Here is a 117,598-nt window from a genome sequence, read left to right on the forward strand (position 1 = left end):
ATGATTTGGATTTAAGCCAGGTTGGATAAATTAGATGTACTGGGAGTATAGGAAGAAGTGAAAATGAGAGATTGAGAACTGAGTATTCTTGCAAATAGATCAGAGTAATGAACAGAGTATCTGGGATAGCTGAAGAGTTCAGACAAGAGATGGGCTGGGTTAGCCCACTTTGCTTTTTTTTTTTCACGAGTGAATCATTAAGGACTGCTAAGCCAGGCAACCACATGATGAAAGGACCATTTGTTTGTTTTGGTGGCAATGTGCAGAATGAATTGGAACTCTTTTTTTCTTCACTCCCAATAACTGTTACTTTAATTATAACATTGTCTTCTTTTACAGTGTGTATCTGATCTTTCTACTTTATGAGCTCAGTGATGCCGGATTTTTTTATTCAACAGCAGTCTCTCATCATTTATGTTTCTTGAACCTAATAGACTCTCAGCAGATGTTTGTATGCATTTCATTGTTTCCATATTGACAGCAGTCTTTCAATTTTGATTCCTCTTCCTCAGTCATTGTTCATTCCCCAGAGAAATAAATAACATTTCTTCTGATGTAAGAGCCGAAGTCAACATTTACAACTTTACAAATTGTTTTTCTTTAATTTTGAGTTTATGTATGTGAAAAGCCTGAAAAATTTGGCTACACAGGGAGAGGAGTGTATGATATTGAGGTTTTTTTTTTTTTTTTTTTTTTTTTTTTTTTTTGTCAGTACTAGGTATTGAACCTTGGGCCTGGCATTTACATTTTGCCACTTGAGACACATCTATAGTACTTTAAAAAAGTTTTCTTTTTGTTTTATTTTCTATTTAACTATGCCTCAAACGGGTGATACTTTTGCCTCCATCTCCTAAGTAGCTGGTATTATAGAAATGGACCATTGTACTTGGCTGGTTGGGATGGCTTTGGAAACACAAGATGGATGGTTTCCACACTTTTGTCCCATAGGTACATGGAGGGAATGTGATGGGGCCACCTATTTTGTATGAGTTGGAGCTATATGACTCACATTCCCAAGTTCTAATCACCTTGAACAAGTTGATTGTTAACTTTCTAGCCTATGATCCTTGGAGAGAAGACAGTACAGAATGGTCTCATGGCCTTAAGACTTTCCTTGAATCCTTTGAATGGAAGAGAAGAGAAATAGGTATTTTGCAATAAGGACTTGAATCTTCTTATGTAGAGTTCTAGTCAGGGTAATTGTTTCTTGGGTTCCTGTGAGAGCAGGGTCAAGGAAGATGCAAAACATAGTAAAAGCAAGAGGGAAGTGTAAGAATAGGAAGGAATACTCTCATAAAGAAGCTGGGATCATCTCAGAAAAAGCTTTTGTGCTCCAACTCTATTGGGGATTAAGGAGAAAATTTCCGATTCTCTTATAAATTTATCAAAACAGCATTTATAAAATCAACCACATTTCATTATACACTCTACCCGAATAACTTGCAGCATGCTTTTCTCCTTCTGATTTTGTCCTTGTTTGCATTTTCAAACATTCCTTTGCTTTTAGACCAAAACTTAGTTTCCATTGTCCATTTTCTTTCACTCTTCTCTTAAAAAATAGCACTTACATTAAAAACATTTCCTACTTACTAGTTTCTTTTTCTCTCCTCTCCCATACAAGGGTTTTGAACTCAGGACTTTGTGCTTGTTTGGGCAGTTGCTCTATGATTTGAGCTACAGCTTCAGTTCTCACCTTATTTTGAAACCCAAACTATATGAATAACAAAATGAATCAAGATGGCCTGTCTGTACATACTGTGGGTATTACACAAACTTAGTTGCTGCTTGGATGTCTACTTTGTTTTTTTAACCTTTGTTTTTACTTGAGTCTAAGAGTTTCAGATTGTAACATTCCAGGTTAGGTCAGCTCAGTCAACAGAACCTCCAAAGGATTCTGAACAGAAAACTAGTTTAGTGTATGAAAGAAGGATGAAGTGGGACAACCACAAGGAGCAACAAATATTTATATGTTACCCTGTAGTTACACGTTAAGGCACAAAATAAGCAAACTGATTTCTCACAGTAGAAAGAAAGAGTAAATCTCTACTGTTGGGTGAGTTTTCCAAGATAATTGTCCAGTATGTCCAGACTGCAACTACAAAGGCAGTTCTCCTAAATAGATAAGGAATCAGGTAGGTTTACTACAATCAGAAAAAAAAAACCAAAAAAGTAATCTATTTTGGAGTAAGGATTTCAGGTCTCCTTGCTTGTCTAGTTAAAGGATTTCAAGTCTCCTTGCTATGTCATCAGATTAGAGTCATTGGCTCCTGAGGCAAGAAAATTCTGTCTCCTCTGAGAAAGAATTAAAGGAGGACTTTTGCAGGAGCAGGTTTTTGCAAAACTAAGGAAATGAAAAGCAAAAAAACCCAAATAAGTCCTTTCTGGCAGAGAGAAAGGACAGGCTCCCATAGGAAAGCTGCACTAGAGGACTAAAATCCTCAAGCTTTTTTTTTTTTTTTTTTTTTTGTCAGTCCTGGCGCTTGAAATCAGGGCTGGGCACTGTCCCTGAGCTTTCTCAAGGTTCTTCCATTTGAGCCACAGCACCACTTCCAGTTTTTTCTGTTATGTGGTATTGAGGAATCAAACCCATGGCTTCATGCATGTCAGGAAAGCACTCTACCACTAGGCCACATTCCTGGCCCTTCATGCATTAGAGTCCACAAACATAAGGAAGGTCAGGCCTAGGAAGCTGGGTTATGTATCTTTAACTTTTGAACACTGGACTATAGGTATCAACTACTCTTACATGTCTACCTGGGGAGTTTCTGCCCTTGGATGGTCTTACTGGGGTGGTTATTTTCTGTGGGTTGCAGAGGGCGTGAGTCAGCCAGTCCCTGCAGTATGTCATCACAGGTCATTCTTTTAATGTTAGCAATCCAACATGTGATTCCTTTACAGTAGTCAAGACATGATTCTGAGTCCTCAGGTTTTCTAACTCTCTGCCTCCCCTGTGTATCACTATATGCCATCTCAATTCAGAGACTTGGTTCTCAGACTTTCTAGTTGGTTCTGCTAACAAATCCCTAGATTAATCAACTATTGTCAAGAACAGCATTTAAGCTTGAAAAATACTGCACATATTGAACCATCTACCTGAAAATCTTTTAGGTTTTCTAAAGATTTAAATTTTGTCCAAGTAGGAGCCTTTCCCCCATTTTCTGGAAATTCCAGATAGCCTTTTCCCTCTGTCCTAGTTTGTCTCTTATGGAATTTACCATGGATTTCCAGTTCTTGCTTTTTAGTTTCTCTAGTAGATTATGTATTAAGCTCCATTTATCCTGGTATTAAAAGATTACACTACCTCATGCTTACTTAGGGCATGTTATAACACAAGCCTTGGCCAAAGGAACAGAAAAAACATATAGAATTACAAAAATGTGGAATTACAAAGCTATTGATGAGACAATAAATAAAAAGATTCAAGAAATCCAGAAAGGTCTTCTAGAGGAAGGAATACAATTTCAAAAGAAGAAATTACAATTTAAAAATTTAATTGGATTCATTTTTAGTTTATTATTAGAAAATATTTAATTCCATTAAAGGAGATGTGTTCCTCTAGTCCCAGCAAAGGAAGTTGATTTTATAGACAGAAAAGGGCTTTAAAAAGTACAAACAAAACAAACAATTGGATCCTAGAACCTGTGGTTCTCATGTGTAATCGCAGTCCTTTGAAAAGCTTAGATTGGGAGGGTTGCAATTGCAGCTAGCCCAAGTATACATGTGATATCTCTTCACAACTGATAGCTGAGTGAAGTGGCACAATTCTTTCAGGCCAGCTGCATAGGAATCTGAAATCAGAAAAATTGAAGTTCCAGGTCAACCTGGGCAGAAAAACTTGTAAGACTATAAAGTATTTCAGTGGAAAGGAGCTGGGTAGAATGTTACACTATTGTTATCCTAGCTATGTCAGAAAGGCTAAAATAGGTGGATTATGGTTCAAGCATGCTGAGGAAGAAAGTAAAGGATTCAGTGGTAAAGAACCTGTCCAACAAGCATGAAGCTATCAAACCCTGTCACCACCAAAACAACAACAACAAAAGAAATAATCAAACAGCCACATCAAAAAGTAGAGGGGTAATTTTCAAGTTATTTCCCCTATAAGACAGGAACTGGGAGACAGAACAATAACAGCATGTTAATAACAACATGGTTATTTGTGTAAGGATTAAAACAGAGGGAACTTTATTATTATGCCGACTGGAATTGGCCTATCTGGGGAGGGATGAATATTTCTCTACTCCTGATTTCTGTGAAGGTTACAGTTTTGTGATGTGTGAAACTTTAGCACAATGACTCGATTTTGATCTTTATAATGGTCTGTGCAGGAGACATCAAGAACAACGACTTCTTGTAATTTTTATTTAATAGGAAAGAAACAACATGCTTTATCCCAAAGACAGTTCTCAAATTGGAAACAAAAGGGAATATCCAACATAAATTTGTAGTTTCAAGGACATTTTAATGGCTAGACTTTCTGAGGCACTGGAGGAGGCAGATCAGCCTGAGAAGTGAAAATCAAAATGAATAGAAATTCCTAGGATGAGTGCAGACTTCAGATTGTTGTGGATTTAGAGACATGAGGGCAGAGGCCTCAGAATGAGGAAAACTGTGTAATAGGATCCCTCAAGTGTTAAGTAAATTTAATAAATTTACAATATTACAAAGGTGACTGACTATCTGAAGGAAAGGGATTAAAAGGAGGATTTTCTGAGCTTGGCTAATAAAAGACTGTAGTTTTAGTATGAGCGCCCAAAGAAAATAGGTGATGCTTCTTCAGGAATGTGTCTATTTATGCAGCACCTCAGCATGTAGTAGTGGCCACAGTAATTTAGTGTGGCTTTCTTGGGGCCTTAGAAAAGGAGAAAGAGATTGGTTCTCTGTGCTCAGGAAAAAAACATGAACAGTTTTTCTCTCACAGCTCTCACAGTCACCATGGAACAGTTCTGTGAGCAACATGTAGGGATTTCCCCCTTCCCTCAATGAACAGTTCTTTAACAGGTATCAACTACGTGGCCTAACTCAGTTAGTCCAAACTCTGAAACTGCAAAAGGGAAAACAAACTTTATTTGAGGACTTAGGAATTGTGATATGGGAAACTCTGGATCAGATAGCTTTGAATCAGTGTCCCAAAGGAGGCAGGGAAAGTGGGGGCTTATGTGTGCAATTGAGTGCTGAGAAGGAACAGGCTACCTGGCTGACAGAAGATAAAGAAAAATTTTTTTACATAGAGTAGAAATGTCCAGAAACACTTTGATATCCATCTTGAGCCTCCAGGCCCCCTTTCATTGTGCAATCAGTAAGTTCATCTGTCTATAGTCAGACAGGTGACTGAGATTCACATTCCTCAGCAGCTGCCAGAACTGTAAGTCCTGCTGCCTTTGTGCCTGCCTATATCGAAAAGGTCTTTGATTGTAATTTACATTTAGTGAATACTTTGTGAGATAGGGTCAGATCTAATAGACTGTGATCCATACATCTAATGAATCTGCTACAAATAGGTGATTACATGAACCTCTCCCTCTGTTTCCTTTCTTTGCTGGAGCAATATACAGAGCTGGGGAAAACATTTTGTTTACTGTAGAGGATGTTGTAAAGGATTAAACAGTCATATGGAAGAAGTAGAACCGGGAGGGAATGAGGGAAAGGCTTGAATTTTCCATGCTCTAGCTACATCACCCATCCAGTGCTCCCTAGTGCTTAGCAACCAGAAGTATAAAAACTAACTGCCCAGGAGTGTTTATATAGAGCACTGGCCCCCTTGTTTTCAAGTTTGGCGAATATAGCTCAAAAATTCTATTTCCTAATCATTTGGTCTTTCAGACGGTAGATCCTATCCAGAGGCTAAAGGGCCCTTAAATTACATTATTAGTATAAACACAGAAAATATCCAAAGGGCTGATTGTGAATAAGATATATCTGTCACTTAGAAAATAACAAATTTTAGGAGCTTTTTTTTCTTAAAAAAAAAAAAACAAAACAAAACCCAGATACTACAGTAAACGATACACCTCTCAGGAAATAAGGGACTTATGAGTTCTGTGTCAGGAACTTAACCTCAAAATATTTGCAATATATATATTGGCCCATTTGTATTTGAGGACCCATGCTGTAATCCTAGTTACTCAGGAGGCTGAGATCTGAGGATCCAGGTTCAAAGCCTAGTCTATAAGACTCTTATCTCCAATTAACCATTGGAAGGAAAACAATAAGCTAGAAGTAGATCTAAGTTCAAGTTCCAGAGCTGTCACACAAAATAATAATACCTGAACCAACAATAACGCATGCACGTGCACACACACTCACACACACAGGTTTTTCCCTGAATAATATGGTACATAATATGTATATATGTATTGATTATAAGCAAATTTTATGTCACTTGCCTAAGGGAGGGGCATCTGAGTTACCGATATCAGTTTTTGAACCCTCAAGGATTGCTGTGCCATGGGACCCACATTGTCCAGACTTCTGAGTACTCTGAGAACTACTTCAGATTCTACCTGAAAAGGCAGGGGAAGGCAAGCTTACTGACAGGCACTAACAGGAAGTACAGGTGGAGAGTGCAGAATTGGGTAAACTGGATGGGGTGAGTGACCAGGGGCCCTGTGCAGATGTGTCAGGATGAGATATGCAGTGACTGAGAGGCTACAGGACAAGCCTAACTAGATACTTGCCTGAACAATCACCAGCACTTGAAAATTCCCAGTTCCTCCAGGGGAAAACAAAGGGCTTCTGAAAAGTTCTCTACTCTCAAAGGGTGACACATAGGGTGGGGGTAAGGACTGAAAACTGTAGAAGCCCCATCTTCCAGACTCATGCCACGGGCCGTATCCTAGGGGGAAAACATCTTGTTCCACAATCAGAACAGAAGGAAACTATGGTTACGGTGATATTTGTATCCAACTTTGTTTTTTGCAGCTAACAGAATCATATATTGGTGCTTCTCCTGTGAGAAGAAAGGGAAATTATGCATCTAGCTTTTGGAATTATGATTTTTTGAGGGGAGGGGAGTGCTGGGGATGGAATCCTTGGACTTGTCATGCCAATACCGATAACTCACATTTATCAAGTGCTTACTTGTGCTAGGTATCTCATTTCATAGGGTTGTAATAGGGTTCAGAAAATAAGAAGGCATGAGAGAGTCTTTAACCAAGTGGGTATAAAATATGATATTTTGAAATGACCTCTCTGGCAGGCTGGGAAAACAGCAACTTAAGTTTTCTTGTAACTTACTCTTTCCATCCTCTACGATCTAGGGTGTCAGGCAAGAGAGGAAGAAAGTTCAACACCTCTCCTTTTCACTATCCCCCACCTTTTTTTTTTTTTTTTTTAAGATTCTGAGATTTCTTAGAATGCTCTTTTTGCTCACTTCCGCAATGTACTTAAGTCATAGTGGAATTCCAGCCAGATGACTTCTGTTGTGCCCCATTAGGACTTCTTAGGACTCAAGTTCAAACCATAGAACCACCAAAACCTTGTCAGTGACAAGATGTATATATTTGTGCTATCTACACAAATGATTAGAATGATTAACATATTTACCTCACATGCTTATTATAATTGTACCAAGAACATATAAAATTTAAAATTTACTCTATTAACAGTTTTCAACCATACATGCTTAATTATAGACATAGTCACTATGCTATATCATAGATATCTAGAACCTATTTCTCCCCTTTTTTTTGGTGCTGGTACAGGCACTTGAATTCTGGGCCTTGGTACTCTTACTTAGCTTTTTTGCTCAGACCAGTGTTTTACTACCTGAGCCATAGCTCTACTACCAGGTTTTTTGGGAGGTAGTTCATTGAAAATAAAGCTGCATGAATTTTCCTGCCTGGGCTGGCTTTAAACTGTGATCCTCAGATATTAGTATTCTGAGTAGCTAGGATTATGGGCCTAAGTGACTGGTGTCTGGCTAAAAGATGATGTTTTTGAAAAAAAATAATGACAGTAAATCAGGGTAAATGGAAAGAGGTGTCTTAAGTTGTTGACCAGAAATGACTTTTCAATGATGGTGACATTTCAGAGGAGAATTAAATGATACAAATGGTCCTGAGGGCAAAATCTGAGGAATGTGTAGTTGGAGAGAAAAGTGAGGATAATAATGAGGAGCAGGAAAACACTTGGTGTATTTAAGGAAGCCGGATAAGGTTAGGAGCTGAGTGTGAAAACTGGAGTAAATGAGTTGTAAGGACATACTAAATCCACTAGCACAATGATGTTCATTGTAGCATTATTTACCATAGCAAAGATATGGAACCAACCCAGATGTCTCTCAGTAGATGATCTGATCAACAAGATGTGGTATTTATACACAGTGGAATTCTATGGTGCTATCAGAAAGAATGACATCACCCCTTTTGTAAGGAAATGGAAAGATTGGAAAAAATTATATTAAGGGAAGTAAGTCAGACCCAAAGGAACTTAGGCTCAATGGTTTCCCTCATTTGTAATAATTACTACACACCTAAGACTCTCCTAGCAGAGGTTTACAATAGGGCAAAACCTAGATACATAAGGTCATATAAGATGAGGCTAAAATATTTTTTTTGCCAGTCCTGGGCTTGAGCTCAGGGCCTGAGCACTGTTCTTGGGCTTTCTCAAGGCTGGAGCTCTACCACTTGAGCCACAGCACCACTTCCGGCTTGTTTCTATGTATCTGGTACCTAGGAATTGAATTTGGGTCTTTGGACATGCTAGGCAAGCGCTCTATCACTTGGCCAAATTCCCAGCCCGCTTACTTACTTTTGATAATATCAAATAATATATCTCTAAAACAAACCTAATGGAGTCAGTTCCAGCATTAAACAAATGTTTATTCCCTTTGACTACAATATGAGAAGACAATCTATTTTGTAGCTAGAGCTGGAAACTAAATTGAGACATTTGTAGTAGGAGTATGAAAATTTTGACAAAATAGTTGTTGATGTGTACTGTCTTTTAATAAACCTGCCTTTTGTCCAAGAGGGAAAAAAACTCAGCTGAAAAAAAATCATCTGATTACTAAGCATCAACTCTTAAAATAAAAATCATAGCTATAAGATGACTCATATAATCTGGATTTTGATCAAATGGAATATTGTTTTGTATCTTTTCTTTTAAGAAAAATATTACAGAAAATGTAATTTCTAGCATGCTTATGGTTACAGACATGACCATTTACTTATGGAAAACGCATCTCTGTGGTTTTCGAGAGGTCAGGTAGTAGGGATGGCAGAACACAAAGGAGGAAATACCACTGGCTTCCTCCTTTGCACATTAATTGGGATGATGTAAATCAAAGCCAGATTTGGTTTTTCACATTTATCAATAAATAGGGACACCGGACATTACACTTTAGGAAAGAATGCTAATTAAAAGATTCGCACCTCTTTGCTGGGGGACTGCCGCCATCCTGGGTCGCATGCACGCTCTGGGAAAGGGCCTGTCCCAGCCGGCTCTGCCGTGCCTGTCTGAAGTCGATGTCTGGAGACGTGAAGGAACAGATTTACAAACTACCATGAGAGGCCTGACTCCCTCACAGATCGCTGTGATCCTCAGGGACTCTCCCGGCGTTGCACAAGTGTGTTTGGTGACAGACAATAAGAAAATCCTCAAGTCCAAAGGACTTTCTCCTGATCTTCCTGAGGATCTCTACCATTTAATTAAGAATGCAATGGCTGTCAGAAAGCCATCTTGAGAGGAACAGAAAGGATAAAGATGTTAAATTCTGTCGGATTCTGATGGAGAGCCGAATCCACCAACTGGCTTGCTATTACAAGACCAAGCAGGTCCTCCCCCCTAATTGGAAATATGAATGGTCCACAGCCTCTGCCCTAGTGGCATAAATTTGTCTGTACTCAAGCAATAAAAATCATTGTTTCATTTTCTCAGTGGAGTGTTCTCCTAAAGCATTTCTCATAATATACAATTGTGCATTAATTTTGTAATATTTGTTTATTTTCCTTTGAGTCATGTTAATGCAAGCCTTATTAGAGCAACCTATATTTATGTGACTACCAATACTTAATTGGTTTACACAAAATAAACAAATAGGTGGTTACTATTAATTCCATATTGATGTATAGTGTAATAATGGCCATATTGGATTTCCATATGTTGGAATTAGAGAGTTCCCTACAAAGTACATGGCCAAAATTAAAAATGAAAACACCTCATTGAAGTGTTGTATGTTTTTAAATTTTCTTTTTCCAAGTTGGACAGTTAATAACATGAGTCCAAGAATCTTCCAGGTTAAAGGTATTGCAGGCAAGCATAGGATGAAAGTGTGGGCTCTCACAATTGTCCAGTGCTCCTGTATTCATCCATGGAATGGATGGTCTAAGTGCAGAGAGACACTTGGTTGACTGATGCAGTATCTTATGCAGTCCCTCTGGTGAAGAGCCCCCTGGAAAGTAATAGCCTTCAGGGAAGAGTTCTGCAGGATGTGCAGCTCTTCTAGACTAGCAGGTGCCTACTCACTTGCACTGGACTAGGTTGATCCCTCCTAGAATTCCTTTTAGTGGTTTATACCAATAGCTAAAACAGAATACCATCAGGAGATATAATGTCTTTGTGAATGTATTATAGCAACACAGTGATGTATATGAGCCAGAAATCTATGAGACAGCCACTTTCTCACTGGAGCTCCAGACCTGAATACACTACAAATTCCTATGCTTCTTCATTTGCATATACTCCCAGCAATGAGAGGAAGATGACTGACTTTACCATTCATTTATAGAACTACCTTTCAGTTAAATTTGATAGGAATGAGTGGTTTACAAATCTTAATGGAGGACTATTTCCTTTAATACATTAGTGGTACTCCAAAATGTAAAAGGTTAAAAAGAGAAACAGGGTGAGCTGAAGAAAGCTATCGTTTGGTTTTTTTTTTTCTTTTCCTATCAAGTATCTGTGATCCCTTGAGGTATTTCATGACACTTGCACACTTTCAAAATAAAACACAATACATTTATGAGGAAATAATATGACAAATGATCTCTGAATGAGGGTAGTAAATACTAGACATGTTACTAAGAGCTATGAGTATGGAATGTAGAAGTTAGTGGAAAATAAACATTCTTCAGGCGAATTTATCTATTCAGGTTCATTGTAGCATGAACCAACCATCTTTGGTGTCAAATGTATTTTCTGGCTTTGGTATATTTAGGACTTCTCCGCCCTCCACCCCCCTGGAAATCTGTGTGGTTTGGTTCCTATAGGAAAAGACAAGCCAAACAGACTTCTCTGAAGTGACCAGTCCTTAGTATGCATATTCAGCATATGTTGCAAGGCAGCCTATGACTTCTTCCCATTGTAAATGATCCTGAGAAAGGTACAGTGGATGATTTCCTCTCCTGTGCAGAGGAACAGTAACACAGTCCACCATGCTTGTGGAGATGAGGATAGTATGTGGGGCAGGACAAGGTAGTGCTCCATGAAGGCTCACTGGAACTATTCCTGGTTATCCATTTATTCTTATGAGGCCCATAGGGGGAGCTGTTTGCTAATGAATGTTCATGTGATTAGGTGGGGCATCGACTTCCCTAACAGAACTTCTATGTATTGACTAGATTGATGTCAGGGCAGCACAGAGTACTGAATAAAGTACTTCTGTGAGGGTTGAAAGGGGAGGAAAATATGGAAACAGATCCCAAGACTGGCCTAATTTCTGTAAAGTCTTCTGATTTAGTTAAGAGTTAATGCTTATACTTTATTCTGTTCTATAGATTGCCCATCTTTCCTTTAATCTTTAAACAACATATTACTTTGACACGTCAGTTATGAATATCCTGATCCCTCATCATCCCACCCCACCCAGATACTACTCTCTGAATGAAATTGATGCTTATGAGAGATGTGCCATTCTTATTAAGCTCCATCTTACAAACTGTAGCCATCAGTAAGAACAGCATTCCTTCCCTGTCCCTGTGGGCTATGTTCCAGAATGTTCCATGTTCCATGATGCTTGAAATCAGAATATTACCACATTGTATATAAAAGTGTTTGTGGATGTCCCCTACATCATCAGGGGATTGGTTCTGGGACCTTAGCTTCCCCCACCTTCTGCAGGAAATGTGGATATATGAAAAGACGTGCTCACTATTTATAGTCTAATGGCTGCTAACTAATCATTATGAGTATTGTGAATTATTAAAGAGTTTTAAATAGAGATCCAGAGTGTTGAATGAAAGAACAATGATGGGAAATTTGATTTTGTTTAAAGATTAGGGCATTCTTATGATTGGGAGATTTTCATTTTCTACATAGCAATACATTGCATTAAGCCTTATAAAAAATCCAGAGATGATTTAAAGCATATAGAAGAATGTACATTAGTTTATTTGCAGTTATTGTGCCCTTTTTTGTTACAAGAGACTCAAGTATCCTCAGATTTTGACAGTATAGTAGTCTTGATACAAATCCTTTATGAATACTAATATTATATTTATTGTTAGAAAGTGGAAGCTTAAAGTAGATAAAGGTGAAATTTTGTGATAGTTACATGGTTGGCATATTGATATTTGCTATATTATTTTCCACATGTCTCATCATTCCGGACTATTTCAGAAGAAACTTTCCTTAAAGCCCAAGATTCTTTTTTTTATTTAAAAATTTTATTAACACTGATTATTTGCCAGTCCTGGGCTTGAACTCAGGGCCTGAGCACTTTGTCCTTGGATTTTTCTCAAGGCTAGAGCTCTACCACTTGAGCCTCAGCACCACTTCTGGCTTTTTTCTATGTATGTGGCACCAAGGAATTGAACCCAGGTCTACCACTAGGCCTAACTCCCGGCCCCAACACTGATTTTTTTTTCATAAATTTTTTATTGTAATTAATAGAAGGGTTACATTATATTTGCCAGGTAGAAACACTGATTTTTTTATATCATATTTCAGATGTCAAGTTTAACAAGTACTGAAGAATCTTGATATGCAATCACTGGCACATAAATTTAACAACAAAATTAAAATTAAGCTGAGAGTTTGTATGTCATAGATACATATCATTCTATATAATATATCAATATGTCTATAGAATATATATCCCATCATAGATTTAAATGTCAATGACCTTGAGTACCTGAGTATTGAGTCATCGCTCTTATACTGTTTGGATCTAATATCCACACATCAAGGATTCATTTGCTCTTGACTTACCTCACTCAACATGATTTGCTCTAATTTCATTCACTTCCCAGAGAATGCCATTATTTTTTCTTTCTGGTGGCTATGTAGAATTCCATTGTACATATGTACCACATTTTTTGTCTCCATTCATATGTAGTGGGGCATCTGGGTTGTTTCCATCACCTGGCTATTGTGAATAGTGCAGTGATGAACATGGCTGTGCTGGTGTCCTTATCATATCCTGGGTTATGATGCTCAGAGTAGATGCCAGGAGTGGTATGGCTGGGTTGTAAGAAAGGTCTATTTTCAGTTTTTTCAGGAACCTCCAAAGCCTTCCAGAGTGGTTGTACTAGTTTACATTTTCACCAGCAGTGCAGTAGGGTTTCTCTTTCTCCACATCCCCACCAACATTTGTTGTCTGAGTTCAGAATCTTGGCCATTCTGATTGGAGTAATGTGGTATTTTAGGGTGTTTTTATTTGCATTTCCTTTATGACCATGGATGATGAGCATTTTCTCATATGTTTCTTTGCCACTTTTACCTTTTCTTCTGCTAAATCTCCTAGTTCCCTTGCCCATTTAGTGGTTGTTTTGTTGGGTTTCGGGGGATTAGTTTCTTGAGCTCCCTGTAGATATTGGGTATGAAGCATTTGTCTGATGTATTATTGGTAAATATCTTTTCTCGGTTGGGTAGTCCCATTTATGGAGTCTCTCTCCAATACGTTGTGACCCTGAGACTCTGTTCAAGAAGTTTTTGCCATGTGCTTATGAGTTCCAGTGTCTACTATTCTGTTGTGTAGAAATTTCAGAGTTTCAGGTCTGACATTGAGGTCTTTGATCCATTTTAAGTTAATATTTGTGCATGGTGACAATCTGGGATCATTGTTTAGTTTTCTGCATGTGGCTGCCCAGTTTTCCCAGCACCAATAATTGAAGAAGCTGTGTTTATTCCACTGTATATGTTTGTTGAAATATAAGTTGATTATTTTTGGATCTTCTATTCTGTTCCATTGATCTTCTGGCCTATTTTTGTGCCAATACCAAGCTGTTTATGTTATTATGGCTGTACAGTAGAGTTTCAAGTTTGGTATTGTAATACCACCTGCATTGTTTTTTTTGCCTAGAATTGCTTTAAAGTCCAAGATTCTTGATAGAAAAAATTTCACCACACCAATGGTTTTTCGTTTTCTTTGTATTGCATTGGCATGTGAATAACATCATCAGGCATATGAAATTCTTTTTGGGAATATACCCAAGTTGTACCATTCAGTGTAATCTGAATGGTGTGATCAGTCAGTATTGGCAAGGTCATGCCAAGGTCACATTCACCCACTACACCAATAATTTTCAGCTGGTTTCCCCCTAGTGCTACATGTGCAGTGTATGTTCATGGAAGCCTTGGCTTCTTGTAGTCATTTACAGTTGAGGATGAAAGGACTCATTGTATTGTAACTACATTCTCTGTAGAGTCATACCCCAATTCTTACATGTGTTGGCTTTAAATTGATAAGTCATCTCTTCTGCTCACACTTCATTAGCTAAAATGAGTTACATGGCTTCAAGTTACTACAAGGGAGAGATTTATCAGGATTGATTCCATGGTTTTCTTGTTCAATTGAGATTGGCTTTTGTTTGTATCCTCAGAGGAGGCTGCTTACTTATTGCTATTCATCCAGGAAGAATTTCACTTTGTTGTTGTTGTTGTTGAGATGGAATACACACCAGCCTAGTCATGAATTCTTTACCCTTCTGTCTCAAGTTTTGGGATTTCAGGTATGCACCTCCATGCTTAACATGAAGCTTTTGATGAGATCTAAAAAATAGGAAGAGGTACCAAGTGAAGAATGAGAGAGACAGCTTGAACTGGCCTGTCAGAGATGTTGTGTTTTTCTCTCTCCAACATTGCGTTCAGTTTGGTGGGTTGAAAGAGGCTTTGGCGGGAGTATTTACACCATGGGAATCTGCAAATATAGCTTTTGTTTTGGCTAGTTCATCATTAAACATTTACCAATAACCCCAGGGAGGAAAGAGAACATAATTAAGTACCTACCAGTGCCTATGTATTAGTATGTTAAATCCTGGATGTATTATTATCATTTAATTCTCACAGTAATCTGTCTAATAACAACACTACTCTCATGGACAGAAAATGAGATTTAGAGAAAAAGAGTGAATTCTATGTCTAGTCTTTTGAGGAACTGCCATACTGCTTTCCATAGTGGTTGAACGAGTTTGCACTCCCACCAACAGTGATCCCTCCTGGCCACATCCCCTCCAGCATCTGTTGTTATTAGATTTCTTGATCATTGTCATTCTAACTGGAGTGAGGTGAAATCTCAAAGTTGTTTTGATTTGCATTTCTTTTATGGCCAGAGATGTTGAGCATTTCTTCATGTGTCTATAGGCCATTCTTATTTCTTCTTCAGAGAAGTCTCTCTTTAAGTCTTTGGCCCACCCTTTAATGGTATGATTGTTTCTTTGAAGATTTGTTTTGGAGTGATTCAATTTTTTGAGCCATGTATATATTTTAGATATGAGGCCTTTGTCCGTTGTAGTGAAGATCTTCTCCCACTCTGTGGGCTTTCTATTCAACTTGCTAGCTATGACATAGAACTCCCCTATGACTCAGCAATTTCACCCCTTTGCATTTACCCAATCATCCAGAAACAAGGACATACTAAATCCACTAGCACAATGATGTTCACTGCAGCACTATTTACCATAGCGAAGATATGGAACCAACCCAGATGCCCCTCAGTAGATGATTGGATCGACAAGATTTGGTATTTATACACAATGGAATTCTATGCAGCCATCAGAAAGAATAACATTGCCCCATTTGTAAGGAAATGGAAAGACTTAGAAAAAAAGTATATTAAGTGAAGTAAGCCAGACCCAAAGGAACATAGGCTCAAAGGTTTCCCTCATTTGTAATGATTAGTATACACCTAGGACTCTCCTGGCAGAGGATTACAATAGCGATAGCATAAAACTTAGATACATAAGGCCATCTAGGATGAGGCTAAATGAAAAGATCTCCAGGATATGGTAACAAGAGCTTTATCTTGCATGACTTTTTTTTTTTTTTTTGCCAGCCTGGGCTTGAGCTCAGGGCCTGAGCACTGTCCTTGGTCTTTCTCAAGGCTAGAGCTCTACTACTTGAGCCTCAGCACCACTTCTGGCATTTTTCTATGTATGTGGTACCGAGGAATCAAACCCAGGTCTTTGTGCACGCTAGGCAAGCACTCTACCACTAGGCCAAACTCCCGGCCCGTGACTGTTGTTCTTAATGTACTATGCTATTTCTCTTCTTTTTTGTTGTCCTTTGATTAATCTCATATTGTTACTGTATCTGACTTTGTTACCTGGCATATTGTATATATGTTTAATTGTTTATTTGAAATAGGAAAGGAAATGGGGGGAAATAAGATGATTGGGAGGGGTAGAGGAGGAAAATGGGGACAAAAACATAAGAAGGGTATCAATGTGTGAGAAGTAATGCACCTACTACCTTGTGAACATAACTGTAACCCCTCTATACATTACAGTAAAAAAGAGTGAGTTGCCCCAAATTATTAGGCTAGGAGGTAGACACAATCATGCCTGAAGTCTTTCTGGCTTTGAAATCCATGTCTCTTTCTCTGTATCATGCTGCCTGTAACAGTTGCCACTTTCTGTCACTATAACCAATAGTGGTGCCTAAAGAAGCTGAAACTGCTAACAGCATGACTTTAGCTTTAAAGCCAGATAGCACCACAATAGTTGAATGTGTGCTTGAAGGTGGAAGGGTACATGATCAGATAGGAAGCTGTCTTATAGACCAGAGCCTAGAGCATGGTTTGAGAAATCTCTGAATATGTAGCATTTTAGAAGTTCAGGATTCTGCATTTTAAGAAGGTAGATCACAGGTACTCCTGTGTAACCATCTCCCTTAATTTGTGTTGGCTCATGAAGTTGAAGGGCCAGGGAGACTGTAGCTTCTGCAGGAGGGAGACTAGCAAATAGTGGGCATACTGAAAAGCTGGAAAAGGCAAAGATAGGAGAAATAGGGATAGGCCTGTGTGGCCCTGGCAAACATGACACATCAAGAAAGGGGAAGCAGTACCAAGACATGTGAAAGGGTATCAATGTATGTGAATTAATGCACCTTCTATCTGGCAAATATCATGTAACCCTTTTACTAATTATAATAAAAAAAATAAATAAAATGACACCAAAAAAAAGGGGAAGCATGGAAACAGTGGAACAAAGGGTGAACCACTTCAGCAGTGGAACCCACTAGGCACTATGTTAGAAACATAACTTGGAGCTGGGAAAAACCAGGGGAGAATGAGAGATGGGGTGGCACTGTTCAAAAGGAAATGTACTCATTAACTGACTCATGCAATTGTAACTCCTCCCTACATGACCTTTACAATAAAGTTATAAAAATGAAGAAAGGATATTTATTTATTTATCCATCCATCCATTCATTCATTCATTCATTCATTCCTCATGCTAGCCTTGAACTTATCATTCTCTTGCCTCAGCCTACTTACAGCCAGGGGTACAGCATGTGCCATTCTGTCTGCTTTCAGAAGGGACATTGGAGGATCCTGGGATCCAGGAAAGGCCCAGTGAATCTTATCAGTGAGAATGAGTTCATGATTCCCTTCCAGCCTGATAACCTCTGGTTAGTGGCCACAGGCCGCAATACCATAATATTGCTGGAAGTAATATTGGAGAATTGCTGAATCATTGGCAAATCTGGGCCTAGCACAGATAAAGCATTAAAAAATGACAGGATCAGCAAATGTGGTTAGGTTTGTTTAGCAACACATCCTACTTTCAAGTACCATTCTAGGTTTATAGGGAAGGAGCCATGAATAAAATAATCACCTGGCCAAAAAAAAAATCAAGAAAAGTTTTAGATATTAAGATTTAACAGTGTTCAAGAGGTAACATGCTCCCTACCTTATGAATGGAACTGTAACTCCTCTGTGCATAACCCTGACAATAAAATACAAACAAAAGATTTGCTAATCTTATAATCTAGTTTGAAAGTGAAACATGAAGTAGAGGATGTATAAGGCATTGTTTTACTATCTCATATAAATTGTCACACATTGGCATTCCTGTTAGCACATAATTCCAATTATAATGACCATTTTGTTTTGAAAGTCAAAGTATTCTCAGGTAATAATTTCTAGTTTTATTTGTCCAGTTGAATTCTTGATCAACCTGGATTTTCTTCTCTATTGTTTGTTATGAGATTTTGGTTTAAAGTAGACTGAATTACCAGAATCTTTTCCTGGCATCATTGTTCTTTGAAAAAGTAGAATCAAGTCAGGTTCTAACTATGGTATGTAGAAGTATGTTCAAGGTATAGAGTAGCACTGTGGATGGAGGAGTGAGTTGGCAGATTGGGCTTCTGAGCAGCTGGCGAACAAGTTAGCATTTTATTGATAAGCAATGGTGGTTGGCGGCTGGGAGGGCAGATATTTCTCAAGACAGCTAATAAGACAACCCTGGCTATGTAGGATTGCATATATTTTAGTTCGATTGTTATTCTGTTTATTTGTTGTGTTAACCTGAGAAGATTACTTCTCAGATTCTTTTATTTTTTTTCCCTGATGGTGCTAAGGCCTCATGCTTGCATTTAACCATTCGAGCCCAAGAAGGCTGGTATGGGTGATCTTGCCTAGTTTAGTCTGTATGATTTCTTCTCAAATCTATACTTTTGCACATTGTAGATTTAAGTCATAATCAGCTGATAGACATATGTCAGTGTTGTTTTGTCCCTCAAGAAACTGTGTATAAAGGTATTTTTTTTCTCTCTCCTACTTTGTGTTGATTGTGGTTTGAAGTTAGGTCCTGGGTGCTGTTCCTGAGCTTTGGCTAAAAGCTATTGATCTACCACTTCAACCACACCCTACTTCTGGCCTTTTGACACCGGAGCCATCTCCTTGTATGCTTAAGTCAGCAATGCAGATCTATGGGTCAGCCTGACCCCACACTTGGCTCCCAGCATCTTGATAATCAACTGAAGATAGGAATCTCACAGTTCCCTGCCCCAGGCTGGCTTCAAACTCCAATCGTAATCTGAGTAGCTAGGATTGCAAGCATGAGCCTCTATCACCCTGCTCAGCATATAGCTATCTTTAAGCATTTTCTTTAGGTAGCTTAAAGCTAAACTTGGTCATTCTTTGTTAGTTTTTTTTTTTTAAGATTTGAAATTAGGTACACCTTGTACTGAAGAGTTGTTGCCAGTAAAAACTTAGACACATTAACCAGGTATATCAGAAGGTTAACTTCTAATACTTGGGCAGTTTTTCCTTTGCTAATAATTACCTGCTTGCATGGAAGTGACAGTGGCTGGGATGGAAGACTGGGGAGTGAAGATACCCAGTGCTGCCTGGAGAATCTGTGGAGAGCAAAAGCTATACCACCCCCTTACACAATAGAGAATAGAACCAAGCAGCTTTCGAATCTTTTATTTCAGAAAATAGGAATTGCCCTCCCGATATACACTGTTTACTGTGTGCCAAACTCTCTGCATTGTCTCACTGACTGCTTAAGGTTCATAACTGAACCAAGACTGCCTTTTTCTGGAGGAAGACACTGCATTTAAAAATATGAATGTTAAGAAGTTGAAGGATGTCCTGTATGTGGGGTGGGTACAAATTATGGTGTGGTGAATGGACAGAGAGAAGGAAGGTGAATATGGTCAAAATACTTTCTGTATGCGTGTGAAAATGGAAGCTTGTTGAGTTTGGTTTGGGGATTGGGAAGCAGGATGAGGGAGATACACACAAAACAAAACAAAACAAAAGAGAAAGGAAATACAAGAACGAAAGTCCTAAGACCACGTATGACAACACAGTACAAAAATTCTATCAAAAAAAGGGCTGGTTCTGAACTTGGAAATTACGATGGGAAACAAAGAAGGGGTACACAGGATGCTTGGAGATAAAGTTAAGATGAGTTGATCAGATTCACCATTGCTAGACATTTAGCATCTTGGTCCATTTCTCATTGCTATTGGAGAACACCTAAGATGAGCAATTTTTTTTTTAATTGTAAAGGTGATGTGTAGAGGAGCTATAGTTACATAAGTCAGGTAATGAGTATATTTCTTTTGGAACAGAGTCACTTCCCTCCCTTATTTTCTCCCAGGCTCCTTTTGCCTCCCGAGTTATATAGTTCATTTCCAACATAGTGTCTAGTGAATATCACTGCTGAATTGATGAACCATTTGTAAGAAAAGTTTATTTTGTTTTCACAGTCCATGGGCATGCTGAGGAGAACTTTGTGCTGAGTAAACAGGAAGAAGAGTAAGTACATACATGAGAAAGAAGCAAAAGAGGAGATTAGTTTCACTATGATCTGTTCTTACAATCACTAATGCAGCATTTGCTTGTAGTTTGAATCCATTTGTGAGGGTGGGCTTCCATGACCCAGTCACTTCCTGTTAAGACCCATCTTCCAACATGGGAGACCATTTGTATGAATCCTAGGGGACATACCCAAACCACAGCACTAGCTAAGGGGAAATTTTAAATTGGTTCGCACCAATTTAAGGAAAAATGAAGATTTATAGGTAAGTATAAGAGAGGCAAATAGGACAGGTGCCCCCAAAGCTATTAAGTAAAGTGACTTCGAGACAGGCTTGGAGGAATCAGAAACGATTCGCGTTTTCAAAGGTTTCAGGGTCCTATCCCATTGGGTCAGGATGGCATTTCTGGCTCCATTCCATTTCCCAGGGCCCATTAGGCGGTATTGATAAGGAGTACATGGTCCAAAGAAAACTTCCCAGGCTAATCTAGGATCTGTGAGGAACAGAAATGGGATGTTGGGTTTTGCGCCAAGGCATGTAGCTATCTCATCCATGTAGGAAATGAAGTCAGATTTGCTTTGACTGGGAGATTTGATAGCACCCCTGTGAAGAAATAAAGATGGCAACTTTTCATCAATTACTCTATACCCTTTGATTCTCAAGTTACAAGACACATGCTTCCTCTTACTCTGGTTACTTCCTTTTCTGAATAAAACTGCTTTGGGAATATGTTTTTCTCTGTTAGAAAGAAAAAGTAAAAGAGGCTTATATACTAAGGGTATTTTTAGGGTTAAAATTTATTGAAAGATGTACTTGCTAACTGGAGGTATTTAGAAGAGACTCCTTCTTGAATTTGATAGGAATGTAGAGCCTTGTTATTCTGAATGAAATAATTGATGATGAATAAACAGGACCAGAGAGCACCATATAGATGATGGACACATAGTTTTCATTGGTATCAGTTGTGGATCTAGTGGACCATATATGGTACCCAAGAACTGAAGTTGACTGTAATATGACATTAGTGTGGGTGAGATTTGTATTCATACCTATTTCTGTTAGTACATGTTCATGATGTCCCAATGTCATTAAATAAATAAGCACAAAAATAAATATCAAATGAAGTGCATAAAACATTCCAGCCTGAGAAGTGATAAGACAACAAGACAGAATCGAGATTTCTGGAGGCCTAGTGAAGATGGGCTCATTTATAACAGCTTTTGAGTCTCATATTGCAGACCTGGTGCCACTGTTTAATCAGAGGCAGAGCTGAAACTAAAGATATCTTCTCCTGAAACACAATTCAGTTATTTCTGCTTCTTTAGAATTCTTCATTGGAATGGCATTTACACTGAGAATCCCTGATCTTACTGGGTTTCTTTCTGGCTTCCCCATCACCAGTTAGAGTTCATACCTTTCAATGAGCTGCTCCTTTTTTGTGGCTTCAGCCATTAATGTCTGCGATGGAGGTATCTTGCAGAGGCCTATGAGAAAAATCAGAATCAACATTTAAGTCAAACATAGTGGTTTTATAAAAAATAAATTATTCTAGCTTTCCTGTCATTTCTGGCTTGCAACTGTTCCAACTTCAGAACACATGGAAACAAGAGGTTTATCTTTGTGATTGTTATTCTCAATGTATTATGTGCAGCTATTTCTTTCTCTTTTCCCTCCTATGGTTAATCTCATGTGGTTACTGTACCTGACTTTGTTACCTAGTATATTGTATGTTTATCTGTTTATTTGAAATAGGGAAGGGAAGGGGGGGAAACAAGATGATTTGGAGGGGGTGGGGGGAGAGAAAGGGGGACAAAAACATGAGAAGGGATATCAATGTTTGAGAAATAATGTACCTACTACCTGACAAATTTAACTGTAATCACTCTATACATTACCATGACAATAAAATTTAAAAAAAGAAGAGAGAAAGAAAAAGCCAAAGCTGAGAATGAAATTCAAGTGCCCAAGTAATGTGGAGGTACAATCTCTCTCCTATCTCAGTTCACCAGGGAACTCCGTTGACTGTGAGAGAAGTGTCCTTATGGCTTTGGCCTCAGCCTACACAACTTTTGTCAGACATCAGCACCTGTTTCCCCTCTTTCTCTCCCTCTCTCTCAATACAGCTTATTTTGTCTTGTTCATCTGTGTTATATCCATGTGTATTGTAACTATTGCAGCTTAAGCGGAAACATTTCAAATGACCCCTCTCTACAACTCTGCCTTGGTTCCCATCCAGTTTTGCTCTGTGGGGAGTCTTCATGTGGAAAGTATCTCTTCATCTCATAGTGACTCTGTCTGCTTGAATGGTTGTGAGGACTCTCTTGCTCTCAGTCTCCTAGCTAGACACACTTAACATTTGGCCTCTACTGCTGGCTAGTCTAAATTCTTAACCTGCCTAGACACTGGCCATTCTCAGCAGAATTCTCTGGCTGCCCAGAGTCTGAAATCCCAGTCTGTTATCTTGTTTCCTTGATACCTCTCTCTCCTCTTTTATAATCACTCCATTTCTTCTTCAGTGACCCAGGTCTCCCCTGTCCAAGCTGTCCACCATCTCATTTTGGCCAGTCCTGCCTCTGCCCGGCACCCCATGCCAACCCTGGGTGTGGGTTTGTTGTCCAACAGTTACTGACCTAGCACAGCTCTGAGCTGAACTTTCTGCTGGCATTACATTGATTTGTGAAAATCTAGTCAGACTCAGCACTTTCCTGTGTGCTTCTCTGAAGCTCTGCAGAGAAGTGTGCAGTGACTTGCACGATGGGATCTATCCAGTAAAGTCGTTTTGATCAGCTTTACCATCCTAATAAGCATTGTGACCTCATTAGAAAAATACTTAAAAAAGCTCCTCAGATACTTAAGACTCTAATATAATTGATTAATGCTGTGAAAGCACTTTAATTGACCATAAGGAACACAAATTTGTAATCATTTAATGAAGATTCAAGGACTTTTTCCCCCTCTAAGTAAAATAATGATTTTTTTTTGCCAGTCCTGGCGCTTGAACTCAGGGCTTGGACACTGTCCTTGGACACATTTTGCTCAAGGCTAGCACTCTGCCACTTGAGCCACAGTGCCACTTCTGACGTTTTCTGTGTGTGGTACCCAGGAACCGAACCCAGGGCTTTGTGCATGCTAGGTGAGCACTCTACCGCTAGACTACGCTCCTGGCCTAAAATAATGATTTTTCTAAGCACTTCCTTTCTCCTCCCTAATTAACTTGCTGGTCAACTTTGGAAAACCTAACTTTTTAAATATGGTCAGTATCTGTTAGGGTCATATAGTGAAATAGATGTCAGCAAAGAAATGTCAGCACCCATTTCATACTGTTATACTTTATTGGGAATTGATTTCACTCAGGAAAGATAACTAGTTGACTGAAATGTGAATGCTGCTTCTATTGAAACACAATGCAACTGCAGTTCTTTAAAATGTGTAATAATGTAAAACTTGCCCTGCTTTCAAGGAGAAGATGAGAATGGCAAGGACAGAGAGCAGCAGGGTCAAATGGGTTTGTACTGTGTGTCAAATATTCTAATTGTTTTTCAGACATTATTTCTTTAAAAAATCCTAGATAGAAAGGGTTTGTTATGACCATATATGTGCCCAGATATATACATATATAAATATAAATTGCTTAAGTTCTTTTAATACTTCATATCCTCTTAGTTCACATCTGTTTGGTTTTAGCTGATACTAAATGGTGAGACACTAGTTGCTTTTGTTGTGTGGTGCTGGCAGTGGAGCCCTGGGCCTCACATGTACTAGTCAAAATCTCTAGGACTCCAGGCCTGGATTTTGGCCTGGAGTGCTTGCCTAGCATGCACAAAGACCCGGGTTCAATTCCTCAGCTCAAGTGGTAGAGCTCTAGCCTTCCAAAAGCCCAAGGACAGTGCTCAGGCCCTGAGCTCAAGCCCAGGACTGGTAAAAAAAATCTCTAGGACCTCAGTCCTAGACAGGGTGATGATTTTAAGATTCAGTTAATGCTGTGTGGCTTTAAATAGAGTAATAATACCTTTGAAAACTCTTGTAGCCCATCGTGCTTGGAGCTCTGTGCCTGCTAAAATGGAACCAGTGAGGGTGATATGGCCAATGATGGCTAGTGTGGCTCTCTCCAGGTTTGAGGGAAAGACTTGCTTGTATAAGAATATTTTCTTTGTACAAAGGCTCTTCAGAGGTTCTTCCAAAAAGGGGAAAGAAAATATATATCCAGTAGTGAAGATCACAACATCAATGTTGGCTTCTACTGTCCCATCATCAAAGACAACAGAGGTTTCTGTAAAATTCTTCACACTGGTTTTCATGGTGATTGTCCCACAGAGGAGGCAGGCTGGAAGCTCATCGTTCACAATAAATTTCGGAGTTTTTCTTTGACACAAGAGAAAAAAGTCACTGCAATTATATCTATGAGACCCTGCACCAAATGATTTATCCAGTCAGTTGAAGGAAATTATCTGCCAACCCACGGAAGTGAATTGACCAGTATCTGATTCAAGGCTATCTCTATTACAGTATGTTTATACCATGTTTTGATTTTTTACTTTCAGTAGAAGACATGAGGAAAATAACTAAGCCTATACTTTCTTAACTCCATCTATAGTTATCTATCTCTCAGAATTCTTTCCTGGAGCCCTTCCTTCCTTCCTTCCTTCCTTCCTTCCTTCCTTCCTTCCTTCCTTCCTTCCTTCCTTCCTTCCTTCCTCCCTTCCTCCTTCCATGCATTTCCTTTCTTCTTCTTTTTAATTCTTTTTTCCTTCATGTCCACTGTAAAGCACATAATAAATCATCTGAGATCCAATGGTTTCATTTCACCTTGGCCTTCAGGAATGACATTAGACAGAGAAAGTTCATAAGAAACTGACTAAAAATAGAATCATGATGGCAGGGAATGTGGCCTAGTGGTAGAGTGCTTGCCTAGCATGCACAGAGGCCTGGGTTTGATTCCTTGGTACCACGTACACAGAAAAAACCAGATGTAGCACTTTGGCTCCAGTGGTAGAGTGTTAACTTTGAGCTGAAGAGCTCAAGGACAGCACAAGGTCCAGAGTTTAAGCCCCATGACTAACAAAAAAAAAAATAGAGGGCTGGGAGTTTGGCCTACTGTTAGAGTGCTTGCCTAGAATGCACAAAGACCTGGATTCAGTTCCTCAGTACCACATACATAGAAAAAAGCTGGAAGTGGTGCTATGGCTCAAGTGGTAGAGCTCTAGCTTTGAGGAAAGTCCAAGGACAGTGCTCAGGTCCTGAGTTCAAGCCCTACAACTGGCCAACAAAATAGAAGCATGAATCTATTTATACTGATTAACTAAATTTGTGTTGAATACCTCATTCTACCTAATCATATAGACATATTGCCTATAAAATTAACAAAGAATCTTTTGCTTTTTTATAATTTGAAATACAGTTTGTTAATAAAGCATCATAAATTACATCTAATGACATTTCATGCAATTCAAAGTTTTCCTTTTTTCTGGCCAATATGTGACTCTTTTTAGAGGTATATTAAAACGTATTACTTCAGAGCTCTCCATTGACTCAGTCAGAGCCGACAGTTATTTATTATTTAGCAAGAGTGGCACTTGCTCCTATTTTCCCCCTTTGGCACTGTTTTGGACTTCTGTACCTTTTTTCTTGTATGTATATTGGGGAGGAGAAGGAGAAGCACAAAAATGGTGGGACAAATAGTGAACTAACACAGCAGTGACACTCGCTAGACACTATGTTGAGAAGGAACTATGTCACTTGTGGAGGAAGGGAGTCAGGAGGAAAAACTGGAAGAAAATGAGGGCAGAGGTCAATAAGAACTGTACTCAATACTTAGTACTGTAACCCCTGTAACTACCTTTACAATAAGAATTACAAGAAAAAAGAAGAAGGTAGCTAGTGTACTCAAAGATGTTGGCTTGCTGATCTTTTTTTGTGGGAGCAGTTCTGAGAGTCTTCACGGCTAATTTAAATATTCGAAATTTCAAACGGGAGAGGATAGCTATCATCATTGTTCTTACTATTCCCGTTTGTACACAGAGAATGCTTCACTATCAAGAGCTGGACATTGTCTCAGGGATAGGTTTATACAGGATAAAGAAAGGCAATGTCCATTTGAGCACAGGTGGCCCACTCCTGTACTCCTAGCTACTCCGGAGGCCGAGATCTAAGGATTATGGTTTGAAGCCAGCACATGTGAAAAGTCTGTATGACACCCTCTAATTAACCACTCAAAACCCTGAAGTGGAACTGTGGCTAAAGTGGTAGGGCGCTATCCTTAATCAGAGAAGCTCAGGGCACGCCCACCTGCGCATCTCCTCTCTTGTACCAGCAGTTCGGCGTCGTTGCTTTTTTAGGGAAGGGAAGAAAAAAAAAAGACAAGAAAAAGGAAAAAAAAAATAAAAGGCCGAAATCATGTTGATGATCATGGCAGAAATGGCAGAGCAACGACTTGCAGATGGACGTGATGCTGGCCGAGGGCAGCCAGAGGAGTTAGGCCCCAGGGAGGAGGAGGCGGGGTCCGGGGCCCAGCCCCGGGCAGCGGCGCGGCGGCGGCGGGGCCGCGAGGAGCAGCCCGGGCCCACGGCCGCCGCTGCCGGCCTCGATTTCGAGAGCGAGAACGAGGAATTCGATGGCTGGGAAGATGAATACGAGTACCCCGAAGCGGATCGGCTGGGGGGCGCGGGCTACCGAGTGTCCGCCGCCCTGGAATAGGCCAACAAGATGTTTCTGAGAACCTCCCGGGCCCGTAGGCCGCCCTAGATGGGGGGTTCCAGATGCATTACGAGAAGACCCCCTACGACCAGCTAGCGTTCATCGAGGAGCTCTTCTCCTTCATGGTTGTCAATCTCATCGGTTGCGATGAGATGATCGATAGGGAGTAAAATCAGAGGCTGGTGGCAAAAAAAAAAAAAAAAAAAAAAGAGGAGGAGGAAACTACCTAAGGACAGATTCCAACATTCCGCTCCACCGTTTGGGGTTTCCTTCCCAATAGCTCTGTGCCTGTGGGGGAAAAACACAAAAAACAAAAACAAAAACTTGATCTTGGAATAAATGTTTTTTTTTAGAAAAAAAAAGTTGTCTTTTTTTTTTTTTTTTTTGGTTTCCCTGAAGACAATAGGACAGTGACTGGACAGTTGTGAAAAAGGAAAAGAAATATGGAAGGAAGGAAAGAAGGAAGGGGGGAGAAAAAAAAAGAGCCTAGGACTGTGGAAGTCTGTTTTCGAGAATGTCCTGGAACACTTTTGTTATTGGTCCAGATTTTTCTTTTCGTTGGGGAAGACATCTTTTGGACACGGTCTGCCTTAAAGATGATTTTGCAAGAGGATTGCCAATACAAGAGCCCACGGACACTAGGCAGATAATGACAAGAAGAGAAATGCATCCATAAGACATCTTTGAATCATTTGGACTTGAGACAACTCAAAATTATAGTTTCTGATCTTAGACCATTTGTAATTATTGAAGATTAAATTTGCATTGTTAGATTAATTATTCATATCCCCAAAGGATGAAGAAACTAAATATATAGAGTGATAGATAGATCATGTGCTGTTATTTTATAATGTGTTTGCCAGGAAATTGAAATGTTGGTACATGTAACCTCATCATGTATCAAGCAGCTGTGAACTATAATCAGGAAAATTCACTGTCTTGACTATTTTAATTGTCAAAAAAAGAAACCCTTTTTTTAAAAAAGTTTCAATTTAGACGTTAAAATGTAAGTGAAAGTATAAAGAGAAAAAGGTATTTCTAGCACCCTTGGATACTAACGTGTATATTTTGTCTTGCTTGCTGTTCTTTGTTAAGGTTGATGGTTGAACTTGATATTGGGAAAATTCTCAAGTAAAAGGAAATCCCAGAATGGTTTGTTTTACAAACATTATACTATCTGTCTTTGAAAGTAAACCTAGCCAGAAATCCACCTCAGTATCTGAAGTTTTCCTCTGTCTCCTCCTCTAAGCTTGTTATTCCTTATGCACCAGCATTGGAGATAATAAAATTTCTTGTTCAGTGTGAAAAAAAGAATTAAAAGCTCAGGTTACAGTGCCCAAACCCTGAGTTCAAGCCCCATGACTGACAAAAAAACTAAAACAACAATGTCATAGTTATTGGACATTTGGAGTTCTCAAAACTGTATAACAAGCAAGGCCGGGAGTTTGGCCTAGTGGTAGAGTGCTTCCCTTGTATGCACAAAGACCTTGGTTCTGTTCAATTCCTTGGTACCATATACATAGAAAAAAGCTGGAAGTGGTGCTGTGGCTCAAGTGGCAAACCACTAGCCTTGAGAAAAAAAAGTAAGAACAGTACTCAGGCCCTGAGTTCAAGCCCCAGGACTGGCAAAAAAATTTTCGTAGATCAAGAAATACCGATGTAAAATACCGTCTGAGAAATGAAAAAATCAAAACCATAAGGGGATACCATTTTACCCCGTTAGGTTGGCTATTACAATAAAAATGTTGGCAGAGGTAATGGAGAAAAGGGAACTGTAGCAAATCACTGGTATAGCAAAGCCATTATGGAAAACAGTATAGTTTCCTTAAAAACAACAAAAACAAAACAAAAGTGAGAATAAGCCAGGTTGTGGTGGCACAGCTATAATCCTAGCTACTTGAGAGCCTAAGAGTGAGAAGAGAGTGGTTCAAGGCCAAGTGGACAGAAAAGTTTACAAGACCTGCCTTCTCATCTCATATCTCTGTGCAGAGGCATACCTCTGCCACCTCAAGCTACGTGACAGGCTGAGATTGGGAGGCCTGTAGTTGTAAGTCAGTCTGGGCAGATAATCCATGGAAGGGAAGGTGAACACAGGTGCATTTCTGTGATTCTAGTAACAATGAAAAACTTAAGATATAGTGGACTGAAGGTCAGGTGCATGCCTGGGTGAGAGGCAAGACCTTACCATAAAAATAATGAGCAATATCTCACCATCCTAGCAAGCATGAGGCCCTGAGTTCAAACCCTAGTACCATCAGAACAAGAAAAGGAAAAAAGAACAGATCTACCATATGATCTATTTATCCCACTTCTGAAAATATATCCAAAGGACATGACCATGTTTGTAGAAGTACTTTTCACAACAGCTAGCATCCAGAATTAACTTGGGCACCTATCAATGGATGAATGGATAAAGAAAACATGGTATATATACACAGCAGAGTATTATTCAGTTAAAGAAGGATGAAATATTGTGGAGCAAAATGGATAAGTTTAGAGGACATGTTGTGTAAGCCAAGCTAGACACAGAAAGACAAGTACTGCATGTTCTCTTTCATATGTGGAAGCTGAAAGTAAATAGCGACTATTAGAAATTAGGAAGAATATGAGAGTGAGTAGGAGTGTGAAAGATGATGTTGAATTTGACCAGTGAATGCTATATGCATGTGTGGAACCTTATTAACATGTGTATTAATACATGAGAAAAGTCAAGAAAATAAATAGGGATGAGGGTATTGTTCACTGCAGGAGTATTTGTGCAAGTCCCTGGATTCCATTCCAGTAGTGCAAATTAACCAACCAACCAAACAAACAAGCAATAAAAGATTTCCATGAAATAAAAAAATTACCCTTTTGTGATACTTAATCCATAATTTTCATGGTTAAATCTTTTATCCATCGTTCTCTCTTGCATCCAGTTCAGGAAAGATGCAGGCAATATTTTCTTCATAAAAAGTTTCCACCTTCTTGTAAGCATCATGTTGAAAGGGTAGCCCCAGTCTGAAATCCGGCTGATAACCCAGGTGCCAGTTCTAGTACTAAGGAATACCTGAGAAGAAAAATGAGAAGTATATGCATGCCCACCACTGGTCCCCCAGACGTCATCCATGTGTTCCAAATGCTAACATTCTTGTCTAAGAACAGAGAATCTATGTTCACATAGATATACATAGAACTATGTATATCCTGTACTTGGCACTGTTCTAAAGAAACAGGTCACCTGATTATCTATCTGTCTATATATGTTAAGAATTTTCATTGCATTTATAGAATTATCCATAGCTAAGATATAGAACCAACCCAGATGCCACTCGGTGATTGGATCACAAAGATGTGGTATTTATATACAATGGAATTCTATGTTGCCATCAGAAAGAATGATTTGCCCCATTTGCAAGGAAGTGGAAAGACTTGGAAAAAAATCATATTAAGTGAAGTAAGCCAGACCCAAAGGTTTTTCTCTTTTGCAGTAGTTAGTATGCATCTAGGATTTTCCACAGTAGCTTAAAAGCTATGTACATATGGCTACAAAGGATGAGGCTAAGTGAAATGAAATCCAGGAGAGGGAAACAAGATTTATTCTTGTGCTTATTGTCTTTTAACGTACCATGTGAATTTATTTCTTTATTCTTTTATTCCCTTTTTCTTTATCTTTTTTTCTTTTTCCTCCCCCTTATGGTTTATCCTCTTTACTGCTGTATCTGACTGTGGTACCTGTTATATTGTATATACATTTATTTGTTTATTTGAGTCAGGGAAGGGGAAAAACAAGATGACAAGACAAAGGAAGAAAGATGAACCATTGTAACAGCCAAATTCACAAGACAATATGTTGGAATGAACTTTACAGTTGGGAGGGGGTGGGAGGGAAATTGGGAAAAAAAGATGGGAAGGAGTAACAATATTCAAGAGATACTTAACTGTAACTCCACTATACACCACCCTGATAATAAAATTTAAATAAAAAAGAATTTTAATAATTGTAAATAGATACTAAGCTGGCAAATATTTTTTTAATTTCCATATATTTTTTATTATTATTATTTTTTTGGGAGGGGTCAGTCATGTGGCTTGAATTCTTGGCTTGGCCTTTGTCCCCGAGCTCTTTAGCTCAAGGCTAGTGCTCTACCACTTGAGCCACAGCGCCACTTCCATTCTTCTGGTGGTTAACTGGAGATAAGAGTCTCATGGACTTTAATGCCCAGGCTGGCTTTGAATGGCAATCCTTAGATCTCAGCCTCATGAGTAACTAGTATTGCAAGCGTGAGCCACCAGTGCCTGGCAGCTGGCAAATCTTAAATAAAATTTCAAGCGAAGGCTTATAAGAACAGTTTTTAAAAAACTGAATGAAATATAAATGTATTCCCTGTAGAACTAACTGCTTTCCTACAGTTGATGCTAAAATGCTAATTGGTAAGTCTATGTTTAGCCTTTTCTAAAATCATATATAATTCTTGGGTGCATTAAGGGATTCTTTTTGTCCCTAAATAAGGGACAAATCTGATTTCTAATAGAACATTTTGAGAAAATTGGAAAACACCTTCCTCTTTCTATTCTTATACAGGAACTTGTCAGAATTGCAAAGGGAACGAATGACAGGATGTAGTGGCATACACCTAATTCCAGGACTTTTAGGGCCAAGACAAGAAGTGTATGAGGTAGGCTTAGGAGAGACAGGTGAGGGAGACAGGGAGAGGGAGGGGGAGGGGAGAAATATAGGGAGAGGGAGAAGGAAAAGAAGGAGAAGAGGAGAGGAGGGAGAGGGAGGGTGAGAAATAGAGGGAAAGGGAGAGAGAAAGGAAGGAGAGTAGGAGAGAGAGAGAGGGGATGGAGGAGAGGAAGAGGGGGAGGGAGGGGGACAAGTAGAGGGAAAGGGAGGGAGAGGGAGGGAGAGAGGGAGAAGGGGAGAGGGAGCATGGAAGGGGGAGGGGGAGTAGAGGAAGAGGGAAGGGGGATAGGGGAGAGAGAAAGGGAAGGGGAGAAGCAAAAAGAGAGGGAGGGAGAGAAGGAAGAGGAGGGGCACAAGGAGAGGGAGAGGAAATTGCCTTTTGTGGTACAAAGCGTCCATTTGGCCTTGTTCCTGTAACAGTGCTTCTGAAAACTACTATGTTGTTTGGCATTCACATGATTTTTCTGGATGCTATTTGGAGACAATTCTGTGAAGTGAACATTTTTAAATAGTCCGTAGATTTAAGAGTGGCTTTGCATCTTTTCAAGAACGTTTCAACTCATCCCATGGCAGCAGCACCATTGAACAAGTAACTAATGCGTAATCTTGAATCCCTGCCTCTGGCCTGTGGCCTCTATGCATGGGGCTGGGGACTCTACTTCAGAAATCATGTACCTGAGCCGCTGTTCGGCTGAGCTCCACCGCGAGGTCTCCTCCAGTGTTCCCAAGACCAATCACTAAGATACGTTTGCCCCGAAAGGCATCTGGGGTCCTGTATTCTTGATTGTGTAGTATCTGGCCTTTGAATTCATGAATTCCTGAGGAGGAAGAAAAGATCAAATGATCTGAAATCTCTAAAGCTAGAACCCTCCTATATACCAATAGTGTCTGCAGAAAAGGGGACATCTCAGAAATACGGCAGCCCTTTCCTTCTGCCACTAGGTGCAGGGAGTAGAAATAGCATAAGAGGGTTCTCTTTCCTGGGACTTGGTTCAAGCTCAAGGTTAGTTCAGGTAAAAGCTTAGGAGACCTCACTTTGATTAACAAAAAGCTGTGCTAGGTGTTGGGCACTGGTGGCTCACAGGCCTGCAATCCTAGCTACCCAGGAAGCTAAGATCTGAGCAGCACAGTTTAAACCAGTTGGAGCAGGAAAGTCCATGAGACTCATCTCCTATTAGCCATCAAACCATTGAATGTGAAGGTGTGGCTTACATGCTAGAGCACCAGTCTTGAATGAAAAAGCTCAGGCACAGTCCAGAACCTGAGTTCAAGCCCCAGTACCAGTACCAGTATAGACACACACACACACACACACACACACACACACACACACACACACTTCAGGGTAGCATGTGCCTGTTATCCCAACTATTCAGGAACAAAAATATGAGGGTCACAATCCAGGTCAACACAAGAAAAGAGCAGGAGCCTTCTTAAATAAATAACTAGAGACAAAAGGGCAGAGACATGCCTTACATGATAGAATGCCTGCCTACCAAGTTTAAGATCCTAAATTCAAACTTCACTACCACACACAAAAACCCTCAAGGTTATCAAAATATCTACTCTATAAGCAATCTACATATTTTATACATTCCATATCAAAATATCAATGACATTGTTCCCAGAACAAGGGAGTGATAAAACCTCCTAAATTGTTTAGGGAACCACAGCAGTCCTAAAATAGCCAAAGTAATCCTAAGGTAAAACAATAAAAAAAATGGGAGCAATCACATGGTTAACATGATTAGACTTCCAAATATATGACAAAGATGACTAGTCATCAAAACAGCATAGTACTGGGATTTAAGAAAGCTAGATAAAAACCAGTTGAACAGAACAGAATCTAGACAGACTCACATAGCTATACAAGTGTGAGCAACATGCATCTCATCCATGATCTGTACTGGGAAAATGGGTATTCACATACTGAAGAATGAAGCTAGAATGAATTTGCCATATGCAAAACAACTCAGAATCAATTAAGGAATTTAATATAGGAACTGAAACTATGAAACTATTGGAGAAAATATAGATGAAGTTGTTTTGGATAGATGCCAAAAGCACAAATAACAAAAGCCAATGGGATTACATCAAATTCCAAAGCAGCCTGTGGAATAGCAGGAAATATTTTTAGATTCTACATCTGATCAGGGGCTAACATCTAGAATATAGGTAGACAAAAAACTTTTTTTTTAAGTGGCAGCACACCTAAATAGATATCTCTCCAGTGAAGACATACAAATGAAAATGGCTAATAGATATATATAACAAGATGATCAAAATCACTAATCCTCATGGAAATGCATGTCAGACTACAATGAAATATTTCACTGCAGTTAGAGTGACTAGTATTAAAAAAAAGAGCAAACACAAAAACAAAAACTGGTACTAGAGAGAATGTGGAGAGAGCAAAACCATTTAACACTGTTGATGGGAATGTAAATTAGTGCAGAAATTACTTAAAACAGTATGAAGAAGCTTAAAAATAGATCTACCATATGATTCAGCAATCACACTACTGGGCATGTATCCAAAGGAAATGAAGTCAATTTGTTGACAAGACATATGCACTCCCATGTTTTACTACAGCACTGCTCACAAGAGTTAACAAATATAAACAATCTAAATGTTCATTGATTGAAGAGTGGATAAAGAAGATATGACACACACACAGTGGAATACTATTCAGCCAAAAAGGATGATGAGCTCTTCTTATTTGAGAAAACACAGATGGAAGTGGGGTCATTATGTCTCATAAGACAGGCACAAAAGAAGACAAACATCATTTAACAGAATTCATGTGTGGAATCTAACAGAGTTGATCTCATAGAATTTGGGCGTAGAACTGTGGTTATTTAAACTGAAGCGATTGTGCAGGAGGGATGAGGAAAAGTGGTTTCTTGCTAGATAAGAGAAATAAGTTCAGATATTTATTGCATAGCAGTTGATCACAGATAACAGCAATGTACTTTATATTTCAGAAAAGCTACAAGGAAGGACGTTGAGTATTTTAATACAAGTGACAAAGAATTTGAGGAAATAGATTTGTGAATCCTGATAGGACATTACATAATTTATACATATATCAAAACATTACCTGGTACCCCATAAATAATAGACATTACTGCCAATTAAAAATAAAATCACTGGGCCGGGAGTTTGGCCTAGTGGTAGAGTGATTGCCTAGCATGCACGAAGACCGGGGTTAGATTCCTTGGTACCGTATACATAGAAAAAAAAAGCCAGAAGTGGTGCTGCAGTTCAAGTGGTAGAGCTCTAGCCTTGAGAAAGTCCAAGGACAGTGCTCAGGCCCTGAGCTCAAGCCCAGGACTGGCAAAAAATAAATAAATATAATCACTTTAAGCTGGTGTGGTGGTGTATACCTGTAATCCCATCACTTAGGAGGCTGAGGTGAACCATAATTTAGAGACCAGCCTGACCTACACATTATACATAGTGAGGCATTGCCTCAAAACACCAATAAGCAAATAAAGTAACAAATGTTGGACTGGTGGTTTGTGGATATGTTACATTTGAAAATTGAATTTTAATTTACTTAGTATTCACTATAAAATTTTTGTGTCAAGTTGTCTTGTAAATAATTATTTTTGGGGTTTAGAACAATGTTACAGATACTTCGTGCTTATTTGACTTTATTTGGTAATAACAGTGGGAATTACTAGGGGCAACAGAGAAAATATTGATGATGAGAGCCGTGATGGCCTAATTGGCAGGTGAGTGGAAAGGGAATTGAAGGGAAGCCGGGAGCTTACTGGAAATGGAGTCTCACATCAGTGCTTCAGTGTTCTTGAAGGGTCAGTGAATATAAATTGAACTTTTCCCTAGATTATATAATTCATCTACCATTCAGTCATGAAGTCATTGATTTATTAAGAAATAGTTATTGAATAGCTATAGTATATATCAAAAATATAACCAAAGATTACTAGAAAGAAAACAATACTGCAAAGTAAAAAGGACTTTGCACAACTGGCATCTGAATAGGCAGTGAGAGTCTAACCAGTAGTCTGTTTGCTCAAGTAACACATTTCGCTGTAAAACATGGTTTTAAGAAGGGGCTAGGATTCCTTTACTCCTAGGACAACAACAAGCCTGAAGCCTTACTACCATTCACAACATTGCTTCCTAGGAAATTAGGAATTAAACTCCAACTTGATTGCTAAATATATTTTAAAATAGGATATTCTTTTTACTTGTGATTTGATTTAATAAGCTTTATATTTCATTTTCATGCCAACAATTGCAACTTTTATTATTCACATTCTTATTAGTCTTTTTTTCAGTGGCTAAAATAGAGTTCAAAACTTGACTTACTCAGTTGTTTTCAAGGTCACCAAAGAGGGACTTGAGCATAACCATTCTACATTTTACTAATCTTTATTAGACTAGCTTTATTTTGCACCCCTGAAGTTGAATAAATACTAGCTTTCCAAACACTCTCCTTAAAAATGAAGATTTTTCTAATCATAAGTATATTAAAAAGAATGCTGGGTAATGTTTTATTTTATAAATTAATATGTTTCTATGACATACAAACCCTTAGCCTAATTTTGATTAAGTTCTAAATACTAAGTCCCAGTGATTGTAAATAGAGATTTCCTCCTTGAACACTTGTTTGTTAAACTTGTCATTTAAAATATGATGTAAAAATCAACGTTAATAAATTCTCTAATAAACAAACAAACAACAACAAAAAAGAATGCTGGGGCCAGCAGATGGCTCAAGCAGGAGGCACCAAGTTCAAATTCTAATATTGAAAAGAAAACTAAAACAAAAAAGAATGGTGAAGTTAGAAGCATTTTCAGAAGGGAATTTCTAACACTCTTTTTTGGGTAGTGCTGTTCTAGGACGTGTAATGGATTATCGTTGTGGTGGCTCTTTTGAATAGTGGATTTATTCACGCTCACGTGTATTTTCTAGTTTGTTTCTATATAAAAGTCTACCTTCTTTCCTTATATTCTCCATTTTCTTGCATTCTTGAATTATAATCTTGTTTCAAATGACCTATGAAGACCAAAGCCTGCTTTTATCCTCTTTTATGATAGATCTGATATTTTGACTATTGAAATTATAGTAGATCTACATTATCAAGTAAAAATCATGCACCACATATTAATAATCATAACAATATCTAACAAGATCCTATAACATTCTTTGTGTCTTTCAATATAATTTTGTGCATATTATTCTCTGGCGTAACCATCAAGCTATCTAAAATCATAGGGAAGTAGTTCCAATTAGAAAGCAATAAATTTCGGCCGGGAGTTTGGCCTACTGGTTAAAGTGCTTGCCTAGCATGCATGAAGACCCGGGTTCGATTCCTCAGTACCACATACATAGAAAAAAGCCGGAAGTGGTGCTGAGGCTCAAGTGGTAGAGCTCTAACCTTGAGAAAGTCCAAGGACAGTGCTCAGGCCCTGAGCTCAAGCCCAGTACTGGCCAAAAAAAAAAAAAAAAAAAAAGCAATAAATTTTTCCTTCTTCTAGAAGAACTAAAAAGAATTGTCATGGTGTCAAGTTGAAGTAACTCACCAGGAAATGATTCCAAAGGTAAATTGGGATTAAGGAAGTATCCAGTGCAAACCATGATAGCATCGAAGACAGCTCTATCCTGCTTGCCCTCTGTCTCTGTGACAACATCCCACTGACCAGTTTCACAGAAGTCTGGGCGTTTGGTCACACTGCACACAGTCGTCTATAAGCAGAAGACAAATACTCACTCTCTTCCAAACCTATGATATTTGTCCAATGACCCAAGTCTGCTGTTTAAGCAGACCAAGTTCTAGAAAAGGTCCTGCAAAGATTGGATTGTCTTGATCTCAGGATGTTAAGACAAACTTAGATCAGGGATCAAAATAGCAGAATCATTTCATTGGAAGGATTAAAGCAGTCAATTTTTAGTTGTGGTGAAAATATGTGTTAGGATTCCTGATGTATTAGAAAAATCTCATAAAAAGGAGTCTTTCCCCATTATAATTTCTGTGGTTCAATATTGTAGTCATTTCATGAACAAAATGGGTTTTGTGAAACAAAAATCACTGTTCCTTCCCTCTCAAAATATTTTCTTAACTTCATTCTAAAGGAGACTTTGTTATTTAGAGGAATCCAGAAACATTTTAGTGGTTGATTTGAGGAAAATGATTTATTTGAGCAGAAGGATTGATGAGGAGAATATGGTCTGTACTATTCATCTAGATAAAAAGCCAGGAAATTTTACTTAAAGCATCCTATTTCCATTAGATTGCTGAAAGGCCAGATCCATTCACTGATTTCCCATCACCCAACGTGTCTCACCTTAAATCGAATGTATTTCAGAAGGCCAAAATGCTCAACAAATTCTTGGAGATAGTTCCAAAACTTCTCTTGGTTCATATAATTGGGGTAATCTTCTTGGTAAGGGAAGTCACTGTAACATGACATTTCCTTGCAGACATTTGTCATTACTGACTTGTAGACCTTGGTCATACCATCCTTGGAAACTTCCTGTGGTGAAGGTACAGTTAATGTGAGTGAATGAAGGAGAAAGGAGGAAAGAACAGAGATATTGGTCATTCAAGCCAGCTTAGCTGAACAGGGTTCACTGAAGCTTGTGTGCTCTTATAATCTTAATTACAGGAAACTCATCTTTGGGTTCCACCTAAGGTACCATGAGTAGCATTGGAATAAGGAAGTGCAATATGTTCTCCCAACCACTAAGAAGCTGATGAAATTTAAAAGGCATCTCAAAGGCTAGCATCATCCCTAAATGACTCCACAGTTGTCTGTCCCATCATTGGTTCTGGCTGTCTTTAGAATTTTCTCTAGTTATGACCCCTCCTGCCTCTCATAGTCTGGGTATCTTCCCCTTTGACTTGCCTTGGAGAATCCTTTGCTAGTTTTTCCTCACTATAGTCTCTTATATTTTCAGTCAGTGTTATTATTTTTTTCATATTAACAATTACCTCCCGCAGAACTTCAATGTTCAAAACAAACCCTCTTCACGACTTTATGCTCTTGTAGCCTTGTCTCTTTTCACTCTATTTCAGTCTTCAGCAAAGAATCCTCATGTGCTGGTAGCTTCTCTTTTCTCCCATACTGTCTAACTTATTGCCCGGCCTTGAGCTCCATCACTCAAAAACCAAAAAGCTCAACAGTAAATGTAATAAATCTCCCTCTCAGCAGTGATTTTTTTTCCTTAAGAAGCCTTCTGTCCTCCACAGATTTGTATATAGTAGCTGTCATAGCCCCGTAGCACTGAAAACCTCTACCACAGAGTTGATTATGCTGTACAACAATAATCTCTCTTTTGGTTTTATTTCCTGTGTGATGGTAAAGGAGGGATGGTTCTGGGTTGTGCTCCTTTGGGTCTTTGAAGAAGTACATGTTGGGTGAATGACAGGTAACATTACTATTTTAAAAAGCATACGTATGACTGGTAAAAAGTTACATTAAGACGTCAGTAGTGCTGGTTTATGGGCCTTGTTATTATATTTACTTTGAATTTTTTCCTTTGCTCATCCCAGTATTATTTTCTAAAACAAATGAGAAACTGTACCATCAAATACCAGAAGCGACACCAACCAGAATCAGTAACTTTCTTTCCACATTGACATTTGGTGGCTTCATTCAGTTCATGATATAATAGAAAAGGTTTTCTCATGCTAAGGTACATTGTAGTCATGGGGCTGTGACCACTTCTGATTACATTTGCTTATTCTGTCTTTGCTATTCATCTAAGAGTTCAACAAATGCATTCTCTTCCAGGAAAACTTCCCTGATTTACAACAGATAGATAGCTGTTGCTTTATTCTTCTCCCAAGTACATTTGATATTTGGGCCTACTTAGATTCTATCTGCCATCTAACATGCCACCATTGGAGCAAGTCTCTTAGCTGTCAAGAATACTCTGCTGCTTTATGATCAAGACTAATTAGATTCCCCCACTTGGCTGAAGATGATACTTGAAAGAAAGATTTGTCAGTTCCTGGGTTCTTTCTATTCTGATGATGTCAAAGTTACTCCTCCATCTTACTGATGCACTAGGTCTGCAAAGGTAGGAAATGTGTCTAGAGTGTGTTCTCTTTCCAAAACCCAGAGCAATGATTATGGGGGCAGTTGGAACTCAACTGATGAGAACTTCTACCTTCTCTAGAGTTTAATCTCCTTAATTCACTAAGGCAGGTCAGTTTATTTGACATGACATTCTACTAATTTTTAAAAAATTAGTCAAGCTTCAGACATCACCATAAACTTGCATACAGTTATTTCTCAGCCATAACTCTTTCTTTTCCACACCAAGGACCATGCCTTTGCATTTTCTTTTCATTTATTTTTCAGATTGCATTCTACATACTCTTTATCATGGTATCATGCATATTTGGGTTGTGGCAGGAAATGACTCTCCTCCTTGACAACCACAGAGTCTAAAACCACCATGTATGAACAGACACAAAAGCAAGGGCAGATTTTGACTGATAGAGATGTGTGTGTGGGGGGTGGGAGGCACGCACAGTAAACTTCCATAGTCCCCCGAAGTCATCACTTCTTTCAAAGCAGGTAGGCTCCAGGTCCTCATCCAAGCAGCATTTGATGGAGGAAAGGCCACTCACACCTGCTCCAATCACTGCAACTCGCTTGGCCATGATTTGTTCTGTTATGGAGAAGGTCAAACAGAGCTTCTTTGTATGAGAATGTCAGAAGTGAGACCTTGGAACAAGACCCAACTATTGTTGTGTAAAACATTTTTTTTCTTTCATCTTGGAGTGGAAGTAAAATACAGACTCTGCAATTCAATTGTATTGATAACAAAAAGATTTTCTTCCACTTCTTTGCTGAGGATATCCTTCTTTTTGTAAAACATTCATTCATGTCATTCCCCCCCCAATTTAGATGTTTCTTTTCATTATTAATGTATATTTGATATAATAAGCATGTGAACATTCTTTCTGAAGTGTTGTACTTTCATTGGTTTATAACATGGGGGAGGATTCAATAAACTATTTTATCTATTCAAGTTGAGAGTTAGACTCATTTTCCTTCTACACATCAGACTTCTACAAACCTCAGTGTGTCTTTGGTCCTGATTAGAAGGGAGAGTCATTTAGTTCCAGGAAGTCAGGTTTGCATCACACGATGCATAGACATGGCAAGGGACCTTCATTACAAGGACTGCTTTTCTGTAACCCCCTTGGCAGTCTAAAAAAATTCAGCATCATAGTTGACGCATCCAAGTATTGTTTTTTGGAAGTCATGCTGTGCCTTAATGGGTAGAACACTTCAAGTGAAAAATCTCAGAGTCAGTGCTGAGTCCAAGTCCTGTTACTCACAACCCCTCCAAAAATCCAAATATTGGTGTATATATATATATATATATATATATGTATAGTACCTAACTCCTTGAACATTGCACTAGACCCTACAGTATTTTTTGCAATCCTCCGCCGTGTGGGTTTTGTAGTCATTGTCACCCATAGTAATATTTGCCTTAGAGAACCAAGAGAACAAATACATATTGATCCCACAAGGACAATCAGTGGAGCACACAGCATCATCATTACATGTCCTGGAAGCATGCGCTACTAATGGGAGCTCCAGCCTTAATGTGGGTCTCGACACAGAAGCCAGGATGTGCACATAGTGTTTGTCTGAGTGCCAGAGGCATCCTGTGAATTCTGTCACTCAGCCCCCCCCCCCCAGGCTCAGGCTTGCTGGCTGTACATTTGAGGGAGGTGGGTTGGGGAATTTTTCTCTATGGTTTTGCATCTTGCCTCCTAATCGGAAGCATCAGGAAGAAAAATGGAGCCCTCATGCTGCTTGGCCCTGTTGAGAGTGGGCAATGGGATAAGAAGGGGTTGGGAAAAACACCTCTCTGAAAAGACTAAGGACCATTTTGACACTAGAAACAAATCATATATATATGTATATACATATATACATATATATTATTTTATTTTTTGTAGGTCCTGGCTCTTGAACTCTAGCCTGACTGCTGTCTCTGAGCTTCTTTTGCTCAAAGATAGCAGTCTATTACTTGAGCTACAGCACCACTTCCAGCCTTTTCTCAGTAGTTTATTGATAAAACCTTATTTATAAGCATCTCATGGACTTTCCTGTCTGAGCTAGCTTTGTAACTTGATCCTCAGATCTCATCCTCCAGGGTAGCTAGGATTACAGGTGTGAGCCACCACCGGAATTGGGCAAAATCTACACTTTTAAAAGAAGTTAATATCTACAAAAAAAAGGTTGTTTTGCTGTCTGCAAATCTACTAACAGGTGACCCCTAAACCTAAACCTAAACAACAACAACAGCAACAACAAAGCCCCTGTAAGTCAGAAGGTGGGTGATGATGCAGGTCTGGAGTGTGGGGGGAATGGGGCGTGTGCACTGTCAGTTGTGAAGTGTTGAGAAAGATAAAAGATAAAATATTTCTCTCCTTCCAGGTTGCTTGTATCTGATCCATTTTCAGAATGGCCGCCTGATGTACTGAGCTGAACTTCATACAACAGCAAAATACCATCCTATAGCTGACTAGCTAGCAATAACTTATTTATTTATTTATTTATTTATTTATTTATTTATTTTTTGTGGGTCAGGGGGCTTGAACTCGGCCTGGGAGCTCGTCAGCTCAAGGATATGGCCCTACCCTTGAGCCAAGCCCCACTTCCCATTTTCTAGAGGTTAATTGGAGATAAGAGTCTCAGGTCCTTTTGTGCCTGGGTAGGCTTTGAACCTTGATCCTCAGATCTCAGCCTGAGTAGCTAGGATTACAGGCGTGTGCCACTGCGCCCAGCTCAATAACTTTTTTTTTCTGCCAGTCATGGAGCTTGAACTCGGAGCCTGGGAACTGTCCTTGGGCTTTCTCAAGACTAATGCTCTACCACTGCAGCTACAGTACCGCTTCCAACCTTTTCTTTCTTTCTTTCTTTTTTTTTTTTTGCCAGTCCTGGGCTTGAGCTCAGAGCCTGTGCACTGTCCTTGGACTTTCTCAAGGCTAGAGCTCTACCACTTGAACCTCAGCACCACTTCTGGCTTTTTTTTGTATGTATTTGGTACCAAGAAATCGAACCCGGGTCTTTGTGCATGCTAGGCAAGCACTTTAACTACTAGACCAAACTCCCGGCCCATTTCCAGCCTTTTCTATGTATGTGTACTGAGGAATTGAACATGAATCTTCATGAATGCTTAGCAAGCACTGTACCACTCACCCAAACTCCTGGCCCTTAATAATAACTTTTTTTTTTTTGCCAGTCTTTGGGCTTTCTCAAAGTTAGAGCTCTACCACTTGAGCCACATCACCACTTCTGGCTTTTTCTATATATGTGCTACCTAGGAATCAGAACCTGGGTCTTCAGGCATACTAGGCAAGCACTCTACCACTAGGCTGAACTCCCAACCCAGCAATAACTTTTGAGATATGAATAGCCATAGGTGTTAGTATAGAGCAGATCATTAAATATTTTCTCAAAGCTGAAAAGCCAGACGTGGTATTTATCTAACATTTGTCCTTGCCTCTTAAACAGTATAATTTTATTGTTATTATTAAGGTACACAGAGGGATTACTGTTTCATAGATCAGGTAATGATCTTTGACAATGTCACCCCTTCTTTGCTTTTCCCATTCTGTCTTTGCCCACAAATTGTACACTTCACTTTCTACATTCTGAACACTAATCTGCATTTGTTCATTTTTTTCCCTCTGGTATTGCTGTCTCCCTGCCGCTGCTCTCACCCCACAAAAGGAAAATAATTCTGAAACACAAATCCTTATTCCTGCAAATTATGCAACGGATTATGATTTCTACATGGTTGGAATTTGATCAGTTAACTTTTCTTATCACCCCATGAACTTTATGGTAGTGCTTTCTGTCATGCCACCTACACAATAATTTGAGCTTCCCTCTTTGACCTGTTAATTCTCTTTATTTGTGGAAGCAGAGTGGATCAAGAACAATTGACTCTTCTCTGTTACTCTCACTGACACCTTCTTTCTGTATGCTTCTTTCCACAGATCAGTTTTGTTTCTCTACAACTTCCGTTTTGCTTGTTAACTCTCTGGCATGTCGTTTGTGCTGATCAAGAGGCGTCCCAGAAGAGCCTCACATTCCTCTGTTAAGGAATGAACTCTCCCAAAATGTACAGACTGGAAAAGCAGTTACTGGAGACAATTTTCCTGGAAAGTGAAAGGTCCAGGACACTTACCTTGTTTGTATGCTGTAGACACTTGAACTGAAATATTTCTCAAAGTTGAAAAGCTTATTTGTCCTTTTTTTTTAAATTGACTCGATTCTCAGTTTAAAACAAAAGCTGTTCGTCCTGTTTGTTTGTTCTGTCATTCTGATGACAGCTCCGAGTAGTCTCCATAAAAAAAAGAATTCTGTAAATCATCAGGAGCTTGACACTTCCGTGATCTCGGGGGAGGGCTAAATGACGTGTTAGGGCGTAGCTTTTGGATTGGAAACAAGTAAGGGAGTTCTTTCCTTTTCCCCTCCCTTGGAAACAGCTTTCAGGCAAAGTCCTCAAACTTACTCTAAGCAAGGGTAAGCAGTGCTGTTGTCATTGCTGCCTTTAGAGGGCGACAAATCACAGCCTCTCCAGTGACAAGCCCTTGACTTTTAGACTACTTCTAAGCTCTGACCTTTACATTAGTCAAAAGAAGAGAGAATAATAATTTAACTCAAGTTCTTCCAGGCCTAGTGTTCTAACTCCTGAAGTGTGATTTTTAAATTTCAGGAATTATAAGGAACCCAAGCAGTATTACCTCCCTCTACTGAGGGTGCTGGAAAATTGTGTTTGAGAAAGCACCACACACACACACACACACACACACACACACACACACACACCACACACACACACAGACACACACACACACAGACACTATCGAGCTACAGAAAAGTTGACTTACATGTTTTACCAGTGAATGCCAATCTACCTTCTTCATACTATAATAGAAGTTATTGCTATCATTTCTAGTTTGCCCCCCATTCCACTCTGTAATTTATTTCTTTATAGAGTCAATGTCAGATTATGTATCCCAGGTTGGCCTCAAACTTGTGGTCTTTCTGTTTCCTCCCTCAAGAGGGCTAGGAATAGGTATGTGCACCATTACATCCAGTTCTGTTAACCTTTTGATATCTTCTTTCTCCTTCTTCCTCTGCCACCCCTTCCTAGAAGCTATGACTACATTTCAACATGTATCTCAGAGGAAGGACTCAAACCTGCAAAAGCAAACGTGAAAAAGTCCATATAAACTTCCTAATGCACAAGTAAGCCAACACGTTGTCTACCTCTACATTTCTCCATTATTGTCCCCATGGCGTTTTGAAGTTTGGCTTGTGTGGGAGTGTTAACACCAAGGGGATTGGCAAGAGGCATAGATGGCTTTCTCTACTCTCAGTCAGTCGCTACACACTTTCTAACATATATCTTTAATCACGATGTAAAAACATGTGTTATCATGTAATCAGTCTAAAAAACTGCACACATTTACACACAGTTAATGTGTACAACTTGCTGAGTTTAGACATATAACTGGACTCATGACATTGCCACCCTGGTGAAGGTAATAAGGTGATACCCCACAACTCCAACAGTTTGTTCATTCCCTATGCGTTTTGTGTGTCTCTCTGCATATTTGATGTGAGACAGTAAGGACACATACCCTGAGATCTGCCATCTTCATGATTTGTGGGATTTGAACTCAGAGCTTTCTGTCTGCTAGACAGGTGCTGTAGTACTTGAGTCATGCCTGCAGCTCTGTTCATTACTTTGGAGATGGAGTCTGCTGAAATTTTCTGTCTAGATTGCCTTTGAGCCACAATCTCCAGATCTGAGCCTAGCCCTGAGTATCTAGGATTACAGGCACGGTCTTCCAGCATCTACAGCCATCTTAAATTCTTTTTTTTTTTTAAAGTGCACATATTTTATCCCTAGAGCTTTTTCATTTTACATAATTTTGTGACAACTCCATATTTCCTTCTACCAGTAGCCTCTGGAAACCACAATTCTGCTCTCTGCTTTGTGAATCTGACTCTATTTGACTCAAACAGAGTCACATACTACTTATCTTGGATGACCGGTTTATTTCACTTAGTGTAATATTCTTGTTCACCCAAGTTGCCACTTATCACAAGATTTCCATTCAAAAAATCGCCTGAATAACATTCTATTGTATGATTGTGGCGTATCTCTATCCTTAGTTGTTATTATATCCCAGCGTTGGAGGATAATACTATAGCAAACACAGAAGTGAATAAATCTCTTAAAGATCTGATTTCATTTTCCTTAATATATGCTTAAAAAAGGAATAATAGGTCTGTGTCATTGTTATTTTTTAGGCATTTATCCCACAAGAGCTATCCTTGTTTACTACATCCCAAATACAGCACACAGTGGTGACAAATTTTATCATCCTTTCTTCCTTACTATCTTTCATTTCTTATTTTGATAATTGCTACCAGTTGTAGAAGTGATTAACCCTCTTTTTATTTTGTTTTTGTCATTTTGCCAGTTCTAGGGCTTGAACTCAGGGCCTGGACACTGTTCTTGGTCTTTCTCAAGGCTAGAGCTCTATTACTTGAACCACAGCACCACTTTTGAGCCTTTTCTATATATGTGGTACCCAGGAATCGAACCCAGGGCTTCATGCATGCTAGGCAAGCACTCTGTCACTAGGCCACACTCCTGACCCCACCCTTGTGGTTTTGATTGCATTTCACCGATAGTGATAATCACCTTTATTGTTGCCTAGCTCCTTGTTTTCTTGGAGAAATGTCTGTTCAAGCCCCTGCCAATTTTATCTATTGATTCTTTTGAAACCAAGCAGCTATCCTTGAGCCATTGTAAATTGTTACTCATTTTTTGCTTTTATCAGGTATGTGGTTTGGAATTTTTTTTGCTACCTTTTCCATTAATTGTCTTTTGATGCTATTGTTTTCAGTCTGATAATTCTCTGGTCTGTTTCTTCATTTACTGCCCATAGGGTATTTTTTTGTTTGGTTTTGTTTTATTTTTGGTGGATTTTTTTTTTGGGTCATAGCCAAAAAAAGAAAAGATTGCCAAGAACAATGTCAAGAAGTGGTCTGTGTCCTCTATGTTTTCTTCTAGTAGTTTTATAGTTCCAGTATTTAATTAATTTGAGTTGGTTTTTGTGGGCAGTGGTGATAAAAAGTGGGGACTTGATAGGTGGCTAGAACATGAGGGTAGAGTTCTGTGTAGAGAAGATATTACCAATGAAAAACAGGCCCTCAACAGCCTTTGAATCTGCTGGCCTTTTGATCTTGGAATTTCCAGGTTCTAGACTTGAGCAGCACATTTCTGTTGTTATAAGTTTACTCAGTCTAAGGTATTTTAGCATTCTCCAATAGATTACAGCATGATCTTTTTCATTTTTAGACATTTTATTATCAGCATGTAGATGCATCTAATTTTATACATTGATCTTACACATATGAAATGTGTTCTAATACGTTTTGGGGGCGGGCAGAGGGTCTCCCACAATCTTTTTCTTCCTCCCTCCTTTCTTCATTTCTTCCTATGTTCCTTCCTTTCCTCCTAACATCAGTGGTACTGATGTCTGAACTTGAGGCCTTGCACTTTGCTAATATTTGAGCAAAGTCGTACAGCTTGTATCAGAGCCTGGGACTCTAAAGACAGGGCTTGGTACTCTAAGCACCTCTCCACAGAGGGGCATGTACATCCCAGAGGACTGGCTTAGGTAACAGATGGCTCTGCTTAGGATTGACAGCAGGGGGCGCGCTTTGTATACAGTAGGAATAATTCCAGAAATTATAAAATTGCCTTTGCAGATGCAAGTGCCTCAGAAGTTCTGATTTAAAACGTGTGTGAGAAACAGAGTTAGAAAAGCCAACATGATCCATGTATTTCCTCTTTTGTTAGATTTCTTGGAAGTATTTTTTTCTTTCTTTTCCTTTCTCTTTTTGTACCACTGGGGACTGATCTCAGGACTCACACACACTATTGAAGCATGCTGCCTCTGAGCTACATCTCCTACTCTATATTTCTTCCTGAATAGGAAAAATGATATTGTTTCTCAAAGTAATAAATGGATGATTTGTAGAGTAGGAATTAGGAATCTTTCTGTTAAATCTGTTTCCCATTATGACCATAGGCCTAGTATAGTTATAGTCAAAAACAAGAGAGGAATACACAGGAAGAAAGGTGTTTGTAGAGACTTGAAAAAAAAATAGGAGTGTATAAAGGAGAAAAGTAGAATCTTAGATACAGTGGGGGCAGATAATCATTTATTGAGAGGCAACAGAGAGATAGGTACATACATCCACACTTAGAGGGTACAGAGAAGGGATAGAGACACAAACCATTTATGGAGGAATATCCTTGAAATATGACTTTATTTGTCTGTGTAACTCACTTTATGAAGTGACTTTCAAGGCATTTGTCCATTGAAAATTGAGTTCACATAGTTATAAGTTTGGATCGTATTTTAGAGATTTCTGTCCTGACTCAGCCACATCTTACCTCTGCCATCAGGGCAAATCAAATGAGATGTTCTTGTTTGAGTCTTCTTATTTGTTACATTACCATAGAATTGTTATTATGAGAACCAAATGAGCTAGTGTTTCACAACTTGTTGACTTTGAATAGTACTGAATGTGTAGCACGATAATTATCACCGTTGTTTATAAGTGAGTTATAAGTCAATAGAATGTGTGTTTTGTATGGTTGAAAGAAAGGCAGAGCTTGCTATAGCAGGATATTCAAGGATTATCATGAATGTTTATCATAGATTTAAAGGAAAGTACTTGCAGTTGGCAGTACTGAGGCTTGAACTCAAGGCCTTGTGCTTCCTGTGTAGGTACTCTACCACTTGAGCCATACTCCATTTTTTTTTTAGTTTATTTTCTGGGGAGGCATTTGCTGTTGTTCAGGCCAGCCTTTCCACTGTGATCTTCCGACCTATAGCTTCTGCATAGCTGAAATTATAGGGGTCTACCACTAAACCTAGTTTGTGTGTTAAGGTGAAAGATTAGCTTACTTTTTGTCAGGCTTTGAGCTGCAATTCTTCTAATCTCCACCCCCCTGATAGCTGGAGTTACCTTTTTCTGGAGGCAGATTACTTTTTCTCTAGTGAAAACATGAAAATTTCAGGTATACTTCCACTGGAGCTGTTATGAGGAAGGCAAAAGTCAGAGAACCTGAAGCAAGACATTGCCTGAGGCTAGTGTGGGGATCTCATTTGGTTTTCTTTGGTTGGTCCTGAGTTGGAAGCAGGAGCAAGACTAGAAGTGACCCTATTGACCATTTCCTGACTGTTCTGACCTGATTGATGGCTGCTGAAGTTTTAGGTCCTACTTAGTTCTATTCCTCTCGACACTCTAGGTCCAGCCACGGTGTTCTTGGATGTGGCTCTTGTTTAACCTTACACATGAATCCCCCTTCTTCCAGCATCTTCAAGAGATATGCTGCTTCAATAGAGAGAAACACATTCCCACATGTAGATTGTATGCTGTGGGGCACATTTTCCTGCGTGACTATGCTATGCACTGGAATAGTTAAGGAAGACTAGGAGATGAAATCATACTGGGAATGCAGAAGAGAAGCGATCGCTGGATACCCATATTTACCTCCAGATTTCAATCTTGCCTGAATCTATAGTTCCTTGACCCTCTCCTTCATCTAATCCATGATCCTGTGTGCAAGGTGAGAGTTGTTGCCCGAACCATGAGGCAGGTATAGTGTGGGCAAACTTTTCCTGCCTGGGTGCCACAACTTCATCAGATGTAATTGTGAGATGGGATTGGTTGAATTTGGTCAAAGGATATGGAAACAAGAGCTTTATAATGTGTCATTGTTGTTCTAAATGTACTATTTCTCATCTCTTTTGTTGCTCCTTGATTAGTCTCATACTGCTACAGTATCTGACCTTGTTATCTGGTATATTGTATATATGTTTATTTGCTTATTTGAAATCGGAAAGGGGAGGGGGGAAAAGATGAGGGTAAGGGGTAGGGGGAGGGAAATGGGGACAAAGCATGAGCAGGGTTATCAATATGTGAGAAGTAATGCACCTTCTATCTGGTGAATATAACTGAAACCCTTCTATTAATTACAATAAAAACAAATAAAAAATAAAACTGCAAAAAACAGCCCCCAAAACCTGCTGTGACATGGTGTTTGTGTTTCCCTTTTTCTTTCCTTTTCATTTTTCTTCCCCCCCCTCATACTTCTTGGGTATGTTATTTCTCTCACGAATTCCATATGAACCTGGTTGACTCAAATTTAAAAGTTAACTCAGATTTTCCTCCAAAATCTGTATTGTAAAGGAGGATCTGAGCAGATCTTTTAGTCTGAAGATGCTGGAGGTTGCTTCTAAAAGCACATAGAGGTGCATGTCTCTCCCTCCTTCCCTCCCTCCTTTCCTCCCTCCCTCCCTCCTTCCTTCCTTCCTTTTTTTCTTTTTTGAAGGCTGGAATCAAATCCAGGGCCTTGGCATGCTGAGCAATGCTCTACTACTGAGCTGTTTTACCATTCCATATAATTGTTCTCTAGGGAATAGCTCTTGAGTTTTTCATATATTAACTAGAGGACTGGTTTTGTTAGAGAGCAGATTGCAGAGAAATGAACATTTCCAAGTAAGTACATTCCTTTGAAAAAAAATCTCAAATTAGCCCATTCTTTTGTTGACTTTATTTACAGACCCTTCCTCTTCTTTATTCCTCCAACCTACCATAAAAAACAACCCTCCAAAAGAACCCCAAATAAAATGAAACAACAACAAAGAACAAACCAAAGGATACTTGAAATAATTTTCTAGATTTCTCTCTTCTTTTAATATTTTGTTAGTTAATAGTGTAAGAACATCACCTTAGTGCAAACCATTTTTTAACATGAGCTAGGGGGTTTTAGTTTAGATTAGCAACAGAGTATTTTTCCCAGAAAACTTTTCTTTATTTTTAAGGATTTGTACAAAGGAGTTACAATTTCATAAGTCAGGGTATGAGTACAATGTTTCTTGGGCATTTTCACCTCTTCCTTCACTTATAAGAGTACTTTTGATGAATAAAGAGATGACTGTGCAGAGTTCTGCCTAGCATAACTCTATTCTTAAAAATGATCTGTAACCTATCTGTGCTTCCAAGTCACAGATTTTGAGTCATCATCCATGAGCCTTAGACATACTGAGCTAGGAGAGGCCTGGGAACAGCAGAGGGAGGCTGTGTGGAGGACTGGGGAAGAGAAGGGTTGGCTTTCACTCTGGGCATGGTTTATATAGTGCAAAGGCAAGACTTCTGCAATAAGAGGAGTCAGAGAGTAGTACATCTTTAAACCATTCAGATGATCTTTCACTCAGAGAAAAACCAAGAACACAGCTACCAGCAAAGCCAGAAAGCCAAAGAGTTTAAGCACACTTTCAAAGGCAGATGGGGAGTTTTGTACAATTCGAGTTTTGGTGACATTCAGTGTTCGGTCCCACTGTGTCATGATGGCTCTTCTGGCTCCTTCCCATTTTCCTGTGCCAGTCAGGCGGAACTGGAATGGTGTGCATGGTCCAAAGAAGACAGCCAGTGCCAGAAGTGGGTCAGTCAGGAGCAGAGAGAACAAGTTGGGTTTTGCGTTGATGGAGGCCAGGAGATCGTCTATGTATGGGATGTAATCTGATTGTAGAGCCTTGCAGTAGCACAAGCCAAACCTTGATAAAAACAAGATGGGAGTGGGGAGAAGCAGCAGAGGACAAAGAGGAAAAAAATGAAAATCATAGCACAAATAAAATCTTCAAACCTTTATCCAAAGTATACAAGTAGGCCTGCAAATTCTGGAAGGATTTCTGTTTCCTTCTTCATGTCCACAGCTATTTAATGATCTCATGTAGGTTTTTCAAAGTAAGTTATTACCTGTTTGTAAATATGAAGATCCACAAAAATCTGTACGGTAAAAATTCTCAGTCTTGCTTATATTAGTTCCTTAAAGCCTTGGCTGATCTATCGACAAGAAAATTCTACATTGTGTAACGGAGATTTTTTTGTTGTTGTTGTTAGTTGGTTGGTTGCTTTGTGTGTTTTTTGGGGGGAGGGTGTGCACATCAGTCCTGGAGCTTAAACTCAGACTCTGAGTACTAACCTTGAACTTCTTTTGCTCAAGGTTAGCTTTCTACCACTTAAGCCACAGTTTCATTGCTTCCCCCTCCCGCTTTTTCTGAGGACTTTATTATAGGTAAGAGTCTTACAGACTTTCCTGCTTGAGGCACCTTTGAACTTTGATCCTCAGATCTCAGCCTCCTTGACTAGCTAGGATTACATGCTTGAGCTAACAGTGTAGTTATTTTAACTATTTAACCATTATGCAGGAGTTGCATCATAAGACAAAACTAATCTTCCAGTCTGAGGATAAAGAAGAGATAGTTAAAATATTTCATTTTGGAATTTGACAATCTGAAAAGGACAGATTAACCCTTGAGTTAAAAAATGTATTTATGAGTAAAAGGAGTGATCCTTAAACACAATGCTTTAAATTTAAATTTTTTCCTTGCCACAGGACCTTTTGAGTTTTCAAATGAAATTTTATATCAAACCTCTAAATAGGCAAAACAGTGAGATACACAAAGTCTTCTTTGCTGGCTGTCCTCCTCTATGTGTGGCCCTTCAGTGCCTGTCACGGGGCAGGACATGAGGAAAATCCCTTCTCTAAAGAATCCACATACAGCCTTCTGCAAAAGACCAGCTACTGCCTCTCCCTGCCTCCAGGGGCTCTCAGGTTCGCTGTTCCTACCACTCAACTCTACCATGGTAAGAAGAGCAGCCAGTGAATGCCAAGGAATGTGCATGGCTGCACTACAACAAAGGGTTTATGAACACTTTGGTTTGATTTTCATCTAACTGAAAATACGAGGAATCAGAGTATCACATACCACCCTGAGCATCTATAAACCATTCAGATGATCTTTCACACAGAGGAACCAAGAATACAGCTACCAGCAAAGCCAGAAAGCCAAAGAGTTTAAGCAAGCTTTCAAAGGCAGATGGGGAGTTTTGTATAATTCGAGTTTTGTTGATGTTCAGTGTTCGGTCCCACTGTGTCATGATGGCTTTTCTGGCTCCTTCCCTTTTTCCTGACCAGCACAGGAAAAGCAAAACTACATGCTTAGATCTGTCCCAGAGGTATGGTTGACTGGCCTCTGTGTTAGTGCAACAGTTCAAACAAAACAGTAGTGTTGATGAAACTTGTTGAATGAGCAAATGCGCTACTATCGTTATTCACCTGTGGATTCTGGATGAGTTGTGCACAATGTGCATAGTCAGTGAAGGTTAGTTGCACTTATTCATGAACGAATCTCCATGTGATGATCAAGAGTGGTGATTCTGGGAGCACTGAAAGGTCTTGATTTTCTTTTGCTTTCTCCCTCCCTAAACAAATCCTCCTCCTTTTTCCTCTAAGTCTCAGCTGCTCTTTTTTCTCCAGCCCACTTCCCACCTTTCTGCTATCATTTTACCAATTTGAGTTATGATTCAGAGAGGATGTCCTGTTCACTCACCCATTGTGCTTGTTTTGTTTTCTCTCATTGACTTCCTTTATCATGACACTTGGTGGTGGTAATAGAGATATACCTGCAAGGAAACAAAGAGGCACATTTTATTGTAGACGCTTACCCATACAGGTACTTTGAGATAGTACACCTTCCATTTCCAGTAGTCTGCAACTCATCTAGACTGCAAAATGTTAGCAGCTTGAGAGCTGACTAATGGTGTTTACCCGGCCATGATAGTACCTTCTGGAATGGTGTGCATGTAGCTATCTCACTAGCTAGCTCATGATAAGTTGACTGACTTTGGTCATTTGATTGCGCCTTTAAATTCTAATTGAACCGTTGATTTGCTCAAAATAGCAGGATGAGATCATGCATGTATATAATATAAATCCATATAATATGTAGAAACATGTGTATTTGTATGTATATGTGTAGACACACTTATACACATGTGTCTACACATATATTTACACACAGCAGTACAGCAGTATGAGAGACTGAACTTAGGAGTCCATTCTTCCTTGTTAAGCTGTCTACCACTTGAGCTATGTCCCAGTACCTTTCAGGTAGTCTTGTGTTAACTTTCTCAGAGCTGAGAATCCTCCTGTTTTTACTTCCTATGTTGCTAGGACTTTAGGCTTTCACTACCATGCCTAGTTCACTTCTATATTTTGGAACCAATTTGTGGTGGTTCTCTTACAAGTCGTTATGATAAGATCATTCAGTAGAAAATTGAATGGATCCTGCTACTTAATGATTCTGTTTGGAAGAGGAGCTAGGGAATAGTCTCAAGTTTTTCAGTATCCATTATCACTTGGAGCACTGAAACCATATATGCCTAGTGATTTCTTATCCATTTACCTTTGAATACCTGAACCACCCATCGAGCTTGTGTTTCTCCTGTGGGTATCATGGAGCCTATGGGTTTGATGAGGCCAATCATAGCTAGAGTTGGTTTTTGCAGATGTGCTGGAAAGATGTACTTGTACAGTGATGCCTGGCCATCTTCAACTTTCACTACAGATTCCTCAAGGAAGGGGAAAGCGAAGGTATATCCAGTGGCAAAGACTATGATATCAATGGGCTCTTCGTTTGGGGTGTTGTTGAATATGACCGAGTTTTCCTTCACTTCCTTTATGCTTGGCCTGATAAACACTTTGCCAGTGATGATACGGCCGGGTAGCTCATCATTCAGCACAGGCTCTCTTAGCGTAACCCTAAACAGAAACACAGACAAGGAAGACATCTGCCAGTGACAATGTATCCAGCCCTTTCTCTCCCCTCCTTTAAAAAAATTGATTCTAGTTAAGAGCTGCCACTCTTGGGAGATATTAGCTACTGATGAAGGGGATTCATGCTTGTCCACCGATTATAAAATATGCATACCCTAGAGCTTGGAAGCTGCAGGGGAAGGTAGAGCTTTCTCTAGCTTCAGTTTCTCTTGCTGATTTTCAGCATTCAGCTATCCTGGTCATTTCAGAGACAGTTTAGGGCTGAAGGTCAGCAAGGGAAATCAAGATGAGTTCTGATGAGAACTGCTGGAAGCTCTATTCAATACTTGTTCCCCTATAAAGTAAATTGTATAAGGAAAACATGTATATTTTCCAAAAGGAACATGAATAAAATTGTCTTTTTTTCTGGCTATATGACCTTTAGGAGCACAAGATTAACACTGAATGAATTGGTTTAGTAGAAACTGAGCCATTTGGGACTTGTGATGAGTGCATAGAAAGAAGCTAGGTGAGGTGGCTCATATCTACAATTCTGGCACTTGAGAGGCTGAGGCAAATGGATTATTTTAGGCTAGCTTTGACTATATAGCAACACATTGTGTTAAAAACCAAAAAGAGCTTGGTGCGGTGACTCATGCCTGTAATTCTGGTTACTCAGGAGGCAGAGATCTGAGGATCAAGGTTCAAAGCCAGCCTGGGCACAAAAGGACCTGAGACTCTTATCTCCACTTAACCTCTAGAAAACAGGATATGGGGCTTGGCTCAAGGGTAGGGTGATAGCCTTGAGCTGAAGAGCTCAGGGACCACACCCAGGCTGAGTTCAAGCCCTATGACCCACAAAACAAACAAACAAACAAACAAAAAGCCAAAAATGGATAAAGGAAGATAAGAATGGAGAGAGGGAAGGAGGGAGGCAGGCAGTGCAGGCCCGCAGGCAGGCAGTAAGGGTAGAAAGGAAGGAGAGTAACATGGTATGGTATGTTAAAATTGAAACAGCACTGCAATGTAATGTAGTATGTTTTTTTTCCCAATTGTTTTTATGTTACTGAACTTGATCTAATTTTACAGCTTTTTTATATAACAAATAATTTTACAGCTTTCATAGGATTTTTCAATTTATATAAAATAGAGATAGTAATAGCATCCTTAACACATTAGATAGAGTGAAAAGTTATATAAAATTGGGTTTGTGTGAATGGGTATACCTCTGTCTATGGTTTATATATGTGTATATGATATGTATATAAATGTATATGTATATATCATATCTAAACCTTGGAAATGATGAGGGATTTACTACAACAAAGAGAAAAGGATTATAAATATAATTCTTTAGACCCAGAAGTTATAATCAGGGCTAGATAAAACTTACAGTAGAAAAAGCTGTGGTAGATAGACTCAAAATCCTTGAGAAGCCTGGCATAGAAGCCAGAAAATAAACAATAAGTAAAAGAATAGGGACAATGGAGAGAAAAAGAGAGAGAGACAGATAGAGAGACAGATAGAGACACACAGAGAGAGAGAGAGAGAGAGAGAGAGAGAGAGAGAGAGAGAGAGAGAGAGAGAGAGAGAGAGAGAGGGAGAGAGAGAAGTGACAGAGCAAAGCAAAGTACATGTTCTAGAAGGGGACTTCATGTAATTGGTGATGGCTTTGGACCATTTACCCATGTTGATCCAGAATGAAACCTCAAGACAGACCAGAAGGGAGCTCCCAGCACAAAATTAAGTGGTAATGGATTTTCCCTGCATAAACTTAACGAATGAGGAAGAAATGCTCTTGTTAATGAGATAAGTCATAGGTTGTCACATGAAGGGACAGGTAAGGCAAGAAGAGATGGGGAAGGGCAATTATAGGATTTTTTTTCAGAACACCGAACTAAGGCAAATGTGTTGCTTTGGCCAACAATGTCATAGACAAATCAGTATTTTGGTTTGTAGGAGCCAAGGCCAAAGTACCTTTCCAATGTCACTTAGCATTATATGATCAAGTGACTGAATTCTGCCGCTCAGTTTTCACATAGTAACGAAAAGGGAGCTGACAATAACGCTTACCTTAAAGAATTGTTGGCAAGGTGAAACACATAGTTTTATATACTGAGTACTTACCAAAACTGTAACTATCAAAGACATTTGACTTAAAAAATCGCCACAGATTTTCATGTTACTTATTGCCTGGCTTCTCTGTATGATGGGAAAGAGTCACACTTCCTAATATTCTTCAGAATAAATACTATATTTACCTGTCTTCTGGTATGACACCATAATTTTCATGATTGAACCAGCTGTTCATCTTTTTGGCGAACAACCAAGAGACAATTGGAGTTGGAAGCATGTTTATGAACATATTCTGAAAGCGTGTCGTGAATACCATGTCCCACGGGTATCCTGAGTCAAAGACTCGGCTGATTACCCAAGACCCTCCGCTGGTGCTAAGGAACACCTGGAAATAACCACAGATGATAGAAAATAGTCACAAATTCAGAAGAATTACCATGCCTGCCACTCTCTCAAAGGTGTCCCTGACCAGATAGTCTTCTTTCTTCTAACTACTGTTGGAATAATATTCTGAATATGTACAATATTAAAATGTGTTTGGACATGTTTTTTCAAGTATTTATTTATCTCTCAAGCTTGAGACAGAATTTTAAGTCTCATGTAGGAAGAGACAAGACACTGGAAGGTGATTATAATTTCATATACTAAGTATAATTGTAGTAAATACGAACAGGGCATAGTAGGACTTGAGAACTGTCTATAATGGTATTTTTTATTAAAAACTGCTGGCTTTCCCATTAGTAAAATTCAGTAAAAACAATTATTTGATGTTTGGATTGCTTTTATTGCTTCAAAAAAAAAAAAAAAAACAAAAGCCAGATTCATTCTTGAGTTTACCAGGTGAATTAGTTCACTGAAATAATGAATTTGTCTCTAAACACCAAAGAATTTCTTGCAAAGCTATTTAATAAATAATGACGATAATGAATGAAATCTGTTGCTTTAAAGATGCAAAATGATTGAGTCAAGATACTGCTTTTCTCCTTCCACCAAATGGGGTCACAAAGGCCACAGCCACAATGTCAGTACTTTGTTGGCCTTATAGCATCAGGGACCAGAACATACAGCCCTGTAAACATGGTGGCAAGAACTTTATTCTTCTCACTGGATCATCCATAAGCTAAATACATTTTACCAACCTGTCAAGATGCTGAGTTAGACATGGCATTTGGATAGGTATGAATTTTGTGTTCAGCCCAAGGGTGTTTCTTGGTTAATATACAAATGGTATATGGCATAGAAATGATGAATGTTGCTATTGGGATTTTCTAACCTATTTGAAGTCATTTGGATTTTTCTATGAGTCACCCAAGAGGTGGTCAGAATAGATGGGAATGTGCTTGTTTCTGTTTTAGGAGCATCTTTTCCTTTACAATCACATCATGATATTGCTAAGCTTCTTCAGATCAATTAAATAACCTATGGATCAATGAATCAACTGTTGAGTCCTTTTGCTGAAGGGAATATTGAAGTCACAGGCTCCTAATCATTTTTCTTGATAGGCATTTTCACTCTTGAAATCATTGGTGTAATCATTTATGCTTATTTATTCAGCCTTGAGTTTCCACCCAATTCAATGCTTCAGGGGAGAGGGCTCTTGAGTTTGTCTGTTTGGCAATGCTTAGGACAATGTTTGGCATGATAAAAGCTAACAACTCATACATATTAGTTCGCAGAATGGCTCTCAATGTGTCTATAGCATGGCTTACATATAGTATCAATGGCAGCAATATTGAGGAATATAAATTATGACAATATATAAATCCTGGAAAATGGAGAGATGGCTTTGGGTGGATGAGACAGCAGGAATACAAATATGTATTGCAATAGAAAGGAAAGGGCACTGAAGAAGAGACGGGGGATGGTGTGGGCAAAGGAAACACAAAAACATAGGAATTGGAGAAGATCTGCCTGGCCTGCAGCTGGTTAGGCAGCAGACCACCACAGAGTTACAATGATAAACAATGTAAGGATTTAAGTCAGATTGTGGGAGACTCTAAGACACAGGGCTCTTTATCTGCATTCTCTATTCAGGTAAGGGGAGTTTCTAGTTTTTCAACATGAAGGTTTCATCTGAAAGCAGGCTGTTCAGAGGACTTGTGTGTTGGTGGTTGAGGGCACTGCCTGGATTCAAGGAGTAAGGCTGGACTGAGGACAGGGTGCCAGGATGTGTGAGGAGCATGAGTTTGGAGTCCTGGGTTTTAGGCTGGCTATTTTATCCGATAGTGGTATGCCATTAGGCAGGTTCCTTGACTTCTCTTAAACCTGTTTCCTCATCTCTGTTGAGGGATACTAATAGTGCCCCCTTTTATGGCTTGTTTGATGCAGTATTGGGAAAAATGAGTAATCCCAACAAATAGTAAATAATTTAACTGTTAAAGTTAACGAACTTAAGGAGGGTGGTCACAATAAATAAAGAAGGAAAGACCAGGCTGAGATTGGATAATCAAAGTTTGAAGTCATCCTGGCAGGAAACTCCATGAGACTCTTAACTCCAATTAACCAGAAGTGGTGGTGTGGCTCAAGTAGTAAAGCATCAGCTTTGAGACAAAAAGCCAAGTCAGATCACAAGGCCTTGAGTTCAAGCTCCACTTAAAACACGCAAAAATTATATTTATGTAGAAAGAAAGGAGGAGCTGGGAATGTGACTTAGTCTGAGAGAGAGAGAGAGAGAGAGAGAGAGGAAGAAGAAGAAGAAGAAGAAGAAGGAGGAGGAGGAGGAGGAGGAGGAGGGCGAGGACAAGGAGGAGGAAGAAGATGAGGAGGAGGAGGAGGAAAGGGAGGAAGGAAGGAAGGAAGGAAGGAAGGAAGGAAGGAAGGAAGGAAGGAAGGGAGCAGGAGCTGGACGGTGGTAGCTCACACTTGTATCCCTGACTACAAGGAGGCTGAGATATGAGGACTGTGGTTGAAAGCCAGCCCCAGGAGGAAAGTCTGTGAGACTCTTATCTCCAGTAAACTACTGTGTCTGTGGCTCAAGTAGTATAGAATGCTAGCCTTGAGCAAGAGAAGCTCATTGACAGTGCGCTTTGAGGTTAAGGCCCAGATCTAACTCAAAAAAAAAAAAAAAAGAAGGAAAGAAAGATAAACAGAAAGAAAGAAAGTAAAGAAAGGGGCAAACGGGAGACCCTAGGAAAGAACAAGTTTGCCAGGTTTTCTGATGTGTAAGGCTAAGGAAACAAAAGATGTGTCCTATACTCTTATTAGATGGCTAGGAAAATGACAACACCAGAAATCATAGAAATTAGTTTTAGAGGAAATATAGGACAACTGGACTTTTATAGCAACAAACTTTGTGAGTCATCAATAAAACTGCTTCCAAAAATCTGTTTACACTGATGAATGTTAATTATACAACTCATTGGTGGTGATAGGAAGAAGGGACTGGGAGAAAGGGAAGTGAAGGCAAGGTACAAAAGGAAGTGTACCCAGTATCTGAATCATGTAGTTATAATCCCTCTGTATATCATCTTTATAATAACAATGAATAATAATTTAGGAAAAAATCTGTTACATTAGACATTTTTATTTCCTTAACACTTAGAGTGGCATTAAATTCTCTCTTTTTTTTTCCCCAGTCCTGGACTTGAGCTCGGGGCCTGAGCACTGTCCTTGGACTTTCTCAAATCTAGCACTCTACAATAAATTATTTTCTTGAGACATGAATATAGATATCAAGAGCAGTACCTTTTTTGCTAGGTGACTGGCCTCCACAGCAATGTCTGTGCCAGAATTTCCCATCCCAACCACAAGGACTCTCTTGTCTTTAAATATATCTGGATGTTTATACTGCCGGCTATGAAAGTACTGGCCTTTAAAGGTATTTATGCCTGGAAAAACAAAGTCAAGTAAAGAATTCAGAGGGTCAGTAAATGAAACAGACATTCTTTTTTTTTCCTGTTTAATAACACACTTTTACATGACTTAGGTTCCTTTGGCTAAGTATGTTCAAATTTGAGGAAACCTGGAATATGAATAAATGACTTTACAAAAGGTTAACGGGTAATAGGATTTATTTACTCACCCCAGGTAATTATGGGTGAAGATGGCCAATTACTCTGTCTTATTCTATGCATTTGTAGTTCTACTTACTAAGTGATTAACAGCTAAGCTGAAAAATTAGCGCCAAGGACGTCTTAAACAGAAGCCCTTTAGAAGCAGATAGAAGTCATGGGGATAATATTGAAATTTTAATATTTGATTTATATGTATTGGGCAGCTTTGCACGAACAAGCAGGGGAAAAACCAAAGAAATTGAAGGAAAGTATGAATTGGGTTCTCAGTTCAGCATACTTTTGGGACATCTGCTATCTGCCCTGTGTGGTAGGTCAACATGGGGAAATATGAAAAGGTGGTTCTTATGCACAAAGGTCCACACGAAGTTTGCTCATAGTCCATCGTGGACTATAGCTCAGGGTCCATTTGCTGAGTCAGCCAGAGTTACCACAGAATGAAAAGGGGGGTATGTTAGTGACATCGGGGTCAGGACTCCATTGGGCTAATGAGATATCTCATCCCCATTGAGACAACAATGCAAAAAAAGAACTTTTAACTCTTAAGGCCATGTTACACAATCAGAACAGAGACTCTGGATTTTCTGGGAAAAGTGACATGATACCTAGTTTTTCCGAGGGTAACTGGGTATGCTTCTATGAAGCATCCTTGTCAAGACCTGATGGCCCTTTAACATTCTTTGAATCATGAGAAATCTAGCCTGAATCCTGGTTAAAACCTAACCATGTTCAGGAACATTTAGAGTTTGACATGGATACAATCAAATTCAAATATTAGATCAGTGCAGGGATCCCATAATATGGATTTAAAGACTTCTAAAAATGGAGAGCTGGAAAGGGTGAAGAAGAATCATAGAGTTATCTCTAAATCCTTAGACCACCACATATTCTTTTTGAATCAAGCTGTTTTGGGTGTTACAAATGGACAAAAATGAGACTCCGTGTAGCTGTCTTTGATGGACTATAGATTTCTAGTCTAGTGGAAGGACAGAGTGAGAAATCACATTAGGTGGCTATGGCTTAGACAACCCAAGAATATATATTATTAAGTGAATATAAATATATATATATTTTGAGTAATTATACATTTATTTTTGCGATTCTTATTTTTACCTAGTTTTGGGGGAACACTTTCTTGGGAATTTATTTAAGAACTTTTTATATTTGTTATTTAATATCTTCAGTGAATTTGAAATTTTGTCATGGTTAACAACTATGTCCTGGATTAAGTATGGGCTTAGCAAGCCTGCTGCAAGGCAAGAAAATGATGGTTGGTTTGGCAGGATTTGATTTCAAGTCTAGAGTCATGGAATCTTAGAGCTCAATGTCTTCTTCGCAATCAACCTGGATTTTAAACTAGCAGTGCCTGGCAAACTGGTAGTAACAATGGCAAGAAGTCTCACAGATCCTTCTTGCATATAGTTGGGTAAGTTCCTCCATTTCTACCCTTGAAAACTAAAGGGGTTGTGGGAGGCTCAAGATTAGGAGCTAGGTAGTTGTGCAGCATGGGATTTATGCTTTTTGGTTCCCAGGGTCATTCTATTCATACTGAATAGAACTCTATTGGTGCCTCTATTACAGGATACATACTTGTTTCTCTCATTTTAGCAGCTAATCCTGGATAAATAGAGTTTCTTCCATGCCATGGAGCCTTCTAGAGTGTTGGGATAACCTATGCCAGGCACTACTTTCTGAGAGATGGAGTCTCTGGTTGTTCAGAGCTGTCCCCTGAAGCCAAGAATTCACAGAGATAGCTGCACTGCCTTGTGAGATGAGCATTGCCCCTCAGTGAGTGTGTCCAAGCAGAGGCTAGTTAGGCCTCTCTCGGGAATCTTGGAGAACAATTTCTTGCAATGGGAAGATGACAGAACTCATTTTTTTTGTTTTGTTTTCAGTTTAACAATTCCTTTTTTGTGGCAGTTTTTGGGACAGGCTTTATTGTAATCTGATCTGATGTGGGTAATCTCTGGGATAGATGTGGGATCTTAGGAAGGACATGAGCTTATTGTAACATAGTATTGGTATTCCTGTGGACCATTACCTACATGATTTGTGAAAAGTTTCCTTAAGATTTTTTTTCTTTCAATCCTGGGGCTTGAACTCAGGGTCTGCGCACCACTCATGGGCTTCTCAAGGTTAGAGCTCTACCACTTGAGCCACAGCACCACTTCCAGCTTTTTCTATGTATATGGTACTGAGGAATCGAACCTGGGTTGTTGTGCATGCTAGACAAGCACTCTACTACTAGACTAAACTTCCAGTCCAGTTTGCTTAAGTTTTAACATGTTGAATATTTAACAGCAGGCAAAAATAAACCAAACAATAGCATTTTTTATTCCTTTGAGTTGAACCTCATTTGAAATTTGGCATATTTGAATCATGGCTGTGAAAAACAAACAAACAAACAAATAAACAAGCAAAGAAACTGAAACTTAATGATGTCTTAGCTTGTCTCCCAAGATTCAAGTTCCCTTTGACTACTAACACACCCTCAGAAAAAAACTCAGATCTAGCCAATTGCCAGGATCATATGAAACAAATGATTAAAAAATTTTTTTTCCACAGATTGACATGTGTTTCTATTACTCACCTTGTTAATTTGTGGCTGACTCAAATAAATTGTCTGAGCTTCCTGAGTTTCCTTTGTTCACAGAGCTTGTTTGAAAGTGAAAAAACTGACTAGAAAAGTACTAGATTTTTTTTTAAGCAGCACATGGAATATTTTCCAAAATAGAACACATCTTAGGCCATAAAACAAACCTGGACAGATTCAGAAACACTGAAATTATTCCCTGCATACTCTCAGACCACAAAGGCATCAATTTGGAACTGAACACACATCTCCACCAACGAAAACCCTGTAACTCATGGAGATTAAACAACGCATTGTTGAATCACCAATGGGTCATCGAAGAGATCAGAACAGAAATCCAACAGTTTATGAAATTTAACAATAAGGAACACCGAAAATACCAGCTCCTTTGGGACACGGCAAAGGCAATACTCAGAGGAAAATTTATAACTTTTAGTGCCTACAACAACAAGTTGGAAAAATCGAAAACCAACATGTTAATGTGTCACCTTAAGCTCCTGGAAAAAGAGCAACAAACCAACCCTAGTCCCAGTAGAAGGAAGCAAATTATTAAAATCAAAGCAGAATTAAATGATTTGGAATCCAAAAAAACTATAGAAAGAATCAACAAAACGGAGGTGGTTCTTTGAAAGAATGAACAAAATTGACAAACCCTTAGCAAACCTTACCAAAAAAAGAAGAGGGCATACCGAAATAAACAAAATTGCAGACGAAAATGGTAGTATCACGATGGAAATTACCAAGATCCAGAGTATCATGAGGGAATACTTCTCAAACGTTTACGCCAACAAATTTGAGAATCTAGAAGAAATGGATGAATTCCTAGCCAATATTAACATACCCACACTGAACCAAGAAGAACTAACCCAACTAAACAGGCCTATTTCAAGCACTGAAATAGAAATGGCAATAAGAGACCTTCCACCTAAGAAAAGCCCAGGGCCAGATGGATTCACAGCTGAATTCTATAAGGTCTTCAAAGCAGAGCTCACACCAATACTCCTCAAGCTCTTCAACGAAATTGAAAATGAAGGTTCCTTACCAAACTCATTCTATGAAGCCAGTATAACCCTCATCCCCAAACCAGACAGAGATTCATCAAAGAAAGAGAACTATAGACCTATTTCTTTGATGAACATCGATGCAAAACTTCTCAACAAAATACTGGCCAACTGTCTAACAACAACTTATCAAAAAAATTATACACTATGATCAAACAGGATTCATCAAAGGGAGGCAAAGCTGGTTCAACATATGCAAATCAGTTAATATAATTCAGCACATCAACAGGAGCAAGGACAAAAATCACATGATTGTCTCAATAGATGCGGAAAAGGCATTTGACAAGATCCAACAACCCTTTATGTTAAAAGCTCTGGAGAAAATAGGAATCCAAGGAACATTCCTCAATCTAATAAAGGCTGTGTCTGACAAACCCACAGCTAGTATTATACTTAATGGCGAAAAGCTAAAGCCATTCCATCTAAAATCCGGAATGAGAGAAGGATGCCCACTCTCTCCACTCCTCTTTAACATAGTATTAGAATTCCTAGCCAGTGCAATAAGGCAAGAAGCAAGCATAAAGGGGATCCAAGTAGGGAAAGAGGAAGTAAAACTATCCCTCTTTGCAGATGATACCATTCTGTATTTAAAGAATCCTATAGACTCTACTCCTAAGCTCCTTGAGCTGATTCAAAACTTTGGAAGTGTAGCAGGCTATAAAATTAACCCTCAAAAATCAACTGCCTTCCTCTACGCCAACAGTGAGAGGAACGAGGCAACAATCAGGAAAGCAACTCCTTTCGCAATAGCCTCAAAGAAAATAAAGTACCTAGGAATTAGCTTAACTAAGAATGTAAAGGACTTTTTGATGAAAACTTTAAAACCATGAAAAAGGAAATTAAAGCAGAACTAAGGAAATGGAAAACCTCCAGTGCTCCTGGATTGGAAGAATCAACATCGTGAAAATGACAATCTTGCCAAGGGCTATCTACAAATCCAACGCAATACCTATCAATATCCCAATGTCATTCTTTAAAGAAATAGAAGAGGCAATCCAAAATTTCATATGGAATAATAAAAGACCCCGTATAGCAAAAACACTTCTTAGCAGAAAGAACAGCACAGGAGGAATTTCAATACCAAACTTTAGACTCTATTACAGAGCAATAATTATCAAAACAGCTTGGTTCTGACACAAGAACAGGCCTGAAGACCAATGGAATAGAACTGAGGACCCAGATATTAAACCATAGACCTATGGCCACCTAATCTTTGACAAGGGAGCCAAAAAAATAGAATGGAAGAAAGATAGCCTCTTCAACAAGTGGTGCTGGCAGAACTGGTTAAGCACCTCCAGAAAACTAAAGTTGGACCCTTCTTTGTCACCCTGCACTAGAATTAACTCCAAATGGATCAAAGACCTGGAGGTAAAAGCTGACACACTGAAAACTTTACAAGAAGGAGTAGGAGATACACTAGGCCTCCTTGGCACAGGTCAAAACTTTCTTAATAAAGACCAAGAATCACAACAAATCAGAGAAAGGCTGGATAAGTGGGACTGCATTAAACTGCAGAGCTTTTGTATGGCAAAGGACATAGCTAGTAAATTAGCCATATAATGAATGATTGCTGTCCTTAATGTGCTATGTTATCTCTCATCTCTTTTGCTGTTCCTTGGTTATCTCATATTGTCACAATATCTCACTTTGTTATCTGATATATTGGATACATTTGTATTTGGTTACTTGAAAGTGGACACGGAAGGGGGGAAAACCAAGAGGGGGGTGGGGGGGAGGGTAATGGGGACCAAGACATGTGAAAGGGTATCAATGTATGTGAATTAATGCACCTTCTATCTGACAAATATCATGGAACCCTTTTATTAATTACAATAAAAATATTAAAAAGAAAAAAACATCTGTTACTTTAAAATAATGAAGGAGCCATAGAAATTAACCCTAATAAAATTCATGTGTCTGGCTGTTCACTTAAGATAGTATAAAGTCATTTCAGAAAATGTTCTACCTGGAAAGGAATCCAGTGGCAAGGAAGGGTTAGTGAGGAAACCAGTGCAGACCATGACTGCATCAAAGGTGGCTGAGTTTTGCTTCCCTTGATGCAGCGTGACTACTTCCCATTGCCCAGAAGTGGCAAAATCTGGGCGTTTTGTAACGCTGCAAACTTTAGTCTGAAAAAAAAAAAAAAACGGGAGAGAATCACAGACATAATTAGGAGTCTCCAATTTCCTTTAAGAGCTTGCTGGTTGACTTGCCAATTATTGACACTTCAAAAGATCTAGAGCACAGAATAAACACAAGCAGTAAGTATAGTCTTAGACCTCTAATTGGGCTATCAGACTCACTGTAATTTTTTGCATGAAAGTATTTTAATCTTGGATTTGTGATTTGCTCACATTGCATTTAAGTAGTTTGCTCAAATTCTTCCTGCAAGATTAAACCAAGATAATAACCCAGGTTCCTGATGTCCTTTTATGATTATTTTGTTTTCTGTTATGCAACTTTATTTTTAACAGAACACCCTCGTGAGTGTAGTAGAGATACGATTATTTATAAATGAAAATATAAATTTGGCCTCAACTATCTTAGCTTAGGAAAGGTCTAATAGAATATGTTGCTATAGTTTCCCAGATTGGAAGAATTATTTTAACTTTACAGGCTGGTGTTTCTGGGGGTAGTCCAAAGTTCAAATAGTCTGTTTGCTCACTGACTACATATATTTACATCACATATGTACTGATTTAGAAAGTATATTTATTTTTCATGATGCTGGGGAGCTAGGTTAGTACTCTACAGCTCCTGTAAAAGATATATGTGTTTAATAAATATAACACAATTCAAGCTTAAAAGCAAAAATTATTCACTTTTCAAAAATTTTGAAGAACAAGGACTTCTTATATGTTTCCTAATGCATTTGCTCTTTAGTTGATTATATTTAAAATGCCTATTAGGTTTCTACATTTGCATTAAGAACCCTGTGTTTTAGAAAAGGTACTATTATGACCTTCAGGCATGGCTCTAGTGCTTGTTTAGAAAAAGTGTTATTGGCCAGGAACAATGCCTCAACACTATAATCCTGATTACTTGGGAGTAGAGATGAGGGAAATCATAATTCAAGACTACTTGTTACCAGTTTTTCCTTTGTACCTTTTGTAGATACTTTGGTTTTATGGGATTCTTGGAATGATTCACAAGAAGCAAAGTTAAGATTATGAAAACTTTGTACAAAGTTAAGGGATTTGGATTTTTAAATAGAAAAGTCGTGGCACTGTATTGAATGCTTATACACAGAGATGGTTGTGCAGAGGTTAATTATGGCTCTATGAAATATAAATTAGAGAGGGCAGGAAAAAAGAAGAGAGTAGTTGAAAGTCCAAAATTCAATCTACTTATCTGCTTATGGAACCCAGTACTCAACTTTCCTCTGCCTGTCAACCCAGCAACAAAAAGAAAACACAAATAGGAAGATCTCAGTCCAGACTGAACCCAGCATAAAATGAGACCTTGTCTTGAAAATAGCCAGCAAGGAAGAAACTGTTGGACTGTCACAAGTGTTAGAGCATTTGCTTAGCAAGCGCATAGCCCTGGATTCAAAGTTCAGTATTGCCATTAAAAACAACAAAGTAATTATTTAATCTTACCACTTCTACACCTCATTTTAAGCACACAGACCTAGTCTAATGAGAGGTAATAGAATATGAGGGAATACTTCTGTTTGATACATTGATGTTTTATGTCTTACCTTGAATTGAATACATTTCAGAAGATCAAATCGGTTTGCATACATTCTGAGATATTCCAGGAAGAGGGCATTTGGCACAAAGTTTGGGTAGTCTTCTGGGAATGGAAAATCTGAGTAGCAGGACATTTCCTTGCTGCTATTGGAGACCACAGAGTTGTAGAGACTGGCTCTACCTTCTTCAACATCTTCCTGTGCAAACAGTGCACACTCATGAACATGCATGCATGAACACACACAGACACACAGACACACATACAGGAGATTAACATAAGCATTGATACTAGAGATGACCTAGATGAAATGTTCTACCACCTATTTTTCTAATGGATTTGATAGTCTTCATTAGGGAAATGATGAACATTAGACCTCAGTGAAAACTATATGACCCAAATTATTATTTCACTTATTAAATGGTAACAAATAACCTGTATAACTTCACCTGTTCATATTCATGCAGCATCACCAGGAAGTACAGGAAAATATAGAAATAGACGGGACACTAGAAGTAGGTTTTTGGTGATGGATCATTTCTAGATATTTTGTTTATATAGAATTCTTGGAATGATTAAGGAGATGCAAAGTTAAGATTATGAAGGTTTTAGACAAAGTTAAGGAATTTGGATTTTTGAACCAAAAAGTTAAGACACTCTATCGCATGCTTTCAACATGGCGATGATACTGAAAAGGTAAATATGGCTCTATAAAAGATAAATTAGAGGCAGGGAGTTTGGCCTAGTGGTAGCGTGCTTGCCTAGCATGCACCAAGACCCGGGTTCAATTCCATGGCACTACATACATAGAAAAAAGCTGGAAGTGGTGCTGAGGCTCAAGTGGTAAAGCTTTAGCCTTGAGAAAGTCCAAGGACAGTGCTCAGGCCCTGAGCTCAAGCCCAGGACTGGCAAAAAAAAAAGATAAATTAGAGAATGCAGCAAATAAGAGGATAGTTAAGTGTCCAAAATTCAGTCCACTTACTTGCTATTGGCACCTAATGCTCACTTTTCTTCTGGGTTATAGGAATAAGATGATAGCTACAATGAGCTATAATATTAATAAGGGAGAGTAAATAAACAGAGAAGAAGCTATATTATAGGTTAAAAAAAGCCCTGTCAATTGAAAACACATTGGGATCAGTTAGTGTAGGGAGAAATTTCATCCATGTTTCTTTGGCCTTCAAGAAGATGAAATACCTATTTCAAATAAAGTCAGTTTTGTTTTTTTAGTAAGGCTAAATTAACCCCCCCCCAACAATCCCACATATACCTACACCCTGTTTACGGAAGACTTAAGAGATTTATGTTTTACAATTTGTAAACATTTCTATAAAAATAGTTTAAAAATTATGACATTTAAAACTATTTAAGCATCTGACTTACTGGAGCTAGATAATCCTGGGAATTCTGTATTTGATGACATGTTAAAGCAAATAAGTAACAAAAATGGAGGTGAAAACCTTGCTGTTTCTCAAAACTTGAAGATATAATCCTAAAAGCAGGAAGAAGAAAAGCTTTCAGGAAATGCTGAAGGCTGTTACAAAGTAATGCATCACAGATGTTAGTAGAGCTTAAGGAGACTTGGCCCTTGGTTGTGGAATCTGAGATTGAACTCTGCTCTCTTCTCCCTTCCTTCCCACTGACTGTTTGTACTGGAAAAGTACAAGGTCTGTAGCATTTACCACATATACTGCAAGTCTCAGTATATGTCCCTTGTGAATGGTATTTGTGGGCCCTGGGCCCTTCCTCCAGTGTCTTCTTCAGTCAAAAATCTGCTCTAGCAATCTCCAGGCCCTCCAGAGCTTGCCCTTTACCCGTGTTAGCTGTCCACCCCCCTGGCACTGTCCTTGTGTGGCTCTGTCAATTGCCGCAGCACTTCCAAGTGTGGGAACACATGCTCCCCTGAGAATTGCTGGGGCCATTTTGGAGAAGAGTTTTATTCTCATAAGGGAAAAACAATAAGTGAAAGCTATATCGTGGAGAAACAGGCTTCAGGGAAAGTGAAAAGCAAAGTAACATGAATGGTGGGGTTTCTGGCCTCCACTTTGGGTTTATGGTCCCGTGAGAATAGCACCATCATTCACTGAGAAACTTCAGGATTCTATGTGCAGCTTCAATGCTTTGGATGTAGATCTTACCAGCACAGTCCCAGAGTCAGATGGCCTGGCTCAGGTCAGCTCTATATTTTTATTGGATAATCTTGGGAATTTTCCCAACCTCTCTGTGTCTCAGTTTCTTCATCTTTGTGTAGGAATACAATGACAGTACTTCCCAGGATAAACTGCAATGGGAATTACAAGGTATCTACAACAGTGCTCACTGAGCTTTCAATCAAGGGTAACTACTATACATGTTGTTTTTGTGTAATTTGCAAAGAAATTCTTTCTTAAGCTCTGGGGGCAGACTGTTGGCAATGAGTTACTACTAGGGTAAAGGTCTTTCTTTTCTTCTTTTAAAAAAGATGCAAAGGGGCTATCATAGAAGTTCTCTATCTAGCGAACCTTTTCTTTTCCTTTTTGCCTTTTTGGCTTGAACTCAGGGCCTGGGCACTGTCTCTAGGCTTGTTTGCTCAAGACTAGTGCTCTACCACATTGAGCCACAGCCCCATTTCCATTTTCTTTCTGGCAGTTAATTGGTGGTAATAGTCTCACAGACTTTCTTGCCCAGGTTGATTGTGAACTGTGATCTTTAGATCTCAGCCTCATAAGTAGCTAGGAGTACAGGTATAAGCCACCAGCATGTGGCTGAGAACTTCTCCTGATATGCACAATATTCCCAACTTCTATTCTTCATGGAGCATTATTTCTTTCTTTTCCTTTCAGAGGAAGAATGCTTGCTTGGTATATACAAAGGCCTAGGTTTGATTCTCTAGCACAATAGAACAAAGAGAGGGGAAAGAATGGAAAAGGCAGGGAAGGGAAGGGAGGAGGAGAAGAGAGACAACACTTCTCCCTGGTGAGTCAGGCACTCAGTAGAAGACACTATCCAGCTCTTGGATTTGTTTCACAGGAGAGCTGTGGAAGCATCAGAGAAAACAGAGAAGCCCCAGGAATGTAAGCCTCCTGAGTAGCTTATCAGGCTTACCCCACATGGACAATAGAATTTTAATAAATAGTTATTGAATAAGTGAGTGAAATGAGACCTACCAAGATTGCCAAACCTTCAGAAGTAGAGCCCCAATCCCTGATGTTTTTGGTTTTCTAGTGGTATGCTGTAGGCAGGGGGCAGGAGTTTAGGTAATGTCTTTATATAGCTTTGAGCTATATAGCTCTTCCTATTAGGAAATGGGAATTGTCTTTCCATGTGTTTTATTTTGTTTCTGTCTTTTGTCTCTTTTGTTTGCATCATGGGTTTTTGATGCTTATAACCTCAGTAGGAAGCCTCACATTGTATATGTAACTTTTGACATGCATAGAGTTATTAAAGGAAGTTCTTTAGCTTTTCAGTTCTGCAGGCTGTGGATGGGCTGTGTGTGTGTGTGTGTGTGTGTGTGTGTGTGTGTGTGTGTGTGTGTGTATGTGTGTGTGTGTGTGTGTATGTGTGTATATGTGTGTGGTTTGGGAAGGAGAAGAAAGGGACATCTCTAGAAAGACATACCAGACTCATAATATGTTGGAGCTTGAAGTCACCTTCAAGGTTATCTAGCTTTGGATTTTCAGTTAGGCTTTGGAGAATTTCAAGGTATTACAGAGGTGTCTGAAGAGGCTTCTGTGTCAAGGGAAGGCTGCTTCATAAGATGGGGGTGAATGTTCCTACTCCTTAGGTCCTTGGTAGCTCAGCACTCAACTGTTTCTCAAACTGGCTCCTTATTTTCATTTTATACAGAAGACACTAGAGGTGAAATGACTTATTAACTGACCTATTATCTTTACCCTGGCCCCTCTTTAACAGTCTTCTTAAGGCAAGGTTTTGATGGCATCTCATATTCTGCATAAAATTTTCTTCTGTCTATGTTTTTCCATTGCTCCAATTTTACTTACATCTCCTAAACCCTCTTTTCCTTCTATGCTGCCATGATTTCTACAAAGAATCAAGGTCTCCAGGTGTGTGTGTGTATGTGTGTGTGTGTGTGTGTGTGTGTGTGTGTGTGTGTGTGTGTGTACTCTGGCATCTCTATTTTATTTCCTGTGTTTGTTTTCCCTTTCCCTAGTGTCTGTATGTGTGTCTTATTTCCTCCTTTCTAGGACTAATTTCTCCATTTATACCAACTAATTTTATTCCTTCCATTTTCTGCAAGAATACTTTCTCAGTTAAGTCTTGTGTATTCAATCATTTCCTATAATCAAAGGTTTTTCCCTTTACCTACAAACATCTTTGGACCTTCCCACATGCACACATTTAAATGTAAACAACAACAGAAGCTCTCTAATATGCTCCTTACACATTGTTTCTGAAATGGAATAGGGAGAGAGATTCATCTGCTTTCTTCCCTTTCATTACTTCTCTTACATACATCCTATGCACTAGCAAGATCTTAGCTTATGGACATGCTTGGTACTTTTTCCCTTTCTGGTCCCTACAGCTCCATCTCGTCTGCTCATTGAAAACCTTCAAAGCTCATCTCCATTACCTTTCCTACAAAGCCTCCCCTGGCTTCTTGCCAGTGACTGTAATCCTGTCCACATTCCAATGCTTATAGCACTGTTTCTTACTTGCAAGATTTTAGCCTTCTTCCTTCTGCCTGACAACTTCCTGGTGCAGGGCAAAGCCTTCTCATTTTTGTATCCCCTGCAGAGCTCTCTGTATAGATGTTTGATCTGTCCAAGATATACAGCCAGTTGTACACAGCTGGATCTGAACCTGTAGCTCTTGATTCTTAATGAATTTTAGCGTCACCATTAGGCATCTGCTACCTAAATAAGGAACATTTTATTTTTTTTCTTTTTGGTGGAGGGGTCTTGTATCTCAAGAGACTACATATAGCTTTTGATCTTTGGGCTAACTTTGTTTTAACTACAATTATCTTAGCCAAATAACTTGAGCAATTTAATGGAGCCATATCTTCTGTTAGGCCAGTTCTTATTGGTTAGATGTGCTTAGATCTTAGTGTGTTAAGAGGGAATCTGAGACTCATCATTGGCTAGGTTAATTGCGTGATTAGTGTCTTTACTGAGTACAGAAGAAAAGTGTTTTGGTGCAGGTGACAGGTTCTGCCATCCTGTCAGAACACACATGATTTGAATCACGGGAATGAGTGTGTACTTTACCTAGTCTTCTTTGGAAGGTCTCCATGCACTAATGCTCACATTTCGTGGTTAGAGATAGTTTCACATTCTTTATATGTGTCAAGCTGGACTATGCTGGAGGACTGTGACTAAACAATCTAACTTTTCTGAAAGCTTTGCTTAGTGAGTTAGAAAATCATTACTTTATTCAAGCTCCAAATTCCTTCTATAATGGAGGAATGCCCAGTCTTTCTCTTTACTTCTCAGGAAATCTAGTTTACACCTTGCTCTCTCTCACTACTCTGACAGCTTTCCCCCCAGTACATCTAAAGTTTATGGGAAATATGATTTGAAGGAGTAGAAAACAATAAAACATGAGCTTTAGAGAGATTGGAGCCCTTGAGCTTGAAGAGTGCTTTCTTTTCATGGTTTCATTGGCCTGAAGCAGGACTGTTGTAATGGGTCTGGAATCCAGGCCAATCAAGGTTGAGCTTTATACTCCAGTACAGACTGTTACTGCTCAGATCTCAGATTGTGAATATCACCATTTGTTTTTTCCTTAGGGACAAAGAAAGGACTCTAAACTCATTTTTTTTTTAAACTTCTGATCTTTCCTAGCATTGCCAAGGCAGTTGGGGTTTTGATTATGGAACTTATACTGAGCTGGGTGTGGTCCGGACACAGATGGAATGGGACAGGGAAACCAGGAAAGTGAGTGAAAGCAGCTCAGTCCTGCAGACAGAGGCAATAACTCCTATGGTTACTCTAAAACACTGCAGTTTTGGGTTCCGCTTTGGATCCTCTACTTCTTCTACTCTTGCTTCCCCTTTTTTGCCTGCCTGAATCATTCCAGTCTCTCCCACAGTTTATGAGCTCCTCTGAAACATTTCTTGACCCTGGATAGCATTCATCAAGCTCGGGATACTTCCCCCTAGAGCTCAGCTGATGCTTCCTTTCTACTTCTAATAATTTCAGAAGTCCCTCCGGACACCGACCTCCAGCAGACACCTCCAGCCTTTGTGGGAACACAGAATGAACAGGTCCCTTTCTTATTCCAGTTAAACTCTTCCCCAGGAGACAAACGAAAAGCAGTGGGAACCTCACTTACGGTGAATCTCCACAGGCCGCCCAGGTCATCGCTCCTCTCGAAGCAGGTGGGCTCCAGTCCTTCCTCCAGGCAGCACTTGATAGAGGCCAGGCCACTGACCCCGGCTCCCACGATGGCCACGCGCTTGCCCATCTTCTCCTGTGTGGGGGAAAATGAATCAGAGCTTTATATCCATGGAAGCCTTACCCCACAATTGGCTGCTCTAACAAACCAGGGGGAGGGGGTAAAAAAAAGAAATTCCTCCATGTGAGTCCTCCCGTGTCTCTATGTGTGAATGTAAGGAGGGAAATGTCACTGGTTTAAGCACTGTGTGTGCTCCTGTTCCTGCCCCTCCCTCAGAGCTGGCGCCCTGTGGTAATCCTGAAAGCTGTGGTCCTCAGTACTGCTTGTAGTTTCTGGCAGTGTGGCTGAAATTGGACCCTTGGGTGTGGGGAAGAGTCTTACATTCTGGCCTGGGTTGCATCCAGCCTCCCCTTCCAACCCTCCAGGCTGAGGAAGCAGCAGAGAAAGAGAAGATGATCTTGTCAAACAGCCAGGTTCAGATGGGTGAGGGGACATTAAACAGCCGCTGGTGGGGTGGAGTTGGGACTAGGAGCCAAGACACTTGTGACTCTCCTGATGCTCCTACCCACAGCGGTGTGCACGCCCATCTGTCTCTGGCATATGGCTGTGGCCCAGCAAATCACCAGGGGGAGGAAAGTGGGGAGGGGCTGGGCAGTTGCAGAGAAAAGGCAGACATGGAAGACTGTGCCTCCTGCTTCAGCCTGATAGGAATTCCTCCTTTGTTGGGGGGGGAGGGGCGGACCATGGCACAGATGGGAAACATCTGCTTCCAATCCTTGGGTTAACAGCCAGGACTGCTGTGAGACAGTACAGTATGTTGATTTAAGCAATCACCTCTGTCAGTTACTACCATGTGATCTTAGGCAATTTATTTAATGTCGCTGTGCAGCATATAAGGGGAGAAAATACTCAGGTGAGTTCACACAGGATAGTTCCTGGAACATAGTAAATACTCAATAAATGTAAGCTGAAAGTACTTCCATAACTGTTTCTTCTGCTTTTTGTTTTTAATACAAAATTATTCCTATAGTATTTCTGGTTAATAGTACACATATTGAACAAAAATCAAATGGTGTTAGATGTTGCTTCCCACTGTGTTTTTGAGATCATTTTATCTGCTCAAGTTTTTAGATTTTCAGAAGCACAAGAAAAAATCCCAAAGACACAGATTTCCTGAAAATTTGCTCTGTGTGTGTGTGTGTGTGTGTGTGTGTGTGTGTGTGTGTGTGTGTGTGGCTGGGAACTGGTCTTCCGCTTTCTTCTTCAAGTGGTGCTTTGTCACACAAGCCACAGCTCCACTTCCAGTTTTTTGGTAGTTAATTGGAGACATGAGTCCAGCTCATTAGAGCTAAAGCACCAGGCTATTTGCTATTTTCTTTTTTTCATAAGTGAATTCTCCTCAAAGCTGGAGTTCAACAATTTGCATTTGTAGTATTGGGAACCTGAGAGAAGTTCCATCCAGAGTGACTTCGCCTTCTTTGTTCTCTTCTGTGTTCCTTGGTCTAAGGCAGCACTTGAGCCATGATATAATAGATGTTTAGTAACTATTTCTTCAGTGAAAATGTCTTTTTTTTTCTGTGTCTGTAAAAGTGTTGCAATGCTGGTTGTTTCCCATTGCAGGAAGAGCAAGTAGTAGATTCTTCTTGGAGAAGTCATGCTTTCAGATCTTCATGGGTACCCCAAATTCAAGAGTTGTACGTAATTTGCCCTCATTGGGCAGAAGAGTAGACATTGTATTTATACAGGGAGTTGCAGGGTGGGTACTGGGGGGAGACTCACTTGTTTTAGATCACTGACAGGAAAACTGCTAAACCCCTTCAATCTCCAGCTTCCTCACTTACAAAAACTATTTGAGGGGCAGACTTCTATGTTGCCCTGATACTTTGTTTTCTTCTAAGGCCCCCCAAATGCAGCCCAGGCTCCCCAAATCTATGATTCGATTTCATGTGCATAAAATCCAGTGGGGAATGAAGTAAGAAGACTGGGTCTATGCCCTAGATCTTGGCCCTTCATATCCCCTGAATTTGATTCTGTATACCTTGTGTGGTTTTGGCTTATATAAGCTTTGTGCTAGCTGCCTTCGGGGTTGCTGGTCTTCGAGTCAAGAATCTACCAGCACTCCTCTAAAATAAAGATTCATAATTTGGCCTCTTAAGAAGTGGCTTCTCTGTTTCTCATAACTGAGTTTCTCCCAATGAGGGGGAAATTATGTAGAACTCTTGACCATGTAGTACCCAGCAAGATCTAAAGCATGACTTCTCTGAAAAGAATCTACTACTAGCTCTGCCTGCCATGGGAAGTAACCAGTCCTAAAACACTTTGATAGACACCAGACATCTAATAAAAGAATATCCACTTTTATGAATAAAATGAGTAGGAAGTCAGCAAGTGTGATCAGAGCCAGCCACTTAGAATCATGACAGGATAACAGAGATATAAGCTGGTTACTTTTGGGAGGGTGAGGAACCATTTCCAAGAGCTGGGTTAAGGAGAGTGAGGTAATTCCCCTGGTGTGGCTTCACTGAAACTGGAGAGCAGGTCAGCCGAGGAAGCATGATGCTTCTGGAGAGAGTGAGGCATAGTCACCTCCTGTTGGGTCCAGAGAAGATGCTCAAGCCAGATGGATGGACTCTGACATAACAAGGATCAGTTTTGGATATTTCTTTGTCTAGGATGTTGTAGTATCAGATATAAACTTAATGACTAGAAAGCACATAATCTGGTTCAGTAAGGAGGAAAAGGAAAAGCATATAAACAGTGCCTTTTAATCCAAGGACCTAGAGATGATAAGATGGATTCTCCTCCTTTTGGGGGCACCGGGACAGGAATTAAGAATTGTTAGAACATTTTAAATACTTGGTCGATTATAGTGATCCGTGTTTATTATCACAGCCACTTGAGAAACAGTAGGAAGTTCTCAATTCCAGGCCAGCCCAGCCAAAAAAAATAGCAAGATTCCATTTGAACAGACTAAACTGACTAAAGTGGGTGTGATAGAACATACTTGTGATCCTAGGTACATAAGAGGCTGTAGGTATGAGGATTGTAGTCTGAGATTGGTCTTGGGAAAATTAATGTGAGACTGAAAAATAACTACAGCTGAGAACAAAGCTGGAGGTATAGCTTGAGTGGTAGAGCATCCCGATTTGAGGCCTTGAATTCCACCAAGGTATGTTCTTGTGTGTGTGTGTGTGTGTGTGTGTGTGTGTGTGTGTGTGTGTGTGTGCCTATCTGTCTATGTGTCTGTCTGTCTCTCATCTATCTTAATTGATGATCATGGTAAGCTCTTATTACTTATTTTTCCTTTAAATAAGTTAGCATGGAACAGTTTGCCTCTCTAATTCACAGTTGTCTGACCATCCCTTGTACCTCAGAAGCTTTGTAGCCAGCTGGACTTCCCTCATATTTACCCAGCTGCTTTAACATTCTATAGATGCCTTGAGGAAGCGCCATAGCAAGTGAAACTGCTTGCTACTGAAGCGCTATGTTGGCTATAGAAGGCATTGGTCCATAACTTGTGCTGTTTCAATAAGTTGAGCTGATACTTTATTTGCCATCACAAGCTTTGGGGAAGCACTGTATGATCTTGCTTGTCCTGAAGACATTTTGTTTTTTTTTCTTTTTATTGTATTTTATTTTCTGAATACTGTATAGAGTAGTTACAGTTAACATTAAGCAGGTAATGGGTATGTTACTTCTCATGTTTCTGTCCCCCTTTCCCTTCTTCCCACTCCTCCCAATTATCTTGTTTCCCCCTTCCCTATTTTAATTAAACAATAAGTGTATATACAGGATACTAGGTAACAAAGTCAGATACAGTAACCTTATGAGATCAACCATAGTGAAAAAAAATAGAAAAGAAATAACTTCACATAATACATTAACAACATCAATCATAAAAACAAACTTCTTGTTTCCATAACCTAGAGTTCATTTCATTTAGTCTTATCCTGTATGACCATATGTACATAGGTTTTAAGGTCCCGTGATCCTCTGCTAGGAGAATCCTAGATGTGTACTAATTATTACAAATGAGGGAAGCCAGGGGGCCTATGCTCCTCTGGGTCTGGCTTACTTCATTTCATAAGTTTTTTTTTCAAGTCTGAAGCCATTTTCATCCAGGCTAGAAGGAGGCTTATGATTGGTGCAAACACAGTCCTTCATTTGCAGAGGGACTGTGTGATTGGTCTGGATCCCTTGTCACATCTCCTATCTGTTTTAGAAGCAGGTTGTCAAGAATGAGGCAGGCAAGAGAAACTTTTCTATGTTGCCCTCTCGTTAGAGCATTAGGCCTGATAAAAGGCTGCCCTGAAAAGGCCTTCTCTGGATGACTTTTGATCTTTATCATTAGTGTATCCGGCTAAGCTGGTACATGAAGAAAGAATGATGTAAGCAGATAGTGGAGCAATGGCCGTGTGGAAGGTGGTAGTGGCGGCAGTAGAGGTAGGCTAATAGCTTTCTCTAGGGTAGTAATCAGTCTGGTAGCCAAATCAAATTCAAAAATTAAAAAAGAATGATGAGATTTGTAGAAAGCACTAAGACCACGGTATGCCTATGTACAATCTACAGCAAAGGCATGAAGGAGATGTTAACACTGACTTTCGGGTGGTAGGAAAGCAAGAGAGAGGGATATGATGTGAATGGGTAAGACTTCAGCAAGCACAGAGATGGAAAAAGTGGACTGACAGTCAGGGCTTCTTGTTTTTTGGGTGCTTGCCTTTCTTTGTCTCCTGGAGCAACTACAGCATGTTGCTCACAGGAGTGAGCTGCATTGTACTGTCAATTAACTTGATCACAGCCTGAGGTTGTATGCTTCCCCAAAGTAGTACATTTTCTTCAGTGCATCTTCTAGAAGCACTACTAGAAGCAGTGCTCGAGCGGTAATAGTTGTTGCAATAATAGTTGATGATGAGTTGATTTCTTATTAGGTAATGTGAATTAATCCATTATCGTCAATGATTTTAATTAAAAATACTTGGGGAATATATTGAGGCAACCAGATAGTTCTGTCTCAGAATGACATCTTATTGATTGTATATTACATAGAAATCTTTCCTTACATGAATTAGGTAAGCTTTTAGGCATTTATGAGCTGGATTCCTGGGTTTGAAGTTCAGAGCTGGTTCATTATCATGGACATATTTTGAGCTAGTAATTTAAAATTTCTGTGTCAGAGTTTCCTTCTCTATAATATGAAACTAGACATATAACTGGTTTCAGACATTGTAAGCTATTGTCAACTAATGTATAAGAAGCTTAGCACTGTACTTAAGGTATGCTACTTCCCCTTCTGCAGATGCTATTTTCAAATCCTTCCAAGAGTTTTCTGTAATTATTTGCCTTAACAATTTTAGGCTTCTTTCCAAAGTTATGGAATATTTGGTTTCATTGCCACTGGGGATAACTAAAAAAATAACCTAAAATTATTATAATCATCATTTTTTTTTGCCAGTTCTGGAGTTTGAACTCGGGGCCTGGGCATTGTCCTTGAGCTTTATCAAGGCTAGTACTTGAGCCACAACATCACTTCTGGCTTTTTCTGTATATGTGGTAACAAGGAATGGAACCCAGGGCTTCATGCATGCTAAGTGAGCACTCTACCACTAGGCCCTAAAAAATATTTTTAACAGAAAATTAAAGTGTACATTTTGTCTTGTATGTAAGTTTATCTGTTTGGGGGAGGATCAGGGGGGCACAGAAATGGTATGACAAAGGATGAAGTAATTCAGCAGTGGTACTCACTAGACACTATGTTGAAAATGAACTGTACAACTTGAGGGGGGAGGGGGTTCAAAAGGGCAAAATTGGGAGAAAACGAGGGAAAAGGTGACACTGTTCCAAAAGAAATGTATTAATTACCTGACTTAACCCTTCATTTCGTACTCAGTATCTGACTATAGCCACCTTTACAATAACTAGAAAATTAATAAAAAGAAAGTTAAGGGCCGGGAGTTTGGCCTAGTGGTTAAAGTGCTTGCCTAGCATGCACGAAGACCCGGGTTCTATTCCTCGGTACCACATACATAGAAAAAAGCCGGAAGTAGTGCTGAGGCTCAAGTGGTAGAGCTCCAGTCTTAAGAAACTCCAAGGACAGTGCTCAGGCCCTGAGCTCATTCATTCTATGGCTTTTGTTTCCTTATCCTGGAGGTCCTTACATTTAGTGTCATACTATTTGGCCTAATGTCTCTAGATTTTGTTCTATTGTAAATCTCTTCTAGGAGAGCCCAAGGTTTCTACTGGAAATCTATCATTTTTTAAGTGACAAAAATCTTTGTTAATTCTAACTATATGTGAAAGAAAAAAATCCAATGGATTAAAAATATAAATAAATAAATCTGTCACGAAAGGTAAATTTATAACAAAAAGCAAATAAAGTACTTTAAACTACATAAAATTGTGCAATGAGTTGGAACGTCACTCTCAGTTGCCCAAGATTTACTAATTTTTAACCAGAAGGTTACAAGTTACAATGTCCACCGCCCTTCCCCTGGATCGAATTCAGTGCTCTCTACTTCAAAGAAGTAAAATGCAAATATGCAGTTTACCAAAGTCATATTAATTGGTGCCTTCAATCTATTAAGATAACATAGGAGAGATGAAAGCTGAGGTTAGGGGTTTCATTTCCAAACCACAGAGTGCCTGAGAGAACTGAACATTTTGAGGAAAGTGTAGTGGCATTTGTTCTGTTGAGCACTCAGCATTAAAGGCATCTGACAGTGTTAGCATGTGATTGACAGTATTCCATTTGGTTGGGCAATTGCTACAAGAAAATTAAGGTTGGGGAGGGGGAAGAAATGAGGAGGTCATGTCTTCTCCAGTTTCAAGATTTGAAAAGTCGATCAATGCTCATCAAACACATGAATCCAATGATAGCATACTTATGATTAAGGAAAAATACAAATATTTTTTCTTTCATTCTCTTCACTATTTGTTCAAACAACACGTTTAGAATATACATACTAATTTGGTTAATTAAACCTAACTACTTAACAAGAGGAATTATGGTATAGAGACAGTGTGAAGAAAGGATTTGCATAGTAAGGGCCCTTCTAACAGAACAAATTTGGGAAACTCTAGACAAGTGTCTTTTCTTTCTGAGAATTTCTTTTTTTTTAACCTGGAGACTATCTATTCGTGTCAGATCAGTGTGAGCCCAGCAATGGATGGATCAACCAGAGTTTAACAGTTGCTAGTATAGCTCACCTCTGTATTAGGTAGGATGGTGTCTTCATTGGTGCTGTTGGATATGCTGTTAATTAACTAATTATAAATTTATAAGTGTTTGTTTATAAGAAATTAAAAAATAGCCAACTAAATGCTTAACCCATAGTATCGAGTATACTCAAGAAGCATTAAGACATTTCATATCAGGAATAAGGATATAGGACAAGAAATAGAACATCAAGGCTGTGTGTGATTTGAAAGAAAAGTTCAGGTAAGATCAGAGCATAGAGTTTAGTACCATGCTGTGTGATTGTGTTAGGTTCTCTGTCTGTCTGTCTGTCTGTCTGTCTGTCTCTCAAGAATGCATGTACCTGCACTCCTCCAGACTAGTTTACCCTGGCATCGCTAATTTTTCTGTTAAAGTTGCATTATAAAAATGGCACCATTGGCAGAATACTGGTGGTCCTAGATTATATAATGATATGACAGTATATACTTAATTTGGCCATGGCCTTTAAGGTATAATCAGATGTAAGATTCAGATGGATGGTAGTGTGTGTGTGTGTGTGTGTGTGTGTGTGTGTGTGTGTGTGTGTGTGTGTGTGTGTATGATGTCCAGTTAGTATTTACAAACTGGTGCATAGCTAGGCAGGCCTGAGGTAGAGAAGGACCAGACTTTGGGATTGTAGCCTCTAATGACAGCTTACTTCCTCAAGTCTGTTTCAAACAACTACTGTTTTACACAAATACTGCCAGTTACAAGGTCATATCAGGTTCTCTAGAACATAGGGGAATCTAAGTAACTAGGCACTAAGACTAAATTCTTCCACTGATAAAATACAGATATAATTGAACAGGCTATTTAGAAATCATCTGCAAATTCATATTTAGCATAATATGCATTTAGTTAGAAGTGGAGATTGACAAAAACCCCCAACAATAGCTTAAAAATCAAGAACGTTTCACTTTGACACATAGAATGGAGCATGAAACATTTCTAAGAACAGAACAATTCAGAGAGGTCAACACCGATTATCAAGTCTCAAGGATCCTTGCTTCTTGGTTTGTAATTAGACCAAATATCAACACGTGATTGACAAGTCTCCCCAGCTATTGTCTCAAAACTATGATAGAAATTACTGATGGAAACATGTAAGGAAAATAACTAAGTTCCCTGCATTAGAAATCCATGTTTTGTTTTTTTTTCCTTTAACTCAGCTAAATAATTTACCCAGCAGCGTACTTACTAGTATACACAGAAGACTCAAAAATATCTCACTTGAGATATCTCATTTGCTTCATACTTTGGAGCAAGTAGTGTCTGTATAGCTTTTCCAGGATCGTGGGCAAAGGGAGCCTGTGTTCTGGTGAAATGATTCTGTCTCAAAGCACAATAGCAAAACAGGAAAAGTTCCAGCCCTACCTTCCTCATCCAAAAGCAACCAGAGATTATATCTGGTTACTTACTTTATATACTTACAATGTCTGGTGCCAATAGCTCTTCCTCAGTTGAGATTCTGGATCAAGCAAAAATCTAGTCTCTAGGAGCCAGTCTAAGCGATAAGAAATGCTATGCAGAATTTTTTAGCCCAGTGTTAGCTGTTGTTTATATTTCTGCTTGGTTGATCCCAGCAGTGATATGCCAAGACAAACACTGGTGATATGTACTTTAAACTCATTCTTCTGTCTGCAAAAGATAGGGTCACTTAGGGGGAGCCCCAGGGACATTCCCAGTGTTTACCTATTTTACTCTTTGAAGGGACAAGAATAAAACAGAACAATTATGTTAACAGCTGTGATGGTTTCTTCCATTTCATAGTTAAAAAGAAATGTTTTATATTCAATGATTTATATTAGCTGGATTAGTAAATTTGAAATTTAAAACTCATTGAAGTTCAGAGGACTGCTCAGGAATTTGGGAAATGTAAGACAGATATAGTAAAGGTGATCTACAGAGGCATTACAGTTACATAAAGAAGGTAATGAGTATATTTATTTCTTCTTCTTCTTCTTCTTCTTCTTCTTCTTCTTCTTCTTCTTCTTCTTCTTCTTCTTCTTCTTCTTCTTCTTCTTCTTCTTCTTCTTCTTCTTCTTTTGTTTGTCATGGGTCTTGAACACTGGGCTTAGGAGCTGTCCCTGAGCTTTTCAGCTCAAGGCTATTGCTGTACACCTTGAGCCACAGCGTCACTTCCTGTTTTTTGGTAGTTCATTGGAGATAATAGTTTTATGGACTTTTCTGCCCAGGCTGGTTTTGAACCAGGATCCTCAGATCTCAGGATTATAGACATGAGCCACCAGCTCACAGCTGGCTGTGAGTATATTTGTTAGTGAACACTGACCCCTTCCATCCTCTTCTCCTGTTTTCCCTTCCCACCAAGTGTCTCCCCGACCCTTCCCCAGCCCCAGTCTTAAAGTTCATTTAAGCACAGCTTTTGAAAACCCATTTACTGGGTTAAAGTATTATATCAGAGCAGTCTTGGAAAAATTCATTTGATTTTTCTCATTGAATTTTCTCAATTGCGTTTTCTTCAACTTAAGGTGGACATAATGAGGCGGACTTCAAGTAGTTGTGGTGAGATTAGATGAGGTAATTTTCATGTCAAGAGCCTTGGATGTAGAAAACACTGTGATGGCATCGGTGTTGTTAATGATGGTGGTGATGTCCTTGCCAGGTCAGGTAGTTGGTAAATGTTGGATAATATGGAAATGTGTCCCACAGGTACTAAGAGCAAACTCTAGGAGATAGTGGGGGCCTCAACAGAGATGGAGGTTTTGCTTTTGGCCTGCATCTAGAGGGCTTCATGAATCACAGAGTATGTTGCCATCCTCATTTTGGCTCACCTCTGGCCTTATTTCTCTCTCTCTCTTTTTCTTTTTTCCCTTATTTCTTATTTCTTATTTCTTAGCAAGAAGATAGCATTGTTAGTTCTTTGAATTCAACTATGTTCTGGTAATTATGAAGATGATAGTATTTTGAATGACTTCAAACTCAATATTTAGCCATAAAGAAACCTTCAAGACTACAGAGAGTGATTATTTTTTTTCCAGTGAAACAAGGTTGTATGTTTTTTCTGCCATTGTAGCTACTAGCTACATCATTCTATTAATCACAGAAAAAAGTGAATAGTGACACTAAGTAACTATAATTTGAATTTACTTAATTATAATCCCATGATCTTTTATTTTTATTGTAATTCTTTAGTTTTGCATTTGTATATTTATTTATTGTTTTTGTTGAACTTTTATACAGAGTGGTTACAGTTACGTAAATGAGATAAAGAGTACATTTTGTAAGGAAATGGAAAGACTTGGAAAAATTATGTTAAGCTAAGTAAGCCAGACCCAAAGAAACAGGTTGCAATGTTTCTCTCATTTGTGGTAACTAGATCGTGGCTATAAAACTACAAGTAAACATTGTGGGTGGTAAAAGAAAAAAACCAACACTGGGACATAAAAAAATTATGCAGGTCTCTAGGCATTCACACAGAGTGAGACCAAAGGAAGATATTTTTAGGAGAGGATCACAAAGGTGCAATAGATATATTTCATCTGATCATAAAAAATAATATTTATTGAAATGAACACCAGGAAATAGAATTAAGAAGTTTTTCTTAGACGGGTGGGGGTGTGGGGGGGAGGGAAATGGGTACCAAGACATGTGAAAGGGTATCAATGTATGTGAATTAATGCACCTTCTATCTGGCAAATATCACGTAATCCTTTTACTAATTACAATAAAAAATGCAAAAAACCCCCAAAAAAGCAAAAAAAAGAAGTTTTTCTTCTCTTTGTTACAGTTTTTGTGTTCTTTTTTGTTTGTCTTGTTTGTTCTTTTATCTTTGGCAGGCAAAGGAGGGGGAACAGAAACGGAGGGACAAAGATAAACAAATACCGCAGTGCTACTCATTAGACACGATGTTGAAAATGACCTATATAACGTGTGTGTGTGTGTGTGTGTGTGTGTGTGTGTGTGTGTAAAGGGGGACTTGGGTGGGAGGAATGAAAGGGATTACATTGTCCATAAAGTATGATTTTTTTTCTTTTGCCAGACCTGGGCTTCAGCTCAGGGTCTAAGCACTGTCCCTGGATTTTCTCAAGGCTACAGCCCTACCACTTGAGCCACAATACCACTTCCAGGGTTTTTCTATTTATGTGGTACCGAGGAATCGAACCCAGGTTTTCATGCATGCTAGGCAAGCACTCTACCACTAGGCCAAACTCCCGGCCCCAATAAAGTATGTTTTTAAAACTAGAATACGTTTGAATTTGAGTCAGAGACACTTGGAAAGTTATCTCCTCTCCTACTACACCTGGATCCTGGTAAAGCCATAATACTAATGTATGGGGTAGCAAAAGAATTTAAAGTGTTGACTGAGCAGAACATGATCACTTCACTATATTATCTCATTTACTATAATTATTGAAATGTTTATAGTAATACAAAATGTGAAGAATGTTCAATTACAGTATCACTTTTACTTTCATTCATTTTTTAGGGATTATTGTTAATTTGTTGCACTTTAGGGTCAGGGTAAAGAAAACTCTTTTGCCCTTTGTTCAAGGAGATGAAGGTGGTAAAAAGACCGATTTATAGACAATAATATTCCTTAGGGAATACAGACTTTGGGTCTTTCATGAACAGGCCCCCTAGTGGTTCACTGAGAACATGTAAGGAATCCGTTTAAAAAATTATGAGCTAAAGTAGCCTGTCTTTTCTGAAACAAAGCATTAAATTGTCGGTATAGATCTTACAGGATTTCCTTTTCCTTCTATATGGCAATCAGTACTTTTAAGAAGGTCATTCTGTTATCCTGGGATCCTGGATGACTAGAAAGATCCTGTCACTATGGACCTACATCATAGAAATATGACCTGCATTATTTCAAGGTATTGGGACTTGAAGATTGCTTATTAATGCATCATACCTAGCCCTTATTTATTGAAATCCTAGAAAGATGTTTCCTGGATTTTTTATTTGCACTTTTAAATTATCTTACATCGCATTTCATTTCTTCTTTTTAAAAATTCATATCTAGAGCTTTAGAATTTATAGCTGAAAGAGAACATAGACTTCAGTTTTAGTCCTGGTTGAAAATTAGACAAGTGCAAATATTTTCTTTCTTTCTGCACAACAAACACAACTCCCTCCTTCTCAGGGACTTCCACAGAGAACACCTTATTTTGAAAATATATGTTCCTAATGAGATTATCACATAAATCTCGTACATGTTTAGTTGTTTCTCTTTACCTCTTCGTTCCTTCATTCCTTCCTTTCTTTTTCTTTCTTTCTGTCTTTTGAACAAATATTTGGAATAGAAGCATTGGGAAGGATATGGAGGGAATATAAGTCAACTGAGACCAGTTATTGTACTTGAAATATTTCTTTTCTCTACCAGAATGTTTATAAGTTTAACATTAGTGAGGAATATTTACAGAGTTTATTTACTGTAGTATAAAGAGTATGTAGATTAGTGTTGTGTAGTTGAGAATGCAGCAGGAGGATATTGATCTATAATCAGGGCTCCTTAATATTGCTGTGTAAAAAATGGGATAATCATCCTTATATTACCTAACACACACTGTCATAAGAGATGTAGATGAGATAGTATTTGTAGAAATTCTTGGTACATGCTATAGAATTTCATTCATTATTCTGAAAATTTGCATTTGCTTTGCTTTGTTTGTCTTAATACCACCAGGCATAGCACAGTACATGACATACCACAAGAGTGCTTAATAACTTAAATGAATGAATAAATTGCTGATCATGTGCTTGCTTGTGAAAATCTGAGTTTTACCATGAGATAGACTCTTCTATAAAACTTGCTTAAGGTTTGGTATCTTGATATATATATATATATATGTATACATGTATATATATGTATATATACATATAGGTATATATATATATAAAATTTGGATAACAGCTGGCATCTTCCTGTTCCTAGACACATTTTTTCATTCCCACAAACTCTCCTATGACTTTTCTGTGGTCTTCTCTACTCTGCATTGACCTCTGACGGTGCTGTGTGTTCTGGCCCAAATCAATGTAAGTGTGGAGCTTGACTTCTCCTCTAGCCTACTTTCCCCAAATGTTTCTTGTGTTTAATAACTTAACTGACTATCAGAGTGCCACAGGGAGAGGCCTCATTGCCCCCTATACAGTGTTCTGCCACTCCACTGGCTTTCTTCTTCATTTTTCTTATTTTCTTTTGTTTCCTTTTAAAATCACTCTCCTCTCTTTGCTCTTGAAGAATCAATTTCTTTGTCCAAATCCAGGTCTCTCAAACACTTGCTTTTCTCTCTCTAGGCTGTAGTGTAGCTATTTCTCCCACATAAATTCAGCCTCTCTTCTTAGATAACTTCATATCTAAATTAAGACAATGTTGATTAAAATAGAAATCAATACATTTTCCTATGCTACCAGACACACTCACATGAAACTACCTTTTTAATTTTCTTTGAAAATTTGTTTTTTGTCAACATTTTGGTACTACTAAAAGTCATCTTAATCTTTTGTGAATAGAAAGGAAACAAAACTGACTAACCTGTTATTCCCTCTTGTATATAAGACAGTCATCAGAAGACACAGAGATAATGCATGATAATTTAATGGCTTTTAAACTCATTTACCACAGGCTTGAGATCAGGAAGGTTCTGGCCATAAAATAAGGGCCTACTTACAAGTTATATAACTTCAGGAATCCATGTGCTCTAACTGATACATAGATGGGTGGTTAGAATTAGATGTAATTAAGTAAGGTTGAATTATAAGTAATATCTGGCAGCTTTTAGTACTTTTTCTAGGTATATTATGCTAAAAGTTAAAAAAACAACCTGAAGATAAAAAAAGAAAACTAGATGATCTTCACAATCATTTTCTCCTGACCAGCAGTCGAAAGTATATCTAAAAATAAAAGTCTTTATCATTTATAAATACAATCCTTCCCCCAGAATATACAGCGTATACCAATGCACACTGAATTACAGCATTAAGACATAAGATTTCAAAGCAGACTTTTCATCCACGGGAGTAGAACAGCCAGTCCTTCCAATGACTTGTGTGGATTGATGATGGGAGAAGTAGCTGCCCTTCTGCGTTCTCTGTGGGCTGGATGACTCCTCAGTGACTCTGCTGGGTTTTCTTTACATCACGCAAAAGTCAAAACCGTTTCTACCCAGCTTTTCTTCCTTCTCTCTCCTTGCAGGATCAGACTTGCATTGTGGGTTGATGACTAGTACCCTCTTCTGTTCTCTGTCCCTATTTTCTTGCACCCAGCTGTTGCCCTGAATTTCAGAACACTTACTTACATGTTTCACCTCACTTTGGCATATGGCCTGGAGGAAGTAGAAGTGAATATCAGAAGTCTTCTAGTAGTTTCAGAGATGGGTTCCCTGGGTCTAGGATAGAATGCATGAGCACATTCTGCTTCCTGGGGAGAGCCCTATAAACCTTAGCCTCAGTAACAGCCCCTTCCCTGGTTTAAAGGAAATAATTTTCTCTGGGCTCAGTTTTTTAAAAAAACATTGTTATTAGTTGTAAGTATTGCTTATAATTTTATAACAGATCATTGCTTTGAATATTACTGAAAATATATTTGATTTTTTCCTCTATAGAACAAATGTACCATGTTTGTCTTTGAATAGAGAAAATAAAGGAAGTAGCACAGAGAGAAGAGAGTTAAAATGCCAGGTTAGCAAAGAGAACTCTGAAGAGATATCTGCTAACATCTCTTATGGAAAAGCAAACATTGTAAACTGTAGCAGGAAGTATCAAAGCCAAACACAGGAAGGAATTTGACCCTGAGGAAAGGAAAATTTCATGGAATAATCCCTGAAAGCAGGTTTTTTTGAGAGAAAGAGAAGGAGGGGGAGGAAGAGAGAGAGCGAAATTGAGAGAGGGAGAGGGAGAGAGGGAGAGAGGAAGAGAGGAGAGAGAGAGAGAGAGAGAGAGAGAGAGAGAGAGAGAGAGAGAGAGAGAGAGAGAGAGAGAGAGAGAGAGAGAGAGAGAGGTCTATTAGTAGTTCCTAAATTTAACGTGCACAGGAATTTTGACGGGCTAGATTGATTTATCTCTGCAGGCTGCAGCAGAGAATGATTTGGCCAGTCTGGGTTACTGCTTCATTTACATGAAGGAGCTTCTGCCAATAAGCTTCAGAGTTATTCTGTGCATCATAATTTGAATCAAGTGATCCCAGACAGTATGTCTGACCTGGGGTAGTTTTATGTTAGGACATACCTAGAGTCAGAGAAACAATGCTCTGAATGAGGCACTTGCCTCATGCTTTGTGAGAGCATAAATCATTCATGTTTTTATAAAAGTATCCCAATATTTGGGTGGATATTTTAAGTGATTTGTAAAATTTTCCAGGCTATATCTATATTTAATAATAACTTTACCTTAAATGATTCTCTTTCTTTCTTTTTTTGTTTCCATTTCCTGGAGTTTATTTCTATAATTATTGTTTTATTACATTCAGATGCAAAAGGGTATTGTGACTTAGATTCCTCTCTAAGCATATCCTCTCACTGTATGTAATGTGAGAGACGGTCACAATTTATGATATCCTGGTGGGAGTTTTAACATTTTCTTAACAATTAATTGTAGGTTTATAGGCAGATTCCAGCTAGTATAATAAAGGATACTATGTAATCTAGGTATCTCTATGTCTGGATTACATTCTTTATTACAGACACTGGGGACATTGATGAGTGAACTAAGTTTCTTAGAATCACCCCATGGTCTGGCCTCAAGTTTTCATTCACTCAGCCATTCTAAGTCTTATTGGCAGAATTTCTTATATTTCCATCCCAGTCACTGTTGACAAATCACATCTCAGTACTGCCATTATGTAAATTGTTTTCCAGGTTTCTTTCTTTCTATCTTCCTTCCTTCCTTCCTTCCTTCCTTCCTTCCTTCCTTCCTTCCTTCCTTCCTTCCTTCCTTCCTTCCTTCTTTCCTTCCTTTCTTTCTCTTTTGTTTTTGCCAGTTCTGGGCTTGGGCTCAGGGCCTGGGCACTATCCTTGGGTTTTTCTCAAGGCTAGGGCTCTACCACTTGAGCTACAGCACTACTTCTGGCTTTTTTCTGTGTATGGGATACTGAGGAATCAAACCCAGGTCTTGGTGTGTGGTAGGCAAGCATTCTACCACTAGGTCAAACTCTCTGTGCCTCTAGATTTCATGAAGCTTCTTCCGCACTTCCTTCTCCATTCAGAGACCTCACTGGATATTGAGTTCAATAGTAGTAAACTTTGATTTCCAGATTAGGAGCCTTTCATTTTTCTGCTATACGTTTTGTGGTTCTTACAGAGATCAAAATAGATCACGAGATCTTTTGGAATGATGACAACAGTCCATGAAGACTGCATGAAAGAAAAGGGATAACACACAAAATTAGTCGAAAGCTAAGAAAATGATGCCCTTTCTTTCCACCAGTTTACCATTAACCTAATAAGTGTCCCTCAGTCTCTAGTACCAGAGACCAGGAAGCAAGTCATGAGAAGCCATCAGAACAATATTCTGCAGATGGTATGAGAGGAAAACCATTCTAAAAGGCTCAGATGGTAGATGTTTTAAGCTGTATGTGCCACAGGGTTTCTACTTCCAACACTCAGCTCTACCATTGTAGCACAGATGGTTAAGTGGGTGTGGCCAATGAACTTATTTACAAAAACAGATGGTAGGCTGGATTTGGTCCACAGACAGTAAGTAATTTCCTGACTTTTGCTATAAGGGCTTGATGATTTCAAAAATTATTAATGATACAGTAAATTGTAAACAGTCCTTAATATTTGCCAGAGTATTTATTTAAATCAAGAACTAAATCCATATACATATTTGTGAGTTTATAGGAAATTTTTATTGTAATGTATAGAGGGGTTACAGTTATATTCACAAGATAGTAGGTGCATTACATCTCACACCTTGATAGCCCTTTTATAAAGGAACTTTTTAAATGGAAGAACTGAGTGTAAATGGAACAAACTGGTATTAATTTCAATGAACATTAAAGAAAAGTTCTCCCTGGTGGAGATATCCATCAGATTGTTCTAGCGTGTTGAGGGAGAAACTCAGGCTAAAGTTAAAAATGATACTCACAAAGGTTTGAAAACCTGAAGAAAAATCTGCCTCAGTGATGAACGCCCTGGACTTTTGGCCTCTTTAGGGGTTTTGGTCTGGATTCCCAAACCAGTGCAGCTTGTCTCTCAAAGACCAGCTCCTGGAAACAGCTTATCTGAATGTTTGCTATGTTGCTTTTATGGACATTGGATTGCTTGTATCTTTGTTTAGTCTGTTGTTTGTCTCCCCTAACTGATATGCTTCCTTTTATCAGATAGGTAAAATAAACATTTGGTTTAGCTTCTTGGCTTGATTTTCTGTAAGGTTAGTGATAGATACCAGGCCCATTGATTATAATGTTTCATTGACTTGCTAGGTAATACTGGTCTTCCTCATTTTATTTTTCCAGAATGTCCATAATTATCTTTCAGTGTTGTTGTTGAAACAGACTCTCAGTATACTGCCCAATCTAGCCTGGGGCTCTGTATATAACCCAGGTTGGCCTGAAACTCACAATCTTATTGACTCAATCTTGCCAGGTACTAAAATTATAGATGGTGGCTCACACGTTTAGTTACTTGATAGTTATCTTAAGTGTTAATACCTAGATATCTTTCACTGTAATTTCCTTCAAATGAATTTTTTTTGTCCTAGCTAAAACATAAACCAAGTACTGTGGATAAAATCAATTAGATCATATTTGCTAGAAGAATGCCATTTTCCATGTAAAGATTCTTCAAAACTAACATGTGCTAAAACAAATAAACTCTTAGTAAGTACTTTATTTATAGTGGGTGTGTTCTAAGTAAGCGTACTATAGGTGAAGTTATAACTTTCAGGTCTAGAGACTATCAATCCTGAGCTCCAATTTGAGCTCCATCTAGGATTAGATGTGTGATCTTACACATGTTATACAACTGTTCTGAATCTCAAGTTTATCATCTGTAAAATGGGTATCACAGATATATGTCTCCAGAATTGTTGTGGGAAACAAATAAAATAATATGTATGATGCATACACTGTATCTAGCCTATGATAAGCACTTCATATATTATAGGTATGCACAGGTGGTATGTATCTACATGTCATTTTTTTTTTGCCAGTCCTGAGCTTGAGCTCAGGGCCTGAGCACTGTCCTTGGACTTTCTCAAGGCTAGAGCTCTACCACTTGAGTCTCATCATCACTTCTGGCTTTTTTCTATGTATGTGTTACCAAGGAATTGAACCCGGGTCTTTGAGCATGCCAGGCAAACAAACACTCTACCACTAGGCCAAACTCCCAGCCCTCTACATGACTTTTAGCTAACTATGTATGGCAGGATTACTTACAGTCTTATTTATATTCATTTCTGCCAAAAAATATAAGAAATGTAACTATTATCCTAGCTTATTTGCTTATCAATGAGATTTTCTTAGCTTATTTGTTATTTATATAAGCATTATTTTGTGTAGTGATAAGGCCCTACAATGGTTTTGATTGTTTTTTGAGACAAGGTTTCACTATGGAGTCCAGTCCTCCTGAGAGCTGAGGTTACAAGTATATGTCACCATACTCTACAATTCAGTACTTTTGAGGGATCGCTAACCAAGTCAATGGACAATAACAACATTGGAGATCTGTTAAATAACAGAATCATTAATGATAATGATAATAATACCAATACCAGTATCACTATTGAGCACTTTGTGCAAGAGTTCTCAATACTTTTTTTTTTGTTAGTCCTGGGGGTTGAACTCAGGTCCTGAGCACTGTTCTTGGCTTTCTCAAGGCTAGTGCTCTACCACTTGGTCCACAGTACTGCTTCTGGCTTTTCTGTGTATATGGTACTGAGGAATCAACCTGGGTCTTCATGCATGCTAGACAAGCACTCTACCACTAGGCCACAAGAGTCTTCAATCCTTACCATTATTAAAGTTATTTGGTAATTTACACTATGGTCCTGCTTCTAATTCTGTAATTCTATTTTATTACATAACTCAACCCCGATCAAGGCGGATAGTGCTATTGACTTGGGAAGGGCTAGGGTGAAATGGCAAAGAAATAATTTTGGTTTTATATGTAGAACTAATCCTATTTCCCTACAATTAATACTTTTGTCTTTTTTTTTTTTTTTAGCCAGTCCTGGGTTTGGGCTCAGGGCCTGAGCACTGTCCTTGGACTTTCTCAAGGCTCTACCACTTGAGCTTCAGCACCACTTCCAGCTTTTTTCTATGTATGTGGTACCAAGGAATCGAACCCGGATATTCGTGCATGCTAAGCAAGCACTCTACCACTAGGCCAAACTCCCGGCCCTCCTTTTGTGTTTTTAACTTTAAAATTTTGATTTAAGATTATTTCTTTCAGTCTTGTTTTTCTTTAAGAGGCACTAAGAAGGTAAGAAAGCTGAAAAAGTGTTATGCTGACAGATTAGAACCACTGAAGTTGGAAACAGAAGGCAACAACAATAGCAAAAAGCCCTAGGATTTTCAGCAGGAAGGAAGATGGGAAGGTAGATGAAGGTTTTAGAGCCCGTGTCTTTAAGGGCTTTAGTATCCTTTGTTTCTGTGTGAAGATGGCATTCCTGGCACCTTCCCATTTCCCAGGCCCCACCAGTCAGTACTGATAGGAGTTGCAAGGCCCAAAATAGAGTTTCACAGCCAGCTTGAGATCGTTGAACAAGAAAGAGGTGATGTCTGGCTTTGCTCCTATCTCTAAGGCAAGCTCATCCAGATAGTCGACATAATTGGTCTGCAATATCTGGCTCTGGCTTTTTTCAAACCTTAATGAAGAAAGTAAAAAAAACAACAACAAAAAAACCTGACATATCATGAAATGTTCTCACTTATGTAAGAATGTGAGGCTCTCAATAGCAGTTGAAGAAAATGAAGGACAGTATGGATGAATGCGGTTTGAATGAATCACTGTAAATATATCCCAGCAGAAAACCCATGACACAGATTGAGAGCAGGCTACAAACGAGACCTGGAAAGTCTTGAAAACTAAATTCTATTGATCTAACTATATTGAGAACTTTAATTGTTATTAAGTAGCCATGAAGCTGCTGTAAGTCTCCTGGCAAGCATATAGTACTTGGGATTGCTGCAGACATTCATAACACAACTTAGCTCAGTGTCTTTTGCCAAGGAGGTGCTTAGTATCTACATGTTAAATTACTACAATTCTTTGCAGGTGGGATGGCATGTAATAGATACTCAATATATGCTGGATAAGTTAGAATTTGAACATGGGAATTACCTTTTTGGCAAGATGCAAAAGCCCCAAAGTTAATTTTCCAGGAGTGCTTTATCATTGTTGCGCCCTGTTCCATGTCAAGAAAATTACAAATCCTCATCACACCTGAACCCCTTCCTGACTGGGTTTGATGGGGACCCCAAGCTAACTTGCTACTGTCAAGCTACCATCACCACTACTGCCCATTTTATTCTCTGGTTAACAAGAGTCACCTGGGAAGACAGGAAATTGCACATAAGCATCGTTTAAGTCTGAAATTAAATTATTTTAAGAAAATAGTCTTCTGATTAGGTACAATTTCTCCTTTTAAAAAATCAGTTATTAAACTAGCATCATCTAGAGATACCACAGAAATGCAAATTTCTAGTCTCTCCATGAAGCTTCTGACTCAGTTGGAATTGGTATAGCCCAGACTATATTTTAAATCAATATATGGATGGTTTTCACCGATGGTTAGATGACTGTCAACACTTCTCTATATAAATAACATTTCCCTCCCCCCCAGACTTGCTTACAGGTCAATTCTTTTTTCATTTCTGTTGATAATGTCTGTCATCATAGTGTTCTCTGAAGGCAGGCTACACAACCCTAGAAAACAAAAGTTGTTTTGAGTAATGTGTCATCACATTGCCTAGTGACTATTTAATCTCACCAGACTGCTTGAATGTGGAACTCCAGGGTAAGTGGTAAATGTGCCATGCACTTTAGTGTACAGCATGGACTACAGCATTAGGTGGATAGGCCTAAGAGAAGAGGCTGGATTTCAACAGCATCTCTTCCATGGCTGGGGACTTTTGCTAACTGATTCGGACTCTATTTTGAAGGTGATAGGAACCTATAAGACAATTTCCTGTACAAAGTGACAAGATCAGACTTGAAAGATATGAAAATATCTGTTTGGCTATTAGATTTAGGGAAATGAGCTCCCTTACAGTTAGGAAAACCAAATAAGAGGCCAGTGAAAGTAGTAAACCTGAGGTGAGAGCTGAAAATGGCTCCAGTTAAGGAAAGGTACTGGGGAAAAAGAGTGTGGTTAGTGCAAGAGTCTTGAGTGTGTGCTTAAGTTAATCTCCTCTATGCAGGTGACCTCTGAGCTTCAGGCATGTTGGAGAATGGTCATGTTGCCAGGGCCAGCCAGCTGGCACCTCAGGTTTAAGTAATCCTAACTAAATCCATCATTTGAGGCTCTACTATTTCTGTTCTCAGGACTGCCATTGGTCCCACTGAGGACAGTGCTTGAGCTCCATAGGTGGTCCTGGATTTTGATGTCTTTCCACACTGAACCCTTCATTATGTCCTGCTGGTTCTAGCCTTAATTATTTCCCATATGCATGCCCTTGCTTTCACTCTGTGAAATAATAGCTGCTTGATGCCTCTACCAGTTTTTTTTGTCGTTTTTGGTTATTAGCTTTCATTATTTTGCTGTTTTATATAATTCCTTTCTGATTAGAAATACAGAAGGGGAAATGCACCATATTAACCATGAGATCTACTATGGGATCAGTATGAAATTTAATTTATCAAATTAGGCTTCATGACATTTGCTTGTCCAGTGTCTGTGGAATCTCTATTTGTGGTACTGTGGATGGTAGAACAAAGTCAGCTTCTATCTCTGGAGTTCTTGTTCTCATGTTTGCAACTGATCTCTCTTTTTTAGAAATAAGAGAATACATCCTTCCTGTATCTCATCTTAGTATACACAGTAACATGACTTTTGGTAAAAATTCTCAAGTCCTTTATTTTTTAAAGATGAAAGAAGCTATTATCAATGAATGAAAATAAACATCTGTAATGTTTGTTTGTGCTTATTATTTCAATGATGTGTGACTTGAAAATGAACAAATATTTGCCTTTTGGCAGAGAAAGAAATATGTTCTCAACAGTGGCCCACGGGTGCGTCCTGTTGTTTACAGAGTTAGGAAAGCAAACTTGTCAGATGGAGAGTTACACATTTCCCATCACCATGAGTAAAAAAACCTCATGGTCTCTTGAAGCAGTCTTCTCCAATATCTGACAACTCTGAGTTTTAGAAAGTTCTTCCTATAAGTCCCGTTTTTTTCTTTCTGGAGCAGGTTATAACACTGCCAGTCTCTCTTTGCAGATTACATGATTCTGTACTTAAAGAACCCTGTAGACTCCACTCCCAAGCTGCTTGAGCTGATTCAAAATTTTGGTGAGGTAGCGGTGTATAAAATTAACCCTCAAAAATCAACTGCCTTCGTATATGCCAACCGTGAGAGGAACGAGGCAACAATCAGGAAAGCAACTCCTTTCTCAATAGCCTCAAAAAAATAAAGTACCTAGGAATTAACTAAGAATGCAAAGGACCTTTTTGAGGAAAAATTTAAACCCCTGAAAAAGGAAATTAAAAAAGAAGTGAGGAAATGGAAAAACCTCCTATGCTCCTCGTTTGGAAGAATCAACATCGTGAAAATGGTAATCTTTCAAATTTGAAATTTGATAAGGAAGGGGGGGGAAACCAAGACGGGTGGGGGGTGTGGGGGGGAGGGAAATGGGTACCAAGACATGTGAAAGGGTATCAATGTATGTGAATTAATGCACCTTCTATCTGGAAAATATCATGTAACCCTTTTACTAATTACAATAAAAAAAGAAAAAAAAGAAAATGGTAATCTTGCAAAGGGTTATCTACAAATTCAACGCAATACCCATCAATATCCCAATGTCATTCTTTAAAGAAATAGAAGAGGCAATCCAAAATTTCATAGAACAATAAAAGACCCTGTATAGCAAAAGCACTTCTTAGCAGAAAGAACAGCACAGGAGGAATTTCAATACCAAACTTTAGACTCTATTACAGAGCTATCATAATCAAAACAGCTTGGTTCTGGCACAAGAATAGGCCTGAAGACCGATGGAATAGAACTGAAGACCCAGACATTAAACCACAGACCTATGGCCACCTAATGTTTGATAAGGGAGCCAAAAAAATAGAACGGAAGAAAGATAGCCTCTTCAACAAATGGTGCTGGCAGAACTAATTAAGCACCTGCAGAAAACTAAAGTTGGATCCTCCTTTGTCACCCTGCACTAGAATTAACTCCAAATGGATCAAAGACCTCGAGGTAAAAGCAGATACAGTGAAAACTTTACAAGAAGGAATTGGAGATTCTCTAGGTCTCCTTGGCACAGGTTGAAATTTTCTTAGTAAGGACCAAGAATCACAGCAAATCAGAGAAAGTCTGGATAAGTGGGACTGCATTAAACTGCAGAGCTTTTGTATGGCAAAGGACATAGCTAGGAAATTAACTAGAAAGCCTACAGAGAGGGAGAAATCTTCATTAACCATGCAACCGAGAAAGGTCTCATATGTAAAATATGTCAACAGCTCAAAAAATTGAATCACTCCCAAACTAATATCCAAAGAAACAACCATCACATTAAAAGATGGGGCAAAAGTTAAAGAGAGATTTCTCTGAAGAAGAAATAAGAATGGCCTATAGACACATGGAGAAATGCTTGACATCTCTAGTCATAAAAGAAATGCAAATTAAAACAACTCTAAGATTCCACCTCACTCCAGTTAGAATGGCCAGTATCAAGAAATCTAATAACAACAGATGCTGGAGGGGATGTGGCCAGGAAGGCTCATTACTACACTGTTGGTGGGAGTGAAAACTTGTCCATTCACTAAGGAAAGCAGCATGCCAGTTCCTCCAAAGACTAAATATAGAACTCCCCTATGACCCAGCAATTCCACTACTTGGCATTTACCCAATCGTCCAGAAACAAGGACATACTAAATCCACTAGCACAACGGTGTTCATTGCAGCACTATTTACCATAGCAAAGATATGGAATCAACCCAGATCTTTCTCAGTTGATGAGGAGATCAACAAGATGTGGTATTTATACACAATGGAATTCTTTGCTGCTTTCAGAAAGAATGACATCAACCCATTTGTATTGAAATGGAAAGACTTAGAAAAAAATCATATTAAGTGAAGTAAGCCAGATTCAAAGGAACATAGGCTCAATGGTTTCCCTCATTTGTAATAATTAGTACACATTTAGGACTCTCCTACCAGAGGATTACAGTAGAGGAAAGCCTAGGTACATAGGGTCTCATGTAGGATAAGACTAAATGAAAGGATCTCTATGATTTGGAAACAAGAGCTTTATGTTTGTGACTGTTTTTCTTAATGTACTATGTTATTTCTCTTCTCTTTTGTTGCCCTTTGGCTAATCTTATATTTTTACTGTATCTGACTTTGTTACCCAGTATATTGCATATATGTTTATTGTATATTTGAAATAGGGAAGGGAGGGGGGAAAACAAGATGATTGGGAGGGTGTAGGGGGAGGAAAATTGGGACAAGATTATGAGAAGGTGATCAATATGTGAGAAGTAATGTACTTACTACCTGATGAATACAACTGTAACCCCTCTATTCATTACCCCGACAATAAAAAATAAAACAAGAATCTCTCCAAAATAGAGAGAAAGAGAGACAGAGACAGAGAGAGACAGAAATAGAGAGAAAGAGAGAGAGAGACCGAGAGAGAGAGAGACAGAGACAGAGAGACAGAGACAGAGACAGAGAGATTGATTTTTGAGAAGGTAAAGGATTGTGGTTTTCAATTGAGGCTCAATAGATGCTTTGAATTTAAGCCAGGATGGATAAATTAGATGTACTGAGAGTTCAGGAAGAAGAGAAAATGAGAGATTGCGAGTTGAGTATTCCTGCAAATAGTTCAGAGTAATGAACAGAGTATCTGGTATAGCTGAAGAGTTCAGGCAAGAGATGGGCTGGGTTAGCCACTTGGCTTTTTTTCATGAGTGAATCATTAAAGACTGCTAAGACAGGCAACAACATGATGAAAGGACCATTTGAAAAAGTTTGTTTTGGTGGCAATGTGCAGAATGAATGGAATTGCCCTTGCATGGTCTTACTGGGGTGGTTATTTTCTATGGGTTGCAGAGGGTGTGAGTCAGCCAGACCCTGCAGTATGTCATCACAGGTCATTCCATTAATGTTAGAAATCCATCATGTGATACCTTCATAGTAGTCAAGACATGATTCTGAGCCCTCAAGGTTAAACAGCATTGAAGAGTAGAATTTTGATATGCAATCACTAGCTCATAAATTTAAGAACAAAATTAAAATTAAGCTGAGAATTTGTATGTCATAGATACATATCACTCTATATAATATATCAGTATGTCTATAGAATATATATCCCATCATAAATTTAAATGTCAATGACCTTGAGTACCTGAATATTGAGTCATCACTCTTGTACTGTTTGGACCTAATATCCACATATCAAGTATTCCTTTGGTCTTGACTTACCTCACTCAACATGATTTGCTCTAATTTCATCGACTTCCCAGAGAATGCCATTATTTTATTTTGTCTGGTGGCTATGTAGAATTCCATTGTACATATGTACCACATTTCTTGTCTCCATTCATATGTAGTAGGGCATCTGGGTTGTTTCCATCGCCTGGCTATTGTGAATAGTGCAGAGATGAACATGGCTGTGCAGGTGTCCTTATCATATCCTGGGTTATGATGCTCAGAGTAGATGCCCAGGAGTGGTATGGCTGGGTTGTAAGAAAGGTCTATTTTCAGTTTTTTCAGGAACCTCCAAAGCCTTCCAGAGTGGTTGTACTAGTTTACATTTCACCAGCAGTGCAGTAGGGTTCCTCTTTCTCCACATCCCCACCAACATTCGTTGTCTGAGTTCAGAATCTTGGCCATTCTGATTGGAGTAACATGGTATCTTAGAGTGTTTTTATTTGCATTTCCTTTATGACCATGGATGATGAGCATTTTCTCATATTTTTTTTGCCATTTTTACCTTTTCCTTTGCTAAATCTCCTAGTTCCCTTGCCCATTTAGTGATTGTTTTGTTGGGTTTCAGGGGATTAGTTTCTTGAGTTCCCTGTAGATATTGGGTATGAAGCATTTGTCTGATGAATTATTGGTAAATATCTTTTCTCGGTTGACTGTCTTTCTACTTTAGTAGCTATGTCTTTGTTGTTGCAGAATTTTTTTTATTTTTAGGTAGTTCTGTTTATTGTGTCTCTCTCCAATCTGTTGTGACCCTGGGACTGTGTTCAAGAAGTTTTTGCCTGAGCTTTTGAGTTCCAGTGTCTCTCCTACCCTGTTGTGTAGAAATTTCAGTTTCAGGTTTGATATTGAGGTCTTTGATCCATTTTGAATTAATATTTGTGCATGGTGACAGTCTGGGATCAATGCTTAGTTTTCTGAATGTGGCTGCCCAGTTTTCCCAGTACCATTTGTAATGCCCAAGTCTCAGGACAACCACCAAGGAGACCACTGACAGCCAGAAGTTCTGATCTGAATAAAGCAAGGCTTTAGTCAGTTGGGCTGCAACTCTTAGTTGCAGCCTAACCCTTAGTGGGAACCCATACCCTTAGTGGGAACGCAGGAAGAGGTGCTGAACTGCAATTTTACAGGGCTTTTAAAGGCAAAGACCACAGATTTACATCAACACAACGATCACTCTATTTGAGTGAGATAAAGTGGGGGTTCGGGACATTTCAGAACGATGGGAGATAACGGGAGGTTCCCATACCAGTAGTGTCCTAATTAGCTGTCTGAGGGTAGTTTTATGGCTTTAGAAAACAAATGCCATCCTTTGAGTTTACATGAGTTATGGCAAATTTTAACACAGATAGGTCAGTTCCTGGGACTTAATGGCACCACAATTCTGTTTCTTTAATTTATGTGTGCTTTTGGGTCACTCATAGTTTATATAAACAGCAAGATGGTTACTGCCTCAGAATGGGGCCGCTTTTTAGCTCCTCATCCCCTACTTTTTTCTCTTCCTAGTCAAACCCTTGACTCATTTACCTCAGTACAAATGAGGTTATACCAGGTGTGTAAGAGCATCAGTTTTATAACTCTGATTCTCTTTTTTTTTTTACTAAGGACATCATTGCATTAATTACACATTTGCCAATCAACAGTAACTTTAAAGTAATCACCAGAGGGCCAATAATGGCTGAAGATCAGGGAAGTTGCCCAGGGGGACCAGTTGTATAGCCTCTCATATCATCCTTGGGACCCCTGTCTCTCCCTTTCTTGCTCATGTAGTCTTCTCTTTACAGCTGCCAGGATATCTTTTATTACTCCGGTGTGATTTTTTCAAAAGCGACATTCTTCTCCCAGCGTGACACTCAAACCCCTAGGAACAATATATCTAATCCTCTTCTGTTCTGGAGGACAACTTCAGCTAGGGTCCTCAGTGAGTCAGTGAGGTTGTTGATTGACTTATGCATATGTCTCAGGTCAGAATCTGTTTGGGACCCAAGAATATCAAAGTACATTTCTGTGGGAGTCTGAAAGTCCAGAATCCTCACAAGCTGTTTCACCTAGGAGTGATGCACCCAGTAGCTCTTCCCTGCTACCTTCGCAGTGGTTGGAGTGTTGGGAATCACAGTGCTGGTTCACTTGAGTGCCAGGGTACTGGAAACCAGACGATGAACATGTCCCAGATCAACTTGTAAGGCCTGTAAGGACTGGATTGAATCATGGTTAACAGTGCCAGCTGAGATAACAAATGGCTTGGGCAGCTAACAATTGTTATCAGACTTGGGTAGGCAGCATTCTCTGGTTTGGAGGGCCATATAGTGTGCCCTCCAAGTTCTGCGCCCAAAAAAGCCCTCACAACTGGGAAGCATGCTTAACAATCCCTCAGGTGGGCACAAAGAATAGTTCCACATCAGTATACCAATCCTAACCCTGTTTGTATTATGGCTAGCTCAATTACATTCCAATTTTACTTGTAAGTTCCATTTTCAAGACATGTTTATACCATCTACGACATAGAAGAACTCTCTAGGATTTGTCATTCTCCCTTTTTGTAGAATGAACATAAGACAATTCTTTTCAGATCCTCCTTTATCCATAAACTATTCTTCTATTTTCTCAATTCCTTTCAAAAGGTTTTCTTAACTAAACTTTTTTCTCTCTTCTTTACCTGACTCAGCCCTCATTCACATTTAGCACCTCTCACGTCTAGGCTATTCAGCACTGGATGGAAAATTCCCTCCACCCATCCAGAGTCACCATAATGGCTGTAAAAACCTAGGGGACTTTGAACTTAGCACAGATAGAATGTCCCACCACCAAGGGTTTACTTCCAGTCCTCTCAGGAAGCAGCTGCGTTGTGGTGGAATCAGGTAGGACAGAATGTGTAGCAGCAGCCTCATATCTCAGCAGCTCCAATGGAATGTCACACCTCCTGCTGGGTTGCCTGCAAATTTCTTGCCAAATTGGTTAAAGAAGCTTAACCTAATGCCTGACTTTGGTGAATTCTCCCAATGATTTCCTGGTACGTTTACCTGAACGCACTCGTTTTTGCAGGCTGGCACCCCATTGGTTTTTAGGGTTGAAATTCAAAGTAATACCAGGGTGACACCTTTTAGTAACCAGATTTCCTTTAAACAAGGCTAGGATTCCCTAGACAGGCACAAAAGACTTGAACCTGTAACCATTTCCCACAAGTGCATTCTCCATCTTGCACATCTATTACTACTCTTTCCCATGCCTCTAACTTAACCTGTCTTATTTTCCAAAAATGACTCTGATCCCTTCATCTTAAGGGGGGTTGATAGGTGAAGATTCGTCTTCTGTAACTTCTTCAAGCTGACTCAGCGATGTTGTGTCTACACCTAGCCAGGGACCCTAAAAGCAGAGATTACATATCAAGAACAATATTTTACTCCAAATTGGAGATCATATAAAACATTTAACAACTGCACAAACTTTTTATTTGGCTACAATAGTGTAGTTTACTTAGCATCCATTTGCAAAGGCATTTTCCTGACTGTCTGGGGAGTTTAATATCTGTGACTCTAACTATGCTTCAGTTGTCAGATCTAAACAGATCAATAGGGACACAAGCCTCAGATCCACAAACTTTCCTGAATTTGTGGCTGGTGTCAAATCAGAATTCGCTCAGATAGGGCTTTAAGCTACCCACTATTACAGATGATTGACAAGTTCCTGCCCAGTTATGAAAGGTATGGGAATTAGTAAGGCATGCTTACAAACTATTCTATGACCTCCTGGCTGATTAATTTTGAATGGCCAAGTACAAGTGACTCTAGGATCTGACACCATCTCTACCATCCAAGCAGAGGCTTTCTGCATCTGGATGTTTCATTTCTTTTGTCCCAGTAGTGTCTCTCCACACAGGGATAAATGTCCCATTGGCATTTCACTTGGTTGGTTGCTAGACTTGAACTCAGGGCCTGAGTGCTGTCCCTCAGCTCTCCAGCTCAAGGCTAGCATTCTGCCACTTTGAGTTCCAAAGCATCTCTACCTCACTAGCAGTCTGCTGCCAGATTAGATGTCACAGTCTCACAGGGACTTTGCTTTGCCCGTGCTGGCTCAGAACTGCAGTTTTCAGATCAATGAGTCTTACGAAAGGCCACTTTACTCCAATTAAAGCAACAAGGTGGTCAACACAGAAATAGTCTCTAAGCATGATTTTACCTGGTAAGATCATCTTACTTGGTAAGAGCCAAAATTACATCTGAATAAGGATCTGCTGTCCTCCTCCGTGGGTCAGCTGGAAATTGCTATGAAGAGACTTGCAAGAGCAAGCTAAATAGCAATTAAGCAATCATTTTTTAGTCCTAATTTTCCTTTTTTCTCTTTCTTCAAACAAGCATTTAGGACAACTTCACTTTTAAATTTTGTTCAGAAACCGATTTCTAATTAATATTTTTAAAACTTTTACTGATATTTGCTTAAACAATTAACACTTTAGCCTTTATTTGCATTTGAAAAAGCTTTAAGGACTCAAAGCACTCCCTTTGCCTCCAGGCCTCCTTTTTAGAAGAGGCATTTTTTTTTTCTTTCTGCAGTTTAGCCTACTGCCTAGAACTCCAACAACAATTTAAACTCAAATAAGTTTTTCCTTAATGCAAGAACTATAAACATCATCGGTGCACCAAAAGTCCAGACTTAGTTTCCTGCTTTTTCTAAAATACATCCAATTGCAAAGTAGCTTGAAACCAAATCATAAGGAGGTAAACCTTTAACTATTCTTTTTAAAACTCTTTTCCCCAATTTAATACATTTTAGGGGGCAGTTTAAACAAATTCAGATTTAAATTTCTAATAGTTGTCTCCAAATTTTAACTCAAGGTAATAAATTCCAAATTCCTTAATACCTCTGTGCTAAACAGGTTACAGTGTTTACAATGTAAACAGCTCTATGCATTACAATACCAGATTTTTTTTAAAAAAATGCAGATTTCAAAATCTTTAGAAAAATCCTATTAACTAGTTCCTCTTTAAAATAATGCAATAATCCTTTGAGGCATTGTAAAACATTCAAACCTAATACTTTGCTTGAAGTTTAGACTTAGATTTACCTAATTGCCTTTGTGTTCCAAATATGAGCTCATCCATTGTATTACATAGCATGCTGATAATTTAACCTTGAACACGTTCACTCACATCCATTCACACACATTCATACTCAAAGATCTTAAAGCGCACAAAATTAATATCGGCCATTCATTTTCTGGAAATTTGTGTCAAGAGAGTTTTGCCAATCTTACTCTTGCAGGTGAGAACCAGGTTCAAAACAAAACTTTTTTCAAGGCAACTTAATTACGTAAGGAATTTAACAAATGGGGGTTAGGGACAGAGGCAGACTTGTAAAGGGCTTTGAGTTGGGGCCACACACTCTTGTGCATGAGCTGTAGATAATCTAACTTATGCAAAAATTCAACATCATCCAGGTCAGTTAATAGATCAGTCTGGAGACTAGAAACAATGGATGTGTGGGGGTGTCCATACATTATTTCTAAAGGAGCAAAGCCTAGCAGATAGGGAGAATTCCTTACACTATACAGAGCAAAAGGAAGAAGTGACACCCAGTCCATGCCAGTCTCTAAGGCCAATTTAATTAAGGTCTCATTTAGGGTCTGATTCATTCTTTCTACCTGTCCTGAACTCTGGGGTCAGTAAGCACAATGCAATTTCCAATCTGTCCCCAGTGCAGAGGCTATTCCTTGACTTACTTTTGAGACAAAGGTTGAAGGTCCTTCCTGCTATTCGTGGGGCATTCTTTGGCCCAGTGCCCTTCTTTCTTACAATAGGAACATTGGTTTTTTTATCCTCTGGCTTGCCAATGGTGCCTAGGAGCACCTGCTCCATTTGCCTTTGCTGTCTATCCAAAATCTTCATCTGTCTTGCCTGTGTCCTGTCTCTCCGATCCTCTTTCTTATTATACACTTTCTCTGCCACAGCTACTAGCTCTCTTAGTCCTTTCTTGCCTAGTCTTTCCAAGGATTACAATTTCTTCCTGATGTCTGGTGCTGCCTGGTTGATAAAGGCTAAAATAACTGCTTGTCTGCTCTCTTCTAGCTCAGAATCCTAAGGGGTGTACTGCTTGAAGGCTGCCATGTGTCTCTTTAGATAAGCTGCTGGACTTTCAGTAGCACCCTGCTTAACATCATAAACTTTGGCCATATTAGTAGGCTTGCGAGCAGCAGCCTTGAGACCCACCAACAGAACCTGGTGATAGACCTGGAGCTGCTCCTTACCTTCTGCTTCACTGTAGTCCCAGTTGGGGCATTAGGAAGGGAAGGCTATTGCAGTCTGGGTAGGGTTTGTGATGGGGTCTCCGTGGGGCATGGGAGTAGTTTCCTGATGTTTTCTAGGATCCTGTTCCATTCCTCAGTGGTGAACGGAACTCCCAGGAGCTGCTGGCAGTCATCCCAGGTTGGCTGGTGGGTGAAGAGAACAGTTTCAAGTAAGCGAATTAAATCCTGGGGTTTCTCAGAAAAGGGGGCATTTTGAGTACTACAATTGTAAAGATCACTAGTAGCAAATGGCCAGTAATGGAACTGTTGTTGACCATCTGCATCCTCAGGACCTAAAGGACAAAGGGGAAGGGCAACAGAATTATAAGGAGGTGTTACTCCTTGGCTCCAGCGAGTTGACTGGGTGGGACCCCCTGGAGCAGAGGGCACAAGTAGAGCCTTTTCATTTTCAAAGTTCTCCTTCAGCACATTAACTGGGTTGGGGAGTATGGAGGGAGAAACGTCTCATCCTCTTGCTCCCTTCCTGGAGGACGGGCAGGTATTACTTCTCTTTTTTCTTGATTTTTGTCCTTGTCCCCCTTTCCCTCACCCTGTGTCTTTTGGATGAATATTGGGGTAGGGGAAGGAGCAGGGGAGGGAGTTGGGGGTAGAAAAGGTTTAACCCAAGCCGGGGTGTCCTTGTCTATGAGTTCCCTCCAGGTGACTATGTAGGCAACCTGGTCTGGATGGCCTGAATGAGGGGTGTAGATTAAGCATTGTAAAATTCTGATCTTGCCTATGTCGAAGCTCCCCTTGGTGGTCAATTAGCTCCCTCAAAGGTGGGCCATTCTACCTGACATAAGGTGATCCATTTTCCTTTATTAATAGTTACATTTTGGTTTTGAGCTATTTCCTTAACTTCTTTCCAGTGTGCTAAAGTCAAGTCCAAGGGGCTAGATGGAGTATTACCCATGGTTTTTGGTCTCGTCAGTCATTCAGTCCACAAAATAATAAGGGGTAAGACAATTCCATCAAAACAGAAAATACAGTAACAGAAAAACAGAAAAGACTTACTAGATGGAGATTTCCCATGTTTGGTCTGCTGACTCCTGTGGAGAAACAGAAGGAGCAGACCCAAGATCGAGATGGGCCAGTTGAGTCTCGGTTAGTGCCTGTCAAAAACCGAACTGCCTTAAGCCCTACGAGTATGAGTACGAGTATGAGCGGAGGGTCTGGGGCATCTCCCAGTCCCTCCAGAGTTGCTGTACAAGAGTGTCCGTTTTGGCAATCCCTTCGAGAAATACTGGTTGGAGCAGCCATCCTCAAGTGAGAGTGAGACAGACAGACAGACAGACAGACGGGACAAGATGACAGGACAAGAAAAATCAACAAAGCTGTTTCCTTATCTTTGGGATCTGGGGTCTCTGGGGGTATCCCGGATGAGCCCCCAATTGTAATGCCCATGTCTCAGGATGACCACCAAGGAGACCACTGAGAGCCAGACATTCGGCTCAGTTCCTGGAACTTAATGGCATCACAATTCCGTTTCTTTAATTTATGTGCGCTTTTGGGTCACTCATAGTTTATATGAACAGCAAGATGGTTACTGCCTCAGAATGGGGGTGCTTTTTAGCTCCTCAAAATAATTAAAGAGGCTGTGTTAATTCCACTGTATATCTTTGTTGAATATAAGTTGAATATAGGTATGTGGTTTTATTTTTGGATCTTCTATTCTGTTCCATTGATCTTCTGGCCTATATTTGTGCCAATAACAAGCTGTTTATGTTATTATGACTCTACAGTAGTGTTTGAAGTCTGATATTGTAATACTGCCTGCATTATTCTTTTCACCTAGAATTGCTTTAAAGCCCAAGATTCTTGACAGAAAAATTTTCACCACACCAATGGTTTTTCGTTTTCTTTATGTTGCATTGGCATGTGAATAACATCATCATGCGTATGAAATTCTTTTTGAGAATATACCCAAGTTGTACCATTCAGTGTAATCTGAATGGTGTGATCAGTCAGTATTGTCAAGGTCATGCCAAGGTCACATTCACCCACCACACCAATAATTTTCAGCTGATTTCCCCCTAGTGCTACATGTGCAGTGTATGTTCATGGAAGCCTTGGCTTCTTGTAGTCATTTAAAGTTGAGGATTAAAGGACTCATTGTATTGTAACTACATCCTCTGTAGGATTATACCCCAATTCTCACATGTGTTGGCTTTAAATTGACAAGTCATCTCTTCTGCTCATACTTCATTAGCTTGAATGAGTTACATGGCTTCAAGTTACTGCAAGGGAGAGATTTGTCAGGATTGAGTCCATGATTTTCTTGTTCAATTGAGATTGGCTTTTGTTTGTAGCAGAGCATCATGTGTCCTCAGAGGAGGCTGCTTACATATTGCTATTCATCCAGGAAGAATTTTACTTTGTTGTTGTTGTTGTTGAGATGGAATACACACCAGCCTAGTCATGAATTCTTTACCCATCTGTCTCAAGTTTTGGAATTTCAGGTATGCATGTCCATGCTTAACATGAAGCTTTTGATGAGGTCTAAAAAATAGGAAGAGGTACCAAGTCTCTCTCAAGAGACAGCTTGAACTGACATGTCAGAGATGCTGCGTTTTTCTCTCTCCAACACTGTGTTCAGTTTGGTGGGTTGAAAGAGGCCTCGGTGGGAATATTTACACCACAGGAATCTGCAAATATAGCTTTTGTTTTGGCTAGCTCATCATTAAACATTTACCAATAACCCCACAGAGGAAAGAGAACATAATTAAGTACCTATCAGTGCCTATGTATTAGTATGTTAAATCCTGGATGTATTATTATCATTTAATTCTTACAGTAATCTGTCTAATAACAACACTACTCTCATGGACAGAAAGTGAGATTTAGAGAAAAAGAGTGAAATCTATGTCTAGTCTTTTGAGGAACTGCCATACTGTTTTCCATAGTGACTGAACAAGTTTACTCTCCCACCAACAGTGTAGTAGTGATCCCTCCTGGCCACATCCCCTCCAGCATCTGTTGTTATTAGATTTCTTGATCATTGTCATTCTAACTGGAGTGAGGTGCTCAAAATCACTAATCCTGATGGAAATGCATGTCAGACTACAATGAAATATTTCACTGCAGTTAGAGTGACTAGTATTAAAAAAAAAGACCAAACACAAAAACAAAAACTGGTACTAGAGAGGATGTGGAGAGAGCAAAAGCCTTCAACATTGTTGATGGGAATGTATATTAGTGCAGAAATTACTCAAAACAGTATGAAGAAGCTTAAAAATAGATCTACCATATGATTCAGCAATCACACTACTGAGCATGTATCCAAAGGAAATGAAGTCAATATGTTGAAAAGACATATGTACTCCCGTGTTTTACTACAGCACTGCTCACAAGAGTTAACAAATATAAACAATCTAAATGTTCATTGATTGAAGAGTGGATAAAGAAGATATGACACACACACAGTGGACTACTATTCACCCAAAAAGGATGATAAGCTCTTCTTATTTGAGAAAACACAGATGGAAGTGAGGTCATTATGTCTCATAAGATAGGCACAAAAGAAGACAAACATCATTTAACAGAATTCATGTGTGGAATCTAACAGAGTTGATCTCATAGAATTTGGGCGTAGAACTGTGGTTATTTAAACTGAAGTGATTGTGTAGGAGGGATGAGGAAAAGTGGTTTTTTGCTAGATAAGAGAAATAAGTTCAGATATTTATTGCACAGCAGTTGATCACAGATAGCAGCAATGTACTTTATATTTCAGAAAAACTACAAAGAAGGACGTTGAGTATTTTAATTCAAGTGACAAAGAATTTGAGGAAATAGATTTGTGAATCCTGATAGGACATTACATAATTTATACATATATCAAAATATTACCTGGTACCCCATAAATAATAGACATTACTGCCAATTAAAAATAAAATCACTGGGCCGGGAGTTTGGCCTAGTGGTAGAGTGATTGCCTAGCATGCACGAAGACCGGGGTTAGATTCCTTGGTACCGTATACATAGAAAAAAAAAAAAAGCCAGAAGTGGTGCTGCAGTTCAAGTGGTAGAGCTCTAACCTTGAGAAAGTCCAAGGACAGTGCTCAGGCCCTGAGCTCAAGCCCAGGACTGGCAATAAATAAATAAATATAATCACTTTAAGCTGGTGTGGTGGTGTATACCTGTAATCCCATCACTTAGGAGGCTCAGGTGAACCATAATTTAGAGACCAGCCTGACCTACACATTATACATAGTGAGGCACTGCCTCAAAACACCAATAAACAAATAAAGTAACAAATGTTGGACTGGTGGTTTGTGGATATGTTACATTTGAAAATTGAATTTTAATTTACTAGTATTCACTATGAAAATTTTGTGTCAAGTTGTCTTGTAAAGAATTATTCTTGGGGTTTAGAACAATGTTACAGATACTTCGTGCTTATTTGACTTTATTTGGTAATAACAGTGGGAATTACTAGGGGCAACAGAGAAAATATTGATGATGAGAGCCGTGATGGCCTAATTGGCAGGTGAGTGGAAAGGGAATTGAAGGGAAGCCGGGAGCTTACTGGAAATGGAGTCTCACATCAGTGCTTCAGTGTTCTTGAAGGGTCAGTGAATATAAATTGAACTTTTCCCTAGATTATATAATTCATCTACCATTCAGTCATGAAGTCATTGATTTATATATATATATGTATATATATATATAGTCTTATATATATTTATATATATATATAAATAGTCTTAGACTAAGGACCATTTTAACCCTAGAAACAAATCATATATATAAGTATATACATATATACATATATATTATTTTATTTTTTGTAGGTCCTGGCTCTTGAACTCTAGCCTGGCTGCTGTCTCTGAGCTTCTTTTGCTCAAAGATAGCAGTCTAGCAGTTGAGCTACAGCACCACTCAGCCTTTTCTCAGTAGTTTATTGATAAAACCTTATTTATAAGCATCTCATGGACTTTCCTGTCTGAGCTAGCTTTGTAACTTGATCCTCAGATCTCATCCTCCAGGGTAGCTAGGATTACAGGTGTGAGCCACCAGTAGAACTGGGCAAAATCTACGCTTTTAAAAGAAGTTAATATTTACAAAAAAAGGTTGTTTTCTGTCTGCAAATCTAGTAAATGGTGACACCTACATCTAAACCTAAACAGCAGCAGCAACAACAACATTCAAGCCCCAGTAAGTGAGAAGGTGGGTGATGATGCAGGTCTAGAGCATAGGGGAATGGGGTGTGTGCACTGTCAGCTGTGAAGTGTTGGGAAATATAAAAGATAAAATACTTCTTCCTTCCAGGTTGCTTGTACCTGGTCCATTTACAGAATGGCCGCCTGATGTACTGAGCTGAACTTCATATAATAGCAAAACACCATCCTACAGCTGACTAGCTAGCAATAACTTTATTTATTTATTTATTTATTTATTTATTTATTTATATTTCTTGGCCATGGGACTTGAATTCGGCCGGCGCATTGTTCCTGAGATCTTCAGCTCAAGGATACAGCCCTACCCTTGAGCCAAGCCCCATTTCCCATTTTCTAGAGGTTAATTGGAGATAAGAGTCTCAGGTACTTTAGTGCCTGGGTAGGTTTTGAACCTTGAACCTCAGATCTCAGCCCTCTGAGTAGCTAGGATTACAGGTGTGAGCCACAGTGCCCATCTCAGTAACTTTTTACTTTTTTTTGCCAGTCCTGGAGCTTGAACTCTGGGCCTGGGAACTATCCTTGGGCTTTCTCAAGACTAATGCTGTACCACTACAGCCACAGTACCACTTCCATCTTTTTCCATGTATGTGTACTGAGGAATTGAAAATGAGTCTTCATGCATACTTGGCAAGCACTCTACCACTCAGCCAAACTCCTGGCCCTTAGCAATGGATTTTTTTTCTTTTTTCTTTTTTTTTTTGCTAGTCTTGGGCTTCAAAGCACTGTCCTTGGGCTTTCTCAAGGTTAGAGCTCTACCACTTCACTACTTCTGGCTTTTTGTATATATGTGTTACCTAGGAATCAGAATCTGGATCTTCAAGCATACTAGGCAAGCACTCTGCCACTAGGCCAAACTCCCAGCCCATCAATAGCTTTTGAGATCTAAAGAGCCACAAGTGTTAGTATAGAGAAGATCATTAAATATTTTCTCAAAGCTGAAAAGCAAAACATAGTATTTATCTAATATTTGTCCTTGCCTCTTAAACAGTATAATTTTATTGTGATTATTAAAGTACACAGAGGGATTACCGTTTCATAGATCAGGTAATGATCTATGACAATGTCAGCCCTTCTTTGCCTTCCCCAACAGCAGTGCTGTTGTCATTGCTGCCTTCAGAGGGTGCCAAATCACAGCCTCCCCAGGGACAAGCCATTGACTTTTAGATCACTTCTAAGCTCTGACCCTTACATCAGTCAAAAGAAGAGAGAATAATAATTTAGCTCAAGTTCTTCCAGGCCTAGTGTTCTAACTCCTGAAGTGTGATTTTTAAATTTCAGGAATTATAAGGAACCCAAGCAGTATTACCTCCCTCAACTGAGGGTGCTGGAAAATTGTGTTTGAGAAAGCACCACACACACACACACACACACACACACACACGCACACACACACACACACACACACACACACACAGACACACATCAAAGCTACAGAAAAGTTGACTTACATGTTTTACCAGGGAATGCCAATCTACCTTCTTAATGCTATAATAGAGGTTATCATTTTTAGCCCCTCATCCCTCTCTGTAACTTCTTTATAGAGTCAATGACAGATTATGTATCCCAGGTTGGCCTCAAACTTGTGGTCTTTCTGTTTCCTGCCTCTAGGGCTGGGAATAGGTATGTGCAACATTACATTCAATTCTGTTAACCTTTTGATATCTTCTCTCTCCTTATTTCTCTGCCACCCCTTACTAGAAGCTATGACTATATTTCAACATATATCTCAGAGGAAAGGACTCACACCTGCACAAGCACATGTGAAAAAGTCCATATAAACTTCCTAATGCACAAGTAAGCCAACACGTTGTCTACCTCTACATTTCTCCATTGTTGTCCCCCTGGCGTTTTGAAGTTTGGCTTGTGTAAAGAGAACATGCAGCTCTGCAAACTCGGAGTTGCGTCTCATGAGATTTGGCTGTGGTGGGAATGTTTGTTTACACCAAGGGGATTGGCAAGCGGCATAGATGGCTTTCTCTACTCTCAGTCAGTCGCTACACACTTTCGAACATGTAACTTTAATCATGATGTAAAAAGATGAGTTGTTGTGTAATCTAAAACACTGCACACATTTACACACAGTTAATGTGTACAACTTGCTGAGTTTAGACATATAACTGGACTCATGACATTGCCACCCTGGTGAAGGTAATAAGGTGATACCCCACAACTCCAACAGTTTGTTCATTCCCTATGCGTTTTGTGTGTCTCTCTGCATATTTGATGTGAGACAGTAAGGACACATACCCTGAGATCTGCCATCTTCATGATTTGTGGGATTTGAACTCAGAGCTTTCTGTCTGCTAGACAGGTGCTGTAGTACTTGAGTCATGCCTGAAGCTCTGTTCATTACTTTGGAGATGGAGTCTGCTGAAATTTTCTGTCTAGATTGCCTTTGAGCCACAATCTCCAGAACTGAGCCTAGCCCTGGGAATCTAGGATTACAGGCACGGTCTTCCAGTAGCTACAGCCATCTTAAATTCTTTTTTTTTTAAAGAGCACATATTTTATCCCTAGAGCTTTTTCATTTTCCATAATTTTGTGACAACTCCATATTTCCTTCTACCAGTAGCCTCTGGAAGCCACAATTCTGCTCTCTGCTTTGTGAATCTGACTCTATTTGACTCAAACAGAGTCACATACTACTTATCTTGGATGACCGGTTTATTTCACTTAGTGTAATATCCTGGTTCACCGAGGTTGCCACTTATCACAAGATTTCCATTCAAAAAATCGCCTGAATAACATTCTATTGTATGATTGTGGCGTATCTCTATACTTAGTTGTTATTATATCCCAGCTGTTTGAGGATAATACTATAGCGAACACAGAAGTGAATAAATCTCTTAAAGATCTGATTTCATTTTCCTTAATATATGCTTAAAAAAGGAATAATAGGTCTGTGTCATTGTTATTTTTTAGGCATTTATCCCACAAGAGCTATCCTTGTTTACTACATCCCAAATACAGCACACAGTGGTGACAATTTTCATCATCCTTTCTTCCTTGCCATTTTTCATTTTTTATTTTTGAAAATTGCTACCAGTTGTAGATGTGATTAACCCTCTTTTTGTTTTGTTTTTGTCATTTTGCCAGTCCTAGGTCTTGAACTCAGGGCCTAGACACTGTTCTTGGTCTTTCTCAAGGCTAGAGCTCTACTACTTGAACCACAGCACCACTTTTCAGCCTTTTCTATATATGTGGTATCAAAGAATCGAACCCAAGGCTTCATGCATGCTAGGCAAGCACTCTATCACTAGGCCACACTCCTGACCCCACCCTTGTGGTTTTGATTGCATTTCACTGATAGTGATAATCACCTTTATTGCTGCCTAGCTCCTTGTTTTCTCGGAGAAATGTCTGTTCAAGCCCCTGCCAATTTTATCTATTGATTCTTTTGAAACCAAGCAGCTATCCTTCGGCCATTGTAAATTGTTACTCATTTTGTGCTTTTATCAGGTATGTCGTTTGGAATTTTTTTTGCTACCTTTTCCATTAATTGTCTTTTGATGCTATTGTTTTCAGTCTGATAATTCTCTGGTCTATTTCTTCATTTTCTGCCCATAGGGTATTTTTTTGTTTTGTTTTGTTTTATTTTTGGTGGTTTTTCTTTTTTTTTGGTCATAGCCAAAAAAAGAAAAGATTGCCAAGAACAATGTCAAGAAGTGGTCTGTGTCCTCTGTGTTTTCTTCTAGTAGTTTTATAGTTCCAGTATTTAATTAATTTGAGTTGGTTTTTGCGGGCAGTGGTGATAAAAAGTGGGGACTTGATAGGTGGCTAGAACATGAGGGTAGAGTTCTGTGTAGAGAAGATCTTAGCAATGAAAAACTGGCCCTCAACAGCCTTTGAATCTGCTGGCCTTTTGATCTTGGAATTTCCAGGTTCTAGACTTGAGCAGCACATTTCTGTTGTTATAAGTTTACTCAGTCTAAGGTATTTTAGCATTCTCCAATAGATTACAGCATGATCTTTTTCATTTTTAGACATTTTATTATCAGTATGTAGATGCATCTAATTTTATACATTGTGTCTTACATCCTGAGCACATATGAAATGTATTCTAATACGTTTTGGGGGGCGGACAGAGGGTCTCCCTCCATCTTTCTCTTCCTCCCTCCTTTCTTCATTTCTTCCTATGTTCCTTCCTTTCCTCCTTCCTTTCCTCCTAACATCAGTGGTACTGATGTCTGAACTTGAGGCCTTGCACTTTGCTAATATTTGAGCAAAGTCGTTCAGCTTGTATCAGAGCCTGGGACTCTAAAGACAGGACTCTAAGCACCTCTCCACAGAGGGGCATGTACATCCCAGAGGACTGGCTTAGGTAACAGATGGCTCTGCTTAGGATTGACAGCAGGGGGCGCGCTTTGTATACAGTAGGAATAATTCCAGAAATTATAAAATTGCCTTTGCAGATTCAAGTGCCTCAGAAGTTCTGATTTAAAACGTGTGTGAGAAACAGAGTTAGAAAAGCCAACATGATCCATGTATTTCCTCTTTTGTTAGATTTCTTGGAAGTATTTTTTTCTTTCTTTTCCTTTCTCTTTTTGTACCACTGGGGACTGATCTCAGGACTCACACACACTATTGAAGCATGCTGCCTCTGAGCTACATATCCTACTCTATATTTCTTCCTGAATAGGAAAAATGATATTGTTTCCCAAAGTAATAAATGGATGATTTCTAGAGTGGGAATTAGGTATCTTTTTACTAAATTTGTTTCCCATTATGACCATAGGCCTAATACAGTTATAGTCAAACACAAGAGAGGAATACACAGGAAGAAAGGTGTTTGTGGAACTTGAAAAAATATAGGAGTATATAAAGGGGAAAAGTGGAATCTTAGATACAGTGGGGGCAGATAATCATTTATTGAGAGGCAACAGAGAGATAGCTACATACATTCACACTTAGAGGGTATAGAGAAGGGATAGAGACACAAACCACTTATGGAGAAATATCCTTGAAATATGACTTTATTTGTCTGTGTAACTCACTTTAGAAGTGACTTCTAAGGCATTTGTCCATTGAAAATTGAGTTCACATAGTAATATGTTTGGATCGTATTTTAGAGATTTCTGTCCTGACTCAGCCACATCTTACCTCTGCCATCAGGGACAAATCAAATGAGATGTTCTTGTTTGAGTCTTCTTATTTGTTACATTACCATAGAATTGTTATTATGAGAACCAAATGAGCTAGTGTTTCACAACTTGTTGACTTTGAACAGTACTGAATGTGTAGCACGATAATTATCACCGTTGTTTATAAGTGAGTTATAAGTCAATAGAATGTGTGTTTTGTATGGTTGAAAGAAAGGCAGAGCTTGCTATAGCAGGATATTCAAGGATTATCATGAATGTTTATCATAAATTTATAGGAAAGTACTTACAGTTGGCAGTACTGAGGCTTGAATTCAAGGCCTTGTGCTTCCTGTGTAGGTACTCTACCACTTAAGCCATACTCCATTTTTTTTTTAGTTTATTTTCTGGGGAGGCATTTGCTGTTGTTCAGGCCAACCTTTCTACTGTGATCCTCCTACCTAGAGCTCCTTCATAGGTGGAATTACAGGTGTCTACCACTGGACCTTGTTTGTTAAGTTGGAAGATTAGCTTACCTTTTGTCAGGCTTTGAGCTGCCATTCTTCTAATCTCCACCCCCCTACTAGCTTGGGTTACCTTTATCTGGAGGGGGATTGCCTTTTCTTTAGTGAATACATGAAAATTTCAGGTATGCTTCCACTGGAGCCATTATGAGGAAGGCAGAAGTCAGAGAACCTGAAGCAAGACATTGCCTGAGGCTAGTGTGGGGAGTTCATTTGGTTTTCTTTGGTTGGTCCTGAGTTGGAAATAGGAGCAAGACTAGAAGTGACCCTATTGACCATTTCCTGACTGTTCTGACCTGACTAATGGCTGCTCAAGTTTAAGGTCCTAGTTAGTTCTATTGCTCTCGACACTCTGGCCATTCCTTAAGAGGTAGATGATGTTCACATAAGGTCCAGCCACGATGTTCTTGGATGTGGCTCATGTTTAACCTTAGACATGAATCCTCCTTCTTCCAGCATCTTCAAGAGATATGCTGCTTCAATAGAGAGA

The 117,598-nt window shown here is 39.1% G+C and overlaps 2 protein-coding genes and 1 pseudogene across 2 annotated transcripts; 1 reads left to right on the forward strand and 2 right to left on the reverse strand.

Annotated features, from left to right (window-relative positions):
* Positions 1-19,572: 19,572 nt before the first annotated feature.
* Fmo4 (flavin containing dimethylaniline monoxygenase 4) lies at positions 19,573-44,194 on the reverse strand. Its single transcript, XM_090340461.1, has 9 exons — positions 43,994-44,194; positions 40,305-40,444; positions 38,110-38,298; positions 37,348-37,510; positions 32,468-32,610; positions 29,973-30,172; positions 24,440-24,792; positions 21,845-21,914; positions 19,573-21,033 (listed from the first exon to the last, which is right to left on the reverse strand). The coding sequence occupies exons 2-9, from the start codon at positions 40,434-40,436 to the stop codon at positions 20,634-20,636; spliced, it is 1,650 nt and encodes a 549-aa protein (XP_090196587.1). The 5' UTR covers positions 40,437-40,444; positions 43,994-44,194; the 3' UTR covers positions 19,573-20,633.
* Positions 26,160-27,468, forward strand: LOC150057782 (EP300-interacting inhibitor of differentiation 1-like; annotated as a pseudogene).
* Positions 44,195-51,070: 6,876 nt separating the features above from the next.
* LOC150057783 (flavin-containing monooxygenase 1) lies at positions 51,071-83,018 on the reverse strand. Its single transcript, XM_090340462.1, has 9 exons — positions 82,919-83,018; positions 74,212-74,349; positions 67,949-68,137; positions 66,215-66,377; positions 60,269-60,411; positions 56,770-56,969; positions 54,159-54,514; positions 53,304-53,376; positions 51,071-51,464 (listed from the first exon to the last, which is right to left on the reverse strand). The coding sequence occupies exons 2-9, from the start codon at positions 74,341-74,343 to the stop codon at positions 51,122-51,124; spliced, it is 1,599 nt and encodes a 532-aa protein (XP_090196588.1). The 5' UTR covers positions 74,344-74,349; positions 82,919-83,018; the 3' UTR covers positions 51,071-51,121.
* Between the last annotated feature and the right edge of the window lie 34,580 nt (positions 83,019-117,598).

The sequence above is a fragment of the Megascapheus bottae genome, chromosome 10 (genome assembly GCF_031878675.1).
Source record: "Megascapheus bottae isolate mThoBot1 chromosome 10, mThoBot2.hap1, whole genome shotgun sequence".
In the NCBI taxonomy this organism is placed as follows: Eukaryota; Metazoa; Chordata; class Mammalia; order Rodentia; family Geomyidae; genus Megascapheus; species Megascapheus bottae.

Excerpts from the sequence above, each read along its gene's own strand:
- Fmo4 (XM_090340461.1), bottom strand. The coding sequence starts at position 40,436 with ATGGCCAAGCGAGTTGCAGTGATTGGAGCAGGTGTGAGTGGCCTTTCC. Across the intron at positions 38,299-40,304 it reads GGGGACTATGGAAGTTTACT|GAAGTTTCCAAGGATGGTAT; the intron begins GTGCGTGCCTCC and ends CCTTCACCACAG. Across the intron at positions 32,611-37,347 it reads ACCTTTGGAATCATTTCCTG|GAATTCATGAATTCAAAGGC; the intron begins GTGAGTTACTTC and ends CTTCCTCCTCAG.
- LOC150057783 (XM_090340462.1), bottom strand. The coding sequence starts at position 74,343 with ATGGGCAAGCGCGTGGCCATCGTGGGAGCCGGGGTCAGTGGCCTGGCC. Across the intron at positions 54,515-56,769 it reads GGTGTCATACCAGAAGACAG|GGTTACGCTAAGAGAGCCTG; the intron begins GTAAATATAGTA and ends GTTTCTGTTTAG. Across the intron at positions 53,377-54,158 it reads GGTGGTTCAGGTATTCAAAG|GTATATCTCTATTACCACCA; the intron begins GTAAATGGATAA and ends GTTTCCTTGCAG.